General features: G+C 42.2%; 2 protein-coding genes across 2 annotated transcripts; one reads left to right on the top strand and one right to left on the bottom strand.

The window, feature by feature from the left end:
- The first annotated feature begins 15,699 nt into the window (after positions 1–15,699).
- Positions 15,700–24,650, top strand: LOC140998720 (caM kinase-like vesicle-associated protein). The gene is made up of 10 exons (XM_073469080.1): positions 15,700–15,794; positions 15,909–16,040; positions 19,017–19,091; positions 20,887–21,025; positions 22,222–22,342; positions 22,429–22,504; positions 23,198–23,334; positions 23,526–23,604; positions 24,007–24,094; positions 24,294–24,650. Exons 1-10 carry the CDS (start codon positions 15,700–15,702, stop codon positions 24,648–24,650), a joined length of 1,299 nt encoding a protein of 432 aa, XP_073325181.1.
- Positions 24,651–34,119: 9,469 nt separating this feature from the next.
- sema3fb (sema domain, immunoglobulin domain (Ig), short basic domain, secreted, (semaphorin) 3Fb) lies at positions 34,120–104,205 on the bottom strand. The gene is made up of 19 exons (XM_073468177.1): positions 103,785–104,205; positions 101,783–101,949; positions 58,824–58,984; positions 58,407–58,469; positions 57,815–57,934; positions 56,442–56,531; positions 54,630–54,723; positions 51,423–51,542; positions 51,043–51,182; positions 49,774–49,888; positions 44,043–44,112; positions 43,784–43,928; positions 43,338–43,560; positions 41,864–41,952; positions 41,623–41,664; positions 40,174–40,333; positions 39,344–39,424; positions 38,909–39,042; positions 34,120–37,225 (listed from the first exon to the last, which is right to left on the bottom strand). The coding sequence occupies exons 2-19, from the start codon at positions 101,898–101,900 to the stop codon at positions 36,776–36,778; spliced, it is 2,415 nt and encodes an 804-aa protein (XP_073324278.1). The 5' UTR covers positions 101,901–101,949; positions 103,785–104,205; the 3' UTR covers positions 34,120–36,775.
- Positions 104,206–144,179: the final 39,974 nt, after the last annotated feature.

Genomic DNA, 144,179 nt, shown 5'->3' on the forward strand with positions numbered 1-144,179 from the left:
TTCTTGCGTGAAGGCAGGCAGCAGGGACGGCGTAATGTGGCTGTCATCTGGAATTCTAGCTGTGTTAATAACCGACAAGATGTATCAGCCCTCTTAACACCCTGCACACACACTATTAAACAAGGACCCAGAGCGGATGTCGTTAGACTTTATTGTACAGTGAGTCTAATGCTGTGTCGAACAAGACAATTATGTAATACCAGATGTGATACAGAAATGTCATGAATGTGAGCCAGTGCGTACGTGTTGGATGATGTGGAGTTAGACCGGTCCACTATAGCCTTAGGTTGCCTTCGGCTGCGGTTCAGCTACAGTGCAATACGTGTTCCCTCAAGTTGGCCACAGGAAATAGTTCATCCTACAATGTGGAGGCATTCACCGTGGTGTACTATTGTTTGCTCCCAAATGTCATCAATTTACAGTCTCCTCCTGTCAGTTTCATTAATGGGCTTTCTTCAATTTACTGCTCATAATTTGTGTCTCTTTTGCTCTATCAATTTCACAGTCAGCACTCTGAGGGGACTTTCAATTAGAGTGAGCTCGACATTAACACCAAGCCAGCTTTATTTATCTCTGCCGTTAGATGATAATATTTCATGTAATGTCGATTTTATGCGCGGCAATTAAAGTTTCTGTCCACTGAAGCAGCACAGAGGAACTGAAAGCTAATGAGATTGGCCATGTGAAGGCTTGTGTGTTGTAGGAGAAGTTGAGCCACTGGGGGTACTCATGTCAACGAGAGACATGTTCAGGTCTCAGGAGGAATTTACATGTTTGGCCATATCTGCCAGTGAGATAAAACATAGCTGTTAACCTCAATGTTTTCAAATAGGCTAAATGTGAAAAATGCGCGTCACTGCACGTAACTTACAAGTTATTCTCATGGTATAAGTTTCTGTTTGTAGAAAATTAGGCAATCACAGTCAAAATGGGTGCAGTCTAAGTCTTGCATTCCTCCTTTTTAAGATCAGTGTCCAGAGTGCACAGGATGAAGAGGGCCCCTTCACAGGGAAAAGTCTATGATGAAGGCAAAACAAGACATATATCTCTATTCTGAAAAAAACATGACTGTTGCATCATACCAGCAACAGGTAAACTGGATACTTGTCAAACCGTCACAGTTCAGTTCGGTTTAGGCAAGAAAGCTACTTGCTTAGGGAAAATTTTGTGGTTTGGGTTAAAATCTACGATACTTCTCATACTTCTGTTATAAAAAGGGACCTTTGTTACATCCCCAACTTCAGTTACGTTACGTTTGTGACGTTGTTTTACCACGTTAGTAAGTTAAAATAACTCACAGTCTACTTTTGGTTACATACTGGACCTGTAGTGTGGTCTCCTGGGTGAAAGCCTCATGCTTGTGTGTTCAAGTTGAAATGTCTACATTGGGAATTATCTCAGGTTGTATTGGCTCCTGTTTGACATCAGAGAATTTTCATGCTTGTCATTTTTTTTTAAATGTTGTTTTCACCATTGTCAGGCAGACTTAATAAAGCTTCTCAGTATAGATATGGTGCCTCGTGCTGGAGCTGTTTAGACTCTTGTATATGATGGTACCGAGTGTCATTTCTTTAACATTCAAAGCTTCTATTGAGGTGTTTAAATGTCTGCTGTCATATTTTATCGTCGTCCGCGTCATCGCCCTAATAAAAATGTTTAATCCTCCTAACAAAATCCTAAATTTGAATAAAGTGATTCAACAGATGAAATGAAATGATGATGACTTTACTCACTTTCTATAATAGTGTTAGAACCAAAACAGACTTTTTTGTTGTTGTGGTTGTATGAATTTAATTTATAAGGTGAGCTGTGAAAAATAGTCGAGTCTCACTTCCAGGTCGCTTTCAGTCGGTGGCTCGTCTCAATTTGAAGACCTGGGACTGAACTCAGCAATCAGCTATCTTTCTCCAGAATTGCTGAGTAGACATTTAAAAAAGCTTTTGCATTTGCATGTTGATTTAGAATGTGAATGTCAACGAATGAAGCTTCAAAGTATTTGATACAGCCCTGCTCTTAGATTGACCCAGTCAGTCTCACACCCTGTCTGAACCTGCCATCATACATCCTTTGAGCTGCATCTGTAATTGGGGCATTCAAAATGTACTCTTTCCACCTTATGCTGCGATTCACCACGCTCACACCAACACCCTCCTGCATCGACCTAAAAATGACATAAAGGTACAGGAGTTTTGACAGCAGCGACATTTCTTGGGCTAAATTTAGAAACAGCGGCTGCATCTTTTGCAAATAGGAGAGGACACAAATGCTCATAGTACAGCGGAGTTGCCTATATGGATTCACATCGTAATGCACACACGAGCGTTCAGGCATGCGCTCGTGTCTATACGCTCACACACAATATCCTCTCCCTCAGGATGGACTGTCTGTAGCTGTTTTATCAAAACAAGCTGGCATTTGTTCTCACACACTCTCTCCATAGGGAAAGCACTTATGAGCCGTCTTACCTGAAGAGTAATATACTGTATTTATAGGCTGTCCAGGTCACACTGAAGCACCCTCAGGCAGCTGTATTGGAGGTCAACAGTGGCCGTGCAGCCGTGGGTGGACTACATTTCTAAGCATGCAATTGCCGCCTCAGCAGGTTTAGTTGTCACTGTGATTTATTTTCCTTTGTAACAAACTGATTTCTCAACTTCTTAGTTATTTAATCAAATATATTTATTTTTAGCTATCTGCAGAACTTACTGGAAATGTTGTCACTGTTTTGTCATTGTCTCATTGTAAGCATAACATGTATTAGATCGTAGAAGCGTGTTGCTGTATGATTCCTACCACAGGCAGTTTTAAATTAGCCAATGAGCACATGAGCCAGCCATCCAGGTTAACTACTCTCCTGAAGCTAGAACTCAGTGTTTCGTAAAAAATGGCTGCACTAAAGTCTGTTTTCATCCCTCTGGCAGTAACCTCTGTTGTACACCATAAACACATAATGTACATTATCAGAGTTGTAATATTTAAACAATTTTCCCGGGGTTGTGATGCTCAAAGAAAGATATACACCGTTTTATAGCCACTTCTTTCGCAATGTAAGCTTATGGGAAAAAGTCTGTTTGGGCCACAGTGCGTCACGTGATGCTGTATTTACACGGTTTTCCCACTACGAAAACTGGCTTCAAAGTCTGGTCAGGTTTTTCCTGGAGGCTTGGCCTCACTGCACTCTCACATTGGTCTGAGACGTGCTAGCTTAGCATAGGGCGTGAGATGGGCCGAGGTAGTTCACCTGCACCAAAAGAGGACGAATGCAACTCCTGGTAATTCAAAGTTCAAAGTTGTTTTTATTCACGTGTAACTTCAGCTGGCTTGCCATGGTATGTGTACATTCAGGAAATATCTACGTTAGTTCAGAGTTGAAGGTGCAACTGCATCGCTGGGAGCTGCATGCAGTCACCAAGGCTAAGCTAACATTAGCTACTGGATTGTCCATCCAAACTGCCTGCTGCTAGCTTTTTATAGGCTACCACATGTCAGATTTTATGACTTATCCAACCTGGACGAGATAACTACAATAACTATGTAGAAATAGCCAATGTTCTTGCTGATGGTTTAGTTCATATAAAAGGCATCAGCATGTTTCATAACTAGTTAAATTGCCAATTGCTGCTCATTCATTATGTTTAGAACTGAAGATCATTACTCACTTTCTGCTTTTTTCAGTGAGCACTGATTTATGTAGGCTCACTTGTACTCGTAGGCTTATTTACAAAACATATTTGTAAGCATCAGACTTGTAAATGACCCCAAGTTAAATCAAACTGTATGCCAAAAATCTCCACGCAGCAAATTTTAAATGCAGGAAATGAAACCTCTCCCCCTGGCGAGCAGAGTCAAGCCCACAATTACCATTCAAGCACAAGTAGCTGCGTCAGCTTATCTCCTGAATCAGTTTAATAATTGATGTAAGAAAACCACAGCATCACATATTCAGAATGTCTTAATGACTTACAGGTTTAACAGAAATACACACAGAATGCAGAAGAAGGCCTGTTGGCCCTGTTTAGTCAGCAACTTACTGTTCTTATTAAGGTACTTCTGCTTGGATGGGACAGGAATGAAAATCCACTCCTGTGTCACCCTCCAAGCCCCAGAAAAATGACCCGCCACACTCTCATGTTGTGTGTGGGGTTTTTTTATGGGGGGGTGATTTTGTTGGAAAGCCATGTATTGTTAATCCACTTCCACACAAGTTATATATGACATGTCAGGCATTGTCAGGTGGCTGCAACCAACCAGCAACCAGAGCAGGACAGAATAAAAAAGAATAAAGACAGAGACTCGCAGAAAGTTCAAAACAAAAGCTACAGACCGTCTTCTAATGGCGGTGCCCATCAACATGTTGATGTTCCGACTGCTCAGTAGCACAAAATGTGGCCGTGGAGACACCTATTGTAGCGACAACTACTAGAAAAGCTGTTTTGAGTACTTTGCCAGGTGTTTATATTTCTGTCTGTGGACAGCTTTTTGCCAGTGTGATACAAAACAGTTACGAATCTTCACAGGTGTATATTTGACATAAAAATGAAGGCCGAGTTCTTGGTCCGGTTCATGAATAGTGAATTTGAGAAGCATTCTGCGAGAATATCTCAGGAATTCCCAAAAAATGTCAGTCTGTACTTGGGTTAGCGTGCTGCACTTTAGGGTTTTTGGTTATCTGTGTTATTTTCTGTGTGAGAGAGACATGGAAGATGAATGCTATCGGTGCTGGCACCATTAAAGAAGACACTAAAGAACCGTGCAGTCTCGGGCTCAAAGTGGTGTATTCCAGCTTTTAAGGTCACTTCTTGTCCGCTGTTTCTATAATTTTTTGCCAAAGTATACTGAGCCAAAGGAAAGAAAAAAGCAGCCACTGCATGTTGCCTTCCTGCTTCCTGGCTGTGATGCACACAGGCTCTTACCAGCTCTTCACTGGCTTCGTAATAACATGAGTATACTGTAGGTGGTAACAGAAAGTCCTGTGCCCTGTCCTCCCTAATTAAGGCAGTGCTTCTTGTCTCCCAGCTCCGGAGCAGAAAAATAATGGTATGGTGGGCAGCAGCTGTAGAAAGGGCAGCCTCCTAGTCCAGGGAGGGGGCGCGATATATCAACTACAGAACTGTGACTCTTACACAATATGTGTTTCAGGGGGGAGGCTGTGATTTGCCTTGTGATCCTTGTAAAGTGTCAGGTTAAGCCTGCGGTGTCCCTGGAAGTGATTCGAGGGGCTCCGAGTGTGACCGCGAGAGAGTGACAGCACAGCAAGTGGGAAAAGAAGTGAAGTGGACAAGAATGAGGGTTTTCTCGAGCTCGTACTCTGCTGCTGAAGAAGCCGCCGCAGTGTTCTCTCATTCAGTAAAGAATGCAGCAGCATGAGTCAGATACAGAACCTCGTTTTAAATGAATGACAGCACATCGACTGTGACCGTGATCTAAAGGAATGATTAGGGTCCCTGGCCTTGAATAAGTCATCGAGAAAAAAGTACAAGGTAGATTGCAAAGCCATCCGATCCTCCCAATTCTTGAGAGATTTGCTGTGTGCGATGCTGACGCAGACCCCAACAAGCAGTGCAGCGCGCTGAACTGGGATTATGAGAGGGCTGAAGAGAGAAGGCTGGTAATTATTACAGCACTGCCAGAGCTGCCATGCTTCTGCTCCCAGCACAAGCACCCGGGGACACAGCGATTCCTCGATACAAGAAAGACACGAACCGCAGGCCCAGCGAGACACATTGTGGAAAACGCCATGAATAATTAATTCAATTGTGTATGCGCCCACTTTTAAAAAACCTTTGCCACCATCCTCATTCTGATCCCGCTCCACGCATGCTGCTGATTGATGCAACTTTCCAACTCCACATTTATTTCCTCCCTGCCGTTGTTCGCCTGCTCCTCTCCCCCTCGTTACGGACCTTCTCAGCTCCGCGCTCCTCTGTTGGCCTAATATGCCGCAATGCAACTTTAATTAGTGCAGTAAAACCACCCTGAGGGCAGCGCATGCAAACTTTTCTGTCAACATTTTGCAAGAAGTCATTTCCCATTAGGGTCAAATGTAAGAAGATATAATTTGTGTGAGTTGCAGTAATGAGGCGGTGTGATAATGCTGCAGAGCGTTGTTACTTTTTCCCCCGTGCTTCCATTAATACATTTTGCACTGTATACTGTGAAATAACATATAACGCATTTTGATTCAGCCTTCATCTTGGTGGCCCAATAGAAATGTAATAAATTTAAATATTCAGGGAACAGCGCAGCGATAATTTGCCAGTGTTGTTAGAGGCTCTTTATTGCATAACATCAATATTCCACCTTTCGTATAATGTTCAGAGAGTAAATCTCAGCACTAATGGGTTCTCTTGGCCGTTGGTTGAGCCCTTCATCCATGAAAGTTCAGTCAGAGCTTTGGCATTATTGGGTTTTCAGTGTTACTGTGCAGCAAGCATAAAAGATCATTGGCCCATTTATATTTGCCTGCCCGAGGAGCGTAATAGCTGTGAGTTCAACATTACATTTCTCATAAATGTAAATTATTTAGAAGGTTGTGTTTCAGTTGGAATGTTGGAGTGTGGCTTCCTCACACCTGCACACTCTTCACACCTGGCTCTTCAGTGGTGTGTTATGTGTCAACACGTGGCTTCAGGGGATTTGTTCAACACTTGCGTCAGTCTGTTGTGTCTTTAAATTCCCTTTGTTGTCCAGCTTCTAAAATGCCATGTTCACACCCGCAAGTAAAATCCCATTTTTTGCCACATTGTCTGATAATGTCAAATGTAACGTAAACTCAAGTCAGGTTGTTCCGCGCTCATGACCTGTGTTTGACATCATCGTAAATAAACACGGAGGAGATGCTGAGGTTTGATTCCTCACCACCAATAAGGGGACATCTTGCATGACAGAAATGTGACGACAAGTAAATGTCAGTCAGAGTCGACCTCCGTGTCTAGAATGTTAAATAAACCTTAATAATAAATCTGATTTTAACAAAAAGGTGAAATCTTTCTGCTGTTTAACATCATGTCAGTTCTCAGATCAAAATCAGTATTTAAAAAAAATACATATTTTTCCTCCTACCTGTGCTACTGTTTATCCATCTAGATTGTTTTGGTGTGAGCTGCCTTGTTTTAGAGATATTTGCCACAAAGATTTCTGCCTTCTGTTGAATGAAATGTACCTAGATGGCGCCCAGCTTGTGGAGCTCAAAGTGCCAAAAATAAACCTATAAAATACTCAACAGCAATGTCTCTTTCCAGAAATCATGACCTAGTTCCTGAAGATAATCCACAGACCTTGTTGTGAGCGGTTTCATGTAGGACCTATTTTCTTTCAGGCGTATCACCACGCAGAAGGAAACGTGCATCTACTCACTAAGAGGCTTGTGCCTGTGACAGCGCAGGATGTGCACGTTAATGGTGTCTGGCTAAGCTGTGACTTTAGCTAGCTTAGTTAGCTTAGTTGGCTAGCCTCTCATCCGTGAGTAGATGCACATGGTGATATGGTTGGCGGGTAGTTTGGTAGAAAGTGTGTTAGAAGTGAACAAATAATAGATGATTCACACAAGGTTGTCTTTGTGTCATTTAATCAAGTGGTAAGCAAATAGCAAAGCAAACCCTGGCAGAGACTGACCAGGAGTCACAGACAAAGTCACAGATTTCACAAAACAATATCCAGATGGCCCGACGGCCTTGGATGTACCCACAACACCAGAGTGCTATTGTGCAAAAACACTTTCCCATAAATCATCGAGGTCACTGCTCAAAAGTAAGTCAACCAGTTCACACTTAGGCCAGGTCATAATTCACAGCTCTAACAGGTGTAATAAACTGTAAGGTTATGGGTCAATACTTGAAATAAAACAGTGCAAGGTAACAACAATACGCGTGGTTAAATGCAAATGATACATTTTGCTACTACAGAAAGAAAATAGTTCACTGAAAGGTGTGTGGATTATCTTGAGTAATCAGGTCACGATATCTGGACAGAGACATTGCTGTTCAGTTTTTCAAATGTATTTTTTGTCGCTTTGAGCACCACACGTATAGTTCCATTATAGCTGAGACAAAGCATTTTTACAGCTGATTAAAACTTGCCAACTCACTCCAAAACAACTTAGACATAGATAAATAGCAGGTTAGAAGAAAAATATGCATTTTTGATTTGGGGGTGAACTGTCCCTTTAAACATCGTTGTTTTTTAACTTGCTGTAACTTAATTTATTGTTATTATTTGGCCCCAGTTTCCTTTTAGCATTGCATAAGTTAGGTGCTCTCAGGTCACGTCCAACAAGAACTCGTTTTCTATCATCCTCCGGTCCTTATGTCTGCTCTCGGTTTAATAAGCACAGTTTCCTTCCGTTGTTTACTTGCAATCGCAACTCTTCTCACAAGAAGTGTTAGCGGGAGGCAACCAATTGAGCATCTTTCTCGCACTGGTCTCTGCTAAGACACAATTGTCGCCGTGCCTATCTGTGTTGACCTTATCTTCTCCCTTCAGCTGAAGGCAGAATGCTATCGCAGTCTCTCGGGAGATCAGCAGGGATGAAAGAAAATGAATGTCAAGGATGTTTATTTCCTAATAGCTGGAGAGTCTGTCCTTGTGGGGCTGAAGCTCCAGCCAATCTCCAGAGGGAAAGACAGAGCAGTGGAGAGAGGGAGAGATGATATTTTAGATGGCTGAGCTGAGCCTTGTCAAAACAGAATTACTGGTTTGTCCAAAACACTCAAGATAGGACCAGACTTCAGGGAGTGAACACAAAACAACACTCACCCCGAGTTCAGTCAGGAAGTTTTTACTAGTTATTAGAAATATTAGATTAGAACATCAGATCAGACATCAGTGGTTGGTTTTGAATATCAAACCACTTTCACAGCAAGTTAACAATATAGGGACCTAGAAAAGTCTGATATGTTGAATGCAGGTGAAAAATGGGGGCAGTACAACATGATGTAACCACGACAGTCACATGTCATGACCTTAAAAAGTTGTTAGGGCGAACGCGATAGCCAACAATTGCTCACTTACACATTCAAGAGACACAGAACAATATCTGCATTCATGTAGAGTCATGTTTCTGGCTGCTTGATGAATGATATCAATCAGTATTCACTCTTCATCCTGCTTTGTTGTGGTCCAACTCCAGAGGGAAATAACTGCCTCTGTAGATGCTAAATGTTTCGCTATCTTCAATAGAGCGTATTCACACAGCGGCCATTTTCCTCGGACATCCCTTTCAGGATGGGAAGCTCCAGTGCTGTTATTAAAAGGATAATGTTATGATGCTGTGTTTCAGGTCGCAAGTCGTATAAATGTACAAAACATTAGCTGCACTTGAAGCTAATGGGTTATCAAATGTTGTTTTACCTTGAAATTTGGCTTGATATCCTTCTGGATTTTCAAAATCCATTATCTTTCCAGTTGCTGATAGATCAGGGACTTGTCAAATGACCGTGATGTCAGAGAAAAATGGCAGATGTGTGAATATGGTCTATAGCTACTTGCCATACTTTGTCTGCTGTCTGGTGCCTGCTGGGACGATGGTGCAAGTGATCCAAAGTTGGGTGCTGTAAAACCAAAATAATGAGCTGAAAGATGCTAAATCACTCCATAAAGATAATCCAGAGTGATAAAAAGATATGGCGAGATAGAGCGAAAATGTGTTAATTTCTCTGGGAATAATGATGGATCTTGATTTTAAAAATCAGTTTTGACTTGATTGACAAAGTCTTTTAGTAGAAGGAGGTTTAGTCTCCATGTTAAAGTCCTTTTCAAAGCAAATTAGCAGAATTTAGTTTGTGCTGTAATCTGTTAAAGCTACAGTATGTAGGAACTGGCATTGTGTGTGATTTGGCGCCCCCCGCAGTTTCTGAGATAAACACCACTGTCATAAATACAAACCCCAGGTGTGTAACAGTTTGTCAGATGTAATGTAGGTGCAAACAAACTACAAACAGAACTCATTACGTCATAGCTATGTTATGTGTTGAAAACGTGTTTGTTGAAGTAAACATGTATGTAACGCTGTGATCCTACCATAGTGGCTGTGACAGAGACATCATTCACTCTATCACAAAACACTGTACCATCAACATGATTTTGAAGTTATTTTAAGGTAAAAAAGATGCATAATGTTGCTTTAAGTGTACATTAGGATAAGGCGCATGTGGTGAGAGTTAATCATCTATCAAAATTATGTATAATTAACACAGAATATTCTATTTGTTTCATTTGGTCAGGTGAGTGTTGTCCATGTAAAATACAGTTTGTACATAGTTGTTGAGGCTCAACACTGCTGCGGTTCGCCTCAGTAAATCTGTAATGGCCTACAGTCAGCACTAGTGTGATGCACGGGGTCTGATCTTTACTGTGCATCCTCATTAAGAGGCTGCTGAGCCAGAGGTAGAGTAAATGCAGGCGGGGGTGAAAGAGGGACGGAAACCGAGTTGAAACAGTGAATGAAAGATTTCCAAAAAACAAGGAAACACTTGAAATTTCATGGTGGGATTAGCGCAAACAGCTGCTCACTCACGTATGTAAAGGCTTAACAGACACCAGGCATTTCCCTGAGGCGTAGTAGCACAACCTTACACTAGAGCAGCAGGTAAAATAATCCCTCTTACTGCTGCGCTAAAAAGTCTTGACACAGTGCACATAAGTGCTGCGTTTAGCCTGATCTTAAGCTTCACCCAGATACAAGCGCTACAAGAGTTTCATCGATTCCAACAGGCACAAGACAAACCTCATTTTCTCACCGGCTTGCCCGGCTGGAGGATGTGTTGCGCTGCGCTCGCCTAATAAGCCAAAGATCTTTATCGCTATCCATCTTGCATCCTGTAAATCTCCACCACATCTGCAGAAAATCCGTGGTGATATAATGGGGGGAGGGCAGGCTGTCCCTGCAGGCGGACGCAGGCGTCACACTGGGCCATAAAGCATCGCGAGCCATCGATCGGTGCGCCTGAAGGGCAGATAACAGTCAGAATATGGGGTGATAATGCTTGAATGTTGCCGATGGTGGTCAGTCCAAATGGGCCCATTATTGCAGTATCTGTTACATGATACAGCCAGCATCCAGCTCTTTCCACTTGAAATGCTTCACAAATTCTTCATCCATTACAGCGAGTCGCACTGGGGGTTAAATGGGAGAGGCTGACCGAGATACTTTGAGGAAGTACTTTTAGGGTTTTTCACCAATTTGCCTGTGGATTGTGTCGGCCACTGACTGCGCTCGCACAGCTTTTCCAAAACTACAAAGGCTCTGTTTATTAGCTGGATTCCTTCATTAGATTTATTAGATTTCATCATCAGAATTGCTCTTGTACTCTCTTTCTCTCTGGGCTATTTTCCCTTTCTACGATGCAACGACTCTCTTGTGGACTGTTAAAGCTCCTTGCAGAATATAAATGTTTTCTTGCGTAATATAGATTTTTCCTGACGTGCTCGGTAATGCCGTGCTCCTGCCATATTTACTCAGAATTACCTCCATTTAAGCCGCTGGCCCTGCAGAACTTTCCTTTCTCCTTTGCAGCATAACTTCACAGAGCCAGAGCTTTTGCCACAGAGAGACGTATTCGGTGCATTGAGAGAGAAACAGAGAGAGACAGGTAGCAGGCAAAGGTCAGTGCCTCATGCTGACTGCACAACACACGCGTTCAGAGGGAGCACGGTTTTCTCTGAGACGTCTCCGTGCTGAGCCTCGTTCATTTAGATTGGATTACGAGTCGGTTTACGCAGCCACACCAAACAGATTGCCCTTCTTACACATAATGCATATACTTCTCACGCTGGCTGCGCTCATTTACATGTGGACATCCATCACCCAGACTGTCGGCACAGATGGATGTTGTGTGGCTTGGAAATAAATATTTCTTAGACTTTATTCATCTGGAATTTTGCTGCGAAATGGTTTTTCAGCACTGCTTTACATTCAAGCAGCGTCTGATAAAGAATATTCACAACAGCAGTTTAGAGCTCGTCAGTGAGGCTGCAGTGTAGTACTGTAGGCCTCGGAGCAGCATCACTGGAGCAATAAGCAGTGTTGTGCCTTGATCAGGGAGACATCAGTGGTGGAGGCAACAAATGTTTTCCCTTCAGATTTTATGTATCTGTCGAGAGATTTGAACCAGCAGAACATTTGATCACACGCACGCTTGTTGTGACTGATCTCACTTGCTTTTTTTGTTTCAGTTGTCTTTTTGGTTGCTGTTTCCTTTGAAAACAATTAATTCACATTTAGAAGCCAGCTAATAAAGTGCATCTAGTAATTAAATAACTTTTTTTTAAGTGTTACCATGTCTGTGTCTGTGGTTGGCTAATATTGCATTAATGGAGCGACTCTGGCAGGCAGACAACTCCAGCTGCATTGATATACACATGACATGCCCCACTCTCCACACTCATCTACCAAACACACCCTGTCAATTGGCGGTCTATTTAAACTGCAAAATCTCCCATCTCTCCCTCTGCCTGCCAATGCCACCACTGCCCTGCGTCAGTATTGCTGCATGTTCTTTGAACCCCACCAGACCAGCATCCACCTGTAGGCTCCGACTGGGGGGTTCAAGATGTTTTGCTCATCACTCCCCAATATCTCTATGTAAACATATCTGTGGGGAGTGATGAGGTTGGAGCCTAGACGAGTTGTCTGACTGAACTCATATTGAGAGAGATTTAAAAGAGCCTTTTGGCTCATTTATGCTCAACATTACATGCAGACAGAGCCCTTTGTCCATACTCTGCCTTCATTTCGTCCATATTTCTGCATGTGTTCTGATATCTTGTGGATACATACCAATGAAGGCAGTACCTTGGGTAGTCGTGGGGGGCAGTGTAGCAGTGTTGCCAGTAGTTCAAGCGAGACACGACCGTAGGACAAGAGAAAGAAGTTTTAAAAATGGCGGAGCTTTTTGCAGAGTTGCAGAGTTTTAAGATGTTACTCCGCCCAAACAGCTGGGAGGAGATTGGATGGGGATTAAATGTGAAATGGACGGTAGTGAAGGAAAACGCCCTCTAGTGGTTGTATTGCTCAACATCCACGCTAACGTAAAGGACCCATGGAAGTATGTGGGCAGTGACAGTTGTATCATTTGAAACGGATAAATCTAATTTTCATAAAATCTTTGGTAAAATAAGCATAAATGAGCCTTAAGTCCACTGAGGGCAGTACTGCAAAACAACGAGCAGGACTACTTTATGTTTTATTAGACTTACAGGATTCACAGTTTATCGATAGTTTCTTAAATGCATTGTTTTGGAAATATACTGTACATTACATCTATACTGTGATATAACATTACACACACGATGATAGAAGATTTTATCCGTGTATATCAACCAATGAGTCCATGTAACTTTTTGATTTTGAAAATGACTAAGCTAACAGTTATTGAGAAATGCTGCTTAAAGAGTGGGTCCATCTGTGTTCTTGTCCAGGTTTTTAAAGTGGGCGCTCCCACTCAGCTGTTAGTAAAGACATGGTTCAATGTTTATGACATCCCCTCCACACACGAAAGTTCACTGACAGTGAAGCATGAAGAGTGTTAGCTCGGAAGATATGAGCTTGGAAATTTAAGATGATGCTTTTTTATTGTTATTAAACCTTAATTTAGAGGCACACTATGCAGGATCTGTTGATTGCTGTTGGTAAAACGCTTCTCAAAGTTGGCGTCCTCTCCCCAGCTCAACGAGGGAGACGGAGAGAGACAGAGCAGAAGAGGAGGAGCGGTGGTGGCGTGAACAAAGCAGTGACTCAGAAAAATAGATTGTTCTTTTCTGATTGTGTCACAACTGTTACGTTCTAAAGAGCAAAAGTTGCCTTATTGCCAGATTTTGTGGGAATTCAGCCAAAGTGTACGGCTCATCCTGTCTGCTGTGTGTGGCCACTGGCCAGCCCTGTGTCTGTATGTCGTTCAGCCACACCCGTGGTTCAAACAGACACAGACCTGCAGCTCTCAGGCACACAGGAGAGGTTAGGGACTTCATTTGCAGTCTCATTGTGCAGAAACCACCATGTCACTTTGGAAAAGTTTTGGGAAGGTCTTGGGCATTGCTACATTGTGTCTTGTTGTGGCTGTAGTTACATTTTTGACAGCGTAGCTACTGAGAATACATTCATAGCTGCCACAAATACTCTGTAATTCCTTGATCCACAGCTAAAGCCCAGCTTTAGAAACAACGCCACTCAGACATTGTCAGACTTTTTGTCCACCAAAAACTACTATGGTAAAGTTTGTAACATTTTCGTCCCACTTGGCCACTGTCTTGACCACAAATACTAAAGGGGCTGCTTTTTAAGGTTCTGTACACCACATTCATTGCCGGTATCGTCTCAAAACAGATGCACTCATTATTCATTCACTCAATCAAGTTGGAAAGAAACAAAGAAAACATCATCTGAACACACACAGCTCACTGAGCTCAGATCAAACTGTGAAATTAGGTGATCAAATATAAATCAACTCTTATGTCTCCAGAAACATATTTAAGCATAATGCTCAGCTACAATATGAGAAACTGTCCTTCCAGGCCGCCATGTTGAGGAGACTGTGAGAGACTCAGATGCAAATGCAACATGCGTGTAAAGAACAGAGAAGCGCAGATCACAACACACCCAGGCTCTATTGTTACACAGCGGACAGTTGTTTGCTGCTATATTAATGTTCACAGTATCATGTATTTAACCGTTACAGATGATTTTTGAAGAGCATTAAAGATGATTTTTCCTCTACGCTTCAGTACAAAGACTGGATTAGACTGTATCTACACTTATCCACGCTCCCATGCACGCACAAACAAACACACTGTCTCAACGGCAGGGGAGCATGAATGTTTTATTGTTGCACACTCACAAAAACAGCTAATTTCCTACTTGTTTTACTGTCTCTCTTCCTGACTACAGCACAGAGAGAGACGTACAAAACAAAACAAATAACATCTCTTCCCTTGGAGCAGAAAAACTCCAATAAGCTGACAATAAAAGCTTTGATTCTCAGTAAAGAGAAACCTGCAGTAAAGTTGCAAAGACTGGTCTCAAATTTCCCTCCATGCTGTTTGAGCGAGGCACAGAGAGGCTGAACCACAATTAGGAGCTCGAGTGTTGATGCAGAGCTGCTAAAGCACTTTAATTCCTGTCGGAGTCCGGGGGGTGCTGTGCCTGTAATTGCTGCCTCCCTTGTCTTGATTGGAAATGCTTCACTTGTTGCGGCGCTTGTGGACCATATTAGCCGCTGCTCCTTCTGACCCCTACAGTCCGCAACGCTCACCCCGCAGAGAAGCGCTGGCACATCGAGTCCGGCCGAAAACATTCCCCTCACTGTTTTATTACTGCTATACGTCTGCATAAAGCTGAGCCTGTGCAGCAGAGGCCCACCATGGCTCTGGCCTTTATTAATGCAGGATCATGAAAGGCTCTGTTACAGTGTGTGAAACAATCCGCTGCATGGATACCGCCTCTGGTGGCTCTTTAGCTTGCACACTTCTGAAAGGCTTTCTCAGCATCATTGAAGTAATACTTTTTGACTGAGGGAGGGCTGCGTTTTAAGCCAAAGTCATCATTCAGTGTAATAAAATGGCACAGTGTGACGCCAGATCGAAAAGAAATCATCAGCAAGAAAAAAGAGATTGAAGAGAGAAAGTGTTATCTGTCCTTTTATTCCTCTCATCCTCTCCCTCTGTTGTCTCGTCTTGAATTTGTCTTTCCACAGGTGAGGAGTGGCCATGCCATTTGGCTGTTTAACGATCGGGGAGAAGAAGGATTATAACAATCCTTCGGACGTGACAGATAAATATGACCTGGGTCAGATTGTCAAGTCGTGAGTATCTTAACAGCTTCTTCCTCAACATCTTCTGCACAGACTTCTGAATGCTGCTGTCTTTTCTCATGAAACCTTTGTGATCTGCGTTTATACATCTGTGAATCTTTTCAGGGAGGAGTTCTGTGAGATATTCAGGGCCAAGGACAAAACCACAATGAAAATGTACACATGTAAAAAGTTCCTGAAAAAGGACGGGAGGAAAGTCCGCAAGGCTGCGAAAAACGAGATCCTCATCTTGAAGATGTGAGTTCATTGCGGTTAATGTTCTCTGGAGTCTAAATGTCTGAGTTAAATAGTGCATGATTAGTTTTGTGATGAGACTGTCAAGTTCTCTGTTTGTTGTTTCTCCTTTTTAATCCTCTTAAATACCAATTTCACCGACAGAAACAATTTTGGAGAAGAAAAACAAAACTGAAACAAATCTTTTACTTTGATGAAAGAAAAAAGTCAGGCAGAGCTCATTTTACTGAGTGATCACCCACAGACACTGTTTCTAAGTGCCTTGTTGTATCTGAGACATATTGTCTTATCTTCTCTGTGATTATCTACTTACCTCTGCCAAGGAGGTTATGTGTTTGTCTGTTTGCCTGTCTGTCTGTCAGCAAGAACTACTGGCCCAAATGTCATGAAAATTAGTAGAATGGTGTAGCACGGGCCAGAAAAGAACCCATTAAGTATGGGGGGGATGCACTAATTATTTCATATGTTCGTTAACATTGTGAGAGAGAGCATTTGGCCTCGGCAGCATAAATGACAGACATCTTAAAATCTGGTAGATGGTAGTAAAGTTCAGTAATGTCAAAACCTGAGTGCTGCAGGGATGATGTGTTGTTGTAGGCTAACCCGGAAGTTAGCATCACCCTGGTTCCCCCTGCAAAAAGCCTATTGGACTTTTCCATTGAATTTGGATTATGATAGAATATAATCTCAAAAATGTATGATGTACATTTTGTTCAGCAAGATAATTTTCAAACCACGTTTATGACTTTTGAAGCACAAATAAAATTGTCATAGGTAGAAAGCTAGTGTTAAGCTATAAATGAACTACATTGTGGTCACATGACTTCAACATCACCACCACTAAGCATCTTACTACGCTTTATAATACACACTTTACTATACTATACACTGATCAATCTACTAGTTGTAAAGTTAGAGTTAGAATAGTTTGCAACTCGTGTCTGCCTGGACTAGTGAGTAGATGAGTCTCTGTCAGTGTGATGATGTTTAATGTCCCTGACAGCCTCTGTAGTCTCATTTAGCCACTCGTTATTAACCACCGTTTTAAACAGGGTATTTGTTTTATGTCGTAGATCAAAATCTCTTACGTTTGTCTGAACCACAGAGCTTTTTTCAGGCATTTAACCAAAAAACCTATTCGAAAAACCCATTGACATGAAGATGAGGAAAAAGAAGAACCAGAAGTTCATAATGTTAACTGATTTCCAGGTTTGAGGGCTCGTTTCTGCAGCACTTGGTGTGAATCATCTGCAATAAACTCCGCCCGAGATATCAAGGAAAAAATGCTCAAACTTTCAGATTCACGGAACACATCCTCATCCTTGTCAGGTTTAGGCAAGAAAACTACTTGATTAGTTTTAGGAAAATAATTGTGGTTTAGGTTAAAATAGATAAGTTACTTTTGTAACTTCTGTTATGAACGTACCTGGTTATGTACGTAACTTCACTTACGGTATGTACATGACGGAAATTGAGCCAAAAAAAGTCACTGTTGACTGGATCAAAGTCCTGTGCTTGTTCGACCCGATCATCCATCCCCAACCTCCTCCCTAAGCTGACTTTTTTGCTCTCTAGACTCCTTGACTTCACTTCCTCCTTTTCCTGCTGTAATAATTACTAAAGATGTTAGAGGTCGCCGCCTGACAGGAAACATCAATATGGGTCATAATAACCTGCTTTCATAGCAGATCTATATTGTCGTTTTTCTGATGAGGCAGGCTGCTTCATGAGAACGAGCAATAACATCGACCGTGAAGTTTGCAGATTTGCATATCAAAGCAGAGTGGACTGTTGACCTTGGTGGAGGTCTGCGCTCTGAGTGCCCTTCTAGTTCTAACCTCTAGTAAAACATAGTCATCGGCCTAATCAAACTGTCAAAGGCTCGGGATAATGGCTGGCAAAACATCAAGTTCTGTCTTCAACATATTCATAGTTACTGGATTTTGTAATCAGAGCAGAGTGGATGTAATTTAAATAATTTTAATGAGACAATTGAACATTTCTTTGTGGAAAAACATATATTACGTTTTATATTTTATGTCGTATATGTCTAGAGGAGCTATTTAGTGGTGAAATTTAATTTTATATACTGTTTATACTGGTAAGACAAAACTTATATAAGGAGAGAAAAAGAGTGTTTATCAGATGTGCAGGCATTTGCATAGTTTGCAAAAATGACTCTGCTCCCACATGAATTCAAAATTTATACATCTGTGCTTTAGAAATCTTCACAATGGAACAATAGTTGTCCAAAGGACATGCACCATCCCATCTGATAATGCAATGCTTCTTCCTTGGCTCCTGATATAACAGATATGTAAATCAGAGTTATGCAACACTGTCACCACCTGTCAGTGGTGACGCAAAATGATAATGATGCATAAGTGTCCCAAAACTCAATGTCCCTTTCATTAAGTGAAATGGAGAGTCTTGATTTAATGTGGAAGTTATTTCAAACACAGATTGGGTTCTTTTCACATTCAGTACAACTTCAAAAATGATGAGCAGGATCTTGAAGGCAACAGGAATATTTTGTACCTTCCAGGGGCACTGACAGGCGAGAACAACACTGTGAAGCCTCAAATACTGAAACTTTATTGGCCAAATTCCCCTTAAAGTTTCCCCTCTGATGCTGTGGTTGTAGAAGACATGGGCAACTGCTCTCCACCACACTGCTGCTGGTTGTCTTCATGCCCACATGGATGCACCTGATTACATGAATCTGGTTGTCTGTAGATGGTCAGTTGAACATGCAATTCTCAGTGAAGTGAAGTCAAGTGATTGTTGCTTCCTTCCCGGCTGCTCCCTCTCTCAGCCTACTGTAGTCTGTTATTCATGAGCATCAAAGCAGATCTTTTGCATTATTTCTCCAACTGAATGAACGATGCAGACGTCATCTCCTATATAACTCCTGACATCATTCTCCCTCTCTCTTTGTGCTTCTCTCCCTGCCTTCTGCTTCGTGTCACATCTCCTCAGGGTGAAGCATCCCAATATCCTCCAACTGGTGGACGTCTTTGAGACCAAAAAGGAGTACTTCCTCTTCCTTGAACTGTGAGTTCAGATGTCTGATGAGTCGGGGGAAAAGGCTCTCAGCTTGTCTCTGCAGCCGCTCGGGCCCGCTGAACTCAACGTGTTGATTATAGACTCATGGGGAATGAGCTACTGTAGCCTGGGGCCTGCTAGATATGAGAACAGCTCTGAACTCCGCTCATTTGGTATTCAGATATGATTGCTTTCCAGTGGTGGAGGAAGTATTCAGATCCTCTTACTTAAGTAAAAGTACTAATACCGCACTGCAAAAGATACTAGGTTACAAGTAAAAGTCCTGCATTGACAATTTAACTTAAGTTTTACCAGTAAAATGTTCTTAAAGTATTAAAGTAAAAGACCTCATGAAAGAAAAATGTCCCCAGTGACTGATACAGTGTTAAATATTATATGGCCTGATTATTATTATTCATGCACTGATGAAAAAGCAGGATTTTTTTGCTGCAGTTGCTTGAGGCTGAGCATTTTCAACTATTTTGTAAAGAGCTGCAACTGCTGATTATTTTCTCAGTTAGCTGATTGATTGTTTGGTTTGTGAAAATTCTGAAAATAGTGAGAAACGCCATCACAATACACCTTCAGTAAGCCTGTTTAATTCAGTCAACAGTAAAAACATCAAAATCATTAGAAATAATCTACAATTATTAAAGTATTTACATGAACAAGCAGCAGATGTTCACATTTGGCAAAGGTGGAACCCATAAATGTTTTTGCATTAAAAATGATATTTTATTCTATAAGCTCCAACTCGAAACCAAAGCTATTAAACAATATAAATACAGATAATGGACTGAAGAAGAAAGTTATTAATATGGCAAGTTTCTCCTCACTTGAATCGAGGGTCTAAGAACAGAGGGTGTCGTTCACTGCACACATTATAAAGCCCACTGATGAAATGTGACTGTGATTCTGGGCTATATAAAGTACATTTATTTGATTTGACTTGATTTGAAAGTTGCTACAAAACAAAAGACTCAAGTATATGTGCCTCAAATTCAAGTGCAGTACTGCAGTAAATGTACTCAGTTGCATTCCACCACTGATGCTTGTTAGCGGCTCCAGTCTCATCAGCATGTGTTCTTGGGGAATTTGATACATTTCCATGTTAATGCTAATGTGCAATACTTGTCACGTCTTCGGAGGACACGTGACACGAGGGTTTAGGAATCCTGGTTACAGAGAAAATGATCAAACACAGAAAAAACTCCTGAGCCAGGTCCATTAAACTGCTCTTTTAGACGGGCCCCTCTTTGGTTATTAGTTTTTACAATTGAAAAAGAAACTCTATTTGATTATTTACAAAATAACAGAAAAAAATAAAACACCTTTTCAGGTTGTTCGATTCGTGTGAATTGCCTCTGCTTAAACAGCAGCCACAGCAACGGACATTACTAATTAATAGGCTAATTAGCCAATGCTAACAAAATTATCAACGGGCCGGAAGGAGGTTGTTAAAGGGCTGCATTTGACCATGTGGCCGCCAGATAAGTAGGTCTGATCTATAGGAAACGATTAATACTGTTTCCCTTTTACAGATGTGGTGTGTTATTTAATCTTGTCAACAATGTAATTATTATTTCACTTTAAATATGAAATCTCTAATTACAATTAGAGGTCTCTACTTTATCAGATCTTTTTTTTTTTTTGTTGCCTTTGCTGATTGGTTGACAGAAGAAACATGTGAAGATGCTGCAGTCAGATTTAAATTGACAATATTGCTGTTACATGGTGCAAATCTTCCAATGCTGAACTTTAAACATCCAGCATGTAACACATTGCTGCCCTTCTTTTTCCACAGTGCGACAGGCAGAGAGGTGTTTGACTGGATCCTGGACCAGGGTTACTACTCAGAGCGAGACACCAGCAACGTGGTGCGCCAGGTGTTGGAGGCTGTGGCCTACCTCCACTCCCTGCGGATTGTTCACAGAAACCTCAAGGTAACAAGATGCAGGAGTGCATACGTGTTCCATTACCGTGATGGCATCTTACATCTTACATGAGCAATAAAACTGTAATATATGTAAAGGATTTCACTTTTTAACCACTTTTACACTCAGGAGTGCTCAGGAGCTCCTGTGGAATCAGTTATATGCTGAAGATGAAGTGATCTAAATGTTACTGAAGCAAAGATTGTAATCTGAAAAACGTTTCATCTGCAAACCCTCTCTGTGCCGTTATCAGCAGCTCCAACAATAACCCCCAGTAGAATCTACAAGCCTCTGCTCCATGAAATCAATTTCACTTTAATTCAGCCGAGCAACCTGCCTATAGTACATATGGCTGATGGTCCAGATCAGCAGAGCAGAGCCGTAGTCACGCTGTGATGGCTGCCTGTAGTGAGCTGTTGCCTCGCACTTCTCTCGCTTAGCATGACCAGAATTTCACTTTATATATTTCATGTGTTTCAGATTTTTATGAAGCAGTGTCATTATTTGAGCTCTATATTTGAAACTCTGCATGGAGTAGGTGACAATAACTTTCCTCTGAGGAAAACTCACCACAGGATTCCCGAGCTGTCAGTCATGCAGGGGAGAGCCCTGTGTTTAAAGGGGATGAAAGCTGGTAGCCTACCTATAATGTATGTTAATGTATTCTTTCTGATCCCAGCACGTATCTAAGTGAACCTCAGTGCACCAGGTGAGTCGGCCACAGAAATGGCAAATATGTGATTGGCATGCCTGCAAGACGCTGGGCAGGGTGCACAGAGTTCACAAAATATAACCCTTAGTCTTTGTAGGAACAAAAGAAGAGAGGCCTGCCATGTGATGACTATTAATAGTAAAAGCTTAATTAGCTTCTCTACCTTGAAACCTTTATAAAAGTCCCTGTATGGGACTGTCAGCTGAAATGAAAAGCAACGCAGCAGATATACGTCAAACTTGGTCGAGACATTCATCTTTTGTCCGGTCACGATAAAATGACAAAATTAAACTGTCTCTCATTTGATTTGACTGGTTTTAATCTGCACTGGATAATTAAACTTTTAGATGCTTTCAGTCTTCTCATTATATTTCCATCAGAAAATGATCTCACAACCTCCTAAACAGTGACCAGATGATTGACTATGAAAACGACAGACCTTAGATACGAGTAGTATATTAATAGTTGTCATCATAATGTGTTTCTTCTTTAGTTGGAGAACTTGGTTTATTACAACCGCCTGAAGCACTCCAAAATCGTCATCAGCGACTTCCATCTTGCCAAGCTGGAGAACGGACTAATCAAAGACCCCTGTGGGACACCAGAGTACCTGGGTGAGAATATAAATAAGACGTTATTAAACAGATAGATGATGTGATGTGGCAGCCAGAAATTTTGATGCGTCTGTGTTGTTGTGCAGCTCCAGAGGTGGTTGGCAGACAGCGATATGGCCGGCCTGTGGACTGCTGGGCGACAGGTGTCATCATGTACATACTGTAAGTGATGGCGTGAAACATAAAGAGAAGAGATTATAATTCCAAACATATGATCGTTTTTCTAAAGCTTTACACCTCACTTAAAGGAGACATACTTTGCTCATTTTCAGGTTCATAATCTTATTTTGGGTTGCAGCTAGATTAAGTTTAAATGCCTTAATGCTCAGAAATGCATTGTCCAGTGTTGCAGCACTTTATTCCCCCTCTGTCTGAGACACTCTGTTTTAGCTCCTGTCTCTTTAAGGCCCCTCTCCCTAGTCACCCAGTCTTTTCTGATTGGTCAGTTCACACATGCCTGACCCCAACATAGGTAACAACAACAGAGCAGCTGTGCTAAATCAATTGTTACGTGCCAAACTAGCCACTAAGGAATAAATTATGCAAATGTGTGACTCTGTGACGTAGTGTGATGTCACAAAATCACAGAAATAAAGGTGGGACTACTGATGAGGCATTTCAGGAGCAGTCTTTACTGTGGGAGAGTTGAGCGTCTGTTGGTGCAAACTTTGACCTTTTTGACTTTAAAACACTTAAGGAAAAAAAGAAATGGGTGCCATGTTGACTCATTTTGATAACATCTCCAGACTTTGTTGATGTTGGTAAAGATGCCCTATATAATATGACATAATAGTCATTGTTTAAATATGGCATGTTTGCCTTTTTGACGCTCTTCTCTTCTTCTTGCTCCCTCAGGCTGTCAGGAAACCCTCCTTTCTACGATGAAACTGATGATGATGATTATGAAAACCATGACAAGAACCTGTTCCGAAAGATCCTGGCAGGCGATTATGAGTTCGACTCTCCGTACTGGGACGAAATCTCTGATTCAGGTACTTGTTGGATAAAGTTAACACTGTGAAAGAACACAAAGGCAGCTTGCTTTGTAAACATTTTAAAATGCCACAGACTTCCTTCCTTCTTGCTTCTGCTGCGGTCAAAAACATGTCATGTTTGTGTTCCCATCCATCAGGAGAACAAACGCTTTTTTGTTGAGCGTCTTCTGTGTATTTTTCTCTGACAGCTAAGAGTCTGGTTGCACGTCTGATGGAGGTGGATCAAGACCAGAGACTGACAGCCCAGGAGGCTATAAACCATGAATGGTAGGCAGCAGAGCTTTGATATTAGACTCTTTCAACTGTTCTGAGACTGTTGACTGATCTGAACAGCTGCAAAAGAGCAGACTCTCTTTCTTGTTTGACGTGTCCCTTAAAATCGCATTGAGAAACACAGTTCTTAATGAGTGCTCAGCATTGATTAAGCTAACAACGACACTGATGCTTTGCTTAACAAGAAACCCAAACCCAAAAACTAGTAGAAAAAGGTCCGACCAAGAAAATGATTAGAATAATCCTTAAAGGTTAAACAGTTCCTGTAAAAGTTTGCCAAGCAATAAAATGAACAACACATTGAATATTACAGTGTGCAGTAGCCTCTGGTATTAAAAAATAATGGAGGCATAAAGCTCTGTTGTGACGTTGTGTTTTTCCCATTTCATACAACAGGATCTCTGGCGGTGCAGCTTCAGATAAGAACATCAAGGAAAATGTGTGCGCACAAATAGAGAAGAACTTCGCCAGAGCTAAGTGGAAGGTGAGCCCTTTTGTTCTCTCTTCCAGGACGCTCTTCATCACAAAGTTCAACAGTAGTTGTGCAGTCCTTGAACAGGAAACTGTAGTAGTGAAGTGTTGTGTAAGAGGGAAGGAAATCCAGTGAGAGTCGATGTTCTTTGAGTAAGTTTTCAGGTTGCAGCACCTTCATCTTTGAGTTCAGTTTGTTCTCCCTCCTACAGAAAGCTGTGCGGGTCACCACCATCATGAAGAGGCTGAGAGCACCTGAGTCGAGTGAATCGAGGGCGGCTACCCCTGCGGCCGCCGCCCCAGCGGACGGTGCGGCTCCTCCGGCTGCCACCGACCCCTCTGCAACGTCATCTGCACCCGAGGGAGTGCCCGCTGCCGTCACGGAGCTCCCTGCTGGAACGGAGATAAGCCAACCGGCACCTGAGGCCGGAGCCGAGGCGGCGGCCCCAGCCGCGGATCCACAGCAGCCGAGCCCGGCGCCGCAGGAGCCCGAGCCCACATCGCGTTGTAATGGAGAAGCTTCAGCTGCTCTGCATGCAGCCACCGAGGGTGGGGACGAGCAGGGTTAGACCCCCCCACCACCCCTCCCTGTGTGACCTCTGCAGTCCCCACCACCTCCTGCACACTGTACATTAGCTGCTAGCATGGTGACACTGACTCTGCTTCTCTCTCACTTGCAGCATTAGTATCATCTCATGGAGGCTGTGTGCTACCTTTCCTGAGTGCTGCGTTGCGTTAGCTTTCTTTCTACATCTCTTGTGTCTTTTTTCACTGACCCTCCGGTGTTTTATGTCAGATTATAGAATCCACGTCTCCCTCAGCACAATTGAGTTTTAGGGGCAAAAACAGATCTGCTGTCAGACTGTGGCTTAGAGCTAAAGTCTTCTCTCTGATTCTTCTCACAGTGATAAGAGAGTATAGGAAGACATAATTGTGCTGAAAATGGCTCTGATTCCTTTTTAATGAGCCGACTTGGGAAACTTCTCCCCGTCAGTCTTTCAATTACCGTATTTATCCTTCGAATCAGTGGAAAAGTTCTGCTTCTGAAATTTTGACCTTGTACCGTCACACTCAGTCAGTGCTGGTCCTCACACACGGAGAAGATCATGTGTTCCTGACACAGGGGAGATATGGTTATCCTTCTTATCTGTTATTGTCTACACTAACCAGGTATTGTGCGTTAACAATGCTGAGATTGGTGACTGGGAGTTATTATCCCCAGTGCTGTATTTTGAACTATAGGCAGCTTCACACATAAGCACACACACAAACACTATGTTCCTTTGCTAATTCCTGCTCAGGAAAGAACCTCATAGCTGTAAGTGTAAAGATTCTGTACATAGAGACCTTTGTAGAAGTAGCCAAAACAGCATGCGTTCTCACTTTTTTGCTGTTCATTTTACATTCACGGCCACTTGGTGGATAAAGATGCGCTACTGCCAACCTCGTCCGATCGTAGGCCACCGCACCCTCGCCTCTCGCCACGCGCCACGTCAAGGCTGATGTTCTTTTTAAAAGCACATTAAACCGTCCGTCACTACTGTTCATTTAGCACCGCTGCTGTCTTCATTTCATAGTAGTTCTATGCATCCAAATTAATTTGTAGCTTTCCTTTTCTAGAAAGGTCACTTCATGACATCTTTATCCGTCACGTGTTGGATATTTTTTTCTTTTCGCTAGATCTCACTCTCCTTTGTGTTCAGTCATGTCCTCTGTTAGGATATTGACTCAGATGCCATATTGGTCTTAATATCTGGTTGTAACTGTAAAACAAAATGTGCATTAACTGACCACACGCGGCTTTCAAGGGAAGACATGCATCATTTTAACTTTGTGGTAACTAGGGTCACCTTCACCACCTCAGCTTTGCTGACCTGTATTGTACTGAAAAACATGTATAAAGCAGATCTTTGACATTTCTGAACTTATTGGGTTTTTTTTATTTATACTTTTTTATTTCTATATCTCGTTTTGCCTTGTTTCAGTCACTTGTTTATTCTGTAGACTTTTCAGCTTATACTTGATCAACAGTAATAACAATCTCTCCTTTCCTGTCACTGGTCCCCTCGAGCATTAATAACGAGCTACAGAAGGAGTTCTCTGTAATCACTCTGGAGGAAATTGAGCAATATTCGACTGGCTGCAGAAACTGTGATTCCTGGTGTCCTTTCGATACAGTCCATGTACCTGTAAGTACAAGTCTATAGTCCTTACCAGCTGTCAGTTACTTAACTAACACAGGGCTGCTGTCAGATAAGTGTGTGTGGGAGAGGGCCAATGAGACCACATGTGCTCCCCTGGCCTGAGTGCCCACATGATTTCCTGTGCTAACACACACTGAACCACAGGCTTTTAATCCCTGGTCACTTAAAGACGGCGGCCATCTTGTCAAAATTAGATTGATATAAATGAAGTAAAATATGTTATGGCTCGTGCACGGCCACTTTGTCTGACTCTCCCCAGTCTGTTGTCAAATTACTGTGAACACCTGTGAATTTATATGAAAGTGTCCACTTCAGATAAAAAAAGGGGCTCTGGAGAAAACTTATCACATTTACTATCTGTAAAAAGTTTGAGTCTTTTATTTCTACACGTTTCTCCTTTGAACTTGTGCTACGGTAGATTGGTCGACACACCAATCATTCAGATTATACCACTATATTATTTCTTACATTGTTTAAGATGAATATTTAGATTTTAACGAGACGCTTAAACAGAAGAATAACAGATGATTTTTTTATGTGAATAGATTATTTCATGTGGTCCGTTCTCTTTGTTTAGATGGCAAATAAATTTTTTCCAGTACATTTCTCACTGTATTTAGTACTCCATGTCTGTTCATTTTGCCATGCACTTACAGGTGTTTTTGTAGATGTGATGTTTGCCAGGACCAGTGGTCACCTGTAGGTCCTGTCTTGCATTTGTGAGCTCTGTACTGTACTCCTTGACTGAGTTTGATGACTTTGATGGTAATAAAAAGTTCTACTTCATCTGTTTATTCATCTGTAAGTCTCCTCATTTCTCTTCTGTCGGCGGAGGGCACAGAGCCTCTCAGAAACGATAGCTCGATCAGAGATCTGCAGGATTATTTAGAGAAAATGTGGGAAACAGCCTCCGTCATCACACTCTGCTTCCCCCCTAACTCTGAGGAGAGCATCTGTGTTACACGCTCTCAATTAGCACAAGCTTAGTGCCCATCCTGGTGGGGTGTGAACTCGTGTTTCGAAAAATCCCAGCAGTGCCATTTGGTGACTGTGATGAGAATTTTCCAGGATACTTGAATTGCATCGTGTCGGAATAATAATGCAGAGAGCTCACTTTCTAGGCCCCTCTGGGGTTTCAATAGGCTTCCTCTTGGGAGATTTCCTCTTTTTCGAGCCCATCGTACAGCGGTACGCAGCCATCCATACAGTCACGGGGGCTCAGGGGGATCCTAACTCTGTATCTCTCTGTGTCATTTGATGACTTCATTAAGAGTGGTAGGGTGAGGGAAGTGTCAGTTTCCTGTGTGTCTCAACTAGTAATGTGGAGATGAAAGGCTGCTGATCAGAGTCTGTCCTTGCCGAGGGGGAAAAGAGAATTTTACAAGGAATACCAAAATATTGTACATCCTCTGGGCAAAAACCAAACTCACAGACTAACTAAGCTAAAACAGGAGCTGCCTGCTGCACGCTGTGGACTGAGATATGTAGAGCGATCAATACAAAAATACTTAGGTAACAGCAGGCCAGAGTGAATCTACTTACACAACTCATTGAGTTTAACGCAGCTCTGCTTGTTATAAGTGTTTTCCTTACACTATCGATGTTTCCATCTCTGAGGAAACTCTATCAGCCATCAGATCCAAACTGATGACAATATTCCATGAGAAGAATTATGATAGTGATGTATGGATGCAGTGTGTCGCATTGATTTATCGGCATGGAACCGTTATAAGGCGATCAATCATGCCACTGAGGTCCTGCAGAAAACACACAATGTTGCAGTTTCTTCAGTTATAAACTGAAATCAATGTCAGTGAGGTGAGTGAGTGAGTGAGTGAGTGTGAGTTTTGTATTATAACAGGTTGTTCATATGAGGTTTATAATAAAGACAGGAAGCACTTTCCAATACACGTCATTAATAATGGTAAGTTTATAGTTCATTAAACTTAAGTTAATAGTTATGTTATTGTTAACAACAATGTCTTGCTTTTAAAGCATTTAGTAAGTAATTGTTTATTGTGGAATTGCAGCTGATGTTTATAATACTCTTACTGTAAATGGTTAATAAATAATGTCTAGTTCATCTATAAACATTTGGATGATCATTATAAAGTTACAACTGAAGTTAATAAACCTTTACAACTGCTTAATAAATGGTTTATAAAGCATTTCATTGTTTATTAATGATGGTTATTATAAAGTGTTATCCAAATATATAGTATTAATACAACAGAGCTGATTTAACAGCCTATTCACAACTTTGTATTCATTCAAATGTTGTAGTATATAACCACTCATTCTTCTGAAGTGTAACTAACTGCATTTACTCAAGTAGTGTACTGAAGTACACTTTAGAGGTTCTTGTACGCTCGCATATCCATTTTATGCTTCTGTTCCACAACAGCTCAGTGGGAAATGTCTCGTACAGACACAATCTACGTGAAAAATATAGTAGAGAATGTAGCCTGTCAGCATGAATATAATGCAGGATATAGGAAAATTCATGTTGACTAGAATGAGATCAAATGAATCATTATGATAAAAGTCCACCTGACTGATTCTGATAGCAGAACTTTTCTTCTTCTTTCCTGCCTCAATAAATCACCTCATAACCCCCAAATGAGGGGCCCAACCCCGAGTTAGGGAAACACTGAGCTAAACTAGTCGACTCTAACCCCTTACTCAGGCTGTTAGACTCCTCAAGTCATCCTCCACTCTGTTAAAATAGTTTGTTGTTTGTGTTTGTGTTTGTGTTGTTTTTTCTGTGATGCAGCATGAAGAGACTCAAACTTCAGTATTGTTTCAACCCTGGTGTAGTAAGATAATAAATAAATGATTTTACCTTTCCTTTACGCTTTAACTCCAGCTCAACCAGCTACAACAGTAAAATGCTACAGACACACTGTTGAATGAGTATTAATCTCATAATGAAAATATAATAGTACATCCTAATACAACAGACACGTGAGCTATTTTCCTGCTGAATGAGTACTTCTACTTTAAAGTATTTTGGTACATTTTGCTGTACAGGATTCTGACTTGTAGTATTTTTACCTAAGTAAAAGTCTGAGTACTTCTTCCAACACTGGCTATTTCCATATTTTATGTAGCAAACATTTTGCAAACAACATGTAGCATCAAAGTACATATTTCATAAAGTTATACTTAACCCTAACCCTTAATAACTTAATCCTTAATGAGTCTGTTTATTGTGCACATTTTTAAATGGAGGATTTGTATGTTTGTTCCTTTTTGTTCCATATGAAAAGTCCTGCTGACACTGTTGCCTCCTGCCATCTGCTGGTGGATCACATGTAATGCAGCTGTAACTCTGTTGTGATCACGCAGCAGCAGCAGCAGCAGCAGAGAGCAGTGTTGCTCCCTCCGTTTCTCTGCTGTACTTTAGAGGGCACTGGTGGTCCACAATGGTTATTCCACACTTTCCTCAGAGTCTCATCTCCACACGGTTACTGCCTGAGAAAGCCTGACAGTATTAGGACTCAGAGCTCATGGATGCCAGAATGTTGTGTGATGCATCAAATAAAACACCCCGAGCTAAACTCTTTAACCCAGTTTGTGACAGGTCCCAGGTTGAGGCATTAAATGAATGTCAGCTCATCAAGTCTCTAATGGACTGAGTTTAGTTTTCAACAGCGGCCAAGACTGTAGGTCTTCAGAAGGATGCCTGTGAACAAAGAAGCAGCTTCATGGCATGCCAAATGTCTGCCTCTCACCATCCAACTCCTGAGTTTCTCTGCTCCAACAATGCAGTGAGTGTCCGGCAGCTCTCGCTGTGTGAGAGACGGAGCAGATAACCAGAGAATGCCACGACTGCCTCTGAGCCACCGAGCAGCAGATCAGACTGAACGATAAGACGGAGCTGGATTCCACATCTGAATGATGCGAGTGATGCCATGGCTTGGCTTTATGTCATGTGATATGCACTGTGGAGATAATGCCCCACAGAAATACATCTCTGTTGTGTTGTGCACAGAACCGACCGATGGGTCAAGCTTTGTTGTGGGTATTTTTGAATTTCCACAGTGTTGATCAGCCTCTTGGTTTGAAGCCAGTTTCTGATTCAGAGGCGGAGGTGGATGGATCTGAAGTGATGTGGTGATGATGCAGATATAATTTTAACAGCCACTGTGTGGGAGGCTGACCCTGAATATTGGTGTCCTCTATTGAGAGCTGTCACCCTGACTCTCCTCGTCTGCGCCGCTGCTCCTCGCTGGGGATCAGATAAGCAGAGAGAACAGAGCTCAGTCTATGTGCTGGAATGAAAAAGGGGACAACAGAGTTCTGTAGAGCCCAGATGTCATCTGATGCCTGGAATGCCCCGTGATGCTTTTCAAAAACCATCCGCCCTATTGTCTGCTTTGTCCTGAAACAAACCCGTGCTGCGGTGAGAAGGTGTCTCCAGACATGTTCTCATCTCTGCATTTTTTACAATATGTCATCTGGGCTAACTCGAGCAGAGGGAGTTCTCCTTGTGGGACAGCATTCGTGACACACACATTGTATGTTGAGCATATTCTGATCCCTAAACAAGCGTATGTAACAAGGGTATAGTGTGCACATCTGTGAAGTCACAGTGAAGTACAAGAAAAGAACAGACCCAAACAAGGTGTGCACTCTGATCTGTTTTTATTCATTATGTATGTGAGTAAAAACAAGAATGCAACATGTTTTGCATCAGTGGCTTTTCCTGCTTCCTCATGTTTTAACTTTCATGAATTATGAAGCATCTGAGTTGGTCTGAGAGTTCAGCAAACATTCATCCCTCGTTACTTATTCACATTGCAGTTTGTTACGGCTCTCTATACGAGCCAAATGTTGATGCTTGAAGGTAGCATTTAAGCATCAATACCTCACATTATACAGTAGCCCACATATTCATCTTGAGAAATGATCAGAATTGCCTGCAACCTTCATACGATTGTTGGCCTTTATGAGTGGATTCAGTGACATTTTGTTCAATGAATTTCATTAAAATTTCATTCGTTTTGTGGCACAATAGAAACACAAAGACAGGTACACCAGGGAGCTCTTGTTCCCAGCTCTTTTTTGCCATCTTACCCACTAATATGAAACCATGTGTCATGTCTTCTTGCGACCCCTTGCAGTCAAACATTACCTACAGAGCGGGAGTTGAGTTGTCAGCGGTTCAGATGAAGACAGTTTGAAGAATGCTGATGCCTTAAGTCATCATGAACTTATGTTCAGATTTGTCATACTTTTCAGGCCGCTAAATACTTTTCAAATCAAACACAGTGTTTGTCAGTTTATCTGAAATAATCTCAAACCTCCTTCCTTCATATCTTCCCAACGTCTGAACTGAAGGACTGGAGAATTTTTGTATTTTTCCAAAACTGACACTTCATACAGTGATTGTCCAGCTGTGTGACTTGTGTATTATTATATCAGAGTGTATTACCTGTTCATCCCAGAATAATACCTTCATATTCCCTTACATCCCTGAATGCAACACCACGACTGCCTTTGAGGACCTCACCATATTCCCATTGGTACGAGTCACTGCATCTTTAACTGTGTTCATTTGGACATTTTTTCATTAAAGGCGCAATATGTAACAAAAAAAAAAAAAAAATGTGAAGAAGTAACACTTTTGATATTATGTCAGACATCTATGTAATGGGCTGCAGAGATATCTACTGAAGTTAGCATGCTAACCAGCTAGCCCAAGCTCCTGTGCTAACAGTGTAAACACCAACACTCCCCTGGTAGTCTAGACAGCTGCAAAGCTAACTGAGCTATAAAAGCAAACATTAGCTGCCACCATGGCTGTATAAACAGATTACAGATGTGCTGCCCTTATTTATTGGGAGTATTATTTCAACAGGTGGCCAATTCTTCCATTTTGCACCTTTAGTGTGTCTCCTGATGAGCCCTTGTTGGAGTCCCAACCCTTAGTTAGGGAAGAACTGCTTGCTATTAAAGTTAACACCTTTACTCGCCAGGGGTGGTTTTTTTCTGTGTGTGATTTATTCGCATGTCAGTCTATTTTTCTCTAACTGTTGTTTTTGTCTTGAGTACTGTCACAGAGAAGGCCAATATTACGAAAAAAAAGCAACATACATTTTTTCAATCAAGCTCTGCAGAGCAGATGTCATGTCACGTCTCAGGAGGAGCAGAAACAAGAGGATGCCCCACGTAACCAAAGCCCAGAGGAACTTATTATCAGACATGTGACAGGACAGCTGCTTTGCTTATGCTGTGCTGTGTGGTGTTTCTCTGGGCCAGTTTCTGACTGGAACTGAAAACAGGTAACAGAGCCATGAGGCAGTGGAACTTCTCTTTATCTAACATGTAAGATGTGATTCACCCAAAATGTTCTTTTCGTTTTGTCGAGTTAGGAGGAGGAAGTCAAGATCGTCATGGATGATGTTGAATCCATATTTTCTTTCTGAGTAGTTTCGATGCAAAACGTTTGTAGCACAGTATTTCACATTTGGTTTGTATATGCACTTTATGTTTGTAATAATGAACCTACAGCCCTTGAAGACATTCCGTGGAAATGTAAAGCTGTTTTGTGTCTTACATGTGGTGCTGACATGCTCTTCCCCAGTGGCCTTTTCCGTCTTTCTCTCCTCTTCTCTGCCACTTTGCTCCTGACCTAGATTGCTGTGGGAGTATGTGAGTCACTCTTGAGCTGATCAGGGGTCAATTCCGCCATCAAGGGTTTTATGAGGTGAAGAAAGCCTGACGGGCTTGACTGAAGCACACTTGTCTGACCTGACAGCAGCCTGTTTCCCCTAAAGCACCTAAATGACATGTCGAAATGTCAGCCCGGTCTCACCTGAAAAACACACAAGGACAAGGATGGGGTGGGTGTTTAGTGGTTGGTCCAAACAAGCACAGGGCTTTCACTCAGGTGACCACTATTCATGTCTTGTGTGAGGCCAAAAGTCGTTGGTGAGTTCTTTTAATGTACTCATTTTTAAGTAATACTTATGTACTAACTATGTCACAATGTAACATATCTTTAACGTCACAAACATAGCTTACTTGTTGTAACCCAAAACAGTGACCTTTTTTATTTTAGGTCTAACCAAGTATTTCTGTTTCTGCTAAAGCTAGCTAAACCTTAGAGAGTATTTTTGTTAGCTAAACCTTACCAAGTATTTTTGTGAGCTAAGCCTAACATCATTTTTTACACCTAAACTTTAACCAACTGCAACCATTTCACAACTACTACTACTTGAAAAAGAAGATTGGGTCCGGTTTGCAGGTTACCTCCAGCCGTCATATGTTGTAGTATTTGTGTCAATGTGGGCCTATTGAAGTGATATGTCTCAGCTTATGGTAAAAAAGACATGAGTGAGATTTTTATGTAAAAGCAGTTAATTTAGTATAATGAAAACAGAATGTAGGATGATGCACTGTAGGTTTGTTTGGTCATGGCTTGTTGCACTATACTTTATCACTGTGCAGCTGAACACGTGAGACAGTGTGTTTGTAGTGATTTTTGCAAAAGCAGCCTTTCTGCTTCTGGTCGATTTGTTAAGAAATTAGGATCGATAAACAACACAATCAATCTCCCAAAGGTATATTCTGATTATCTTGCATTATTAAAAGCTTAAAATCTGAGTTAATGAACCTTTAAGTACTGATCGAGCTTCATATCAATTAATTTGATTAATCGATTAATCGAAGGGGATTAGGAATTTGTATAATCAATACCTCTGAGGCCTTGAGGTTAAGACGAGAGCAATCTCGTCCTGTGTCCTTTCATTGGAGGTGTTTTACCTTCCAGTGGATTCATTAAACACAAATGCAGTGTGTATGTTTTATACAAATGTGCATACATCTCTTTAACAGGTACAACTTTATTCCAAGGATCCAGAGGGTTCTGGGCAGAACATGGAAAACATCCAGTATCAAGCCAATCACAATGAAGGGGGGGAGCATTCCATTCTTATAAAATATAGAGCTTTAATTTATTAGTCAGCAACAACAATGGAAAGGGAAGATAGAGTAATTTACACAAGTCATTACAATAACATCACCTCTGTGCATTTAGTTTTTTTCTTTTTTTCCATAAAGTCTGATGATGCAAAAATACAAAACAAACAAAAACACTCAAAAAACTACAGACACATTTTTAAAAATACCAACAAATTGTACAACCTTTCTTTGCATTTTTTGCTGTATAACTCCTGGTCTCATTTGAAGGAGACCATCAGAAGCTGCGATTGATTCTGGGAATGCAGACAGACATCCCACATTGAGGAGCAGATACAGATACCCCCTGTATGAATTATGGATGCATCTTCCCAGAGGCGTCCCAGATGACTTTTACACAGCCTGAATGTAAGCTAGACAAGGTGTATTAATTGCCTGGAAATGTCAGAATGATATAAAAATTCATTTGCACCTCGCTCCAGATGTTTTTTTGTATTTCTGGTCGTATATTTTTATACATGAAAACGCTGTTAATTATACTTCCTGGAGAAGTGTTTTTAATAGCACAGCGTACTCGGGGTGAGCATAAAAATTCTAATCAATAGAACTATCACTCATATTTAATAACAGCTCGCTCATTAAATTCAACCCTCTGTCTACATAATTAATATGCCATTTTATACATTTTAAATGATACTTTACCATATTATGTGCTATCCAAACACATGAGAGAGATAATTTCATTCAATACTCTGACAGAATCTATACCTATGTCAATGAAAAGATGCATCATGCTTTATACAGGGTATATTTGAAATGAGTGCATCTTTAAAGCCTATGTTCTCCTCACTGTCCTGTACTGAGACCGTACTGTACAACCCCTCGAGATGAAAAACAGAAAAAAACGACCACACAGTTATCAGAATTACAGTACAAATACAGGTTCATGCACACAATGAAAGCCAGCTTCCCAATATTTTGGTTAGTGTCACAACATTGTTACAATGCTCTGTTGTGTATACGGGCAATTATTTTTTTTCCACATATGAATGTCAAAGGAAGAAAGAACAATAGATGTCTCGTGTGCTCAGAGCTAAAACTGCTGCCTGATCTGGGCACCTCTGTCATCTTAAATTGGATTTGTTCTTTTTTTACTGACGTTAGCTATAGTTAGCTTGCCCGAGTGTGCTTGTAGCATTTGGCCCCAGCCAATGTCCCTTGAAAGTAAAAGAATAATGCCCTTTGTGCAGAACCTTGACCCGATATTGCACCTCAATCTCTGTTCAGAGGATGTTTGCATTTGAAAAGAACCCAACCATTATATTTATTATATAATAGATGTCATAAAAAAACTGATCTGTTGCTTGTTTCTTAAAACTTGAGTTCATGGCCAGAAGATACGGAAGATGATAAGAGCCACATGTGAACATTGTATTTGAGTTCTGAGTTTAAAGTCAGAATTCAAATTTTATCTCAGAATTCAGACTTTTGTTTCAGAATTTTTGTCATAATTCTGTCTTTTTTTTCTTGATATGTGAGAAAGTTCAATACAATACGTTGACAGAAGAAGTACAACACGGCCCAATGAGCTGCAACGGCCCATGATTTATTCTCATTCTCAGAATGAGAGAAAAGTCTAAATTCTGACTTTGAACTCATAACTCAAATACATTTCTGACGTCGTCCTAGTCCTCTTCCGTTAGAAGAAGCTGCAGGTTAGTCACGAGTACAACTGGGAATTAAATTATCATTATTAGTAACTGGGCTGAAAAGTAGCAGAGATGCTGCATCATTTTACAATCAATCCTCCAGTCAGGAAGGACATAACAAACAAAACAAAGGTTCTTATTAAGAGGCCAGAGTCGACCAGTGAGAATATCTGAACAGTCAGATCTGAACATCTGGGTTCCCATGGAGAAGGACCTTTTTCCTCTCAATAATTAGGACCACGTGTCGATGGTCCCCTTGCAATATAAAGTCTCTGTCCGCATGCAGCCACAAGGAGGTTGCATCACAGGCGTTCCTGGAGTGTCCAGAAATAAAAGAGTCCTGGCATCGAGTCAAAGCAAGCAAGAAACAACAGAGATCCCATCACCTCTTATCAACATCTCATTTCCTCGTTACAGAGAGCTTCCCGGAGCTCGCCTCTAACAGCTTACACGCCTGATAACACATTCCAAACAGTCGCCAAGGTCATATGATGCTGACAGATGAGTTTTGTAATGACAGTAACAGCAACAATAAAATTAACAACATCAATAATAACAATAATATTTGCCCCAAAGGTACCTATACACAAAGAGCATGTTTTTTTTTCTATAAGTACAAAGAAATCCACAGAATGATACTATATACAACCTACAATAAATACTGTGTATCATATATCTTACTGTTTGAGAGGATGTATGTGGGGTTTTTGTTTGTAAGCCTATTTTTTCTCAGTTTGCTCTTTTTTATCGGTTTGTGGATTTTTTCACGTTGCTACTCTCAATGAGTCTCTCCCAGTTTTCACAGGGTGGGGGGGAAGGGTGGCTGAGGGTGTTTCCGACACGTAGCTGGGCTCCTCATGTCTCTACCTCCTCCTGCTCCTCGTTCTCCTCCCCCTCCCCATGATGCCGGCGGTTGCGGGGCTTCTTCTGCTCTTTGAGCTCCTTCAGGTCTTTGGCCTTGAGGGCGCCCATCAGCGGGTCTCCGAACTGCCAGTAGTCCTGGCAGTACTGATTGATCAGGGTCATCTCCGGCTGGCTCAGGATGGTCAGCAGGTCCTTGTACTGGCCTGCGCTCGGGGTCCACTGGGTGCTGGAGTGGAGAGAAGACGGCACCAGCCCTCCCGCGCCCTCCACCAGCACGTTGTTGACGGCCCGGCTGGACAGAACCACCAACTGCAGCTTGACCAGCGAGTGCTTGAAGTTCTTCTCCGTGGCTGTACACTGGTACATGCCAGAGTCAGAGGGCTGCAGAGACCGCAGGAGGAGACCTTGTTCTGTCTTCAGGATCCGACCATCAGAACGCATCTGCAGAGACAGAAAAAACAGCAGCTCATTAAACACCTGTGAAGTGACACCCTGTGGATGCAAAGCTACTATCTGTACCTGTAGTTGTCAGGGTTTATACTGCAGATGGTCAGGACTGACACAGAGATCATGGAGACCAGGGGTCACCAACAGATGAACCCTCTCTGTTGTGTAATTTATTTTTAAAACGCAGCCCTTTACTTAAAAATGATAAAATAACATTTATTTATTATTAGAAAGCTTATTTATAATCCCTCCAGTTCAATGTGAAAACTGACAATAAATATTGTTAAAAATATTATAGAGTAATATTGAAGTAGAACATTATAGAAGTCAGTCATCAACAAATCAGGAGACAACTAATGAAGCACTGGTGTGAATGAACATCCAACTTAAAACTAACTACACCTTCATATTGCACTGTGCAGACAATAATCACCAGAATTACCGCAATACTGAAGAAAACGTCTAAATTTGATGACTGTGAGCAAAGAGGAAAAATGATACGGAGCCTTTTTTTGTCTTTCTAAACAAAATGTCCATCACTGATAGACAGGGTTGATTAGTAACAGATTGTACTTGACATGTAATCGGCATCAAATTATTAGTTTACAAAAAATACATAACTGTAATCTGCCCAAATAACAGTTGAAAAAATGTGTAACTAGATTATAATTTAATTGTCAAGGATGACCTGAAACTTATTTTTATTGGTAATGTTTATTCTATTGAATCAGTGTTGAGTCAAGATGGACGGAGCAGCAGTCCCTCCAAAACAGACCTCCATCCTCGGAAATACCGTCATCACTTTAACTGTGCAACACAGGAACGGCTATGTCCAGAATATTGGTGGAACTCAACATTTTTTTTTATCCTTTTCTTTTTTCTGAGAAGTGTGACGTTTTATGGAAAACTGGGTCTTCCAGGTGACAGCACAGTGGGCTCGTTTGTCTTTTTCAAATCCAAATAATGTCTTTTTATTTGTTTCCATCCTCACTGTCCTGGCCGGTATGCTAGATTAGTATCCTTTGAAAAAAAAAAAATCAGTCAATTCAAACTCAATCAAACAGCAGCTCTGGGTGTGTCTGTTTTAATCCATCAATTCATCCACAGGATGGAATCTGATTACAGATGACAGCTTTTTAGCTCCGGATCAGATGAGCGAGGCAGCAGCAGACCCGGCTCTGCTTGTGGGAACGGAGACCATCCACCACAATAGTCAATAAAAGGGAGGCAGCGATACTACATAGCTTGATAATAAAACTTTCACCAGTGCCTCAAGGTTATATATCATAGGGGAGAGTTTTTTCACAGCTCCTTCCCCTGGGCCTGAGGACGGTCGGAGGTCTGTGTGAGAAATCAGGCCTCGCTCAATCAGAGCCTCGATCGCTTAATCGTGTTAACAGATAATCGGAAAAGAATTACTCCGGGGTCATTTCTCAGATGTGTCAGACTGCATATAAAACTCCATCTCTCCCTGACAACCGAGTAACAACATGAAATGAAATACTGTGGTTGTGGAGTGACTTCCGCCCCCATATGGACATTTTTCACGTTCGTCTGTGGAAATGCTCATCGCCAGTAAAGTTCAAGCCAATTCGAGACTTCAGGAAGTTTAGTGGGGGAATGTGTGTTTCCTTATAGAAGCAGCCTCTTTGAGAAACACAGCGAGTGGCAGCTCACCTCTTTCCTGCGGTCGCTGTTATCTCTCTGCAGATGCCATTTAATGACAGCATGTGGAGAGCGGGCCTGACACTCAAGGAAGGTACTGCTTCCCTCCACCCCGTACTGCACCATCTCCAGAGTGTTCTTATTGGCTGCGGGGCAGAGAGAGAGGGATTTCTATGGCAACCAAAACACTCATTACCATGAACTCCTTACAACCAAAATCTCAGTTGTGGCAAATCAAAGTCCTTTTTAGCGATACGGCTTTCACATATTACCATAAAGCTGCCAGAGTACAGTCATTACAGCCCATAACAATGACAACCATGAGCTGTTTGGAGCGGCGGTAATGAGACGTGTCGTTATTTTCAACCTTCTGAGTTCATTAATATACAAATGGTAGTTATAGAAGCAGAGAGGAAAACTCAGGAGGTTGTAGTACAGGAGTCTTACCGTTGGAGTTGAAGCCTCGGCACTGGCGGATGGGGTTCCCGTACTTGACGTCCTGCCTCCGGCTCCGTCTAAAGGGGTCAGACCAGTGTTGCCGGATAAGGAGAGAAAAGAGGCATAAAGCAACTGCAAGCCATTCAAAGCCATACAGCAATACATCACGCCATTAAAGGTGCACTGTGTAGTTTTGGGGAAGACATTTTAATCAGAAGAGAAATGCCTAAACAAACTAAATAAACAAACTCTCTTTGTTTTCATGACTGAATAAACTTAAAAAACAAACTGACCTCAAACAACAACACAATTTAAATTGGTTTTGCTTTGTCCATATGTGGCGGACCCTGCCACCTTTCTAGCTTCAAACTGTGTTCTGGGGACCTTATTTTCCTCTGAGAACAGCTTGTTTATTCAGTTATGGAAAAAATAAATATTTTCGAGTTTGTATTATTACCTCATTAAACAAATATTAAAATTCTGAGTTTGAATTTCCTCTCCAAAACTACGTTGTGTCCCTTTAAAGTATCACATTTCTCAACACAACCCATCACATTATACGTATGAATATGTCGCTGCATTACAGGGATGTTAATAAATATCATTTGCTGTCAGCTTAAACCTATGATACCATATGAATATGATTCATTAGTCGTCCGTTAACCACAGATAACCCAAAGACTATGACAAATATACCATTAAAACACATTACAAGGCCGTTAAAACAGCCGTTCAGCCATCCAGGTAGTCTAATTCGAGCATCACTCAGCACACCAAATCGGGTCAGTCAGTTAGTGATGAAGTTAGTGTCGCTCATGCTAACACTGCTGTCTGTGCTCACCTCTTCTGCGAGGCGGAGTAACGGGAGCAGGACTTGCCGTCCCAGGCACAGTAAGGGTCTCTGGCCAGGCAGCAATCAGCACAAGCCTCGCCGTAGACATCACACCGGTGGAGAGCCAGCTGGGTGAGGCCTACTCCAGATGATACGTACAGCTGTTGCTGTGGAGGAGAAGAGGATGGAAAGTGGGGTTAGTTACAGCGTTGGAGAGCAGGTTGACAGTGAGAGTAAAGGGACAGAGAACGCATCCTGAAGCTGCACTGAGCAGGGTCAAACATGGAGGCAAATATGGGCCATTATTGACATTCTTTGTATTCAATTTCAAATTGTGCAATTTCATAAGCTTTATTTCCAGTATATGTGTCATTAGGGTTAAACCATTCATAGCCCAATATTCAAAAAATACATTCAACTGCTGTAATTCACTAAGCTCAATTCTGATCTAACAATACATCTGGAGACTAGAAATCTGGTTGCTCAAATTCAGGCAGTTAAATTCAAGATATGAGATTCAGACCAGGACATCTGGGATACCAATGATGAGCAATCAAGCCTGAGTACTTCAGTTTACTACCTGAATATTTGAACCCTAAAATAACATAGTATTACGTGGCTAATCCTAACCTTGAGACTCAAAGACTCAAATCTTTATGGCCATTTTTTGCTTCCATACAAACATTTTACAAACCCAGATGGTTGTAATGAGATAAATGGAAAATAAAGTCCTGCGCTGAAAGCAGCCCATCCTCAGCTAAGTACGACCCATTCCCGCGTGAGCTAAGGAGATGTAGTATAAGAGCGACACAGTTACGTGACATACTGCCTGTACATAACAAAACTTAATGTAACTCAGTAATTTAAACCTAAACAATGATCTTTTTCTAAACCTAACCAAACTGCAACCATGACATCAACCATCTGACGGCCATCGTCTGGTATGCCTGTTGAAGGAACCCTCCAGCTGTGATATGTTGTTGGGAGTCATTGGCTGTGGACCTCTTCAGTCGTTCAGCTATGAGGTGTTGGCTGAAACAGCAGCGGCCTCTGGATCATCCGGGACAACATTGAGCTCATCCCTCTCAGGTTGCGATCATAATTTTATGATCAGCTGTTTGAAATCGGTCAGTCTGGCAGGCTGCGTGTAACACTAACTCTCTGTCTGAGGAATGATGTCATACCGTGTAGAAGAAGCCAAGTATTTTAATCACTTTGAAAGACAACACCAAACCGTTAGTGTCTTTTCCATAGTTCTTCCTCTATTGTCTCCCTCGGACTAGCCGCTGATCTATGAGTTACAGTACGAAGGACCGCAACAGTGAAGCACAGCTGTATACGTGCAGCTTGTGACCTTTCCAAATCGCATTAATGTCATTTCCTTTCATTGGAGGATGGTTTCTTTTCTCTGTATGTTAGCAAAGGTTAAGAAAATCTGTTGCACAGGCATGCTTACTCTTTTGGATGAGATCTTCATTGTTGTAATCGGAGTAGGGACCTTGAAAGAGAAAAGAATTCATTGTGAGTACAGTGTGTTATCTTTATAGCAGATTAAAATGTGTGTACAGAGAAGGGAGCAAATTGGAAAAAAAGGAGATAAGAGAGGACAGGACAACAAAGGGAGGAGGCAAAACTGAGGACAAAGATGAGAGAGCAAAGAAGGTAAATTAAGGAGAAAAAGAGTGGATTAAGCTCACCTTGAAAACCTCCACCTCCTCCAGGACCAGCTCCTCCGTCTGCAGGTCATCTCTGGGCAGAACGATGACTTTCTGAACTGTTCCCTTGTCTGTGGACCACAACACACACCTGTCAGCTACATACCTGCAACCTCACACCCCTGCGCCTGTCAACAGCCCCTTGGATTCCCATTTTATTCTCTCAGCAGCCTCCAACAAGGGCTAATCCTCGTATCAACAGGCTCCACTGTGCTCCTCACCTCTGTTACGCAGCTTCTCTCCAGTTTAACCTTTACTCAATGACGTGGCGCTCTGTCCCACTTAGTGTACTCGCTGCCACCACCATGACAAACCTCTTCTGTCATCCTCAGCTCCATTCTTACTTTGACCTATTCATCTGGATACCATAAGACATTCCCTGGCCTTCCCTGGCATGTTTCATTTCTGTGAGCAGGATACCTGAGATTTATTATGACTCATTGAGACCCAGCGCGGGGCTGAATGGCCTCCTCTGACAGCGGCTGAAAGGACATACATTCCTCCACCGTGGCCGCCATCGCACACAAACCCATCAGTCTCCTCACACATGAACAAAGACGGCGTCATGTGCAACATGTGAGGGCCGCATGCTGTGTTGTGGCTGTCATACTGAGGCCTTATTAAAGGCTGACAAACAGATTATCTCTCTTACACCAGTGGGCAAGATTAAGGTGATGGATATCCGAACTGTACCCCTCCTTCTCTTCTTCTTCATACCCCCCGTTTCTTTTCTCTCCCTCCTGCTGTTGATCCACCCCTGCCCTCCAGGTACAAATCTCCTCTTGTTTACTTCATGTGAATGGAGCGAGGTACAAACCCTTTGATTGGTTAAATTTCCACTCAAGCACAAAAGGCAAGAATGCTTTTCTCTTAATGATAAATGATTACAGGGGAGACAAGCCCTCCACTTACATGGGATTTATTTCCACGGGGGATTTTGTCCTCCATTATTCAACTTCCCACTGACACTGTCATTCTGCATTCAAAGGGTTCATGGGATCACACTGACTTCATGTTAAAAATAACCTGAAAGAGGCACTTAGTTTTGGAGAAGAAATTCAAACTGAGAAATTTAATATTTAAAATATTAATGAGGTAATAATACAAGCTCAGAAATGTTATTTTTTTCCAAAACTGAATAAACAAGCTGTTCTCAGAGGAAAATAAGGTCCCAGAACACTTTTTGAAGCTAGAAAGGTGGCAGGGTCCGCCACCTATAAAGAAAGTAAAACAGTTTGAAATTGTGTTGTTCTTTAAGGTCAGTTTGTTAATTGAATTATTCAGTCACGAAAAAGATGAGAGTTTGTTTATTTAGTTTGTTTAGACTTTTAAAAAATCAGTCAATGGAGATTGTGTTCTTCCCCAAACCTATGTAGTGTGCCTTTAAAAAGCTCTGATTACAAAAATTACAATTTCTATCAACCTAAGTAAAATTTAAAGTCTATCAAACACTCACCAGTCCCTAAGAAGAGCACCTCATAGTTGCCGTCTGCAGCTGTCACCTGGTCCACAGTGATGGTGGTGAACTCATAGTCCACATTGGTCCGAACCACCAGGGGGCGCTTGTGTACCGGGTACACAGCGTTGTACATGGCAGGGTGATTCCTCATGAAGTTAATCACTTCATCTGGGTAGTCCTTAGTGGACTTCATGTTGGGGGTGAATGTACCCCCAGGGCACTGAAAGAGAAAAATAAGCACTTACACTCTGGAAAAAACAGACATAATCACACAAAAAACATATTCAGGAGCCTGTTTTAAAGCAATATTATGATTTTGGTTATGCTGATGCCTGCATCTTGTTCAGATGGTTTCTATTTGAGGTCAAAGTCGGAGAGAAGTCGCAGTTATGCCAGCTCGCTGTGGGATTCTTGTGTGGAGACAGTGTGGATTTGAAACTCACCGTGCCGGGTCGAGGGTAGGGGATCTTCCCAGTGTAGGCCACCCACTGGTAATTGGGACCCTCCTTGTGGGCGAAGGGTCCGTTGAAGACCATGCGGATGTCGGCCATGGAGTAGACACAAACTGCTGAGCCTTTAAACACGGAGCTGTGATGAGAAAGATAGAAAGGTCAGGAAAATGCATCACACAAATAATTAATAAAAACAACTGGGAGAGTTTAACATTTAGTGCAACTCCAGTATGTGTTACAGTGCACTGACCCAGAGACAGAGAAGACTCCATATATTACAGGGTTTTTTGTGTCCTGTGTTGGCTGTATGTAAACATCTCCTGCAAGAGAAAAGAGAAAATCACGTCAGTACAAACAGAATGGCTGAAGGAAACATCACGCTCCACAGCACAAGCACTCTTCTTTACTAATATTTACACAACTTTCAGCTAATAAAACCTCTCACAGCCAGAGAGACCTTTAGGCTGGACGTCCCTGGAAGGACTGACGCACTAACAAAGAAGCTGAACCTTCATCTTGGCTGAAAACACACCACTGGATCTGGATAATGAGCAAAGTGGGACCTTGTATTGTTTCTTTCTGCTTCTGTGAGAAAATCCTTGAAATCCATAACTGGACCAAAAGAAGAAAGGTCAGGGGTTCATGTGAGAAGTTTTGTGCTGCTAATAAAGTGTTTCTGTAAATCTGGGTGCCTAATTTGCCTTCAGCTGGCCACAGAAGCTCTGGTAACGGGACAAAAACACCAGTCCATCCATTTACAATGATTGTTTGTGGTGCAGTTAGAAACACAGCTCAACAGCACTCATGTCCCACAGATGGAGACAGTAGATTTAAAGCCACAGCAATCGACTTGTGCAACAGGAAACTGAACAATGGCCTCAGAGAGGACACATAAGGTGAAGGTTTTATTGACAAGACACACCGAAGCTGAACCTTGAGAGGCTTTATCACCTAACAATCCTAAACGAAGCGATTCAATCCAAGCGCCAGAGCAATGCTATTTAACAGTAGAGCAGTAAAAACCAAAAAGTCTGCTTTTCTGCAGTCAAGACTGGAACGACGTGATGGCTGAACCACCTGAGACTGCTCCTGACCAGACAGAAAATTTAAACACGATGCGGTGAGATTCTCCTCTTCCTGCGTCCATGGCTCATGTCTTTCAGGAAATATCTCTTCTCTCCCACAGGAGAACAGCATCATACACTCTTAGGCCAATTGTGGAGGTCACTAAATCATGAGCTCCCACACTGTACTCCGTCCTACAGGGCTCTGACATCGGACACCGCTTGATTTAGATGATCCTTTTGTTGATACCGAGGTAAGGCCCACAGCAACAAATAAAGAGGAGCTAAACATGTGATGGGTGATAAGTCTCTCTGTTCTGTACCTGACCTAAATACTAGTCCCAGGAGGCAGGTTCGCTGCCAACAATAGGACGAGGGCCTTCGGCACAAAATGGAAAATGTGCTCCCAATCTATTCGTGCAGGGGGATGACCACAGAGTGTTGGCGTGATTGGTGAAAGACGGAGGGATCAAGCTAAATATATGACTATTAGAGAGTCAGAAAGTGTGGAAACAGAAGGAGAACCGATCGATGTAAAAAAAAGTATACAAATTCAGATTTATGCGCTTGTAGTCCCATATAGACCAGCATGAGAAATTGGCTGTCAGGCTGTAGAATGATACATGGAGGGGCATTGTGTTTGAGTCTGAACTGCTGACATTAGAGCGTCCGTACGGTAAGACTTCCTCTGGGGACCGTCTACAGCCATACGTGAGCTCATTCCTTGAGAAAAGGATAACGCTGAGAGATAGCAGGCACATTGTGCTCATTTCTCAGCAGCTAAATTCCCAAAAGTCACACCAATACACACACACACACACACACACACACACACACACATGCACACACAACCAACCCAGCCATCTTCCACAGCTGCCCCAGCCAGAGTAGTAGAAGGTTAGCATGGACGCAGCACGACGGGCTGTCACGGGTGTCACACAACAGATGAGCCTCGTCATGACATACAGCTGCTGTACTGCAGAAATGGCCGATTTGCACGCAAGTGTAGTACATGCAGACAAGATACCGCTCAGGCCGAGATAGAGCTATCGTGGACAGTCGCTAAAAACAGATCAAGGCTTCGGGAAAACATGGAGAGGGAAAAAAAAGCTTTGTGATTTGCAATAAAAGCTGTCCTGACAGGGCACTGATGACTTAGCTCCAGGGGATCTCGTGTGTTGATAACAGCAAGGAAAGGATCCAGTTTCCACAACCGTTTCCTATGTTTGTATGGCAATAAAATCTCAGTCACCATATATATCATTTCCTTGGAAAAAAATTTCATTTTCTGCTTGATCAGTTTATAAAAATATGCCGTCTTTTCCTCTTAGTTTCTGTCCTTTTTTCTCCATTTGCCTCTTTTCTCTCCCTCTCTGCCTTTTCATCTCTCTAGCTATTGATTATAAACTCGTTTTAAAGTGTTCCACATATAAGATGCAGGAGAGTCTTTCTATTTTTAATGTTATTGAGTAAAAGCGCATCCCAACACTGTGTTTTAAATCATTGCGGGTCATTTAGGTACAAGTTGTCAGGTAGAGCCAATAAGTGCAACATATTCCAACTGTAAAAACTCCCCAGGTCTCAGCTGTGCCATAATGCTTTTCTGCATAAGACCACAGCAGCAGGAAAACAGCTGGTCCTGACATTTCCACAAACTCCTCAGTAATGACTTGTGGAGTCATTTTATTAAAACTCTTAAAGAAAAAGGGAGGAAGTTTAAAAATCTTCACACTTGAACATGACTGAGTGAGCTTTCCCAACTTGTCCTGGCTTGAAACAACCTTCAGCTCTGCTGTGTAACACATCTACAGTGCCTCATTACCACATGCTGTATGTATGTTAACCTTAAAGAAGTAGTTCAACATTTTGGGAAATATGCTTGTTTGCTTTCTTGCCAAGATTTTGATCAGAAAATGAATACCAGTCTTGTATCTATATCGTAAATATTAAGCTACAGCCAGAAGCCATTTAGCATAGCTTAGCATAGATATTGGAAACAGGGTAAATAGCTAGCCTACTGAAGCTCTGTCCAAAGGTAAAACAGTCACCTTCCAGCACCTTTAAAGGTCCTGTGTGTAGGATATCAGGGAACTTTTTTGGCAGAAATGCAATATAATATTCATAATTATGAATTGTTTTTATTGGTGTTTAATTACCTGAAACTAGGAATCATTGTTAGAATGAGCCTTTTATATTTACAAAGGAAGGGGGTCCTCTGCCACGGAGGCCGCCATGTTGCACTGCCATGTTTCTACAGTAGCCCAGAATGGACAAACCAAACATGGGCTCTAAAGAGGGCCTTTCTTATTTTTCACCCAGAGTTGAGGGGTATTCAGTATGTTGTAATCTGCAACCAGGGCCAGATTAAATGGACAGATTACTCTGGGGATTCTTTTAGAGTTTTTATATTTTAATGTTGAATTTGTAAATAAGTATGTTAAAAATTATGAGGCAGTTTTTTTCTCCTCTATCTGTGCCCCCTAGTGGCAATAAGGCCGAAGGCATGTGCTTAGAATGCCTAAATCCTGCCTAGTATGTAAACACACCACTAGATATATCTAAATCCTACACACTAGACCCTTAAAGCTAAAAACAAAGTTTGTGGTTCTGTGGGGGGTTAAATGTGGGAATATTTCTCCTCTGTGGAGTCTCCATTAGTTTTATATTAGTTAGACAAACAGATAGAAAGAGAAATTTCTCAAAATGCCCAACTGTTCCTTTAATGACCTACATTCAATGTGCATTCAGAGTGCAACAGTTAAAGACCAATTTGCCCTTGTGAGATCCTAAAATTTCCACTTTCCTCTGTAAAGACAAACTCTGGCAAGACAGCTTCATAAACATTAACTAGACAGTAAACGTGAAGCCATTAGCATGAAACTCAATCAGATCCAATTTACTGTCCCCTCCAGGAGTCCTTGGCAGAGACGGCTGCCCTGCAAACTGACGTGCAGTCTGTCCTTCTCTATGGGCATGTCTACCCTGTCATTCCTCTTCTCGGTCATTCCCCAGCCTGTTCTACTACACACTTAAAGCCTTATTTAAAACCATCATCAGACACTAACGACTTTCTAACTCCCTTACAGAACCACTGACCAGTAAAGGCAGTACCCTCATCCATTGAGGCAAAGTGAGCCCATTCCCACTCAGAACAGCTTTAGGTAAAGTGGCTGCACACACGAAAAGGCCAGAGAGTTTTCAAGTGTGTGCGACTTTTTCAGTTGTGCAAAGAGGGATAAAATAAATGTCACCTGTAACAACATGGCAGTGCTTTTAGGACTGCAGGCAGGTCGAGATAGAGGCAAAGAATGTGTCAGCCAGATAAAGAGACAAACTGCTGCCCTTGGATCCAACAGGCATGGCACTTTTCATTCTTGAGATTAGTTCAAGAGCAACAGTAGCCTCATACATCAGTCCCCTATCACTCTTTGGCTCTATTTTAAACCTGTGAGACAGAAAGAGAAAGAGTTTCCCCCGGAGAGGCGAACAGTCTCACAGTCACAGACATTCCTGCTGGGTGATCTGATCAGGCCACCTCCTTACAGACACAAAATAACAGACACTTTTGTTTAAGCCATCCTGAAAGAAAATGGCAACAACAGTGGTGGGAGTATGTGTGTCATTCCCATTACAGTATGCTATATGGACTATATGATGGGAGTGGGCTGCCATATGGGCCATCGACTGAGGTCTGGAGTGTGTTTGCACAAGTTGACTGTTGGCAGGTGCTGCAGTAGAAACTGCAGCGGACTGTTCTCTACTTAATATTTCAGACGTGATCATACATGACAGGAACCTGAAAATGAATATGTCTGAAATAAATCCAGCCATGTCCTTTTTGTCCTTTTCCTTCGCCATTTGATACCGACTGTCAAAATGATTAACTGCGCGAAGAAAAGATTTCGTTTCTTTAAAAAAAACTGTGTGAAACAAAAGTTCTTGGCTTATATAAAAACTTTCACAGGATGTTTTGGAGATACTGACATTTTTGGAAAAGAAGATCATCGCTACTTCACGTCACGCAGATTTCCTTTATTATTTTCTCTCATGATATCTTTTAATCTTAACATGTTTATCCATTTATGCAACCATTATCTGGTTCCAGCTTCTGTTATGTGAGAATTGGATTCTTTCTTTGCTGTATATAATAGTAAACTAAATATCTTTTAGTTTGGGGTCACTTAAAATGAGTGTTCAGAGAGAGGGTGAATACAGGTGCTGCAGCAATGAACAGTATGAGTAAAAATAATGTGTTTTTTCAACATTAAATGTGTAAAATAATAAATATGTAAGAATTTATGTTTAACAAATCAGCAACAGAATGTGGAGGAATAACAGTGTTAATGTTTTGTCAAAGACATTTATGTATTGTGTTGAAGAGATATCTGCTGAAGTTAGCATGCTAACAAGCTAGCCCCAATCCTATGAACCTCTTTCTCCAAGCAGTCCAAAGCTCCTGTGCAGTAGTCCAGCTAGCTGCATGGCTAACTGAGCTAACAGTAGCTTCAGTCATAGATGTATAAATAGAATATAGTTAGCAGCACTTAGCAGTTACTCTAGTGACATGCTGCCCCTACTTTGTGCTTATGAACAACAGGTGGCCAATTCTTACATAATGCACCTTTAAAGCATTCAAAACAATGAAAATAAGCTATATATGGGACCTTTAAGATTAATCTATAATAATCGTAAATTGCAGCCCAAGATGTGTAGGATGTAATCTGGCACAAGACCAATGAAATACCACCTACATAAAAATGAGAGGGAGACATCACTGACATTGTGACAGCATGTTTGATTGAAAGGAAGTCTAAACACCACCCCCACCCCCACCCCCGCCACGTAACCTGCAGATTACCACTCCAGCTGAACACAGTGAAAGCAACAGCAACATGATCTCAAGGTCCTTGTACTCACGGAGCTCATCAAAGTGCGTCTCCATGCCGTCGGCCCCCGGCACCGAGCAGATGAGCCTGGCCTTCAGGAAGGTGCTCCACTTGTTCACCAGACAGCAGTGGCCTCCGTCATCGTTCTGTATTTGAGAGGGCGGAGACACAGTCAGGAGCAGTTTCTCCATCACTCAAACTCACATCCTCCTCTGTCGTCCTACTGAAAACAAACCCAGGTGGAGCCACCCACACACACTATACAGTACATGTTGGTTTGCAAAGCCAGGAAGCTAAAAGGATGGAGGGTGGGGGGGGTGAGATGGTAAACACTGTCTCCTCCTATTTAGACTCTTCCATCTGTGGTGGAGCGAGGCCAGAATCTCTCCCAGTAAGAAAGAGCTGAGACCAGTATGTGCTTCAGAGTCGTCCTCCATAATCATAGAAGATGTCGCACTTTGATGAAGAAGCACGTATATTTTAACATTTCATTTTAAACTGTGGTTGTGTGCTTCACATTCCTAATTTCTGTTGAAATGTTTTCATAATTTCCAGTGTAATTGCAGTTGAGTGTATTTATGGCGGTGTGCAGCGTGCAGAGAACGGCAGTAAGAGCGTCCAGATGTGTGTCCGAGTAAAAATGACAGGACCGGGTCTCTGGAGGCCGCGGCGGAGCCCACTGAGACGGAGATGAGTGTTTGTGTGCTGGGTCAGCGCCTGACCCCCTCAAATAAATACAACGGGGGAACAGCTGAGGCGACGAGCACACGTACGCCACATTTTCTCACTCATACCCGTGCTCAGACACCCGCCGCGGTGCTCAAACATGCACGCAATGCCATAAGGGACGCATGCACTCGCACTCACACCGTATAAACACTATAAGATGGGCAGTAAGCTTTCCAGAGACATTTGTTGTTATTTGTTGTTGTTTGTGTTTCTAGGACACAGGATTTTGTGGACGAAGGACTCAAGAGGTTTTTTTTTTTAAAGGAAGCCATGTACACTTAAAGCCTCAAGTGTTGTAGGACTACCAGGGAGAAGAGGTCAGAAGATCACAGGGTCAGAGGTCAGAGGGCAATCTCACAGACAGAGGGATGCATTGTAGACAGGAAGGTTAAAGACACATGTGGATTCCAGCACATCAGCGTTGGCCAAACACTGATTCTGCGCCCGTAAACATTCAAACACAGCGGGCGACTCGCCTCAGGAGTCTCCGGCCTGTTTTTCATATCCACGCAGGCTTTCTTTTCATTATGTTTACGCCGCAAAACAAACACGCCTCGCGCTGTGTACACACCAGGCAGATGCGTCCAATGCGCGACTGGGTCACAGGAGTCTGGCCCATCTCTGAGGACTTCTCCCGGAAGAAGAAGTACAGCTTGTCGTCGTTCCTCTCGGCGCTGTCTGGGATGAGGTGCACGTGGATGAAAGAGGGGTCTGTGGAGAGACGAGGTGGTAAGTTTGGGAAAACATCTGGCCGAAATCTTTTATAAACTGTTAGCATTTCCTGTTTATCACATCTTATGAGGGATTCTAAACATACGCAAACACCAGAATCTTTACATTTCAGCGACACATCTGAAGCTCTGTTTCCTATATTGAAAGATTCCTGCAGGGGGGCCACACAGGCCGGATGAAAGCCCTACGTATCATTTATAGGCTAAATAAGACAGTTACCATTCAACCATCTGGAGTTGTACTGATCTGTTCGCATGGCCGTCTTTGTCCCCAGAGTACGGAAAATGGCAGAGTCTGTTCCCATAAAGTCAACATAGACCCCAGCATACAGTTCACCATCTGAGAAAGAGACAAAACAGTTCAGTTGAGTGAAATTCCTTGACTCTGACATTATTCCAGCACCACCCTTGGATCAAAATACCAAGGCTTTTATTTCAAAGTGTATATTTAGAACCCAACATCTCAATAACATCTCAATGGTAATGTCTGGTTGCTACTGTAGGTAGTAAGCTAGTAAGCTAGTAAGCCGGATACGCTAACATTTGCATCTTACATTAGAGCAGATAAAGGTTGTCTAAAGTTTTTTCAAAGTTTAGATTTTTAATTTGTAGTTTAGTAAATTGCGCACAGAATAATATTTTACTAATATAAACATACATTTTCAATAATAAACTTGAGCTTTAGTTAAAATGGACCTCCATTAGTTACTCTGTTATTAGTTATTAGTCTCTATTAGTTACTTATTTTACTGCTTGTAAAACCCTGCTGCCTGCTGAACCACTGTAACATTTTCCGGTTGTTTTTGTAGTTCTCTCTTTAAAAAGGTAAAATATATGTTTGGGAATTTTCTTTGTGATGCGTATCAATTTAAATTCTTCTTTCCAGGAAACCAGCGTGAAATCACAGGACACGTAAAATGAATTGTTACCGAAAAACCAGCCCTCAAACTTCCTGAAACAGCCTTCACACGCACTCCATAAAGACATAAAATATGAGCACATCCATGTGTGCAGCCTGACAAATGTATACAACAGCCTTGTTAAGCCCCAGGAAGGCAAGGTGTTGGTTCTCCAGCTGCTGCAAGGGCCCCACCGGAGAGCAGGTGTGACTGTCAGAGCTCCCAGAGATGGAGTGAGGAGACAGCAGGAGGTGGAGCACAGGAAACAAGAAACACTGTCCGACCACCATTATATTCAATGTCATGGTCCTGGGCAGCGCTATATGGAGATTGATGTTGTATCATTAAAACGTCCACGGATGATGGGGAGTCTAATGTGGTGGAGAGCTGAGCAGTCGGTGGTCAACGGTGAATCTATTGTTGTGGTACAGGACTCTTAATCCTCATCCACACTCACTACAGTGTCCCTTGAATGATGCTAACTGGTGGAAGTGGGAGGTAAATCCATCTTGGATGACAGCACTGGTTCCATACTGGTCAGCTGGCACTGCGCTAATGTGGGAAAGCAGTGGCGGTGATTTACACCCGCTGTCTCACCCCACAGAGAGAAGATCGCCTTTCACTGGTGGCAACTGTGTGGTCTGGACCTGACTAAGTGACCTTGGGCAGAGGGACAGAGGACACTGCCTTCCTGAATGCTACAACAGATGATAAGATACAGTATCCTGACTGAACCATGTAAATATAAATTATTATGATAGGGTGGATATATAAAGAGGGAATATACTGATTTAATTTTTGATACTTTGGTACAATGGCGTTCCTTTCCATTATAACCACGTTATAAGTGTCTTAGTCAGGTGTTGGGCCATTATAAGTCTCCAGAACAGATTCCTTAGTACTGATTCTCCAACTGGACCTTTACTGGAGGGATGAACACCATTTTTCCAAAAATTGCTGTCAAACTTGATGATCCCAAATCTCCCATACTAGTCCATTGGGTTATAAGGCAGCAGCTTATTATTCACATAATTTTCATACCCATCAAACCTTTCACCCATAACTTCTCACCTGTCTGTAATAATGAAGGCTGTCTAGTAAATGATTGTTTGACCATTGACACGTGCAAATACCAGCACGTCCTCACCAGTAATACAGCTTGATAGGTCACACCTGTCACAGCATGGTCATGGTAGACCTTAAAAATGAGCTCTGACGCATTTCTGAATCAAGGCTTCATAAGAGAGTAAAATGCATCTGAGTCTGTTTTAAAGGTATCTTAAAAGTTTAAAAGAGAGTGCCTTGGAGGTTTCCTGTGATGTTTAAGTCTACATGTATCCTTATCTAAAGAGTACCTCTAACAAATGTATTTTGAGTCCAGGAAGTGCTCCTTCCCTTGCATTTTTTAATATTTAGGTTTATTGTTGGCTGCGACCTCTAGTGGCCGTAGTAATTATGAGGGGAGCTAAGGAGGAAATCAGGTGACTAATATATAGAGCGACAAAATTCGGACCAGAAGGCAGATAGGGTTGGAGGTTGGGACAATCAAGCACATTATATTATATTACTTTAGTCCCTTACTTACTTTAACCCAAACTATGATCTCTTCCTAAACCTAACCAACTGTTTTTTTTTTTTTGTCCCTAAACTTTATTAAACTTTGACTGTCTCACCGTTTCAGTTTGGTTTACCTGTAAGCATTTTCTTATGGTCAAATGTCATAGTTTTTGTGGGAACTGTCATATATGTCATTTTGTGAGTCATTTGGTAACAGCCTCAGGAGGTGGTGCGGTTGTCCATCGGTCTGAGGCTCTGTGGTCCGATCCCCAGCACAGTATAGATGTCAGAGTATCCTTGGGCAAGATACTAAATCCCAAAGCACTTTGTGTGTGAATGTGTGTATGTATGGGTGAATGCTGACTTGTGTTGGTCAGTAAGATTTAATAAAGCTCCTTATAAATGCATTCCATTTACCATTTATGTCATTCTAGGAGTCATTGGCAGTCGACCTATTCAGTAGTTTGGGTATGAGGACGCGTTGGCAAATAACCCTGGGGTCTGTGTAAAAATGTGAATAAATACTTTTCAAATGTTTATATTAGCACTGAAGCGTTTTCCCAACATGTCCTAAGTGTTTTGATTGGAAGCCACTAACTCCTCAGGGAGGTATTCACATATTAATAGGCACATATTACTGTGTCCATCTCACCCTAACAAGGGAAAATTCCTTCGCAAATAATGATTGGGCTGATCAGACTGAGCAGCTCTCTGTGGGAAATAGAGACAGAATGGAGAGGACACTTGGCCTGACCTTCTTGACTTCTTCTTCAATGGCAGACGATAAATACTTTCTGCTACCAACATTTGCCAAGAATATAAATCATGAGCGGCGAGAAGGCCATATAAAGAAACAGGAGATAAAAGATGAAGAATCCGTATGGGATGACCCTGCCATTGCTGTGAAGACCGCTGGGCCTGACTGTACCCATGCCTACGCCCTTGTGTGACCAAACCGAGATGATACTTACTGATCAAAGCTGACACGCTGTTGAGCTTCGGGTCATAGGAGCACTTTCCCTTCCCAGATTCCACTTTGCCCGGCTCCAAATGGAAGATTTCTTCCTGAAATGGAAAAATCATATGGAGGCGGCAATAAATTCACCGCTCTTCATCTTGTCACTGTGATTCCCTTGTGTAGGGAAAACGAGCCAGCATATGTGCTCCTTCTGACTCCTGTGGGACCTATGTGGCCTGATGGGGGATGAAGTATTAGAATAATGAGCGTGCGTTCATACAGAAAAATACATGCAGGGAAAGCACAGAATTCCTAATCCATCTCCATGCCACTCTACTGTGGAAAACAATGTGTCGTGGGCTGCTTCTCTTGGCATAATAAGCTGCATGCCAAATATCTCTCAGCCTCTTGGTGCCTATGGCTGTGCAGGCCTACTGCTGACACCTGTAATCCAGCGCAGTGAAAACAAAGCTGGGATGGAGGCTGGATGACTGATGCTCACCGCTCATGGCATCCCTGCACGCAAGCACTGAAAGGTGATTGGCAGGAATTTGCGTATGAGAGCGGGGGAAATGAATCAGTGGCATGCAATGACATGTCCTGTAGCTCCGCCTCGCAGACCAGAGTACGGCCAATCCCGATCTTTCATTCCCAACGGGTGCAGAGATGGAGACATCTCTGTCAATGTCCATCAGCGCTACAGCAGTGTGCCAAACACCAGATCATACACGCACCATTTTGCAATTCCCTACTCATCATTGATTAAAATCACCACTCGTGCAAATAAGTAGGTGCTGGCAGCTCACTCCCAGCCATGCCAGATGTTGACGTGTAAAAAAGGTCACAAACATTTATGTGCACCGGAGGGAACCGTGCCCTGAACATGTTTTTACAACCCCGCTGTAAAATATGACCCTTCAGAAAAGTTGCAACACATTAAAAGAAAAGAAAAACCGAACTAGAAAAAAACTTGCAACATTTTCAAAGTGTCCCACTTCACCTAAAGCCCTTACGTCCTTCAAAAGTCCCTTTCTGTGTTTCAAAGCGCTTGGAGAGCTCAAACAGTGGAGGCATGTTCAAGTATGCGGCTCTTTTATTTCCTATACTGCACAGCTAGTTGGCTACAGATGGCTGGTGTTTGCTCTGGGCTAACACAGCCTGCTGTGGGAGTGGGTCAGATGCTGACTAGCTCTGCCGCCTCTGTGGGAGCGACTGCACCACATTCCTACAGAAGGTGGAGGGCTCGGTGGGGTGATGGACTGATGGGTGGGACATCCTGCATTGTCTCAGATAAGCGGGATGAATGATTCTGGTATCTGTTGTTAAAATAAATGCTAAATATATGCTAAATAAAAGTGATAATGCCATGCATCAAACAGCAGTGAAAGCCTTTTTAATTTAATTTGCGCCTCGCAAAAGTCAACAGATTTTTTTTAACAAGCCTGAGAAGCCATTTCCACTTGATAACCCAGCTCTCATGCAAAATATGACATTTAGCACATATGCAAAGCACAAAAAAAAGACAATGACGGACGTGAAAGGGTGCTCAGACAATGAGACTCACACAAAGGAAATATGGGTGAAACACGGGGGGAAACAAAATGACATGAAATTAAATGCAATTCCACATGACACAAGACTTGAAGACTGTGCGCGGACTTGAAAGGATGCATGCCAAATGTTATGGAGATAAACAAACGATGGCCGAACTAAAGATGGTGATGACAAAGAATGTGCTCAGACACAAAGAGAGGGAGCATGCTGCTGGTGACCACGAGCCCAGGGAGTATGCAGGGCTGCGGTGCAGACAGGGCCCACATCGCACCTTTAGTCCGAGGGTCTCGTGCACCACGCTGGCTTCAGCTGCGCGGCTAGCCCTTCCTCTGGCCTGGGCCATCTGCAGATACATGGACGTCTAAAACAGGAGACAGCAACACAGTCCGGATGTTACGCCGCTGAGGAGGAAGGATCCTGAACCTGTCCTGACTTCCAGACACGGTGAGAAAACACCCCAAACCAATGCTAAAATGAACAAAGTGCAAGTGCATGAGGAAAATATATATGTGTGTGCAAGATTGCTAAGGGAATGTGTTCAGCTTTATTTGACCAGATGGTGGAAAAGGCAACAAAAGTTCTCTATCCTGTGGTTGAGTCAATAAAGGCGCTCACAGCATGCGACATACATTTCCCTCAAAGCTGCTGCCAAAGTAAAACACTTGGCTACTACAGTTTACAAAAGCTACAACTCCTACTTACAGCACTGGAGAACTTAAGCATATACCCTGCAGTGGTGTAATCAAATGACAATCCATCTGAATGTTGAATTTATAATGAAAGAACAAGTTTCCTGATGTATGTCAGCATATGTGTGTGCATGTGTATCATTTGATGTTTTCAGACTCAGAGTTAACTCCCCGGCCCAGCTGAGAAAGGTGCTCACGGGGGGGACGACTCAGACCTGTCTGTTCAGTGTGACGGAGGAAAACACAGCCCTCTCATTAATGGACTAGAACTGGAACATTCCACCGGCACCCTATAATGGGAGCTCCCACTTCCAATTACCCAACGTCTCACATGGTGGAGGCTGGCGGGTGGCCTGGATGGATGCATGAAGGGGTGGATGGATAGGTGAGCGAATGGATGGAAGCCCTTCGTTAGTAAAGGGTCGTGTTGGAACTGGATGCAGCGAGGGACTCATGCAAGCCCTGCTTGCCTAAGTTCTCTGCAGTGTACTGTATGTGCATCTCTAGGGAGGGTCAGATGGGAAATTTACTTTTTATTTGTCCGTGTTTAAAAAGTCCCCTGGTCGTCATTAGGGAACAAGTGTGATATTTAAAGAAGAGTGAGGTGTTAAAGGGGAGTATGGCGAGGTAGTGATGCCTGGTTTGGTTTAGGAAATTCAAGAGGTCCCATTAAAGGCTGAGACTAAACAGAGTAGCTTTAACAGCTCGCTGGGGATGACAGCTGTGTGCTGGTGAAGCTGAGCTGGCTGTTTTGCCAGACGCAGAGACACAGTACCACGAACAGGCTTAATGATGGAGAAAAATCATCATAAAGGGAACCTAGCGTAAGGTAGATGGAGAGCAGGAACTTGGGTAAGACAAAGAAAAGGGAGAGGCCGAGCTGTGCCATTCATGATGCAGATGGAGAGAGCTGATAGCGGAGTAGATGTACCGAAGGATCATTTTTGATCCTTACCTGAGGTTTGCGTCCACGGTTGACAAAGGTACAGACTGGATTGTAAGCTCCTGTCCCACAGACATACAGTTGAGTCCGGTTCCATGGCTCGATCAGACGGATAAAGTTTGCACATTCCTCCTGGAGACACAAAGACCAGATTCAATTAAACTGCAATAAATGAAAGGCCAGTCATAGCCATATTTTACTGGTACACCTCCTGCAGATTTACCGAAAGTGACAAAAAAGAAGCCAATAAAACTGCCCTTCTACATAAATATATTCAGACAATATATCAAACTGTCAGCCGGTGGTGTTGTGGCTGGCAGAGAGGAGGAAGGTGAGACTGACTGAGATTCTTTAGTCCAATTCATTCCTGTCTCCTTGGCTAGACAGAAGGGAACCATCGCTTTTACTGGGCCAAGTCCGAACTCCACAGGTGAGTGCCTTTTATACAGGTTCCCCACATTAAAACCAATGTGCACAATGAAGAGAGCTGTATACTTTTAATTCTGTGCATTTGAAAAAATACATTAGCCTATCAAGTTGATGGAAATCACCTCTGCTGAACAGCCCTGCCGAGGTTATGAGTGCTGTCAACAGGCGTACTTACATTGGCGTCCTTCCCACTCACAAGGCACTCCATCCTTCTTCGCTCGGACACTGGCCAGTGGATCTGCCAGGGGGGAACAGAGGACATTTTATAGTTACAATTCAACCCGTTATACATCACTGGAATTTATGAGATTTCTGGGCTAAAATTGCAAAAGGGATATCCACCCAGCCTAATATTAGTCCGGTTGGGATTGTCATAACCCAATTACAGGGTTTTAATGACCCAACGCTCGGAAAAGTGCACTCCAACAAAAACTAGATGTGAGCTAACCAAAATGGCTGCTCCTGGGGCAATAGAGCAGAATATTTTGCCCTGGGGGGCAGCTGTTGTAGTGCTGAGGTGAAGGCGCTTGCTTCATCACAGTGTAACAGCCCATTAGAGGGGCCACAGTTTGGGGCATGGGAATTATCTTACAATATGCGGGTCCTTGTTGATGTCATGGAGGTCCAGGGAAAGGATGTGGTCCTTGCTGCCGACGTACATGCGGTCATGGTCCTCGTCCATACGCAGGATCCTGTAGTCGGTCGTGTTGAGGAGGTAGGCGAAGTGATGAGCGGTGCCGGTGGATCTCAGCTCTGTTTGGAGACAGAGATATGTCCATTAATGACAGCTGTGGTGCACATGCACATTTTCACACACACACATGCATGCACAACTGACACATTCCTCATGCCACTCCTGCATACCCGCGTGGAGTTATCTGATGGTTTTCCACCAACACTGCTGTAACTTAACACTGCACATTAGACACAAGTGCTACTGAGAGACTGTCACACTGTGTTGATGGCTTAATACCACCTGAGTGGATCAGAAGACCTAGAAAGCCTCTCATCACTGGCGGTGTGTGACTTCAAGTCCGAAGTCAAGAAAGACAAATAAGTTCGACAGTTAGATGATGATGTCGACAAGCTCTCTCCAGACTAAAATGCACAATGGTGCCACTGGTGTGGCTGATTTTTCACTTAGGTGCATCTACCTAGAACTTATTAACAAATTATGTAAGTGATTGTCAACAGGAATAAAGGAACACATGCTTATATTTCTTCATTTAAATTACGGAACACACAACAAAACACTGCTGCAACCGATGAAAATGTTTAGATGCACTTGACAGATTTTTTGGCGTAGGTTTACATGATTTAGTGCTCAAAAAACACATCACTGTATTCAGCACTGTATTCCCCCTCTGTCTGAAACACTCTATTTTAGCTCCTGTCTCTTTAAGCCCCCCCCCCCTCCTGAATACACAGTCTGCTCTGATTGGTCAGCTCACACACCCCTGAGCCAGCAGCGCTAACAACAACAGAGCATCTGTGCTAAATCAATTCTTATGTGCCAAACTAGCTGCTAGGCATAAATTATGCAAATGTGTGACATGGTGATGTCACAAAGTCACAGAATTAAAGGCGTGACAACTGACGAGGCATTTCAAGAGCAGTGTTTTCTGTGGGAGAGAGTAACTTCTTTGACCTTTTCAACTTTCAAGATCTTTTACATGCACCAGAACCAGAAAAATCATGGTAGATCTCCTTTGAGGTAGGTTTAAACTGCTCTATCCTTGGTCAGACACAAGGTCAGAGGAGTGTGCGCCTTTGGTAACACAATGCAGTCGACACGTCCTCTCATGTCAGGAGTAACCCAATCTTCCTCCAGCTCTGTGTTGAAGTGTTTGTTTGATATGTTCTTCTTGGTTCAGCAACCACGTGCAGGCAGGCCAGAGAGGCCGCAGAAGAAGGCCCCATGCCACGCCATAGACAAACACACTCCTCCACGATCTATAGGAGGAGGGTGGCATTCACATATTGTTGGACAAACACAGAGGTTTCACTCAAACAGCAGGAAAGTCCCGTTTCACTGTTTAGCTTTATTCTACAAGCAGCAGACCACAGAAAGCTGAAACAGGCAACCACACTTTGAGGTTACCCTGAGTTCTTTAGTGTTGACTTAGCAGCCAAAGATGTGGTGAAGGGAAACCAGAGGATAAACTGTCAAATACAGTTAGCTTTGTTTGACTGTTTACAAATGACATATCAGACAGAGGTGTGCCAGTATATAGTAAAAGGAAGGAAGTGTGAAATGTAGTCGACGTGTGGAGTCGGGCATTAAAAGCAACAACCTAGACTTATAAAAATAAGAAGCATTTCAGGATCTGAAACTGTTTCAGGCAGTTGATATGTGGCTCTGTGTGTAAAGTCATGTTCAGTGTGTTTGAAGTTACTAAGAAGCATTCCTGTGAAGCTGTTAGGTGGTTGTGTGGAAGACGTCTGGACACCGAAGCATGCAAAGACATCAACATGTCCTCCATCGGGCCTTAAAATAAACACCAACTACAGACCTTTAGAAACAGACTCCCTATGGAATCTGATATTACCAGTCTTTCCAGCCAGATCTAAATTTAAAACGGGGTTACGTCAATAAGCAAAGATTAATAGCATTAGATTTGCTATATTTGTACAGTTTGATTTAATAACTGTGCCCGCCAGAGGAATGTTTACAGGCCAGCAGAGTGACTGACAGCTGTCAGAGCCCGCAGCAGAGGAGCTGCAACATGTGGTCAGACTCTCTGATTATTTGTGTTGGAGACTTAAGTTGAATGATGAGTCCCCATACACTCTGCCTATGTGCGTGTGTGTGTGTGGGGAACACACCGGACAATTGTACACACACACACACACATTCCGAGGGCCAGTCGTAGCCCTTCCTGAGGCAGGTTGTCAGCGACTCCTCAGTGTGTGTTTGCTGTCAGAGAGTAGCTGGATGGGACCATCTGTCAGCTGAGGAGGGATTGTGAACTGTGCATAGTAACAACACACAGAGCCACAGATTAAGAAACAAACACATGTGTAACCTAATCTCATAATTGTTGAGATTAGGTGTGAATGAACTGCGCAGCATGTCCAATTTCTACATCACTGCAAAAACATGGCCCGCTGTGATGAACTCTGAGGGAATATCCTCCCTCACACCTCATCCTCCATATCTAATTGTAATGTAGACAACACCACAGAGAGCTACGCCTATTAGATCACAGTGTTGTTGGAGAAATCCAACCCTTCAGAAAACCCTGGCCTTTTATTATGAAAGAATGAATCAGAGCTTAAGTATCCTTCAAGGGACAGTTCAAATATGTGCTTATCCTCTTATACGTGGTGCTATTTAGCCATCTACAGTATTTTGGTGTGAGTTGCTGCGATTTGGAGACATCAGACGTAAGGATGTCTGACTTCCCTCCACTCAGCTTGTGGTGGCAAAAAAATTATATAATACCTCCAAATACCTCCAAAACTTGGTGACTCACACCAAAACTACATACATAGATAAATAGCACTATAGGTAAGAGAAAAAAATATGCTTTTTGGATTTTAGGGTCAAATGTCCCTTTAAATAATGTATATTTAGGAATAATGGAGGTCATGCTAAAGCCTAAATGCCAATGGGCCTTCTGAAACCATAACAATGAAAGTGTTTCAGAAGAAATCTGGTACAAAAAGTGTGAAGTCATTCTAGCTATTCTGTCAGCCTTCCTCAATTCACTCCCAAAGTCAAGCCTCGCCTCAGGCAGGGGCACACGGCATTGTGCTCCTATGAAATGTTGATCAAGGACGTATAATGGCAGCAGACTGAGCTCGGCTGCTGCACTGCTCCGGAGGTCAGCCCGCCTGTGGAAACAAGCCCAGCAGGTCCCTGGACTGAGGCTGGTGCCAGGCAAACACCCAGTCACAATCAGCTTGGAGAGGCATGCAGAGAGGCTGTGGCGCTGTGTGCCAGATCGACTGATGCCGAGGAGCGGCTCTCGTGGTGCCTCCAGTGAAAGGATAAAGAGAAATTTGTAGGATTATGTGTTCGAAGCATGTTTTCCCTGCATTTGTAACAAATTTGAAGTTTCATGACCATAAAATTTGCAATAAAAGATCCATGATCTATTCCACCAGTCATATATTACTGAGCTCAGATGTATTCCACTGCATGCTCAGTCCACTGCCTCCCCTGCAACACACAGCTACACACTCAGAGATTACAACTGGAACAGGAAAGGCTGAACTACTGTGCTCTTTGTCAGCCGCATTAAGGCATGACAGCATTTTCCGCACACGCAGACTTATCCTGTAGATTTAGAGGCTGGGAGCAGCGTACAAGTGTGTCTATTAGAGCCAGATAAACTCTCAAAGTAGCCCATTACTGCGTGTACGGTTTAGGATCACTCTGGGGGGTCTGCACACACACAGCGGGGGCTTTGTTTCGGGGAACGCACCACTTCCCCCTGAGGAATGGCAATGGCTCTATTAGAGGTGAAAGTAAGCCAGTGAGGGAACCTGATCCTCGTACTCAATGTCTCTGCCTTTACTCTCACTCATTCACTGGCTTTTTTTCAAGCTAGTACCCCTGCACTTACATGCAAATAAGAAGAGGTCAGTCGTTTTTTTCCCATTTTAAGTCTTAGCAGTGTATATGTGGTCGTACACAGAAAGTTAAGTGATTACACAGGAGGGAGCCCATGTGTCTCCAGTGAGAGTCAATCCGGTCAGCTCTCTTCAGTCTGCTGAACACAGACAATCCTCTCCTCTCTCCCTGCATCTCAAGGTGCTGCTGGCTGACACAGCCCGCTGCAGGTTCCCACAACTTAACACTATGCTCGGGCTGTAAGAGAGGTTTCTGCCCGTGTTTGAGAACAGGGAGCCGAGTAAGACGAGTCCTGAACACACTCTGGTTTAATGTCAGAGATACACACATGTTGTGAGAATTACCACGACACTTGGTCATCAAATTTCTGATAAGCTCTTCTCTTGTTCAAGACACAATAATCAGCGCTCAAGTAACAAAGTACACTTCGTTACTTGAAATTGGACTTTCCATTTTTTCTACTTTCTACTTATATACTTATACTTCACTGCATTTATTTCATAGCTGTAGTCACTTCACTGATTAGAATTAGGTGATAAAATCTATGTACTTCTACTTCAGAGAGATTTAAAATGCAGGACTTTCACTTGTAGTATTCCATATTGTGGTTTTGGTACTTTCACTTCAGTACAGGATATGAGTACTTCTTCCACTGACAGTAGTTTTCAGTTTTGTGTTCGTTTGTCACCTGGAATAAGCATCATGACCTTCCCTGAGGAAAATAGCAAATCAATCCTGCTGATTAGTGTGCCGAGACATTTATCAATAACATTCCAAAGTGTTTTTCAAAGTGGAATATAGCCACGAGCAAGAACATGGAGGTTTTGGTCCATTGCAACATGAAATTTGTACTATTGAACTATTGATTATCATGTCTTTCTTTCTTTTTTTTCTTATAAAATGTATGCTATTGAGTTTTAATGACAGGCTGTTCCCATCCATCATCTTTGCAGGGTCATGGAGGGGCTGGAGTCAATCCCAGTTTTATTCAATGTTAAAGTCAAATTCTTGGCACACAACTCGTCGATTACCTAATGTTTGTGATTAAAAACATTGATTCTCTGCACTCACGTTAATACTGACAGATGTTCTTTGGCTTACACGTATACACACATGTACAGATGCTTCCAGGAAATACTCATAAGACTCTCTGCACACTTAAACCCTTTAAAAAGCAATCTGTCCTTACACACACCATCACTACCTGCACCGCCTCAGACCGCTCCAAGTCTGGTTCTGTGGTAACTTGTTTCTTCTCTCTGCCTGCATGAACAACTGCAAAATCTCAACACAAATATGTTCTTTGCACGAAAAAAAATTGCTGATTTTGTAAGCAGGGAAGTCTATCCAGTAGCACTGAAGCTGGGCCAACGCTGAAACAAGGAGCCAAATAGTGAAAAGTACACAGATGGTTTATTTCATTTATTGGCTAATATAGTTTTATTGCATTCATTAGATTTATTTTCTGAGATTGAAAACAGGTTGCTGTGACCGAGTACCTGAGTACCACATAAACTCTGCAGCAGTGTCTTCCTGTGCGGATATTAATGTCACACATGCATGTTTGCAGACTTCTTGCTAAACCCGCAGCAGCAGCAGCACTGGAGCGGGCTAGTACAATGCAGAGGTTGTACTGGGAAGTATTGGATGCGTCCCACCATATGATTACAACCCTTACTCAGACTGTTATAAATATGAATGTATTTTTGTCAGCCTGCCTGGTTAAATGAGGTATAGAAGCTCAGAGGAGAAAGACATGCCTCACTGTCAGACTGAGCCAGCCCTCCTCGTCCTCCTCCTCCTCCTCCCCGGAGAATACTTGGCTGCTGACGGTGATCTCGGGGGCTGCAGGCCTGCATGTTATAGCATATCTCTCCATCTTAAATTAATAGCCAACGGGCCGAGTTTACTTTGGAAATATGTTTGGACAGGAAAAGTTCACTGGCACGCCGCACACTCTCAAGATCACATCTCCAGAAATAAGAACACTCACCGGCTAATGCTGTCTTCTATGAAACAATTTCCCACCACACTGTCACACGAGGGGAAAGAGGAGACTGAATTTGACGGATCATATTCAGCTGTTCGTGCATCCTATACTGTGCCGGTAACATCAGAACTTCCTTTCATTAAGGAACGATTACTGCGTGCAGCGTGACAACAATACACACTCCAAACTTTCCTGGCAAAATCACAAGAAACATCAAGGAGGTGATTGGATCATGGAAAACTCTGGACTTTGTGTTTAAACAAAACATCGAGGAGAGAGAGAGAGAGTTAAGAGGGTGTAAATACACATCCTGCTACCTGACAGCGCGGCGACGTGACACTCACATGTGTTCCACCCCGCTGCATATTTCTCTGGTTTCAAAGTGGGTAAATTAAAAGTGCAGGCTGCTGCCAATGACAGTGCAGAGCGTGTTGCTGCTTGAAGCCTGCACTACTACTCCCTGTAGAGAACTGCTGAAGGTGAGGAGGATGGGGGATGGTGATGGGAAGACACAAAAGTTTGCGGTCTGTTGCTTTGACACCGAACAGGAAGGGAGTGATGAGCAAGTGTGTAGCAATCACCCGCACAATTCACAGGTCTGTGGTTTTCCCTCGTGGAGCGTGTGGCTGATAATTAGAAAAACTGCAGCCACTGCATCTTCTGTCCAAAGATCACAGAGAGGCATTAAATCTGCGACACATAATCTGCGACACATAAGCTATGATCTGTTCCACTGAACGCTAAATTGAAAAGTCTTGTGTTAAATAAGGTGTAATTCAGTCTGAGGTTGTGCAATAAATTGACAGAAATACCCCTTTAGCCCCTGGCGCATCATAAACAAGCTGCGCTACCTGAGCGGCGTCCTGAGGCAGTTTCCAACCCGTCAGAAAGAGGTGTGTTAGTTCACACACACCCGAGTGGCAGGAGTGATAATTGGGGTGTTTAAGAGGGGGCGGGAGAGGTGGCATGCTCTCACACATCAAAGGCAGCTACTTGTCAGGAATCCTGGCCAAATGTTTTGAATGCTGTCAATGCAGACGGTGGAAGACTCCAGTTAAAACAGTCTGATTACTCTTCAGAGGGAGCACTTCATTTAAACAGCAATGATGGAGCTCTGCACAAAATAACAGTAAAATTGGAAAATTGCAAGGTTGCCTGGTTGGCAGTTGGGTCAGCTTTTAACGAGGAGAGGTAATGAGTTGAGACGCCACAGGCAACAGTGGCACAGGTTTAAGAGACCTGCATTACCTTATGGAAGACTTTATTAATTTAGTGTTAGTCAGAGGAATATTTAGCAAGTGTCGTGTACCTGCATAAAGGTGCATTTGTTCTCTGGACTACAGTTTAGATTGTTTGTTGATGTTCAGGGTTCAACCATTTTGGTCATGTGTGACAAGGCATTGTCATTAGCTGCACCGGTGCGCCTGATATTCAGCAGGTCAAAATTTATGAAATACTTTTTAACAAACAAAGCAAATCCAAAATACATCCACAAGTACGACACATACAGCCTGGATTCCAAGACAGGGGAAAACACTACAGTCTTAACACTAAGTTTACATTACTTGTTTTTAGAGTTTATCAAGCACTTTAACATCAGCACTTTATTTTTTTTAACAATAAAGCTTGTAGCAATTTCTTAATCTCGATTTATATTAAGAAAATATTTATCTTAACCTTTATTCCTGCTTACAATCATTCACATGAAATTAATCAAAATGCACATTGGGTGCATCTAAATGATGTGCTGGTGCCCCTGAAGGAAGACGTTACGTGCACCACTGCAGCCAGTTTAACAAGTCAGTCTGCCGCCCTGATGCTGTTTGTTTATTTGTGTCATTCACTTTTCATCCTACTGTAACATGATGTTTTAGCAGATTTTTTCTACTTACTTATTAAAAACATGCCAGTCGCTCTCAGTGGTAGAATAATTTGGGCTTTTCTTCTGGTCTAGTTAAAGCGAATTACATTTTATTTGAGCATGGTGACTTGCTGTGTGGTTTGTTTAACAGTTAGGTGTAAATGAATAAGCACCTTCCTGCAAAGTGTCCTAAAGCCGTAAAAAGCACAAAAATAGTATCCGCTTGTACGCCAGCTTTTACATACAGCTGGTGCCCTTTTATTTTTTTCACCCCTGCCCCTCAAACTTTCTGAGTCCGCCACTGTTTGTCCACAACCCAAAGATATTCAGTTTACAGCCATAGAGGAGTAAAAAAAACAGAAAACATTCAGTTTTAAGAAGCTGGAATCACAGAATTTAAAAAAATAAATAAATAAATAAATAAATAAATAAATAAATAAATACTCTAATTAATTGTTTATCAGAATAGTTTGCAATTCATTTAACAGTTGACAACTAATTGATTGTTTATACAGTTCTTCACTATATAAACAATCTTTACATAGTACGCCTCTATCTGAGAGCTGCTGTTCTCTCTCTTATCTCAATCTAGCAAAACTTTCTCACACTGATTTCCTGTTTGTGCTGGATGAGGAAGCGCCTAATATAGGGGCGATCGCTGAGCTCACACTCATCAAGATGAAGATTAAAGCGGCTTCTCCTCTACACGGACGAGTGTGTGGCCGCTGGAAGGCCGAACCAGCACCTGCGCGGCTATCTTGTTAGCACAGTCACTTGTAATCAGCCGTTCTCTGGGCCCACAGCGTCTTCCTTCACTCTCCTTTAACAGCTCCTTTCAACACAACTTGTCTTCATGTCAAACATTTAGAGGAGTTATTTGGGTTTGTGCAAAGCTGCACGCTTCAAAGCCAGTCGAGAGGTGACACAGTTGTTAAAGAATGCCTGTGTGATTACTGGAGAGTGGCTATGAGGTTAGCTGTGCAGCTAAATGAAAAGGAACGATAACAGCATGTGAACGCAGCAGCTGCTCGCCTCGGCTTAGTCACTCTGTGGGACGGAGGATAATAAAAGCGGTGAGAGGCTCGGCCACTGTGTCACATCAGATAGGACGAGTCATTCAGCAGATAACAAATATTCAAGGGCACAGGATCCACAGATATGATCTGGCCCACTGGTAATGCCAAAGATCCTGGCCCACAAAGGAAGGGTAATCTTTAGTGATGTGGTCAAGCTCCGCTGAATCCTCTGTATGTGTGTTTGTGTGTGTGTGTGTGTGTGTGTGTGTGCATGTTAGAAGGAGAGGCTCTGCAGCTTGCTGCTAGGAGAAAAAACACAGACATAACAGCATGCCTGTACAAACACCTGCCTCATACATACAAAGCATCAACACAAGCACTTTCACTCCCTGTCATGTTCTACCTGTTGAAATAAACTGGATATGACACCAAGAAGAGCATTACAATAATCTGCACAGTTACTGCAGAAAACACTGTTTCAGTCACTGAGATCAACATTACTATTCCTCATTATCTTCTCAGTTTAAACAGTGACTTAAAGTCCACTTTTTTGAGTTACCAAATTGCATGCGCAGTCTCTTTTTACACCATATATTCATCCTATTACAAATTCTGTCCTCCAGGCTGTTATGAGTGCCCTTTTTTAAATTTGTGATCATAACAGGGTGTTAAGTTGCTGTTTAAATTCGATAAAATTATTAACTATACATTTGAAATGGAAAAAATGTATTTTGTTTTACATTTTAAATTTAGCCCTTCTCAATGAAGGCAGCATTCTTCAAATGTATTCAATAAACTCCTTGATCACTTTGAGTGCAGTATCTACTACAAAGGAGGGAGGACACTCAAAGTAAACTAATTCTTATGACATGTCATACGACCACACCTGAAGGCAGAACAGGCCTCTCCTTAGAGGAACCTGATTGGGCTCAGCTCAGTTCGTCCAGCTGCGAGACTACATGAGCTGGTGGCTTTCAGCCGGGTTGTAACACTTCATAAATGCTTTCAAAAAAGAGACATTTAAGGTCGAATTTGTAAGAAAGTTGATTTTTGAGTCAGCTGAGTGTCAGTTGGGATTGAGACTCAAAAATCAATTTTCTTACAAGTTGGACCTTTAGAAGGGACATTCAAATCCTGTGTATGTCCTTACACCTGGTCAATCATTGCATGAAGTGAGAGTGATTATTACATTGTCAGATTTGGAAAGTTCCAAAAATTGCCAGAAGCAGCCCCATTTCCAGTGTTTGGTAATGCATCAGGGGAGCTGTTTTCCAACACTGTTCGACCCTCTCATTGGTTTTAGCTTACCAATGCCTGAAGTCCAAAACCACACAGACTCGTTCGTGGTCATCTTATTGTATGTAGGTGATCATATCTCATTGGGGTGGATTGATACAAAACACGTTGTATCACATTCAAACTTAGTGATTATTATCTGAAAACCAAAGCCAACGGATATCGTCCATACTTGGAAACTTAAAATAAGTCTTGCTAAAGATTCCCTCTTCAAAGATTTCTGCTTTGCTGTCGGGTTAAACCATCATTAAGGTGACAAAGTCACAAAGTTTGACAGCCTCAAATTAATCCCAACAACAGAATTATGATGAGCAGATAAAAGGTGCCGCTTCCATCCGCACTGCAATAAATCATGATTGAACTGTAATTTAGAATATAAGTGATCTGACTCCCTGCCGGGCTACAACGGCTGTGAAACCACAACAAAGTGAAGCTACTTAGCTATTCATGTCGTGCTGTTTATATCCTGTTGCTGTGCGCTGCCTCACCGGGGAAAAGGTGTGACCCTCTCTTGTCTCAACACATGTTGAATGTGATCCGTCATAATGGATATGCACTTAGAGCGTCCCATATCACACATCATTAAGCACCCCACCGTATCCACAACTTGCACCATGATGCTCTGTGAGACATGACACCTCACTGTTTACCACCGTCGTCACCTCGTTACCACCGCGCCCCCTGCACCCGCCCGCTCCCCTTCGACCTGGGGGGCACACCCACTCTATAATTAGGAGCCACTGTAGTGCCTCCTCTGTCCAACTGCCACCCCCCCCCCCCCCCTTGCTAATGGCACCAATTTGTATTCACTGTCAGCTCTGATGAGCTCTCATGCAGAGAGATGGCCTTATCACAGGGCCTCTGGCTCCCATCACCTAAGCCCCTCTCCTGCTGCCTGCCAAGCCTGGCGCGATGATGGACAGGCAGAGAGGGTGCGGGAGCGGGGGTGGATGTGGTGGAGGAGGTGCACATTTGTCTCCATTTTCATGGAAACTCTTGTAACACCAGACAGATGTCCTCTGGTACAGAATCGGGTGAACAACACAAACACAAGGTGTTGAGGAATCTATGACCGAAACCCAAATCACACATACCATCGGTGTCTCTTCTTTAGACCTCAAACCAGAGCCCTTAATACATTTTAAGCTAATAATGTGACCGGTAAGTTCCCTCTCTAAACAAATGAAGACCTTTCTTCCCCAATCTAGCAGAAACGTATAAAGGTGGAGGTCCAGCTGAGGAGGATGTGAAATGTGGAGAACTAGTAGGGAAGGAGATCCTCCCATGAGAGTCTTGATCTAATCGCACACATCTGCACAAACACGGCTGTGTTTTAACTGACATGTGTTTTATTAACAGTCTCCAGCTCAACAGTGACACATCCTGCACCGTTCCCATCCCACATGTCGATTCCATAAATCTACCATTTAGACCTGGATACGGTGGAGCTGCTCAGCTTTGCTTCCAATTTTGCCCAGTGGCCACTTGCGGTATTGCAAAGAGAAATTCCCCTTCGGCCCAAAAAGAAAACCAAGAACTGAAAACAGGGTCAATTATGAGTCTTTCCATTATGAATTTTTGATCCATGGATGTTTCATATTTGTAAAACTTTCCTCTAACCCAGAAAAGTCAGTGGGCCAAGTGGGAAAATATACAACATTTGGCATATTCAGTGTGCCGCATAATAAGTAAACTGAGAAATCATCAGGTATTTCTACTTGGAGTGGATGGGTGCCATCTTTACAGACGCCAAGGCTGCCAAGCCAATGACCACAGATGAAGTCTGTGTTTCAACACTTATAAGTGGGACACCAGTGAATATACTTAAGGAAACCTCTGGCCATGTTTGTTGCGAGAAAAACCCAGATGTTTTTGACAGGAAGTCGGGACATCTCTAGGCCAGTTTGTGGTGACATAAAAGTATTTTAAACCAAAACATGATGTTTTCTTAACCCTAACCAAGAATTTTTTGTGCCTAAACCTAACCAGAACATAAGCACAGCATTGTGACAAAGAAAAATAAAAAATTCAATGAAATGTGAAGTTTCAACAAAAAGAAACGTTAAGTTTTAACTTTGTTGTGCTTTTGCAGAAATGTACCTAGCAAGCATTTATTCTGGTGTTGCGTACCAACTGTTCCTGGTAATCAACTGCATTTTTCAGTCACAGAGGACTTCATTGAAATGTCACTGCCTCCATCAAAAACAATCAGAGGTCTTGAGATTATATTAAATGGTACACAGGCCTCTTCTGCCAGTGCTGGTCAGCAGGGCGGCTGCAGGCTGGGCCAGGAGACGTGAGGAGGTCAGAGGTCACTGGGCAGCAGTGGCAGCGCTTTATGTTCTGGTTTAATCTGGGATTAGCTCAGGGTCAGGGTTATCTCTCCTCAGCCTGAGTGGAATCAGGAAACAGGGATTGCCTGGGGTAAAGTGGCATTATTGCATGGCTGGTGCAGAATTGCAATGAGCCTGTGTTCAACAGGGGTAAATAAAGAAAGAGGGAGAGAGAGAGTGCATGTCCAGTATGACTCACTGGGCTCAGGGTTGTAACCTCTCTGCCATCGATATAACACTCCCCAGCCCTGAGTTCCAGCTCAGCTGAGACCCACATGCTCCAATGAATTACTACACCCCGTGAACCAATGAATCACTGGTATATGGTGTCTGTCTAGCCGCAGTTATGTGCATACCTTCTGGTTTCCTGAGTACATTTAGCATGGTAAATTCATTTTAATGCTGATTTAGTACAGAGGCCACAGGAGGCAGGCATACGCTCAAGTGTTTGTATCAGAGGAACAAAGGACAAGCGCTGCAGAATTAGGAGAAGAAGAAGAAGAAGAAGCAGGGAGCAGCCACAAAGACTAAACATAAACCCTGAGTGAAGAGCCCTGTTACCTTTAGCCTCCCTTATCTTAACCTGGCATGTCTCAGCTTCATGTCAGGCTGTAATCCCCACATACTGGACACACTCTACCATCTCTGGTTCTGCTGTCTGGATCCTGAGGGTGCTGCACCTGGGGGCTACATCAGCTTAGAGACCAGTACAGCCTTGTTGTGATGAATATGGATCTCCCTCTGTAAAAAGTTAAAGCTAGTGAAAATGGAGAGGTCTTAAACTCAGGCTCTATGGGAATGTTGAGAGAAAAATACCAAACCCTGCTGTGTTTAACCAAAAACAGAACTAGGATAGACAGACTATAAGACTGTTTAGGGGGAGCAGGCAAATAAAAGTGAATGAATCCATTGTCTCACAGCTGGGGGTGCAGTGATGAACTGATTTCTCTATTAACACGGGCCCTTTGAACTCTGCAATGGACATGGTCCACCAGTGCCTATACTGGTGTTTCTTGAAGTATCTTTAAATGCTTGATATCCCTGAAATCTGTACAACCTCTGCTATAAGGTTATGTAAGTAAATAAACAGTAACAAATGATAAAAGTATTGCAGTTATGTAATTAATTAAAAATTTACATGTTTTTCATCAAATGTTACTAAATTAAAACACAAAACATATCGATCCAAAAGATTTTTAAATGTAGAAAGTGAACAAGATATTGTAATAATATAAAAACTCCACAACTTATTTGAACTATTAACATATTTTAGTTTTTAAAATAAGCAAATTTTTATGAGCAGCATGCAAAGGCATTGTGAAAGTTTTGTCTGCGATAGAAATATTCCCCAGTGCCTAAATTTGTCTTTAGTTATTGTGATGTCATTTTTTTGAGGACCTTCAAATGCTCAAAACTACAAAATATACTTTGCTCAAAACTACTGACTCTAAGTCTGACTCAGTTTTGCACCAGACCACAAAGGAAGGATCTTATTATTGTACTTTTACTTTAACAGTTGTTCAAAAATTAAGAAAATACAAACAACTGGTGGCACAACCAGCAGACTGCAGGTGAAATGAAAACATGTGCTGTGCAGCAACAAGTTCGGGTTCACATGAACGTTGACCTGGCTTTTTGTTGATTTTGTTTATTTTTTTGTACTGTATCATTTGGTTACTGTATTTTTTTTCAGTTTTTAAAAGGAAGCTACTGTGCAGAACAAAAGTCAACCAAGAAATGTTGTGGGGACTAAACACAATAATATTAGCTCATGTGATAGTGTAGTGAAATTAATTAATGCATCATAATCGTGAAACTGGGCTCTTTAGTTTAGAACAATTGTACCAGCAAATCTGCAATCTCTCCTCACAGCACTTTATGCCACAAACCTCTGAACTCCAGTTGTAGTGAAACTGCCAAAATCTGTTGTCAAATGTCAGCAACAGTATGATTCTTTGATAGCTGGATCCACAGTGGGTCTGTCATTTTTTATAAGAATCTGCTCGGAGAACTCTTTGGAACATATTTACCTTTCATCATAAATGTCACCACGTAGCCTAAGATGATCTTTGTGACAGTTCTGGTATGAGAGAGAAAATCTTATGCTAATGTCACCTGCCACACACAACAAATTGCAACCGAAGGCATCAAAAAGGCAGGTTGAAGCTGCCACAGGCTGACTTCCACCTGATGTTTTCAATTTTCTTTTTTGTTATTAACTTCATGTCAACTGTTTTCCATGCTGTGCTCTGACAAGCATCCTCTGCAGTCCAAGTGGTTTCCATCCAAAAGAGGAAAGTAGTTTTATTTGTATCTACGGAGCAACATCTTCTCCTTGAAAACAGTGAATTTCAAGAAAAAGACTTTCTTGGCAGCTTGAATCCACCACTGAGAAAACTACGTCAGGCGGCCCTGAAACGTGTCTCAATGCAACAATACATCCTTGTGTCTCTCAGGTGCATCCTGACAGGCCACTGGCAGATTTACAATTGAACAGACACAGGATATGGCGACCTAATGTATGTGACACCAGTGGCCCACTATCATGCCCCGTGGTTATGAATGCCTTATTTGTTAAAGCAGTGTGGGGTCACAGTGTGGGAGGCCAGTTGTTGTTCCTGTTCGTCCTGAGAATGACAGGAAGCCAGGATAGATTGTGACAGCAGCCATTGTGGCTCTGCTCCAGGTCTCTTCCTCCCACCAGGCTCCTGCTGCTCCTCCACCCTGAGTAAGTGCACGCTGTGCCACCTCAGCGCTTGTATTCCTGCTCCCCGGGGGGCAGGGTGAAGGAGAAGGTGTGGGCTGGGGAAGGAAAGCCTTTACCATTTTATTTGAGTCTCTCTGGCCTATCATCTCATACATAACAAGAGGCAGATGATGTTGACTGAAGCAGGAGGCTGACGGGACATCCCTCTGGTTCATCCCCTCTTTGAACATCAGTTGAGTTCCGATGAGTCCCTGATTCCCAGGCCCTGGGGACAGGAAGTGGGATTAGCAGACAAATCCCATTCTTCCACGTGTTTTTCAGCAGCGTCATCGCATTTTGCCTCATCACTTACTTTCTCTATTCAAAGGGCGCTCATCTGAAATGAAGGCGATTAGCTTTTATAAACAGCTTTGTGGTTTCGGCTGCCGCTGCACCGCTGGGCCCTTCAGCCAGGGGAAGACTAAAATGGTCTGCATCTTTAACACATGGCCCCATGGGAATGGAGGGTCACCGGGCTAAAGCTGCCGGTATGCTTCTTCAGAAGTGCTTTCCAGTGTCATATTTGGGGAATGAGAGGGTTGTGTCCAACAATGTCTGTAACTTTCTGAAACCAACAATCCAGCATTCCAAATCCATGTGAACCAGAACAGTTTGTTGTCCACTACCAAATTAATCCACAACTATTTAATCGGTTTGAGTAATCTTTTAAATGTCCAGTTTGTAAAACAGTTGATGATTGAGTCTCATTCCCAACTTGTCAAATACTGACACTTTGGGTTGGTCAGCTGGGCCGGCCACAAACCCAAAGAGGACATCATCTCGGTCCTTGGAAAACACCAATTGATATTCGTCATTAATAGAGAAAATGATAGACAGATTAATCAATGGCAGTAGAACGACACAGGCTAAAGATGTAAAGCAGGTTGTCTAATAATTGGAAGGTCGGCAGTGCGATCCCCAGCTCGTACGGCTGCATGCCTTGGGTAAGATAAGAATGTGTGTATGAATGTGCAGACTACAAAAGCGCTATCAAAGTCCATTTACTATTTACCATCAACAATGAACATAATCATTTCCACTGTCTAGTTTGATCATTCAGAACAGCTTTAAACACATTAGATCTATTTCTGTTCAAGCACAATCCTACACTAACCCCATCCGAACCAGCCCAGTTTGGCAGCCACTAAAGGAGTCTTGCTCAGAGGTCACCAGACAGTGAAGAGCAAAAGTCCCTGACTCCATCGTGCTCTCTGATGTTATAAGCCTGCTGTTCGTAAACCATGGTTGTTTTAAAGGGCCTTCAAAGGCTCTGGACTCTTATCCTCTTTCTGAGTAAGAACGAGATAATAGGTTCCCTTAAGACCTGAAGAATCAATCTGGTGTCCCGAACTGACCAATTTATGTCTCTGGGTCTTTTCACAGTTCTGTTTTAGTTGATATAAAACATTGCTCAGAAGTATAATTCAGACTTTTGGAACACTTACAAATTAATACCTGCATGTTGTTCATAACCCTAACCCTGGATCATGTTTAGAAATTGATATGAGACAAGGTCCATTTCATTTCCTCTATTTAACATACTAACTAACCAGAACCACATCAAACTAATTTGTTGGGTGTTCAACATTTTAATTCCTCATCCAAGTTGTTCCTCTGACCTTTATCTGTTAAGACTTTTATTTTGGCAGACCACGCTCTACACCCATTTAAGGTGGTGTTAAGGAGATAGTGGCCCGGGGGAGGGGGGGCTGGTGGTTTTCAGGGTCAGCGAGTTTACCAAGCCGATTTAGCCATCCCAGTTTGTCACTGGTAATCTCCCTGCAGCTCACAGGATGATAAAATCAGCCCGATAACTGCAGGAGATGGATAAAGAGAGGAGCAGACAGAGTGGGTGAGAGAGGAGCTGTGTGTGAGTGTGCATGACTTCTTGGACCTCATCCCTCTGTATCTCACACACGTACAGATAATATGCATAGCATGCACATGTGGACACGCAAGTTAAGTTCCTCACACACAACAAGTGTGACTCCTGATGGTTTGGACATGTGACAGCTGGGGACATTTCAACACAATGGAATCATGAGATTCAACAATGTTGTAATAGATTGGGTTGGGCGATGTCTACTGAATTTGCATATGAAGATGTCTGCAGTGAAACATTGGTGCCCCGTCGTGATACTGCTGTTGGGGGCGGAATCATCAAGATCAACAAACAAAATCAACCAACCAACCAACCAACCAACAAACAAATCAACAATTCAACCAACCAACCAACCAACAAACACAGAAGTAAACATAAAAAACAGAACATGAAGCTAAAAGTTGGTGAACTGAGCAGCAACAAACTTCTTTTTATTCCCTCTCTCTCCCTCCATTTCTGAGGGAACACACTACCCTCTGGTGTGGCGCCTTTAAATCTCGATGTGACGATGGCACAGGGCTCATTAGTCAATAGTCGGTGGATGAGGCGAACCTTAGTCATGGATACAAACTGAAAGTGTCCATTACAGCAGTTTCTCTACACATGCAAAAGCAATGAGGTAAGTCCAGATGGAAGACACAGAACTGGCGAAAGCAAGAAGCGTGTGAAAGGTTCATATTGGTTCCTCTGAGGTGGAATATGGAGGTGTTTGCTTTGGCAATGTTGAACCAAAACCTCAGCGCTCGGAGAGAAAAAGACAGACACACAGCCAAAGCATCCCCGTTCCCTTCCTTTCAAACCCCCTCAGTGTGGCCTCTTGTTGCCCCACCATAAACACTTCATTTGTTTTCCAACCAGGACAATATGCTTTCTAAATCAGGGGAGGCTTCTCTTTTTATTCTTATATTCCCAGCCAAACACAATTAATCTGAAGAGGTGAGACCTTTATAAACAAAGCTCTGCTGCCTGTCGGCACCAGCGAGCAATGCACACAAGTAATCTTAAATAAAAAGCTCATAAGTGGTGAACTTGACGGGTCTTACCTTCTGCTGACAGCTCAGCACAACCTCATTTAGTCACATTTTTACTTCAACACATTAAGAGGAAACGTGCTTGTCAAAATGTGTTTCATGACTTGAGGTGTAACCAGGTTAAACAGTAACATGCAACTCTTTAGGGTGAAATGCCACTCCACAGGTTGTGTTGGCTGACCTCTAACTACAGGGCTATACATCTTCTTTTCAACAATGTGTATACATTACAGGAATCAAATGGCCAAGAATAACACACAAAAAGTGTGATTTACTCATTCTGACTGCATTTAACAGAAACAAAAACTGCTCTGTGGTTGTTTCAGAGCTCAGTTCAATTAGCTGTAGCCGTAACGGCGGACTGAAGCAGCACATCCCAGCAGCATTATGTCTAGCCGGGCGCAGATATAGTGGCACAAAGATCGATTTTCCTCCTTTCTCCTCTCAGCCGTGCTCTGTCCTGCTCTTGCAGCTGAAGTACCACTGTGATTGAAAGTCGTTCTCTCAGCTCGACCTCCCTCTGGTACGGCAGAATCCGAAGAGACAAAACAAAACCCTCTTTCTCACTCATCACTTGATTGCCCTGCAGCTCTTCCACACACTGAAATTGGCAAAGTGACCTTGATGAGAGAAATACCAACTGTCAATCATTGATTACCAGGACTTTTTACACATTCACTTAAGGGCTCCCCTTTCAAGTTTGATCAATATCAGCCAAAAAGTAGTCAGAGAGTAACACACAGGAGTGGCTATTAGGGGAGCTTTGAGCCTAAGGGAAGACAGGGTATTTTAAATGGGCGGTCTATGCAGAGGAATGGGATGAGGGAGGGGGTCTGAGCACACAACCCTTCAAACTGCACCAACAGACTTCGAAAATGAAGACACACACTTGATCCTGCATCTATCTCGCTGTCGTCTGCCAGGACACACACAACAGAGCAGCTTGTAAAGATAATGTTGTCGGTCACGCGTGATGGCCACAAACAAGTGGCCATTGTGAGCTCACTTGGTGATGTCACCGTTCAATGTGCATCCTTAATTTTCTGTTCATTACGAGCCCTGCACAAATGGTCAGAGCCATTATGAGAGCCAGAGGTAGAGCCTGATGAAGCGACTGCACACAGATTAAAGGATCACATATTTATTACAACTAATGAGTGTTGTTACTGTAGTTTTGACTGTCTTCTCTATTAGTTATGATATATGGTACTAACTAGGTTAAAATCTATCTATCGATCAGACAGGATGTAAACAAATGATTTTTTGGAAGAGAAACTGAAAGCAAGAGTTAACCTTAACTGTCTGTTGTAAACATCAATCATAGTTTAAAGATTAACTTCCTGGTTCTACTTTGACAGGCTGCACACTCACAGTATTCTGTGCAAGGAGATGATTATCAGTGTTCCTGGTGTGCACTTAAAGCAACACTATGTAACTTTTAAAAAGATTCTGGAGAAAGATGGTTGATTCCTGAGTCTAATCCCCAGCAGTGTTGGGGGGTAATACGTAAAAAAGTTACAAAGTAATGTGTTAGAGTAGTCAGATTACTTTTTGGTGTAATGAGTAACATAACATGTTTCTTTTGCATTTCAAGTGGCCCGTTAATATAAGACTGCCTCTGTATTTCGCAGTTTTCACAGTATGTCGCTGTATTGAAGTGTTTCACTGTATTTTGCTGTATTTCACTGTTCTGATTATCCTGTCCAACATAATTTAGATTCCCAATATTATCCCGATAACTTGTTTTAACTTGTTTTTGTGGGGGAATGAGAATGTGCGAGACATGCCTTCAGTCAGACAGGCTTAGGCAACTTAAAATAATTTAGGAAACCCAATGTCGGACTGTACTAGACAGCTTTTTCAAGTCACTTGTGTGAGGATATTCCTGACTCATTTCACAATTATCCCGATAATGGACATTTACCACGACCCACAATCAAATCTTTTATCTTTTATCCCATCCCTATTGCCAATAAACACAAACACAAAATCCCAGATGTGTTCAAAAACTTTCTGTTTCTCTCATCAAATACAGATGTTTTGAGTTGTTGATTGACCTCAACCACCAACCCAAAGCGTCAGTATTTGACCAATGAGACTCAACAGTCAGCTACCATTCTCGGGAAGTTACAGATTGAAGCTTTTAACAGTGATCTTAGCTGGGTGATAACACCTGTTAAGTGTCTACCCTTTACCAGCCAGTTTTCTTTTCAATAGAAGCTAAATCCTCTTTTCACATGAAAGAACACCTGAGACCACGGGGCAAAGACGAGCTCCAAGCCTTACGTGTAACCACCGCATTCCTCAGGAAGGCAGAATCCATAAATGGGAATTAAAATAACCCACGTCAAGGTAATAAACCTACTAGCTGCTCTAGCAATCTGAAAAAGTGTCAGGTGAAAAGGTTGATGCCCTGTCTCATCATTCCTGGATAGCATATTTGACATGGAATCAACTGTTAATCCCGAGAAAATCCTGCTGGGTTTTTCTACCACACTGGCCTCACTGCAGGTCGGTGGGAAGCAGCTGAGGGATTGCCGGGCTGCGTTTGCCGCTAAGCCACGACTGTAAGCATCCCGCTCTGGCAGCGTTTGCGGCCAGAGCTCTGCACTCCCCATAATGACTCATTGATCTGAGCTTCTCAATCCCTGACTGCCTTATCTCAGCTAATGGGGCGGCATCGTGGTCTGTCACAGGCTGCAATCTCTCCGAGAGACTGAGTGCACTTAGAGGTCAGCGCTGGCGCTTACTAGCAGTGTTGCACTACAGCCAGGTGGGTAAAAAAAAGCTTCATGTATCTCTCTGAACACTCGCTCTTCTTATTTGACAGGTCCACACTCCCTCTAACAACCATTGTGTTGTTTTTTGGACTGGGATGATATACTGTCCCTCTAGGACTTCCTTTTATCGTTTCAATAACAAACTCGCACTTCGCACATCCATGATTCTTCTGGGTGCATGATAGCCTTGATTTGACCCCAAACTTTTGAAGCTTACAAAAGGGACTCCCCTACACAAACCAATGAAAGGCTCCCAAATCCACAGTCGTTTATAACTTTTGAGACTGGCATGACAGCAGAGCGCAGCAGGTGGGGGGGGAGGAGAGGGCCGATGGGAGGAGAACAGTAAATGGAGGGTCTATATGGAGCAAACAAGTTCACTGTACTACAATGCATGTCTCTCCACAGGCTCATTTTGCTTGCTTTCCCTATTGACCAGTGCTACTGAGAGTATAGGCTGAAAGCATTTTCTTTGAAAGGAGTCAGAAAACGGCAACTACAAAACATCTATTTAATTGAAATCCCAAACCACAGTCTGAATTGTGATCTTGTTTTAAAATGCCCTGTAGACTATAGCCAGACTGAAAGAGGGTTAGGATTAGTCACAGTTTTCCCTATAATTTCTCCATTTGTACCATCAAAACACAAAATTGCATTAAAGGTAGTTCTTTTTAGGCACAAGATCCTCATCTGCTATTTTTGTAGCCGTAACTCATGTTGCATAATTTGCCATCTATTTGCCTCCATCACTCATCACATATCATGATCTTCTTCACCTGAGGCAGGTGGATTCGCGATATCTCACAAATCCATCTTGCCAGTTTTTAAGCTTTCAGTTTGTGTTCGAGCAAACACTGATTCAAACAATTAAGGGGGCAACTTGCAGTTACAGGACAGTTTTCAGTGTGATGACCAGCAAGAGAAGCTGCTGTCTGGAGAGAATGTTTCATTGAAAGAAGCAAAACTAACAGCACTGAAAGCTTTTCTGGATGGAGATGTTTTTGCTCTTTTCTCAACTAACTTCAGTCATACTGTTGATCTGATTGCTTGAAGTTAGCCTGTGATAGACAGATGCTTTGTCCAATCACCTGCACAGTATTTGTTTCCAAACAGTTTCTAGCTTCACCTTTCCAGATGGCTCTCTATAACGGACCCAGATAGCAAAATTGTACCAGACATGTTCATCTGGCATAACACGTGGAATGATGGCATTTGGGCGGTTTATTCAGTTCGCTCCTGGCTGACATCTGGCTATGGTATGGCCTGCTTATGTCTCATATCTGGCAGACAGGAGTGGGCCGCCCAAGTGCCATCATTCCGCACAATTCTGCTATTGGGGAACCATTAGGCACGTCAGGTAGATTGAGCTCCTTCCAAATCGATAGCAATCTAAAATCGGCCAAGATTGCCCATCCCTACTGTATACTATGACTTGCCTTTTCAATGCCATGTTCCTTCAGGGTCACTGGACTGAGAGGAAGAGCAGTGTAGTCCCAGCATGCATTTCTTAAAACCACTCTAAATCCTGTGGTGCATCTACTCTGTGCACATGAACTCAGCATCCATCCACTGGTCACAATATTAATCCCCTACGACCCGGGGTCAGCACAGGGTCGACATAAAGAAAGCACTTTCAGGGCTGATCACTCCCCCTCCACACACACACACACACACACACACACACACATACACAACTCCTCATCTCTGCCCCACCATCTTCATCCCTCTTCCTCATTAACCTAGAGGAAATCTCTCTCTCTACTCACTCGTGCCTGAGGTGACATCCACACATGGCAGCAGACATACGACGAGCTTGACAGCTGTGTAAATATACTGAGCTCCGGCAAAAAAAAAAAATCAAAACTTGGCCTCCCTGCGAGATTTTAATGACTAGTCAGTCCTTCTCCACTTGGGCTTAAATCTGCACCTGACAGCCTCGATGTTTGACTGACAGGCAGGATATCCTACGCTGTGACCCTGCAGCCCTCCTCTAGAGCAGCTCTGGCAGCGGGTAATGAGCTGCGGGAGAGGTCGGAAGTATAGATTGCAAAGTGGCCAAAATACAGCTTTTGTTCCGAGTGAATTCCTAGATGGCAAAGACAAGAAAGCAGCAGGGAGGAGGCATCCTGGACCCAAAAGTTTGTTCAGTTTGAGACAAGTGTAGCTGAGATAATTGCAGTTATCTCAGCTTTATCCCAGTTTGAGGCAGTGTTCTGCTTTGATGGACCTTGAGGGCTCCTCTTTGGAGCTCAGACCTGAGTGGGTGTTCAGACCAAACAAAGCACGGTGTTAGTGTTGGTGGGGGCGCGTTGCTACAGGTATGGGGAGGATTAAATGGTAATGTAGGAAGTTCAGTTTGAGCAATAGATCAACAAGTCTGAAAGCTTATCGGCCGGCAAAACACAGCACTGTGGTTTATAACACCAATTATTAAGAAGCATCTTATAACCTGTATTTCATTTGATCCACCCTCTCAGCTATCAGGAGGTCAATGACAGAATATGCCAGGAATGTGTGCTTTTATGTATTTAACTGGCTAATGCCGCTGCAGGATGGCGGTTAAAGTTTTTCTGTGCATTCTTCTTCTGTATCATGCTGAAATTATATCCCTCAATGTAACTGTGTTTACATTATTTCATTCACTTTTTGTTACAAGCAACAGAGGGAGGATCTGCCTTGTTTCATTACTGGATATGAGAATATTTCGTGCACTACTTTATTTATGTTGTTTCATTCATGGTGATGGCAGAAGCTCTGCAGGGAGGATGGCTTTGCTGAATGGGAGAAGATAATGAGAATGCTTTAAAACACTGCTTAAGGCATTGCAATCTCAACTTTGACTACGTTTAAAAATATTCAGTTTTTTGCCCTTAGTCTGAAAAGACAATCTTCCCACTTAGCTGTTTACATAGCTAATTAGAAATGAATGTTTCCTGAATATTCCTGTTTACATGCAACTGTGCATTACCGCATTAACACGCCCTAACATGTCGCTTATCACAGTAAAAAATGGATAAGTGGCAGAATTGAAACCTCCCACCTTCATTCCTTCAACCACCTTCTTGAAAAGGTAATTGTTGTGATATCTGCGTATCCAAAACATGCATTGTTGATATACAAGTCTTTTGTCATGTTAAAAAGTAGATCTAGTAGACTCTCCTTCTGTCCAGAAATGTGGGCTTTTCTTTAGGGCATGCGTTGTTACGCCGGCCTTGCAAACTGTTGGCTAGTGGGTTGATGGGCAGCACATCCACGACAATGCACAGAGGTGACCATAAACAGGCAAGAGGTCAAAATCCCCAGCTGAGACTCATATTCTGAATGCTCTGTTTCTATGACCAAAGAATGCTTGTAAAGCCTGAATAATATCAGCATATCCCATATGTCTTCATTGTAGACGGTATGTAACTACAGAGTCCCAAGATGTAGTTATGTTTTTGAAGACGTGCCCATCATCCCCAGCTGTAACCCATTACAAACATGTTTAAATCAAGCACACACATTTAAAGTTTCGTTAAGCACCAAAGCAAACTCAACCGTGGTGTGAACAGCCTTGTTCTCACACTCTTTCGTGGCCTTGCAGCAATCAGCAATTAACCGTCAATTTGGTATGAAACCCATCACGGGTCAAGTCCTTCTCATCCCAAAAGACAACATTAATAGATTTCTTACATGTCGCCAAACAGAACAAAACTCATGTGTAAGCACTTAATCTGGCATGTTTTGATTGGCTCCACTGACAGCAGATACACAGAACACCATGGTGATAACCTCCACATCATTTTCAATAAGGAGTCCTAAAGATAGAATCGGACAGCCACACACTTCACTTGTGTTTGAGTGACTTCATCCATTCATTTTATTATCAGTTTGCTAAAAACTGCTCCATGACATTTTGTTATCTTACTGGATGACATACTCTAAATCATCAGCACAGCAGTCAGGCTTTATCTCACACGTTATACACTTTACATCTTGATAAAGGTGCCCCTCACTTACTGCTATCTTAGAATTATACGATAATCTGATTTGGACAGGAAAACACACCTAATGCCTGTGTTCGCCTGTTCACCACTTTGGCTCCCGAGCATGCCAACCTCACTTTCTCTCACTCTCTCCTGCATCAACACTGCTGGCAACACACAGCCGTGAACAAGACAGAGCCTCACACGATCCTCCCTGCCCCTGTCCCGCCCGCATGATGTTTCTGAAAAATATTTTAATTGACACAGCAATTAAGCAGGACATGTCAAAACAGAGCTCCTCTGGAACCTCTGTGTGAGGAGGGAGTAATCTGCTTCCTCGGGCAAGTTTATCTTGAGAATGTCGAGCATTCATCAGAGCAGTATGGCTCGTATCTCAGCCAGAGAGAGTTCAGAGCAAAGAAAATATTTGGGAATAATGTGTGATTAACTGCAGGATATCACCACTGGGAACAGCGGGAGATGAATTGCTGCGCATCTCCATTAAAGAGTCATGCCAGCGCTCCTGCATATTTTAGCCCATTTACTACAAATCATATATGTTGGATTACTGCCAGCCAGGTTGTTAGATTTTTCAGCCCAGTCACTAAGATAAAAATGTTGGCAGTCAACATTTCCGCAAACCACTGGCACATATAAATTTGTATGTGTCAGACTGCGTGGTTTTGACAGGAAGTCGGGATATCTCCAGCAGTGTTTGTAGCAACAAAAAACAACTATTTATAATGTGAAGTTGCAACATAAAGAAAAGTTTTAATATATCCATGGTTTGCGGAAACATACATTGCCAACATTCATTCTGGTTGAGACTTTTTAAGCCTTTTTCTCCGCTTCCAAACCTGTTTTCATTCATTTCTGTGCAAAAAATATACCGAGCACAGTCTTGAAACTTGCTGAAACAACTGCTGTAAAGACAGTGCTCAGCTTTATTTTCATACAACCTCCAACTTCTGGACCAAATACATGCAAACAGAGACGTTTAGATGTGAGCTGACTGAATCCTCACAGTAAAAATGTTGCTATTCAAGTTATTTCCTAACTTTCAACTGCTTACATGATCTCAAACAAGTTGAATTTCACACCGCACTGATGCTGTTGGATGTCATGCAGTTACAGCATGACAAACACATACAAGAATCTAAGAAGAAAAAAAAAAAAATTGCATGATGGTTTAGATTAGGGTCAGCAGTAAAGACCATGTAATTTGCAGTTAAGGGAGTGAGACATGCATTATTGGAATGATCCTGTAAAGTATATTATCCATTTCACCGTTTGCAAAAACCGCACTGGGTTTGGCAGCAGTGTGATGTGGGTGAGCTGCTATGTGCCACAGACAGAAAAGATCTAGGAACATTCATTGTAGTATTATGATGCAGACGATGAGTTAAAAGCTATTTTCTACATGTGGACGTTATTGCCTGCACTTTACTCCACATTCCCAAGACAACATGATGCATCGCTTTTATAGCTGCAGTTTTTCCAAGTACTTTTCCTGACATGAAGGAGATATAAGTCATAAATAAATATCTGCTCACTCCATAGCCCGCTGAGTTTAACAATGATGTATTGCAGGCGAGGGCTCGTTTTTTTCAGATGATATTTATCACAATCAACCTCAAGGCCTTTTTATTTCCTAACAACCATGTGAAGGATGAAATCTGAACCGAGGCTGCGGCTTGAACGTCCACTGGAATGGAGCGTTTAACTGAATAGCTTCCCTTCATAACATCCATCCCTTGTCAATCTTCATTTCTAATCAAATCGATTGTGTGCCACATTAGAGAGGATAAAGATCTAACGGTACGCCGGTATAGTCCTCCATCTTTCATCTCCCCTGGAAATAGCATTTCATTAAATTGGAGATTGGTCACAGTACAGCCTCTGTAAAAGAATGATAACATCCACAGGCATCAACACATGTGAACGTATCCATCACATATAAACTCAAATTATAAAGGAGGAATTAAAAAGGAGAGGAAACTCTTTGACAGCTAAACTCTCAGGTGTGTCAGTGATCGTCCGGGGTCATGACAGCACTTTTCAGTGCTGGTTCACACTTACCCTCTGGTGAGAGCATGAAAGTGAATTTTCGTGACATCTCGAGAGGCGGCCATTGCCGAGCAGCTGGAACACGTTGCTAAGAGGGAGAACTGGGGACGTGTTAAACTAAGGACAAGGAGGCAGAGGTCGTCCCCAGCTGTGAGAGGAGTTGTTGCTGCGTCTATCAGCAATTCTGCTGTCTGCCAGGTGAGGCTATTTTAGAACTTAACGCAACGTGGATCTTGGATGAAGAGGTTTTTCTTGCTGCCATGTTTTGACAAGGTGATGTTACACAACTTAACAGCATGATTTAAAAATGCTGTGGCTTCAGCTCCCTTGTTGATTTAATTTCAGTTGGTTTCTTGTAATGTTGCTTTTGCTCGAGCCAGAAGATACTCCCCTGTCTCCTGCAGCCACGCAAACCATAATAAATAGTCATTGTGTAATTACTTCAGAGTTATTAAAGGTTTTTGGTGGAGCCTTTGTCTCTATCTGGAAACAAAACGTGTGTCCTTGGTGGTGAGAGATCATGGACACGTACACGAGCAGGATCACACACCGTCCGTCAGATGCAACAAGTGCACCTGCCACGTCCCCGAAAAGGCCCAAGCAAAACAGACACTCCTAACAGCAATTTTTATTTCCAACGCAACACTTCACCAACGAAAACATATTTCAGACCTCAGCTCAAAAACAACTTAAGAGTCATGTTGGAAAATTCACTCGATTCTCTAATAATTTCCACACACTCCAGTGCAGCCAGCGAGTCCTAAGGTGCCTCTGAGATTAACCCGCGAACACATGACCGAGCTCTGAGGAGTTAACTCCACAGTGCATTCCATCCCCACAGCGCGTCATTAAAAACACAGCATCTCACCTAACCATCATTTATCTCTCCAGCTCTAATTAGTTCCGAACAATTACCTTTACTCAATGCTGCTACCACGTTTAGGAAAACAGGAAGAGCTGCTTATTCATGGCTGCTCTTTTTGCCAGTCTTTTAAACGTTCCCCCGGGTTGGTTCCACTACCTAGGGCCCTTTTTTTTTTCTCTACTGGGAGGCCTCCATTAAAAAGCCATCGCTCACCACTGGGTCCAACACGTGACAGAGGTGGGTGCTGGGACCCTTGGAGCCCCTCTCTAATCGTGCATTATGACGGAAAAAAAAGGGAGGTTGACTGACTTAATTAGAGGCTTTAAAATAGCAAACATGGTCACAGTTGAGCTGCATTACTAAGCGCTGTCTGACAGAGTTATGAGCTAAGGAGGAGAAACACTGCAAAGGTGGGTGATGATATCAGTCACCTGAGGTGGAGTTGGGAAGTTGGCGGAAATACAGCCACACTGGTGACAAACGCATGGACGTCTGCCTGATTACACACCAGTTAAGTGACAGAATATGGACGCGTCCAACAGTGTTCAGTTACTGACGGGACTTTCTGTGTGTGCAGCTCTCTACCCTGGGAGGCTCATCTAACAAAATTCTTCGGCACTTTCTGCAGCCCCATTCCTCACCGAGCACCCTCGCTGTCTGTCTTTTATTTCCACCCTGGAAGGTAAAACATAAGCATGTCAAAACTTGGAAGGTGGGAGAGGACAAGAGGGGGTAAAACTCGATCCACACTGTAGCCCATGAGAGAGACTTTGGACTGATTCAGACTTAGGAGGGAGAGACGTAGGAGTGAAATCCTAGCCCTCCTCTCTCCGTCCCCTTTCTCTCTGTCTCGCCCTCCCTCCGTCAGAGCGCTTCATCTTGGACTCCAGGCCCGTTTGTCTTCTCACAGAAAGGAAATGCAAAGCAGGCTGCTCCGAAACTCTGGGAAACGCCACAGGACGTCCCCGGGGGGAAATTAAATACGGCCACTAAGATCCACACAGTAAAGTGGCAATAAAGTATTCATTAACCCTCCATTGAGGGGCTAAGCAGGAAAACAAGCAAGTTAAGAAGTCAAACAGGGATTTAGCGCGCGCAGTAACACCACCCCCACTCATCTTAAGATTTACAAAACAATGAGAGGACTCGCAGACCATGTACATCCCGCTCTGACAAGCAGGGAGATCAGAGAGGGGGTGAGTGATTCGACAAAGTGAGCAACATTAGGGCATTACCAAATAGTTTCCCAAACATTACCCCTGAGACTCATAATCCTCTGTGCTTTCATATTGCAACACATCGCCCACTACTGGTTTGGCAGCTTGCCAGGCTGGAGTGGAGGATGTAAACAATGCCCTCCGCTCCTCTTGACTTTCATTTTCCCTCCTCATTTTTCACCTCCATTCTACACCGCTGTCCTCCCTCAGCGGTGCTCCTTGGACCTGGGCTCAGGAATCTATAGGCAGCACAGAGAAAGGCCCACGGGACGCTGCGCGCCGCATTCATTGACAAAAAAGGCCTGATGCCAGTTTGACGCCCACCCCCGGGTCTCCCAGAATGTGAATGAACTTCTGTGAATAAGAGGCAAACCTACACAAACACCCCTGCAGCTATAGGACCTTCACAGCGGGAAGAGTGTGTGGGCGACGCCAAACAACAACAACAACAACAGGGGGAACTGCATGCCAGGGTTCCTCTATTTCACCCCTTCAGAGGAGGCACCGTCGCAGGAGGGGGCCTGAAAGGATGGGTCGTTGACAAAAACGGCCTGTCGGGGGGTCACCGCCGGCCCCGGCCCGGCCTCAATGGATGTCAATGAGAGTCCATCCCCACACATTGCAATTAACACCTACTCCACCAACAGGCAGGAGGCAGCAATGGGGAAATCTCCAAATCAGCATTTCAAAACCATGCCACAACAAAGGCATCAAAGTGCAGGCATTGTAACATGCCTGAGAGCTCTTATGAGCTCAACTCTTCAGTGTCTTCCAAACAGCCTCATTTCCTCTGACAAAAGTAGAGTGCTATATGACCTCATCACTGACCAGATGAGGAGGTGGGAGCAGGGGCAAACATGCTGAAAGGATTGGATGAGAGAGTGAAATGCTGACTGCAATTTACTCTTAACACGCTCCAGTGAACTCTAAAACAATGATGAGGAGAGCATCCAGTTTCTGTGATCTCAACTTCAACTGAAAACTACATTTCCACCTGACTTTCTACCAAAACCACAGGAGTAGACTTGATATTGAGCACATGTAACTTTGATTCTTTGAGTACAAACTGCTGCACCGTGTCTGTATTCTATCATGTAGGTAAGATGTTTCTGAACTTGTAATATAAATCCAAATTACAGCATGTCTGGTTCAGATCAGTCTCCTGTTTCACCTTTTGATCTGATGTGTAACCCAACCGAGACAACACACCAAACTGCACTGATTAAATACTGATTAATAGCAACCACGCTGCAGATAAAGTTTATCCATATATGGCTTTCATTCTTGCATATTGCACATATATAGCTCTGTGTTTTGAACATACTTGGCTACTTTAACACTTAAACCAGCAGATTAACTCACAATACAATCGGCATGACATAATGTTTATGCAGGTTTTGTGGTCAGTATTTGAGCAACTTGTATCAAGACTGTCATCGATCAAAAACTCAACTCATTAGCTGTTTTTATCTAATAATTACCTTTGGTTCACTTTAAATCTTATAACCCTGCAGCTGATCCAAACAAATTATCTTTTAATTCCCTCAGACTGCCCCTGATATGACACATCGTTCTCATTATTTTAACTTTATGTACTTAATTACACTGCATACGAAATTTGCCTAATGTAACATGATGTAATGCAAAATAACATGCTTATTTGAACCCAAACCATGATATCTTCCTAACCTAACCAAGTAGTTTCAACAAAGAAAGTAAGAGAAACCGTTGGAAACTGGAAAGAAACACACTGTAGCTTCTCAGTGTTTGCAGGTCCTGCCTGTGTTTCTGTCTCAGCTACTAACAAACTGATGGTCCTGCACAACATTTATCTCTACTTGGAAAATGAAACGCCTATCCAGTGTGTGTGTAATCTGTGAATGACACACAATCATTTTCCGCCTCATTCTGAGGTTATATTACAGCACACTGTCTCACTCATGGTGTGTTTACTGTAGACCTCAAAGAAGGGAGGTCACATTAGAGGCCCGAGCTGCAGCTCTGAAGCAGCGAGACGTGTCTGAAACTGAATCTCCCACTGACAGAGGGTGAGAAATTATGTTGAAGTGTAGATCAGAGGGGGGCAGTGGCCTTGACCTCTTCATTCAGGGTCACGCCCGCCCACTTGACCTTTCCGAGAGACTCCCATATACTTAACGTCTACAGGGATCCACGCAGGCATGGAGACAGGCCGAAGAAATCTTCATTTGCACTTCTATTGGCCAGGAAGTACACCATTCATATAAAAGAGGCCCAATAATGCAGTCATAAACTTGAATACTTATGGATGCTGATCTTAATTCTTGATCGAAGCCACAGTCAATCAAGATCAACCTTTAATCTAGAACATGAGAAGACCTATAGATGATCTGCATTTACATTAAAGGCCAACATACTCATCTAGAGGGACATACAATATCTGCAACGTTACAGTAAACTTTATTCTAAGATTTACATAGACAATAAAAGAATAAAGTCAGATCTAAGGATACAGTCAGAAAGTCATTCCAGAGAGATTAGTGTGAGCAAAAGAGTTCAGAGCAAGCATGACTCAGAGATTCAACGGTGAGATGAAGTACTCCTCGAGATGACAACTTCAAAGAACGGCAGAGAGGGAGTGACTCTGCTGTTCAGACCAGAGTGCTGTAACCATTTGGGAGCCGTAAGGAAGGGACAAGACTGAACAAGTGATGACTTGGCCTTTTGGAGCAAAGAGCGAGCTTCTTGCACCTTAACACAGGGGAGGGACGGGGGGGGGGTTCGATGTGAAGAGTTGGAGCCACGGGCTCAACCACTGGAAGTACGGGATTGCAGATCCCTTCAAGAGGTTTTGTGAGCCAGCACTGGGCTTTGAATACGATACGAGCAACTACAGAGAGCCAGCGAAGGGAAAGAGTTTATACAGGAGAGGTTGCAAACAAGACAGTTTGCAGTGTTCTGGGTGAGTTGTTCAGGGACTGAAGGCAGAACTTTGACTGGGTCGGTACAAGAGAACAGGACTGCAACGAACGATTACTGTTATCATCAACTGATCTATTATGATTATTTTCACGATGAATTGATTGATTGTTGATTGATCCAGTGTTCTCCTTGGGGACCCTGGTCCTTCATTTTTTTAGATGTTGGTTGCTCCAACACATCTGATTCAAATGAATGGTTCTTTATCAGGCTTCAGCACAGCTCCATGATGAGCTGAGCAGCAAACATTTAAAACATGCTGGACAAGGAGGACCAGAATTGAAGAACCATAAAATGTCCAAAATACTTGAAATGCTCATCACTATTTACCAGAGCCCAAAGTGACGTCTTCAGATTGCTGTTTTGCCCAACCAACAGTCCAAAACCCCAAAACTCTTCATTTACTATCATAAATGACAAAGAAGAGAAACAAATCCTTACATTTAAGGAGCTAGAATAGCTAAATAGATGATTCATTTTCTTTCGATTGACTAATCGATTAATCGACTGATCGCTGGAGCTCTCCAAGGGAACTGATAGAACCAGATAAAATTCACATTTTCATGCACCAAATATCAAGCCCAAATCTTTGTCTGCTAATCTCAGACAACAAAATGTGTATGTGGATAGCTGAACATTGGTTGTCAAAACACCTCTTTGTCCAGACAACAAGATAAAGAAGTATTAAAGTGTGGGATGGCCGGGAACATCTGGCTGAGTGTTTTCCAACCCTAGCAGCCCGAGTTGATTCCAATCTGTGGCTCTTTGCTGTATGTCATCCCCTGTGTCTCTCCCCAGTTCGAACTCTTGGCTGTTCTATCTGAATAAAGGCGAAAAGCCTAAAAATAATGATAATAATAATATTTAAACTAAAAGTATTTCAAAGCAATCATTCAGTTTAGATTGGCCAATGAATATGTTCTTCCTTGCATATTCTCTCCCCATCGTAACCGACTCCTCTCCATTGTTTTCCTGCTTATTCACAGTGTTTTTATCAAGTAACGCTTTGAGAAAAGATATCACCGTTGATAACATTCTCAAGTATAAACCCTTTATGAAACCTGGCCGCAGGTTTGAGCTGGGTCCACGCACACATCTAATCCGTCTGGACCATTATCCACCTGACACCTTAATCTGCCACAAGAGAAACACTAGCGCTAAGAATATACAGTGTTCAGCCCCAGTGGCGTTCCCCGAGACAAAGCCAGTCTGAGTCCTCAACCTGTTTATCCAGTCCACACTAATGCCCTGTTTTCACAGGTGTGAAAAGACATAAAATCCCACAGGAAGTCTTAATTATGCCACCTAGAAAAGGGACCAACCTTGAAGCTTGGCAGTTGTGCTACATAACAAGTCGCGGGCTCAGATGAACCTGGCCACCTCGCTCGGTTCAACCAATATGTCAAGCCTGAGAACGCATTTCCTGAACAAAGGGGAAGTAAAGTAACAAAAGATGGTGAGTGACAGTTTTCTCCACAACACTGGAAAGTTTCATAAAGTTTAATCACACCTGACAGGACTCCCACGATGTGACTGACATGGTCTCCAGCTACCACAGAGAGGGAGAAAACCTCACCCAGCAGGTTTTGTGATTACAGGAAATAACCAAGTACAGACTTATTATTCGGTTTGACCATGTGGGATCATTTACTGCTCTGACATGTTCGCCCATATTCTGCATAACAGGCATAAAAGGCATAATTGCATCAGCTCCGCTCTGTTTGTAATGGCTGCTCTAATTCTGTAGTTTTGTCCATTTCATGTAGAGCTGGAAAAAAAAAAGTACAATTGTAGTTCCATAAATAAAAACACATGGATGGGAGGAGATGCTGCGCCAGTGGGGAGAAAGTGATTCACAGTATCTGGACAATTTGGTCGGTATTTTCCAGCGTGGTGGGGAGGGGTTCAAGGGGAGGGTAACAGATGCAACAACATGCCCGTGAAAGACAAGACGGACAGACAACACTGGGTCCTCAGTCTTCAGGAGAGACGATCTCGGTTTCACTGGAGGCGAGGCACTGACAGAGCCCGTAACCCGACTCAGGAGGCTGCTCCACAGGTGAAACCCTGACCAGAGAGGGAACACCACGCTCTCAACACAACATATCGCTCTTTCTGCAGATGCTAAAAGAGAGCAGGGCTTCCATGCCAGGAATCCCAAACACCTCAGTCCCTGTGCATTTACTGCCCATCCAGTGCCAGGGGAAGAGAAATGAGAAGGAGAGGGAAGACAGACAGAAGTGCAGCAGGAAACCGAGCATTCAGAGATGAGTTGGACTATATTTAGACGGCACTGTGTCACCTTCAGTTTCCCCTGCCCACGATAATCCCCTGGAGACGTTCTAAATACTTGTTACCTGCACACACACAATATATTCATCCAGCAACCATTAGCCAGATGTTGGAGAACCCAAAGACAAGCACTGATACTGTTTCCTCTTTCATCAGACATCAGGACCACCCAAGCAGCCCGCGATACACTTTAAAAACTGGTGGCCATATGGCATGAGAATCAAGTAGTTCAAGGTGCCAAGTGGCTATATTCTATAACACTCAAACACAATGACTCGATTCATCGCTCATCATAAAGAAAGGCCTGTGTGCGTTTAACAACCCTGGGAAGGAGAGAATAAAAGAGATATTCCAGGAGCTGCAGCATCAGCGCTGGGTAGGAGGCGCGGACAGCACTCATGTTTGGCTTGCACAGCTTCAGGATGACACCATGACCGCGATTTTCATTTGCAAAAGGGAAACTGGCGCCATCAGAGACGGACACGAGATTACTGCTGGATTCAGGGGCAACGTGCTGAAAGGCGCCAGCATCTTTTTTTTTTTTTTGAGGAATATCACACGTCTGTCCCACACATACACCTGACAGGGAGCGGGGTGAGAACAGGAGCAGTGCTGTCTTGCATAAAAACTGATGTGGCTGACAGATTTAATAGTTGAGGTTAACTGCTAAGCCTTATGGAGGCGGATTTGTGCAACATAACATTCCTTTTTATTATTGATGAGTGTAAAACATGCTCAAATCAAATGCAAAATTATGTTGATTGATCTCTACAAGCAGGAGTGGAGGTTTGCTTCAAGAGCAATAAATGCAGAATCAGTGTCAGACAGAGATGTTAATATTCCACTAATAATCAGAACAATAGCCCACTCAGAATAACACATGCATACACTTAATCCAAGTGTTTCTCTCTGGTTGGAATAAATATATTTTTTCTGCACATGTTCTCCTCCCATGTGGCTAACAATAGGTGACGTTGCTTTCGGGAGGGACAGAAACACCTGGTCCGTGCACTGGTGGACTGATCGCCCCACCTGGTGCCCCCATGTTTGAAAAAACGCAGTGAAAGTGCCCTCTTAGATGCCCCTATGGTAGATGAAACATGATACGTTGCCCTTCCAGTGGACAAAACCTGGTGAAGTGCCGTCAAGGGTGCTATTCCAGTGCCTTTTCATTGGGCTGGTGCCAGACCGCATACAGCTGGTCGCCTCTGCCCGTCAAACAACCTGAGTCTGCCACTGGGTCTGTGGCTGACACAGCTTTTTTGTCATAGATCTTGAAAGATATAAGGATTGTTGAGTGCCTTGATGTCCAAATGGCTCCAAATGCAGCCGGAATTCACCAAACCAGAAACACAAATACTGTTTCCAGGACACATTGTGGGTCCATCTTCAATATTGTATAAACAGGTGTAATGAATGAATGAGCTGAACTGAATTTTCTTTTCTTCTATTATATTTCTGGCAGATTAGACCACTTTGCATATGAAAGTTATATTCTGATTAAATGCTTTGGGGCATGTAAACGCTCATTTTATCACTGTAATATGAATGATTTCGATCAGATTGAATAAACATTATCCATGCATCCGCAGCTTTTGAAACACCATCCGCACAGATTTCTTGAATTCCACTGGTGTTTCTCTTTAAATGTGACCAAACACCATGTAAATTGCACTATTGCTTTTTCTCTCTAGCTGTCAGGATCATCTTCATTGCATTCAAATGAAAACAATGTACCAACTGGACCGGAAATAAGTATAAACATGTTCCTATCAGTCATCCTCCAAATAGGGGGCGTAGTTTAGGCACCAGGGTCTCAGAGGCAGACAGCTAATCAATCTCTGATTCCTGACCTGTCACCCTGAGACTATCAGACTTATATACGTTTAATGATTACCTCTGACTAGATAATCACCAGTGCCTCAAGTTCGGATGATGACTGCAGCCGGTCAGCAATCATATTTCATATCAGGACGATTGTTGTTATTGGAATGCAATGATGAGTACCATGACAGTTTGACATGTATAACTATGTGCTTTGTATTCAGCTTTGTCAAAGAGATAAATGGATTTTAAGGTGGGCAACATTCAACTCTGACAAACCACAGCTTATTGTTTGTCAGCGCAGAGATAAAGCAACTTGATTTTCCAGATTAGGACTGTGTGATATCACCAAAACCGTATATCCCAAAAAAGGGAATTCCATATCTGTGACAGAAGTAGCTCCTCTTTTATGCATTAGTTTCTTGTTTTGTCTTGACTGCTGTTCACTGCATTCTGCAGGGCTTCAGACTAACTTTTTAAATGGTTGCACTTTTGTGCTGAACTGTTTCATTTAGGTGCACCAGCACATAATTTATGTGCACCTGAATAACATTTTTAATTGAATTCATTTTCATAACATATTATGTAAATGATTTAAAACAGGAATAGAGGTGCAAACACATGTTTTCATTTGAATAACAGCACACGCAACATGAAAGTGCGATAACCTCAAACGTACAAGATTTTTGAGTGCATGTGCAACCGAAATAGTCTCACCCTGGAGCCCTGTTATGTGTCTCTTTCACCCTTCTCCATGTTTGTTTGTGTTGCCTTCATGCAAATTTCCTGCCGACATCCATGTTGTGCAGAACACAAAGCGTCATCCAAAGGAAAAGTACTGGTGACAAACAATAGAGCATAATACAAAACGATAGACATTTTTTTTTATCATCCATGGACAAAATGGGTCACACATTCCACTCCATAAAGTTTGCCTTTAGCTAACCTCCCAGACACAGAAACACACACCTCCACATGCATAAGGTAGAAGGGATCCTAATTCTGAAGTCATGTGCACCACAGTGGAGGATTGACACAGTTTCTGGAGCACTAGGCTCAGACCAGACCTCACACCACAGCCTCCTTTTGCTACAACACGCACTGTCTCCTCGACACCCACTCAATCAAATATCAAATGTTTTACACTATTAAGGATGGCTCCTGGCCAACCAGGACCTCGCAATAAAGTGACAGTCTCGAATCACAGCTGAATCACAGCAGAGTGCGAGCTGTGCCGGACCAAGCTGCGTTTGCACTTAAACCACCGTCACCACCCTGCCGACCGTGTTCAATGGTTAACCACGGCGCTACAAATGACTGCTGTGTGCCTGCTGAGGGAGAGGAGTTTTACACTAAATATAACCTGGCTTAGGCTGTGGAGAGAAGCTGAGGTCTGGGGCATGGCCAGAGAAATAGTGGTTTGTCAGTCATTAATTTGCTGCCTCGCAAACAGTAATTAGACATCACAGCCAGACATCAGCATCGGTGCCAGACTACTGGGACAGTGGTTTTGTGGCTTCTACATGTGGTTTGACAGGACTGTAACATTACAGTTAGGACGGAGGTGTACCAATGTGCTCGAGGTATCCTGAAGATTAGACACAGGGAGCTTTAATTTTGATCACCTTGTACAAATATAAAAGTCACGTTGCATTTGCTTCAAAGTGCAGCCAAAGGAAACCACATTATGGTTGTTCATTTAAACACACACTCAGGCTGCATGATGTCACAGTCAATCAGTGATAAGAGCGTAATTTCGACCGCTAATGCATGCCTCGGCAGTGCAGAGAAGAAAGTGACCGCTGGAATGCATTGTGTGAACAACAGTAATAAGAGTTTAAACATTCACCAGTATAAGTGACAGGGCGGCAGTAAAGGGGAGAGCCCAGAGATGAACTGATAGCAACCTGCTGACCGATCATTACAACTACTTCACTGTATGGACACACTCCTAAGCTGCTTTTAGCTCACATTTTCACATTTAATCTTCATCTGTTGTTACTCCTGAGCATTGAAAACATAACTCCAGCATAACAAGGGCTGACACATGCCAGAATGCCTGGCATTTAACCCCAAAGGGGAGTTTCTAACCCTCTACCCACTCGAACGCACTCACCCACACACTCACACCCGATATAGACTAAAGACTTTGCTGAGGAGTATAAATAGGAGCCTGCTGTTAGCTCTTCACAGGAGGGCGAGCAGATGAGAAATATTTGGAATGATGATGAGCCAGAGCCGCTTCCTTTCACTGCCACCTGCCCCGGCAGCGGTGAGCTTGTCAATGTGGCAATTTTGACCCACATTCTGGTGTCGTCTCTGAGGATTTGGCCTCGTGTGTACTCAGAGGGAGGAGGAGGAGGGGGGGGGGGCTGTAATCCTGTGTGCTGTTATGGTATTTAAAAGGACTTTTCCTTTGTACTGACGGACCATAATTCCATCGCTTTAGTTGTCAGAGCAGCCGTTTCAAATTTCATTAACACCAAATGAGTGGTGCCCGGTGTTAATTCTCGCACGGCTCCACCCCTTGGCTGTAGATTACGTCTGCGTGGCCTTTACAGAGTGAAAATTTACTATCATGCAGATTGTTGACCCCGTGCCTCTGTGCATTCTGCACCAGTGTTTACCTGCTCTCTGTTTATCTAAGCAGGCTGAGAGAAGCCATGGTTTAACATCTTTAAAATGTCTCCAAAGGCTTTTAGTCGCCACTGTAAACAATTGCATATAAAGCAGGGACAGCACCTTGCTTCAGTGATGTTTTGTGAATGAAATCATGCAGCCCAGATGAGGCAGAGGTTTATGTTGTGCTATAGGGCCGGGAGAAGCAGAGTCATAAGCATGGATTTAGATTTGGATCTGCTTAATGCATGAACTCAAACATGTCACAGAGGGAATGTGGGCCAACAGCAGTAACGTTACACTCTCTGCAAAACTTCCCTCAGGAGAGCTTTGTTCATTCAGAAATGATGTGTTTTCTGTACCTCACAGTGTGATAGAAAAGCAAGAATGTAAAAAAAATTGCACTTATAAATCAGTCGACCTCTTAATGGATTTACGCCACAGAGGCACTTGCATGACTTAGGAGTCTCACGGAGGGGTGACGCTCTCACACGATCCTTTCACTTGTTAATTCAGCATTTCGCTTCGGTGATGGGCAGCTTAAAACACTGGGCCGACGTGATGGCACTAAATTTGAAAAGAGTTTAATCAAGAACGATGGATTTATCATATGCTATATTATGATATACAACAACTCTGCTCCTGTACACAAAGAACAGTATTTGTCTCAAAATGTAACACCTACACGGCTCCACAGAAGTTAAAAACTGATTAAAGTTTCAAAGTTGCCAGACTGTGATTAATTTATTATCAAAATTAAGTGTGTCATTATTAAATGCTGCCACTTGAAGTTAGATCTACAAGCAGTGGTCAATTAATCAATTAGTCAGTCATCAAAAAAATAATTGGCAACTATTTTTATAATCAACTGTTTATATTTCATATATGACAATAAACTGAATATATTTGGGTTCTGGAGTGATTTTCATGTATCGGCTTGAGCTATGGGACATTTTTCCCTATTTTCTGACACTCCATAGGGAAAACAAGTAATTGATTTATCATGAGAATAACAGGCAGATTCATCAATAATGAAAATTAGTTGCAGCCCCACTTGAAATGCATTAAATATGCAGTTCAGGACTTGTATATAAATCAACACACAAATCATTCAAGCTCTTGCCAAAGTTCACATAAAGCCTATCAAATGTAGATAAGTCTCTTTGTATTTTGCAGTATAACAGAGCTTTTAAATCTGGAAAATCACTGTGACGATTCTCCTGTGTTGGCACACCAGTGGCGATGCCTTTTAGGTCAACCAGCAAAGATTGGTTTGCCAGAGCTGACACAACAGCATAGGTGAGCCTGCATTAAATAGGAGAGGTCACATTTCTCAGCAGAGCATGTGCGAATGTCAGTAGACCAGAGGTGTAGAGCGAACGCAGATTGTCCATCGCGGGTGGCGTCGTTCTCTTGGACAAATAAGAGTCACTAAATATACTTTGGCATTTAATATCCCTTTACAATGATAATGTCTATGTGTGGGAAACACTGAAATTTATTGTTAGGCTTTGACCTCTAGTGGCTGTTGTTATTATTACGGCAGCAAAGGTGGAAGTCAGGTAACAGGTGAGTATAGAAAGTGACAAAGTCTACATCAGGAGGTGGTTGAGTTGGACAGAAGGCTAGTCGGACTTTCACCAAGGAGACCGCTGTTCATGTCCCGTGTGAAACCAAAAGTCGTGTACATAAGAAATGCGTACATAAGTAACATATGTAAGCCTGATTATTTTAACCCAAACCACAATTTCTTTTGTAAACCCAACCAAGTAGTTTTCTCACCTTAACCTTACCAAACTGCAACCACATGATGAAGGACCACCTGTTGCTAGCATGCTTCATCCGTCATGTTGTATTGGGAGTCATTGATAATCAAACAAATCAGTCATTTAAGTATGAGGATGTGTTGGAGCAACCACAGCGACAGAGTAAGCTACAGAAATTAGCAGTATGGCTGCTCCAGAAGGGAGAGACAAAAGTTCTGCACTGCAGATTTAAAGAAAACAACATGATTCTGGTCCAAAACAGTGAACCATTTTACAACCAAATGCCTTCACTCTTCACTACTAGCCCACAGCATTCTTACATTTCATGCCAGGAGTCACTGTAGGTGTGTGTTAACTCAAAAGATCAGATTCTCAGCAGTTCCGCGTTGACTTTTTAATATGACTCCTCTCTTGGGGGTTGCTGGCGACAGCAGTCTTGTCTCAACTAACCTTAAAATGTCAACTGATTATCTATGGGCGCGTTTTCTTCACTCCTTCTGCCCATTCTACGAAACACTCGCTCTGCTCATCTGATACTGATTACACCTATTTTCTGTCTAAACCAAGGCAGACTTCTTTCTCCTGGCTCACTCTGCCCTTTCTCCTCCTCGGCTTACGAGCGCAGAAGACGTGATAAGCCTGAACAAAGTCTACTTCCACGGTTTATCCCTCAGACTGTACAAACTCTATTGAAATGTGTTTATTTTTCACCCTCCATCCCCTGAATATTTGGAGACTGTGTTGGCTCTCTCCAATACCACAGGAGGTTGTCTCCCCGCCATAAAATCTGTGCACACTCCGAGAAGCCAAAGCAAAGCAATTAGGTCCCATGATTTACTCTACCTGCTTTAATAGGGAAGTGTGGGCCTCCCAGATGGAGGTCATGGTTGTGAACCTCGCTCCTCAGCTACCGAGTTAATCAGTTTGGAACATGTGTAGAGAGAAACGCTGGGCTTTATAGCTGCAATTTAAGTTTTTCTTAAAGGTGACTCGCTGCTATAATGATCAATAATTATAAACAGGGGACTGATAATTAAACACATTCTTTCCTTCACGTTAAAAACCTGCATATTGTCCACACTTGTCGTCAGACTGTGTTCCATTAAAGTTGCAGCTCAGAGGCAAACTGCCTTCCCAAACAGCTCGAGCTGAAAAAACTTAACACCATCACGATGCATCAGGGGAAGTGCAGCCAGCTTGCCAAGGTAAGGACTACATGGGCCTCTCAAAAAGCAATTAAGGGAGAGAGAGTCATAATATTGAATGGAGAGGGGGGTGCATTCCTCCGAGAGAGGCAGCAGCAGCAGACTGTGAAATTCATATTGACTGGAGAGGCAAACACACACAGGTAAGCAGGAGAGCCGAGCCTTTTTTTTTCCAGCCTCGGTGTCAGCCACAGAATAGTCCGCTGCTTTCGGGTGAGCTCAGCCATCCAAAGATGCACTTACACAAAAGCATCCAATCAGTGTGCTCACAGAGAGGCACAATCTGCAGAGTTGTCTGAAAACAACGCAGCGTTTGTGTAAAAGAACTGACTAAAATGATATTTAAAAAGAAAAAAGTAAAAACTGCTGAGCTCTGGATGTGAGCTCACTGATGTGCTAAATCCCACTTGATTAAAGCGGGAAAACGCCTTCGACAATGAACTGTGCCAGTCCACTTAATTAAGTCAACTTGTACTTGAGGGGGGGGAGCTCTGGGAAATGGAAAGCAAAGCAAACAGGGGCGCTGCTGCTGCTGCTGCTCGCTCCCTCCTCGGCTTTTCTCTGGATGCTAATCAAAGGCTTGATCTCTGAGCAGGACAGGCCTCGGGGACGTCGCTCTGCTTGGCTGATCCTGGCAATTTGCTCTCGATAATACCCCCCCCCTCACTCTGCACCCCTCGGAACCCAGCAACCCATCTCACCTAATCTGCACGGAAAAGCACAAGAACAGCTCCCCTGGAGTACACGCCTGCCTCGCCAGGGGAATAATCACATAATGGCCGTGGAGTTATTACATGCTCCTTATTATCCCAGCTCTCTTTGTGGCTCCAATTTAGGGATTCCATAATAAAGATGATTGAGGATAAAGACTCGGCATTAGATTAACTAAAACAATAATCATGTATATTGTTTCAAAATGAGCCAGAACAACATTCACACAGTACATTCAATATGTGCATCTGCTCAGTCACTGTTTGCATTTTTAATTGTTTGCAAGTCAGTGGAAGCATCTGGTGACTATTACACTGAGGAGGGGGCAGCGGATAAGAACTGCATGATCTGTTTGTGGTCTCTTCTGTGGTGTAACGTGAGACCCCACGTATCAGAGCCGCAATCGCTCCACTTACACAACCGTCATGTCATCAGTCACACGATGAGCCAACAGAGTTTAAGAAACCAGCAGAAAGTGAGAAGAGTTAGAAACACCAGTTGCAAACCAGGAATGAGAGAGAGCGGAGGATGAGCTTCAGGGTTCTTACCTTTGAAGGAGATGAAGACGCGGGGCGCGGCCATCGGGTCGTTGATCACCGGGTTCCCGAGAGCGAAGCCGGACAGTGCCAGGAGGGCGTGGACCGTCCACAGACCGTCCAGCTGCATGGTCGACCAACCTCCAGTCGCTCACAGAAAGTGTTTTTAAAAAAAATCTCTGCAAAAAAAAGAAGAAGACAGGCGTGAGAAGAGATGCTTCTGCCACAATGAGTCTGTTTTCGTTTACTAATTTATGTGACATGTCACACGACTGGCTCCCAGGGGCCCCATCATCCCCTGCAAGTTTTTTGGTGATGCAGCACCGAGGTGTGGAGATTACAGCCAGATCTGTGGCAGCTCCGCAGAACTGAGGAGCCAAGCTTTTTTTTGAGAGATGTGTACACACTTCCATTTGGTAGAAATTATGTTTGTTTTTCAGAGTTCGTGCCTGCATGTGTGACAAACCGATGGGAAGATCACGCTGACTCGAGCTAGAGGAGCGTTTCTCCTGCTCCTCTCCCAAAACACATTCCTGCCTCATGACACGATGTGCTGCTCTGTAATTATAGCTTCACCTAATGCCAGGTTGTACCACGTCCTCACACTTACGAGAGACAAAAAGATGTTGTGATTGGTGCAATCGAAAATAAAATATTAACTTCTTGCTTAAAGGGGTTACAAATGATGACAGGCTCCAACGCCTACTGCAACAAGTCTTCTAAACAATGCAGTGGTGCTCATCAATAAAGTCCGGAGTTAATGAATGATGGACACCAGGGAGCGACCACAATGATCCCCACAAAACGTCACAAATCATCAGAAGGACTTGTCCAACAGTTAACCTCTTGCCCTTCCCCATCAAATCAACTCAAAGAAGGTTGGATGAAACTTTTTCCACCACGCTCTACATCATCCTGACCTACAGAACTGTCCTCTTGGAGCAGGTCTCCATCTCAAACGCACCCTCGGAGACGTCAGCAAAGCCAAAGAGCACTAAGACCGGCCGGCTCTACTGGCTTTATGAGCAATAACCAGCTGTTTAAACCTGGGCTATTTACTGACAATTTGTTAACCATCCAGCTGTTTATTCTGAGACTGAGGCCAAGTGCTTCACACAAGCTGATGAAGTCAAACAGGGCACTGCCCAGGAGACTCAAACAGACCACTCACATCACACTATAAAGATAAATCCATCTATTCTGGGTCATTTTGGTCGTACAATGAGTACTCAAGTTTACAAATGGACCATTTCTGTATGAAAAATCACATCCACTGATGCTTTCAGCTTCTTTTTCTTTCTGTCTGCGAGTTATTAACTGCCACATGCTGGACAAATGTAATGCAACCATTAAAACTTACAGTCATACACTCAGAGACACAAAAAAGCACATGTTAGTAAGGGATCAGTGTGTGAAGTTGCAACACAACCCTCCTCCTGAATCATGCGCTGGTTTATTCAGAGGACAATAAAAGGATCCATATTCTGGAGAGCGTCCAGATCATTACAGAAACACTGAGGATGATGATTTGTCACATTTAACAACAACTGAGACAAATAAAAAGACTCCCACTCTGCTTCAGCTTGAAGGCTGGAAATATAAGACTGCAAACAGTAGAAATAAAACTTCATTTATAGATTTTCATTATACGATTTTTTTCAATGTTGCTGAAACATGATATAGAGTGAAATGTGTGCTAACAGACTGGCAGCCTTGGCTACACATGGACGACAGAACTGTAAACAGTCTGGTGTGGTATTAGAGCGCACGGTTCAATAAATAGTAAGACTGATTCATGGGAGAATTAAGGGTGTGATCTGTCGGAAATTAAAATTATGGTCAGATATTTTCTTTACAGGAGAAAGCAGGACAGTATTGAAGGAATCCTCCACATAATAAAAATCAAGAGATTAGAAAAGCGCGCAGCTGCAGACAGGTAACCTTAATAAACCATTCACAAGAGAGCAGGTTTAATAGAGGATATGAGGAAAAACAGCAGCTCAGTAAAGCTTACCTTATTGTTACAGCTCTCCGTATATAACTTCAGATCCGACCTTACAAGTCATTGAACAAACCAATTCCAACAGCTCGCTCACTTTCGTCTCCAAGTTGAGATCAATAACAACAATAGAAAATCCCGGTGCAGCCTTCAGCTCAGTCCCTGCTCAGGAGCGCAGTCTGTACCTGTGCGCACTGCGCGGTCAGACACTGGCCCCGGAGTTCTCAGTGTGCAGTCACAGAATAACAGTTAAAAAAAACACACCAAAAAAAAAAAACAAAGGAGGAAATGTTTCTTTAGTTCAATGTAGAAAATCGCGAGGCGAGCAGAGAGTGTCGTCGCGCGGCCACAGCCAACATCTCGTGGGAAAAAGCAGCGTGTGAAACAAAGTCCCTGTGGCGCACAGAGGTCCAGGCACGCAGCGTGTGCTCCTCAGGAAAACTTGGGCGCTCCTGACTGTAGGGAGGCAGGGCGCTAGCAGGTGGATGCAGAGGCCCATTTGCCTTAAACACACCCACAGGGCGGGCAGCGGCGAGCCGAGCCGCCCATCAGCCAGCACAGGCAGCCAGGCAGCCAGCCGGGGGGAGACATGATTTACTGCCGTGTTATACTGTGTAGGCTGTCACAGGAGCAGGCTGGGGCACAGAATGAACACTGCTCATCCGTATTCAACGCTCAAGATTTATTATTGTCGTTATTTTTATTCATGATATCATCTTTAGTACTACACAAGTTCAAAAAGTGACTTTCTAATATGGCACACTTTATACAGATGGTGTCATTAACCACTTAATCACTGGTTAATCAATAATATACTTTATGCAGGTCTGCCAGTAAGACATTAGTAATTGGTGATAATGCAGTTATAAATGTTGGTTTATCATAGAATATGTCTTATCTTACAAATATACCAGCTAATTATTAATAAGGGATGCTGTTGTAAGATGTAAGATTTTGGTCTGGACTGTCTGAAGCACTTCCCTTCAAATAGATGCTCAAATTGTCAAACCAATCAAAGGCAGTTTCCAAACTCTGGCAGCCCAACAGCTGTTCTGATTAAAGGTGCACTGTGTAGGTTTTTTAAACAGAAGAGAAAGATCTTTATTGACTGATTTTCTTATGCCTAACTTAAAAAACAAACTCGCTTTGAATAAACTGAATAAACAAACCGACCTTAAAGGACGACACAAGAGAACAGCTTGTTTATTCAGTATGGAACAAATTATATTTCTGATTTTGTATTATTGCCTCATTAATATTGTAAATATTGAAATTTTAAGTTTGAATTTCTTCTCCAAAACTACACAGTGTCCCTTTAACGACTTATATCTGATCTATAAGTAAATATTTAATTATTAGAGCATGATGATTAAAATATAGCCACATTTGTGCCAATATTTTCCAAAATATTACCTGTATTATTAAATTTGAAAATCCTATAACCAGATGCAAGTGTATATGGCATTCACTCAGATTGTACAACATGACTTTTAAACCAGACTGATTTTGGGGCCAAGGAAAAAGAGCTGTAACACAACACTGACATGCCTTTTAGGTTGAACTGGTAAACATTGTTATCAAACTCAAGATATGGAGCAATCAGTCCATGATGTAATCTAATGTGATACAAAGTACTTGCCGGACATAATCTTTTTATTATTGTAAAAGTGCTTTGAGTTCACTTAAAGGTCCAGTGTGTGGATTTAGGGGCATCTATTGGCAGTGATATCATTTTGAATATAATAACTGTGATTATGTTTTCATCACTGTCTCATCACCTGATACTAAGTACCTTTGTGTTTTCATTACATCAGAATGAGACTTTTTTTCTAAAGAGAGAGTGAGTCCTCTTCCACAGAGTCCGCCATGTTGCACCGCCACATTCCTACAGAAGCTCAGAACGGACAAAATATCCACTGTCTTCAGAGAGGGCCTTTCACATTTTTTGCATTTTTAGTGGCCACAGTAGGATGGGGTGAGCCAAGGGTTTTCAGTTGGTCACAATCTGCAACCACACCACTAGATGCCACTAATTCCTACACACTGGTTCTTTAATTTACACTAATAAAATAGAAGACGAGAAGCACACTTTAGGTCCATAACCCCTTTCCTAAAGGGACATTCAAAAAAAATGGCTGAGCTGACAGATGCTGAGGGTTTCTTCATACTTGGTGTTAATTCTCAGTTTTTTTGTCACTATGAGCCACACCTTTCACATCACACATTGTTATGTGATCAATTGTGATATAGCAGTATTGATTATATCTGCTTCAATGGCTGAAGTTAAGCTACAAAAACAATACATACTGATAAAATATCAAGTCATCATGAACTTATGCTTTGATGCAAACTGATGAGAGAAGACAACCACTCGTGTGTGAATGTGTGCATGTTAAGTTCAGGTCTCTATCCCTTCCACAGCTGCTGTAGTACGACAAGCGTTTCCCACAAAGGAGGTGTTTGAATCAGTCGCCTGTATTTCCGTCTTCTATCGCTGTGACAACCGGCAAGCAACCATCTGCCACCCACACATGAGGTGGGGAGGGAAACCGTTCAACAGGATTTGGCTTAAAATTGGTCTACATGTGTTCTTTCTCTCTCAGTCAACAAGTGCGTGGTTTTAAAGTAAATCCTTTTTACACATTCTCACAAGTTCACTTTTACCTACCCGAGTTATACTTTTAGAAGTGTGCACTATAAAGACCATTCACTGGGTAAAAGTTTCATTATGCAAGTTTATCACAGTGTAACTTGACTTCATCCCATTGAGTGTTTGACCTGCCAAGTCAATTTTAGTGACTTAGAGTGCAGACAATGTAATGATTGTTGGGTCCAACTTATCAGAAATTAAAAGTCTTATCTTGGTTATGTACCCACTGATTTGAAAAAAAGAAAAAGGGCATGAAATGAAATTCATTTGATGGTACGCGCAAAAAATGTCGATTAAAATGCTTAATTTGCTGCTCTATTCAAACACTGATTGGACGCTTCAAAGGCACAGAGTTACCGCCTGTGAAGATTTTCTAAAGCTCATTGAGAAAATTAAACATTTTCCCATTTTTAATCATATTCCATTCAGTGGTCTTTCACACCTGCATTATCTGCCCCCCATTCAATCTGGAGCTTTAAATTACGTGTACTCAATTCACCATTAAGCCAGTCCATCGGGGGAGTTGGAGAGAAAGTTTGTCAGTTATTCAGGTGTCAGCTCAATGGGGTCAAAAGAAGCTGTCCGGCTCAACTTTTCTTCCATATGAAGCCATGATGTTGGCTCTGCGGTCTGACCCAACATAAAGGTTCTTCTTTTAAAGTGACTTGGCAGAAGTCAAATAGAAAAGGATCACTTCGATGAGTGCGAGTAGACTTCTTCCTCTTTATCTATTCAGTGAGGACACGGCAGATTTTGTGAGAATCTGGGCCTTCAGCTCCTCCAAAGCCACATCACTACACATTCCTCACTCGGTCCAGTTTACTGAAAGAAACAAAAAAAAGCTGTCAGCCCTGATTGCCTGTAGTTTCTCTCTGCTTGATGGAAATCCAAGGTGAGGTGCATTACACCAAGAAAGACTCCTAAGTGGGACTGGACTGTAATAATTCAGATAAAAATCTTGCCAGTGCACGAATCCAAGCTGCTGTTGACATCTATCTAAGTGGTGTATGAAGCTGCTTTAATGTTCTGCAGAAGGAACCTGCATTCCTTCTGAGGTGTGAACGCTGCTTTCTGTGGCGCTCTGCCTGCAGGGCATGAACAGATGCCAGGAGTTATATCAGCATTTGTGATTCTTACACAGTTCAAGAGATCATCCGTAACACAATCCCAGTTTCAGTGAGTGTGGAGAGATGGGACACTGTTGCACGCTCCATACAGGCTGCTTTGTGTTTCTGTATTGTGTTGAACCATGAGAGGTTTCAGCTTTTATCTCGGGCTGGTGAGATGAAGACGCGGAGATGAGAGTTTTCTCTTGCTGCAGCTCTTTTTCATTTACTTCACAGCTTTTGGATCATCTTTCCTTCATAGCCCTATCTCTGTTAAGACATAACATAACTGTTAAATCATGACCAGTGTTGGGTCAGTTACTTTGAAAAATCAATCAATTACTCAGAGGCAAACGTATTTATTAATATTGTTCCTTTACTTTGTTACTTAACGTGTCACTTCTCCTGTATTTAACATGCATAGAAGAGAACAACAGTGGTGGAAGAAGTATTATTGCGTTTTAATTGCTGCGGTTTGCAGCCGAGTGTGAAGTGTTTTGAATCAGGGTCAGCACCTTGAAGTCCGAGGCCACGGTTTCTGGGGAGACATGGAGAGGTGGTTTGGCTCAGCACCGGCAGCACTGCCAACTTTTCGGAGTAATTGATTGTTACTGGGCAAACTAACTGTAATGTAATTAATGTAATGTAATTTTAATCCCTATTTGTTGCTGGCAAAAGGTAATCACGATTTAACACGTTAGGCCGACTAAGTAATGCTTCTCTGATCACAACCTGAGGTGCTGGACGGTCCTTGGCCCTCTCTCAAAAAATAAGTTAATCTAAAGCACAATGCGCTCTTTGTTTCACGTTGGCCACGACCACCTCATTGCCAGGCATCTGAACATAGGCTAATACTGATTCCTGAAAGTATTAGGCCTGCAGCTAACACACTCTCTCTCACACACGAACACACCCACATGTTTGTGTGCACGTACACAACAAGAAAGCCTTCAAACAAAGCTCAAACTGCCTTTGTTGCGCTTCGGGACTTAGTAATATTTCAAATTCAGCAGGCAGGTGCTCACCTTGTGCTGCCACCAGATAGGAGAAAAGCTTTGCTCCCAGCACTTTCTGTAGATGATGTCCTCAAAGCTATTAGCATTTAAATGAGAAAAGAAAGGCATCATATCTAGATCACAGGAAAACTCTCAATGGTGTAAAACTTGCTCGACAATTCAAGTTGTGTTTAGAGCAAACTTTTCTCATCTCCTGAGAATGTGACTCACTTAAACAAGCAAATGAAACAAATTAGGCGGGTGAAGAGGGAAGAAGGGGATTTCAGGCTCTCTGATCACACTGAATGAAAGTATGCACTCAGAGCGGAGATTACAATTCAGCGCTTGGACCACCTTCCTTTTCCCCTACCTGCGGTTGGTGCCTTTGACCAACAGTTTCCTCTGTTGATTTTGGCAACATGTGGCGCTCCGTACACTTCCCAGACTCTGCAGGCTCAACGATACTTTACTGCCAGTCTCGCCCCTCCTGCCCCAGGGAACCACAACCCACACCGGCCCGAATGAAGGAAATGACTTTGATTTCCTTCCACTTTTCACACATCAAATGGACAGGGGGATCGAGGAGCGTGCGCTGGTCCTGACCGAGCTGGATCAACAAACTCATGCCACAGTGTGTGTGTGCGCGCGCATATGTATTTCTGTGTCATTTAAATTGTGCATGTGTTGGGACACAATATAACGTGTGTTGAGGAACAGGTGAGTTCATTTCTACCCACCGCTGCTCTACATCAGTGTTGACATTATGTGAAAGGTAAATGCTCTGTAATTGAATAAAATCACAAACCGAGACTTCGGCCCGAGGAGAAATAGCCGACCCACTCTGAGATTCTCAATACGCCTCTGTTCTCCGAGGCTGGATGCCTGGGTTCTCTTTTTTGGCTGTCACTGTAAAGTTGAGTGGCAAAATTTTGAACAAATAATCCATCTACCCAAGTTTGAATGGTGATTTCATTCAGTAGAGGACTGGGCCTGATTATAAAAAAAGAAACTCCTCTAGGTGGGTCAAAAATGATTCATACTTAGTATGCGTCATACTTCCTCATCACGCTGACTTTCTGGGAGGTACTGAACTAGGACAGAGTTTATGTTGTGCGGCGAGGACCTTTGGGAGAGGTTAAAACTGGATTACATCACTGAACTGCTGAAGTGTTTAGATACGCATGTAGCAGAAATCATTTTCACACATTCACTGATTATGTATCAGAATCTGTAAAAGTAGTTATCTGGGAGGTCCTGCTACCATCCAACAATATAACCATAAAATTCACAGGAAAATGGGAAAGGCTCTGACAAGGGCCATTCTCCTCAACAGATTAGCTGTTACATATTGCCTAATACTGCATGCCCCCAGTATTTCACCACCAACAGGACTGTTTCTGCCCACTGAGTTTTTCTATTGTTTACATGAAGGCTTGTTTGAAAACCTCAATTTCACTTGTGAGTGAATGAATTTCCTTTTGTGTCTGGTCATTTACATGACCCATCCCTCATGGAATTATTCAGACACATTGACTTATAACAAATCAAGACATTCGGGCATGTTAACCCTCCATCATCTAGTAGCACAATTCATCGGCATCACAACAGGGGATAACACCAAACACAGCCCCCTAAGCACAAGACACAATATCCAAATCAAATCAAAGAGGTTTTCAATTAGAGCCCCATCCTCAATAACTATCAAATCTAAATCCCATAAACTTTTCTAAACAATATTTGTTGTACACCATGATATAGAGGACAGATTGTGAATGCGGCCAAAGATCAAGTCATTCAATTGAGTATTTGTTTCATCTGTAAATGATTCAACTAATATATTAATACATCTATATTTGATGAAAGGAATAGATTTGGAATTGAAACTTTTAGAAATACAACAATTCACGTACATGCTGAGAGTTAGATGAGAAGATCTTCACCACTCATGTCTCGTGCACGTAATTGCGACAAGGGACTGTGGGATCACATCCCCCCGACTTTAGTTGCAAACTATTCTAACTCTAACTTTACAACTTACAGACTGATCAGTTTATAGTAACGTATATATTTAATTTGGGTAATTAATTTATGCTTCAAAAATCCAGAAAGTGGTGTTCATCTGTGAAGGTTATCTTGCTGCACAAAACTAAAAACTATCATAAGCTTGTGTTTGCCATGGTGCTTATTTTCAGCAATAATCCAAAATCCAATTCAAAAATCCCATCTGGCTTTTTGCAGAGGGAACCAGGGCAATGCCAACTCTCAGGGTAGCCTAGAAAAATACATCATACTCACAGCACTTTATACTTTTCTGTGTTAAAACACCAGAGCAGCAGCATTCATTGTACTAGTACTGTAGTGTGCCGGCGTACCACAAAAGAAAAAAGAGAAGAAGATGCTCCGGGCGCGTCTGTTTCTGCATACTTGTGCTCCCACTGTCCGGTAGAGAGAGACAATTGAGGAAAAGAGGCAGACAGGAAGTGAACTGTTAAGATGAAAGTTCAAGGTGAGCCGCAAAACATTGTATAACTCAAACAACACTTGCATAACAATATTGTTGACATGTTGTACTGAAGCTCATTATTCAGAGTTTGCTTAGGGCAAAAAAAAAGTTTGTAAAACTCCATAGTGCTAGCTGTTGTCCTGGATGGTCCCACCCAACGTCTGAATGAAGATTTCGCCCTTGCATGTTGTGTATGATAAACATGTGGTTGGAGCCAGCAGCCGGTTAGCTTAACCCACGTTAGTGTCTTCTGTGCTCGTCAGCTGCCTGATCAGTTCAGCGATGATAAAGAAGCAAGATGTCTCACTCCTTTGCAAATTCTGTTATCAGCTCTGGAATAAACAACATGTCTACTTCAGAACGTTATTGATTTAACATTGAGGATTGAGTGAAATAGTTTTGTATTGTTTATATATTGCACTTATACTGTTTATTTGCATCTTTCAGTTCAGGTTGTTTCATGGCCAGATCTGGTGCATTATCAGTTTGTTCAGTGTTTCTGAGATGAAGTGCTCCCTCAATGTGTGCTGATCATATTAAAAAGCAGGCCACATGATACCCACTCTATTCCCACAGCTGCAGCTACTACAACTCTCAAACACTTACCAGAAACCCATTACACATCCACCACACTAATAACTACAACCACTCTTCACTCTTTCTGCCTCTGTCAGCAGCTCCTGTTTGCCTTCTCTTTGGGTCCATGTCATAAATTCTCCTCCACACAGTTAAACTTTTCAGTGCTCGGCCTAAAAACTGACAAACACAGTGGCTTCCTAGTGAGTTTGAAAAACAAGCGTGCACTCTCTTCCATTGGCTTGTTATCTATTGTGCTATTGACTTGGCTTCATGGATGCTTCCTGAGGATGTCATGGGACTCATAGTGCGGAGGAGTGCAACACTTCCTCCAGGCTTTCGCTCACTTCCTGCCATTCGATAGGACACGGAGGTCGCAACCCCATCAATCCAACACATATTCAGGTTCTGCTCATCTGACTGAGCTCCTGTCATGTTTGCATCGGGGGTAAATACTGTGAAAACTTCTCAAACCTGCTTGGCCAGTTGCACCTTAGGTGCATGTCAAGAAGATGATTGCAGACATCATTAGCAAAGACTGATGAGTTCAAATGGATGTCAGCATTGTTTGTTAACATGGCATGAATAGTGAAAACAGAAGCCAGAACACGGATCGCTTGAGGGGCTAATCACATATTTAAAAGACTGATAAAGCATGCATAATTATAGTTTCTGAAAAGAGAGTGAAGGAAGAGCTCAACCTGAAAGTTTCTCTTGACTTTGATGTATCATTTCATTTTCCAGTTTACCATACCAAGTGTGAGTCAGCAAAATCCTGACATTAATTATTCTAAAAGACAAAGTAACCATGAAGAATCAAAGTTTCTGTGCTCTAGATTATCTACACTTCACTAAATTAAGTGGAGAAAATGTGAAACAGTGAAATCTTTGTTGCTAATGCAACCCACCGGGTGAAACCACAATTGTGGCGCCACTTTTGTTTTTCTGTGTCTCTATTCCCATGCCAACCATGTAAACTAGCCTGGCTGAGGTGTTGGGAGTTGCCACTGCCAGAGCTGAAAGGTTATCTTAAACTCTCTATGGGAACTAATCCTGCAGACTCTCAATACCGGCTCGTACAACTACTGTATTGTTTCGTCAGGGACAGGATACTCCCTTCCTCTCCCACACCCTCACCCATGCCACCATGAAGTCACCCCCAGAATCTCAACCTTAGTTTATTTACTTGATTTACTAATGTAATACAACTTAAAACATAGGATATTTATCATTATTAAGATTTATGGGTCTATTCCTACTGCACTGGATATTATACACACTTTCAACTGTTGAATAATGTTTTTTAATTTTTCATATAAAGGACACAGAGTTACAGGCTGGACACACTGGCTGTGTAAGCAGCACATGTGTGTGGCCTAACGTCGTGCTTTTCTTCTCAGGCGTGTGTCAAGCAAGGCTGCAGCAACTGTTGACAGTCATATCGACACAATACCAGTGTTTCACTACAGTTTTAACTTTTCTCACCAGGTAAACTTCCTTCTCTTTTTTGGCTCTTAATATTGCTGTTTCCACCTGAATGATGAGCCTACATCCTGCTGGAGGAAAGGTCAGGTGTGTCCTCCAGGAGCTGATGAAAGGTTTAAGGAAACCTCTGAAAGTAGAACAAAACAGTTAAAGGTGAAGCGTGTACATTAAAAAAAACCTTTTAATTGTATATTTCATAACATCTCTGATGAGGCTGGCTCAGATTATTTTGAAACGTGTAGTACTTAACACAAATAACATGCCAATTTTTTTGTAATAAGTAATATAATATAGTAATGTAATCTGAATACTTTTCAATTACTTTTCATGAGTTAAAGGAGCACTGGTTATCAGTTGCATAATTTTAAAATTGCCATATTTTAAAGTTTTAAATGTAATCGAGTAGTTCCTGACAATGTTACTATAATTTAATTGCCCCTTTTTTTTCTAATGTAATCTTTATTTTTTGTGTGCATGTAATCCATTATTACCCAACCCTGATTGCTGAGGAATATAATGTTCTGCTACATCAAAGTGAAACTATTATCATACTGCAGGTATGAGAGGATAAAACCTTTTTCAACATATTTGTGTAAAAAAAATGTATGTTTTAGGCGTCTGGAGTGTTTCTAGAGTAAGTCATTGCGCTGTATAGCATAAGAGCATTATACAATACATTTGCCCTTATTACAACAAGCCCACATTGTGTTACCTACCACTTACAATTGAAGCCATCTGTCCCTTTATAACAGTCAGCATCAGGGAGGAGACTTTGATGTTTGATTCCACTCAGAGCCTGGAAGCTAGCAAGTTGGGCTAACTTCCTTTGACTGGTAAAGTTGAAGTCAGTTAGCTTAGCCTGCTAATGTTAGCACTGACTCCCACTAGATGCCTACTTTCCGTTCACGTTATTTGTCATCAGACATCTCCTGTACCCTCAGCGCTGTGTTCATCCAACATTATGTAAAGAGCTGCTTCTCGCTAGCAAGTACCTTCTCTCTTTATTGGCTCAGTTGTCCAGACTTGAACACTCACGAGTAGAATCCACAGCAGTCTGTATCTTAATGTACAGAGACACAGAGTACCAAATCAAATGGTTAACATGATTCCCAGGTACAGGAACATGGTGAGTTGGAACCAAAAGTTCACATCCCCTGGAAAACCCAGATTTCGAGGGCACTATCATGGAAGACGAATACATAAAAACGAAATAACCACGTGACTTGGAAATCAACTGTCTTACTAACAGGAGCTTTGGCGTATTCTGTCCTTAAAGGAAGGATGCTGTACCCTCCTTATTTCCCCTTCCCTGCTGACGTTGGTGTCTTTCCTGTTCACCAGCTCATAGGATACCAGGGCCATGGTTACAGCTCCAGTAGCTAAGGGTGTGCCGTACACACATTAGCGGGTGACTTGCATGTGAACCGCCCAATATCAACGGAAACCCACTTCTAAATATAAAGCCGTTGTGGCTGTTATGACATGGCATCCCAAAACCAAATTTTCCCTCTTGTGCCAAATCTTTGTTTGCTGACTCATGTTATCTCTCTGTTGCCGTGCTACTGTGACCGAGATACAGTAGGCGTGAGCCTGAGGAAATAACAAAAACACACATACTGGCACTTCAGTATCACCCATAAATCTCTCAGCAGGATTCCAATAAAGGCTGGCAGCAGGAAGGATTTGAAAATTATCTGATAGCCAACTTCAACTGTAGCAGTCGCATGCTGTCTGTACACTTTGATGTCCTTCAGCTGAGGTTCAATCACCCCACATCAGCTAACGTCTATGGGACAGCACAGATACATGCCTGCATGGGGGTTCTGAGGGTGACAGGAGACTTAATAACGCTGCATTTTAAGTACTGTGAAACTCCTGCTCTCCATGTGAGGTACTTGTTGTCTGCCATAGTGCTGGAGGGGCTGTGGGCCCTGCATGTCTGGGCCACTCTGCTGCTCAGCTTGTAGACTACACAGCGCCAGCAGGCACTGAAGGCCAAAGCCTGGATTGAATTAATTTCTTTGGGAACAGAGTAACACTGTCAACATCAATAATGGATATGTACTGTATACTTTAACAGTTTCAAGTTTAGATTTATCCTTAATTACTACAATAGACTTTTGTGGACTTTACATAAACAAGATCAATCCTTTCTGATACATTAATCTTTAATTGTGTTTGGGTGTGAACTAAACCCACTGGGACTGAATGATGTCATGGGAGTGGCTGCCGTGCTGAACATTGTGTGCCCCTGGATGTCTTTAATAACTCCTCCTGACATTTTTAAAAAACGCATAGTGATGTGACGATTGCCGAGGAATTATCAAGAATTCAGACCAAAAACAGCACTGTGTTACAAAATGCAGTGGGCTGTGCTGGTGTTGGGATGTTGCTGCAGTTGTTTTAAGACACTAACATGGTCATATTTGAGTCATAAAGCTGTGAATAATATTGTGAAAAATGTCATGGTAATGTGGTCACTACCACATTGGTAAAAAGTAATACCATTATATACAGTGGTGAGGTACACACAGTCTGATATTGCTGTGTTGGCGTTGCGCCTGAAACATCATCAACGTTGCTTTTTGTTATGTCATAACTTTGTGACTGAGAAAAAAGACACGTGGGAGAAGTTAACCTTTTTCTCACACGTGGTTATGTTGTGAAAGGGTCTGTTTTAACCCAAATCCTGTTTTCCTAAATCTAACCAAGGAACAAAAAACCAAACATTACTGAATCTTACTTTTGGGCCAGACTATTGCGACACATGTACTGAAGTCTATGGGAAATGCATGGAGAAACACATCTCCTCATATCTGTCACCAGTGTGGAGTGGAGGCCGTGTGGCTCGGGCACAACTTGGCATTGCCAGAGCCTGCTCAGTTGTCCTGCTGCATCCACACTCTTCAACTATATTTTATATGATTTCCTTGTATATCATACGATGTAGGTATGTTGGGTTTTAGTGTGTTTCTCAATGCATCTCCCATAGATTTCAACACAGCTGTCACCAAAGTGGCCCAAAAGCAAGATTCGGTGATGTAATGACCCTTCTACTTTTTAAAGTCCCTTGAACCTAACCAAGTATTTTTACATAAAACTTTAAACAAGAAAGTTTAGTTAAAACAGTGAATGTAGTGTAAAACACAAACAAATCATCAGTATAACAATTTGTTCCGACAGAACATGAACTCCAGTCTCCTGGGTGATAGTCCTGTTGTTAACCAGCTTTCTCCAAAGGTCACTTTTTGCTCAGTTGCAATGACAATACTGGAGCTACTTTAATTATGATGTTCCAGGAACTTCACCAACACGAGCGGCTAAGCTATGACATCACAACAATGTGATTGGTCAGATGCAATGATGGTCCTGGAACGACATTAATTATAATGTTCTTGCAAAAACACCACATCAGCGATATCAGATAAACTGTAGTATCATCTTGGCCATGACTAAATGACCATGCTGTTATACTTCCATAATGCAATTGCAGGGTGCTACTGCCAAAAATGCCATTGTGCTTCCATGAAGCAATGATACAAGTGTATAACCACCACCAACAACAAAAAAGTTAAATAACTCTTCTTGAGAAGCTTCCAAATTTAACTTGCCATGAATCTTACATCTACCAGCAATGATCTGCTGCCATTTCAGCACAGTTGAGCTGAACTGCATGCTGGTTTGTGGTGTTCCTGGCATTGACAATGACATTTCATAAATTTAACAACACTGTGTCTTTCAAGAGAGAACGTTCCTGTTGCTCAAGATAACCCACAGACCTCACTGGGAGCAGTTTTTCAGCTGTGAGCATTATTTTCTACCCAGAAAACAATCCTTAACCGTTAACAGTATGTGCTGTTTCTGGAGAGAGATGTTGGTGTTGAACATTTAAATATCATTTTTTCAAGGTTGTGAGCCCCACAGACACCTCATCTCTATTGTATTACTGTGCAACAGAAATCTTCAAATCTGTACAAATAAAACCATCTGCATGGACAGATACCGCTACAGCTGGAAAATATGATTTTTCTTTTCTTTTTGCTCCTAATTTGGACGAGCCACTCCTTTAATTAAAACCAATTGACCTTTTCCATCAAAAGCAAATTTTTATTCTTTTCCATTAATGGCAGTGAAAAAAAAAAGTCCCTGAGCGTTAGTTCAGATGTGAGTGGAGGGACCAGCAGACAGCTTGAAAAGACATCATGATCAGATGACATCCCATGCTCATATGCTACAGATGTTTAACCCGGGGCTCCAGGTGACAAAGTCATCAGGGTTTATGCACTTCTAATTATTGAGTGCCACAGTGGATCGCCCTCTTCTCAGATGATATATGAGCAAGTTACGTGACGGCCCGTGCCAAGGGGGCCCCCCCCATACTCCCCTAACCACCATCTGTCATGTCCTTTAATAGTTTTCTATTTAGCATTAACACAGGGATCCTGTCAGTAACGCGCTGTTTGAAATGACACTGGCTTTCATTTCTTTCAAAACAAGAGTGGGAGACTTCATCAAACAGCACTCTGCATGAACCTTTTGAACCACAAACTGTTTCGGTCTCTAGGCTTGGCTGTGTTTCTGTCCTCCCCTGAAACCCTTTGTGCTCTCCTTATATGACCTATTGGCAGTGTCACCTCCAGAGGGTTTTCCAGCATGGATCTGCTCCCTGGCATCAAATATTAGCCCGATGCACGAAATTTACTAAGACCTCTGGCACGTCAGTATGACTCACATTCGAAAGACACCCTTTCACCCGCAGTCAGAAAATACTTTGCTTGTGACTTCAAAGCAGGTTCTTTGGGTTTGCATAAGGAAAACATATTTGTGCAGGAGCTTACGTCTAATTATGGACAATGGACAAGCTTGTCACCCAGTCGGACTGATGCCAGGTCATTAAAACAGGCCACAGATGGAACAAAGTCAAAAACACTACTTATTTCCAAGGGTGGATCTGTTGCTGTTAGTTCTCTGGAGCCAATATTGATGACAGGCAAAGCACTCTATAAAAAAGCAAAACAAAAAGGAAAAAAACAAATCCGCTGTCCAGAGGGACTGTCCTAATCCATTACGTGATTGAAGACCACCTCACAGCAGCACAGACTGGAGCCAATGGATAAGCATGTTGGGCTGGTTCTCATTGAGGGTGAGGATCATTGTTTGCATGTTTAGGAACACAAGTTAAAAAGATTCTGTCCCGGCTTGGACTGCAACGTCCAGAACATCACTTCCATTTAGAAATAAATAGCCGACGGTGCTTTTGTTATGGCTCTGTTCTTATAGTCTACCATCTTCCTTTAATGTTTGTACCACTCGCTTGTCTTTATTGGAAGTATACAGTAGGAAATGACCCACTGCAGCGATGTGTAAGCAAATATCTCCAGGGCACAAAGGCTATTTCCCCCTCGAATAAGAAAGGATGAAAGGATCTTTTGTTGGCCTCTAGAAGGACTCCTTACTTTTACATCCAAAGTTTTCTCGTGAGAAATACCTGCAGGGATACATGCAAATTTATGGTGTCAATAGTGGACCTCAATAGTGAGTAATTGGAGGACTGTCCCTACTTAGAAGGTGAGAAAAAGATAATGGGGGAATATATAACAGAGGGAGGGCTGAAGAGGGAAACACAATCTGCAAGTAAAACTTGCAGCTCTCCCAGAGAGAGAGCAAGCGAGGGAATGCAGTGTGGAACAGGTGATCAGATAATCCCCCTATCCCAGCAGGCAGCCCGGCAGCATACTCAAGTATTAGCAAGCACCTCTCTGATGGAGGTCTGGATAGTGACACACAGCTGAGCGATGAGAGAGGAGAGATAGGCGACGAGAAGATTAAGCATAATGTCTGACAACAAAAGAAGTGGAAGAGATGGGCACAGGCTGCACCACTTTGCGTTTTTCTTTCATTTTTTAGTACTGCAGAAATAGCTGAGTGGTTGGTATTAGTGTATTTCGTCTTGTGCAAACTCTTGGCGGTTTTGACATTAAAGAAAAGCCAGAAAAAATGTTCTTTTTTAAATTTGGTTTACTTTAACAGTTCATATTTGAGAGGAGTAATTAGGATTTGTTATGATGAGGGATTAATTTCATGGCATATAATGTATTACCTTGAGTCATAACAATGAATCATACAAGGCTACAGCCATGCCAGCAACTCTGTGATGCTGTTCTCAGGCAATGCAGGGCATTGAAAAACTAATGTTAGCATGTTAACATGTCCATAATGCCAATGTCAGTGTATTGATGTTGAGCACGTAATATTTAGCGTGTTAGCATGCTATAGGGGTCTTTCAGACACAATGCGACAACAGCACCATTGCGCTCTGAAACCCATTATTTACATGACAACCTCCAGCAAGGTGGTGCACACCACCCAGTGCACGACTCAACCAGGTTGAACCCTACGGCGAGCAATACATTGTGTTTGAAAGGCCATAACGTTTGCTGATTAGTGCTACACATGAATTAAAGATTGCTGATGGGAATTTCAATTGTTTTTCAAGTATTTGGTCAAAAATCAAATTAAAAAATTTACCTGATGAGTGCACAAATCAGTTATTTAAAGTTCCTGTAGAAGGCATTAAGATGTGTGTAGTGTAAACTGAAATAAACTTGATTTAGCTAAGTCAGCTCATGAGTTGTGTAAATGTGAAAATAACTGATATGATTTCAAGAAACTTGAGGAAACAATTTCTGTAAACTTAAGTTATTCCACAACTGTTAAATTGATACTCAATGCAGCTTTTCATTTCAGATGGAAGAAACTGCACTGTATTTGACACAAAGATACAACTGTTGTTGCTAGCCTTGGCCTGGCTCAACGCGACTCGCTCGGAACCGTTCTTTTTTGGTTTTCATTGGTAAAAGTTGAGGTTAGCACCTGATGTGTTTCTCAGTTAAGGTTCTGACCAGACGCTTAAAGGTGAAGTTAAAACAGTGCAGACCACTGACTGGTCAGAGAAAATCATCACCTGCATGATACAGAGCAACCAGAGTCCTCTCGTCGTCTGCACTCTGTGTGAAAAAAAAAAAAGAGAGTTTTGGAGATCCTACATCAGTCTTTTGTCTTGTTGCATTCTGTCTTTTCTCCTGTCTTGCTGTGTCAAACAGCCAAGAATCAAGAATCTAGAACTCTCTCTTCTTCAGTGTTCTTGTGTGTTTGTGTTGCATTAAAGATGGTTTCATGGCAGTTTCAGGCACCGTCACAATGGCAATCAGCTAAGGGTCCTGCCTACATTGAGGGAGCAGTGGGAAATGAAAAAGGAAAAGTACCTCTTACCAAAAGTGACTCAAGTAGAGTCAAGTAGAGCCAAGCTTTACCATACAGTGGAAACACAGAACTGTTGACAGTTATGTTAGTACAACTATCTCGCAAACAATGCATGCTGGGCAGTCAGCTAATAAACTACTCATGTTTCATAAAAAACTTCATTTGAATGAACTGTAATTCAACTTATCAAGTCAGAACAACTGATGTTTTAATAAAATATTACCTAATTTCACTCAATTAATGTACCATCATCAAATATTAGGATTCATCCTTTGGGATCATGACTAAAAGTTCCATCCAGTACTTGTAAAGTTATTTCAGTCAGGACCAAAGTTGTAGACAGACATTATCCTGCAGAACCCTGTTACTATGGCTAAAATCATATCACCAAACATTTCTGATTCAAGCAGAATTTAAAACATAAGCAGGTACCTTGCCATCTGTTTGAATTTGGTAAATTATCAGCTGATGTACTGAAGAAGAAATTCTTTCAGTTACAGAAACAAACCCATCCATGGTTTCTCAGCTTGTGCAAACAAACACTTGCAGAGGTTGTAGTGAGCGTGCTGCTCAGTGAACTCTGACCCGGCCTGATGTGACTTACACAGCTCATGCCTGACAGAAGTCTTGCTCTGTCTCTTGGACCCATTTCTTCTCTCCCTCTTTGTTCCTGTCTCCTCCTTTCTCATGCACATTCATGCAAACACACACACTCACACACTGACCCTCTTCCATTGCATACACATACAAACACGCATACACGCATTTATTCGACTACTACCTGTACCTCACCTCTGGGCTTCCCTGCTGTGTGTATTTACATCACAAGCAGCTGCGGGACACTGGAGGTCCATTGTCAGGGAAATGTGGCCGTCATTAGGAAACGGTGTATTATTAACAGCAGCATCACACAGAGATCAGTAAGAGTGTCTTTCCAGGAGCAGCAGCTCACTGAGGCGTGAGGAACATTTCTTCTCTTTTACTTGCACAGTTGTTGCTGACTGCTCTCCTGCCTCCAGGTGTTTGGCTTGTTTGCTTTTGATGTTTGCTGGCTTTTACATAATAAATGCATTTATCTGTCATGTCTCTTGTTGTGTTTTTTACTGCTGCTGTTAGGTGAGTTTCATCGGAAGGGACAATAAAGTGAAGTAATGTGATGTGAAGTCAAAGTTAACACAGGAACAGGATGTTGACTATGACTTTTGGTTTGAGTATACATGAAACAAAGGTAAATGTCCAAACCTCACAGCTCTTTTAGATTTGCGGATCTTGCGGGCGTCCGCCCAGGACTGTCCAAGACTGTTTGACGAGGGCTGTTTAAATCCACAATTCATCAAGAAGCTTCACTCATTGCAGAATATCTCAATTATTGGATTGATTGCTTTGACCAGACAATCATGGTCCCCAGAGCATGAAGCCGTTTGATCCCCTGCCTTTACACACGTTGTCCAATATTCTGGTTGGTGACCTACAAAAATGACATTCTAACTGTGGGTTTACAGCTAATTAGCAAATGTAAGCATGCTAACACATTAAACTGAGATAGTGAACATGATGAACATTGTACCTTCTAAACATCAACACCTAGTACATTCTCAAAGAACTGCTTTATTGGACTTAAATTAACACACATACACAGGTTTTTTCAAAGCAGCTAAACCCACTAAAAAAAGGTGATTGACTTGATCTCTCTTTGCCAGAAGACATATCACCTCAGTGACCCAGTGACTGCGGTAGTTACTTTTTTTCAACACTGACTGAACAATGTTCAGTGTGACAGATATAAAAGGGTTAACTTCAGTGCGCGTCATAGCATTGCATCATTTGAGCAGGGAATAAAATCTGACTGTACCTTTAGCACTGAAAATAAAAAGCCAGATGTTAGTGGGGGTTTTGTTTTTTTATATGGGGAGGCTTGAGAGTTTACACTAATTGCTAATGTGTATTTTTTTCAGAAGCATTTTGAAAAAAAAATCAGAAGTACTCTGTAATAATTGGCACATCTTATAACAAATACATATCCTAGTCAGAAAACATTGTAATTGCCTTCTTGACCTCCAATACAGCACAGACAGCTGGGGGCAAATTGTTATATCTGATGCTTTCTAAAACTATACAGCCAGTTCTTATAAAAAAAAACTTTGGCCATGGCAGGTTTAGGTGAGTTGGAGCTGACGAGATGCCACTGTTTGATCCAGACTGACATGGAGATGGAAGGGGGGAAAATGAATAAACCAGATTGAAATTCTCCAGCCCTGCACTGTTGCTCCCACGAGAGCAACCAAGCAAAAGGAATATCTGATAAAAACAGAGAGGAGAAACAGGCAGAGAAACTTTGGGCTTTAAATTATTGAGGCGTTTTGAGGTTGTAGTGTGTGCATAGGATTGTGTTTCATGTGGGAGACCTCATGAATGGATGTGTGTATGCAGGATTGTAGTAGCACATGGGCTCTGATACTGACGACGTGCGGTGGAGTTAACAACGTGTCGAGTCAAATCCCTCATGATCCAGTGACACCACTGATTTCTCACCATATTCAGATGACGAGATGAAGTTAACGACAGTCAGTTTGATAGTGACCCTCCATCCTGAGATAGTTCACCGGGCAAGAAGTCAAAGCTTTCATTTCTGGTGCTTTTGGATTTCTGAGGTGGTGTGGCCTTCACACAGTGCCATGTGGAGACTAATAGAAATTGGTGTTGAGTATGTGGTAACCATGGTGACCACCCCATAGTTAAAGGGAGGGTTTCTCTGCCAGCATTGTGTGTCTAGACCCTGTAAGTGTCTCTAGTTGGGCGAAGCAAGCCTGGTGCGTCTCGCTTTCATGTGCTAGATCAGAGCCATGCTAATGTTACTTTCAGCCGTATTAGCGGCTCTCAGCTCAGCCTCGCTTTCATTGTCAGGTGCCCATAGCAACCGGCGATTGTGAATAGCACTGTTGGCTTTTTATTTGTTGGTAAGAGCGATGCCAAAATCATCAGGTCACTAAACCTGCTGCCTTTTTTATTGTGATTTTCAGAACGACATTTTATAAATTGAATCATGTGAACAGTTTTGGTTCTATCTGACAGCCAATATTAGTCTCATAGTGTATCAGACTTGCAAGAAACGAATCGTCTTATTTTGAGATACTTAACATTTGTGGGTAGTTTTTAAAGAATTATTCATTTTTGAGCAACTGCTTCACTCGACACATTTTTGTGCATGAAAGCCTGACATTAATTCAAAAATTCGACACCTAACTTATGCGAGTGCTGCTACTATAAGACTTCACTGAATTAGATATGAATTATTAATGAAAGATTGAAACATATGTGTTTACCCAGTGGAGACAGTTTAAAAAAAAAGCTTCTTTAAAAGAGAAATCAAACTTTCACTAGTGAGAAGAAGCTCCCATAAATAGCCGGTGCCTGTCTCCAAACATAAGGGGCTATCAGAGAGGGTTTATGGGTTTATGGATATTTATAAATGTCCTCATGCTCATGCCTGATTTGATCCGCACCAACAGACCTGCCCTATAAATCACTCTGTCGACGTACAGTTCTACACATGTAATTGACATAAAATCACAGATTCATAAAGAGGATATTTTTTGCGTCTGACTCTGTAGTTCAACACAAATCCACTGAGTCTGTCTGATCATGAGCATGTTATAGTCCCCCGAATAATAATAGTAATTTACAGCTTGTGTCTGGTGGAGCTGATTTGTCTCCCTCATAAACGGCTATTATTCACCACCCTGTCATCTCAGCAGTCTGCCAAACACTCAGCCTGACCGTGAGCAGACACGTCCAAGAGCAGCGCTGATGTGCATGATCAGGACATCTAAATATGTGTGTTGAAGTAAGGGAGACACTAATGGATATGTGGGCACAATGCAAGGTACTGAAATGTGATATATATTAAGGTTGTCACAATAACAGAAGTACTGGTCTAAAAATAAAAAACTGATACTTGACACCTCTTTGGATACCAGGGCATGAAGCTAAAAAGTCTTAGTCATACAAAATGGGATACATTTTTTTTATTAACAACCTTTGCACAGTGTTGGCACAGACACCAACACATCTGTAATGTTCATATCTGTGAAGCCTTGGGTTAAAAAAATTGTGGATCTATTTGTATTAGTTCAAGTACAAGTGAATGTGGATATCATATTGATTTCAGTGTGTGGTATCGAAAAAGTGTCAAAGTAGTGCTACCTTTGACAACCTTAATATATATGTAGTTTGCCAAGAAATTGAATGTAGGGAACATACATTTTGGAGATAAATGAGCGATTTTCTGTATTTCAAGACATGTGGTATCTATTTAACTTTAGAATCTTAATTAAATTAAGTTTCGCCACTAGGGGGCTCCCTATCAAAACAAAACATGAGACATTTGCAGAGTGTTTTGGTCAGTCTCTGGTGAGTGCCAAATAGTGAGAGTTGACCTGAATTTAGACACAGACACACTCTTATTGTGTGCCATTGCTGGCTAATGTTAGCTCATGGCTAATGTAGTAAAGTAATATGGCTGACTGCAGCAGATAAACACCACATGAGTAAAACAAATAAACACAAATAATCCTGCAGTCAAACTCGCTTTGCTGGTGGTTAATACACCATTAAACTACTACCACTGATTATGAAAATCTACATGATGTGACTCAGGCACAAATGGTAGTATTGAAGTTTTATTCATGTGAAGTTTATTCTCTGACTTCCCTAACCCTTAAGTGACGACAGCGAAACACACTGTTAGCTTGAGTAAACTTGTGGATTTCTCTGGTTTGAACATTGTTGGAAATGTTTGGGATAATGTAAAACACAACTTAACAAAATATATAACAAAGGTCTAATCATATTTTAATGCAACATTTCTGTAGATCGATATCTTTAATAGTTTAAGGATGGAGATATGAGAACTAAAATGAAAAACACAGTTCGGGTAAAGTACTCCATTCATGGCATCAATATTCAAAGTGAACTTTTAATGTGATAACGCAAAAACAGATATTGCTTTTGAACCAACACTTAACTGTAAGATTAAGTGTTTTAATACACTAACACACAAGAAAATGGTGTTATTCAAGAGGGCATCCAGACTGATCACGCTCATAACCATTTTATGAGAGACACTTTATTTACCCCAGTGAAACAAGATGTCTAAAAGTCATATTTCTTTCATTTTCATGCATTCTGTGCAAACTAAACTCCATATGTAATGATATCAACATGATGCAACAATATGAATATTATTATTTTTCTCTGATTTTGATGTGAAATAAAACAAGTTACTGCTCCTCTCTATTTGACAGCAGCAGAGAATCACAGTAATATGCAGATTTATTCATACTTTCTTCCAGGGCAGCATCAGTTCACAGAGCTCATCAGTGCAGCCACAAGCCTCAAATAACATGGTCTGCTTTGGTTACAGTTGTTTAATGTTGTGGTATTAGTCCAGATATAGTTAACTGTTGTGTTTCCAAGAAACCTGACAGAGCAACTGCTCCTTGTCACATGAAAAAAGCAATAAGGTGTGAGTTATGGAGGGATTGAGGGAACAAAGTAGGGGGCCAAGTGTGAGTTGGATGTGCGCTGTAGCACCTGTTCATGTCTTTAGACTAAAGCCATCACAGTGTGTCCGCACTGTGCTGTCACCTCGGCTTCCGAGCACTGAAAGAAAAGTGTTTGGTTTTTTAAATTAAGCCGTAAGTACCCATAAGGGATATTTGCAAACTTGACACAACATGTATTGACTAAATTAGGGCGGAATTGTCCTTTTTTTGTATCCTTTTAAACTAGTCAACAGTGTAGACTGGTTTCAGGTCAAATGTGAATTCACACTAAGAACACACGTCACAATTAGTCAACAAGATGTGTCAACAGCTGGTATTTGTACTTTTAGGCAGTTATGGCACATAAATGTAGTCAAGGGTTAATGACCTGTACATCCATGCACAGAACTAAGACACAGTGAAGAGATTACATTCTTATTTAATGACCTGTTTGGCTGAACATTGGAATAATTTAAGTATTGTCTTTGAACATGGCCCAACTCATTATTTACCTGAGAGAGGTGAGAAGACCCTGCAGACCTGTGTTTCCTTCCTGTCCATGTCAACGTGGCCAATAAAGCAAAACTCCATAAAAGAATAAAACAGAGTAGTTACATATTATGAGATAAGCATCTGCAGACCGGGGTACCTGGGAGGCTCCAATAGGGCTCTTGAGGCTCCGATAAGCACTTACCACCTGTTCCCCAGAGCCGCAGATCCTGGCATTTGATAGCAGCTCAATCAACATGGCACTGCTGGTATTTGGCAGCATTATCGAGTGACAGATAATCACCTCATTGTGCTGCATCCATGCCCTGCCACCGCTCAATACCAGAGCTGCAGTGAAACCAGCCAAGCAGCAGTGACCCTTAATGAAATACTGTATTCCAGCATCCCTCAGCTAATCCAGTCAGGTATCTCATTAGCTATCTGGTTGTGTGGTATTTGGAGCAGGTGGGCAGCCTTGTTGCAGATGCTGACTGACATCCCCTTTCATCTCAGGCCCAGACCTGCTCTTTCTTTTATGGCTCTCTGCCTCACAGAGAGAGAGCAGCAGAAAAGGGGATGGAGACTACATTTCATACACTGGCTATATGTACATTATTTGAGGAATGAACGAGGTGGTTTTATAATAGCATTTTGGCTGAGACAGAGAAACCATGAAACTCCATACATGCTTCGGAAAACATGTAATGGTGTTGAGCGAGGACAAACTGTATTGTATTGATCTAACAATGATTTATGAAAGTGCTAAAATGCTGCTTGTCGCAGGACCATTCATGGTATCTGGGGCAGTCCGGGGTTGTGACCTATCACACACATTCACACACAGACTGACATGCTTTCCCACACACTGACCTCATGGTTGGCACACATGTTCCAGTGTTTTATCACAGAGTCTTAAAGCCAGGAGACAGCTGTGCAGCAGCAGCAGCTCTGTCACACAGCAGGACAGTAACATGGACAACTGACAAGGAAGTCAACACAAAACATACAGTAGACATAAATTACAGGTGGCAGCTTTGATTTATACGTCTCTGGAACCAGTTTCAAATCTGTGTTCAGGGGAAAATAAATCTTTTGGTTTGTTGGTTAAATGTCAATTTTGTTTGAAAACATGTTTTCATTTAGTGGATTTGCTGTGTATCACATACTTGTGGATATTCAGACCCTTTGATTAATTATCTCCAATACTATTTTTGCGTTTTCCGAGTAAGATATATTATAATAATTTAGTTATACAAATACAGCTGCAACTACCAGCTATAATAAAATATTAATTAAGTTGTAGTTGTAGGTCTTCTTAATTTAATGGCTTGCTTTGTTTGTCAGTTAAATTTAATTTTAACAGGTATCATCAACTTAATTTATTTAGTATGCAGAACTTAAAAAAACATTTGAAAATGTAATTAATATATTTAAGTTCAGATCAGTTGAGTTAACTGAAAATATATTTTCTTACTTATTTTACTTAATACAGTTATTACTACGACTTGAATATTCTCAGTTACGACAAACAATTTGTTGAACTTATTCAGGTTTACAGTGTTTTAGAAACGTAATAATATTCAACAACTTTGAATGGACAATATGCTGCAAATACTCACATTTGTTTCAAACACACAACATTTTACCACACATTTATGATATTTAAACCCACCCATATCTGCTTCACCATCAATTAAGCTCACCAAGAATATGCATTAGGTTGTACTCACTCATGGATAATTCCATGCATTATTAACAAAAAATTTGGGAAAGGCTCCATTTTGCAATGTTAAAGAAAGTGAGAAAAAATTCCTGGATCCGTACCTTTGTACTTATCCACACCCAAAGTTAATGGTGTTTATTCTAGGCTGCAATCCATTATCCATACAAGTTTCATGGAAATCCTTTCAGTAGTTTTTGTGTGATCATGCTGACAAATCAACCAACCAACAAACAGATACAGGTGACAACAACCTCCTCTGCAGTAGCAGGTGGCTACTGTCATGTATGACCTAAAAGTTCCATGACTATGACTTTTCATTATTACTTGTATTCTAAATCAAGGACAATGACAAACTTACATACTAAGTATACAAAATAAAACTAATGTGTAGATCTCATGTGGCTCTTAACTTCTAGTGTTGTTGTAGACTGAACATTAGTTGAGCCTTGTGCTTGGAGATGCCAAGCAAACAAAGACAGAAACATCTGTTTTATATTTATGATGCTGCTGCCAGATCTCACTTGATGGTGACACTGAGAAGTACAATATACAGCAGTAGTGCAGCAGTAACATGTAAAAGTAGTTTTAAAAAGCATTTTCTAATCGGATTAGTGTTCTGTCCAAAGCCCTTGTTTTGACAGTGTGGTATGTGTGCGACCCAAAACTGGGAGATTTAAAAATCAGTTTGCAGCTAACTCAAAAAAGAAGCAACAGGAGCCCAAAATGCCTGCAAATTCACAGCGTCTGGGCACTCCTTACCCTCCAAGCAGCAGACGGTACCCTCTGTCACATAACAGAGACGATATATGATGAGGTTGTTACCTTCGCCAAGGAAGTTATGTTTTTGCCTGTGTCCATTTGTTGTTGATTGGTTGGTTTGTTAACTACTGAGCAGATTTCAGGATGGGTCTCAGCCCAGAATAGACCCCATTAACCTTTGGTCCAGACCCAGATGAGGGGACGGATCCAGGAGGTTTTTCTCACTTTCTTTAACATCAAGATATAGGGGGATTTTCAACATTTTCGTTAATTTCTCAGGAAGTAATGCATGGATATTGATTAAAAAAAAACATATTTAGGTAGCTGGTATCTAAGAGTGCAATGTGATGTAGATAAAGAGGACTGTTGGGCCTTGGTGGAGGTATATGTTCTACTCTTCTAGTGTTCATTGTTTTTATTTGCTCCATGTTCTTCTGAAGTCCTCATTCTCTTTTATCTGCCTTGTTATGCCACATTATGTTAGAAAACGCTGCCCAGCGCATATGTAAAACATTACACTAGCCGCAGATGCTGGTGTGTCATGAGTCACACACTGAGGCGGCATTATGCTGCTATTGTTTGGTTCAGTGTAAATTAACAAAGGGGGCTTAAGGAAGGCTCTTCGAGGCAGCCAGCAGTACTGTGCGATCTCGGTGTCAAAAGGGCTCAAGTTAATCAAGACAGAATTGTCCAGATGCACTCGGTACCAGATTGCACTCGTGTGAAACAACTCCAATTTTAATCAGCTGCATGTGGTAAGGAGATCAGATCTTTGGAGAATCTAGGTCTTAGTTTACATGTGTGAGGTCACAATGTTACACTGTTTTAAAGGTGAGCTATGTAAGAAATTCATTCATCTTCATTGACTGATTTTTTTTCTGCCAAACTAAATAAACAAACTCTCTTCGTTTTCATGAATGAATGAACTGAATAAACAAACTGACCTTAAAGGACAACACAATTTCATACTGTTTTACTTTGTTTATATGTGGCGGACCCTGCCACCTTTCTAGCTTCAAACAGTGTTCTGGAGACCTTATTTTCTTCTGATAACAGCTTGTTTATTCAGTTCAAGACTAAATATTTCTGAGTTTGTATTATCACCTCATTAATATTGTAAATATTAAAATTCAGTGTTTGAATCTCTTCTCCAAAACACCATATTGCCCCTTTAATACCTTTGTAAAGGTACTCTGCAGTCGTGATAAGTGACGGCCATAGGTACATTACAGAGCTGCGTAATACTTCAAACAATCCTGTCACGCTCCACAGAATGAGGATTTGCTGTAAATGCAAAAAGAAAACCCCTTCTTTTGAAAACCCAAGCCTGAGGCCTATTATATAATCGTAGATATCTCCATTATGTGACTCTAAACAGACCTCTATGTGTAAACTGAATTATAGCCCTCTACATGATGTCAGGACATAAAGATGTTTTCCGTATTAACAGTAACCTCTGGAGGCGGTCAGGCTGAAGCAGGTAGTAATCTGAGGCCTGAACAGGCACCTCTCTCTGACCTCGTGGCCTCTCTCTTCAGGCCGCTCTGTAATTACTTTGACCTGCAAAGACTAACTGGCTGCGCATTCACACTTCAAAAGAGAGCAACCCTCACACAATCACTCTGAAGATGAATACAGCTGTTACAATATCATCTGTGGTGAACACCTCCGAGAGGTCAAATTCTTACTTCTCACTGGATTCTGTGTGCATTCTCTGGCTCTTCAAACAACACAACATGTTTGTCATCTTTCATCTTCTTTAGAGGTAAAAGAGAAAGTGTGCAGAGGTGGTCAGCCAGAACATGTAATGAACAAGTTACTGTAAGCTGAAGATGTACAGAACACACAAACCTTTTGGAGATCTGGACTGTCACTGGTGAATTTAACCAACGCAAAATTTAACACAGAAATGAAAATATTAAAACTGTTAAAGTCTCATTAATCTACAGCCCATTCACAAGAGCTTTTAAATTATAAACCACAGCCGCCACTGTACTATGCATGCCGGAGTAAAATTATAACTCATCTACTACAGCAGTCACAGAAGCAGCATGACAATCATTAACAAAGTGCTGTATTAAAGTGAAAGCCTCCATTATCTATTAAAGGTAGCACGCTGTAAGCAGTGCGTAGCAGCAGGCACTTGATTGGTCTGCCTCCTGCGATTTCTGAAGGCACAGCTACATGACTTTGTGACAAAGCAACAATGGTTAAAGCTCTCTGACAACACACTTCTTTAAATGTGTATTACATGTATTAACTCACTAGCAATTCAAGTCAGCGTATTATGTGTCCAAACTTTGACAGTAATAGATCATTTCCACACAGTCTGAATATGATTTACTACTAAAAAGTTCCCCTGCAGCTCCATAACAAACTCTCTCAAAGTAAGTAAAAAAGAAAAGTCAGAGTGCAAAGATAATTCATCTAAATGAAAATGAGTGTCACCATCTGGATTTGGTTCAACACTGTCCTTACAAAATATACCTGAATCAATGACTCCTGATCAATTCTATTCATGTAATCTTCTAAATGTAGGTTTAGTCAACAAGCTGACATTAAAGCAACAATATGTAACTTTCTGGAGAAAGATATTTGATTGTTAAGTGTCACTGATGCTTTGGGGTGGTGACTCGGGTTAAAAAATATTTTTTCTTCATAATCATAATAACGTTTTTCAGGAAAAGAGACGCTTTTATTCTGCACCTTTCTACAAGCTCTGTAGATGTAGATTTGCCAAGGACTACATAACATTATTATCAATATGACCTTTAAGCAAGCATCCTTACTGTAATGTAAAGTGATGAATCCTCTCAGCCTGTGGTTTTATTGAGTGCAATGTAAACAGAGTTGAGCTTCTAATAATAATAATAATAATAAATTTTATTTGGAAGGCGCCTTTCTGGACACTCAAGGACACCGTACACAAAGGAGATAAAAGAATACATCTAGAATAAACATCAATATCAATAAATGAAAAAATAAATAAAAAACACACAAAATAAGAACAATTCCAATAGATTCAAGGGATGGGACAGGGCAAGTGGCATCAGAGGGAATAGGCAGTTTTAAACAGGTGTGTTTTGAGTTGTGATTTGAAGTTGGGGAGTGAATCAATGTTTCTGAGTTGGGGTGGAAGTGAGTTCCAGAGGCGGGGGGCAGAGCGGCTGAATGCTCTGCTCCCCATGGTGGTGAGACGGGCGGAGGGGACATTGTATTTTTGATGAAGCAGCTTTGAGCAGTGGCTGCTAAAGCACCCTCCCTGTCACCGGTGATCAATAAATGTGTTGTGTCAATGGAACTCAAGCGTTTACATCAGTAAGATTGAAACAGTTGAATTGGTGACACCTGCGGTTATACGCAGGTGTCACCAATTCAACTGTTTCTTGTTTCTCTCACTTTTTTAAAAAATTGATCGAAATCTGCTCATAAAGGCAGCAGCGGGATTTAACTTGCTCTGCAGTGTTGTGTATACTGAACTTGTTCAAGCTCTTGAACAGACAGATCTTTGACATTTGATGCCTGTGTCAGCCTCACTCATTGAGAAAACAAGCTGAAAAGAGAAGAAAAAGGAACTGCCCTCTTCCTCCTCTCTGATTTTCCATTCTTCATCAGCTGGTTGATTATCCGAACAAGCCCAAACCTTGTCTACTCTCGCTTATGACAGCCCATTACTGCCAGGCTTAGCATGAGCCTTGTTCAAAGCAGAGGGGATTAGAGGATAATTAAAATGAACAAGCTGATGTCATCTGAACGTACTTGTTTGGCAGAGGGCACCAACTAACACTGCTCCATTGAATCCCCTCATCCACCCATATTCCTGGGTGCAATTAGAAGCCACACTTGTTCCACAAGGGAAGTTGCACAGGATACTGTGGTGACTGGCTGGTGTCCCTGTGGATGGCACGTCTTCTGCTGAAATAATGTGGGCAGAGCTGTGGTTTGTTGAAATCAGTGTTCGGTCTCGGTGTAAAATATCTAATGGCCAAGAAAAGATAATATCTCAGTGCAGGAATGCCCCTCTCCTCTCTGGGAGGCATGGCTGCAATTCACTGTCTTCAGTTAAAATACCAGTTGTCATTGTGTAATAAAATGTAATGACCTTTCTTGTAATTTGTAGTGACCCTACCTTGAACTCAGCTTGAAAGCATCATCAAATACAGATGTGCATGTGGTGGTGGGGCAACAACTGTGGAGTAAAATTATGAGCAACAATGTCAGTAGTGTAGCAGGGCCTGGTGTTGTGTTGCAGAGAATTCACACAGTGGAACACGTGAAGGTTAAAGGCTTGTTGGGTTGATACCATCCAGTGTACAGTTTAACCATAGAATTAAATTGCCAGGACCAAAAAATAAATACATAAATAGAAATAGGGTCATGGTTGTTCACAGCTAAGTGTCAAGTTAAAGGTCAGTGACCGAGGAGGAGCTGAGTCAGATCAAACATCAGTGGTGAAGGGAGTGCCTTGTTTTCAGCATGTGACAACATTTCACCATCACTTGGCTGATGCACAACAGGGTCCGCAACAGAAAGACCTCATGTTACTCCCGGTTTACCTCATGCTGATTGTCGCAAAAAGCACCCCTGAACTCCATCAATGACTGGAAACATCACAAACTGGCACGGCCCAGGACAGGAGGGCTCTACATTAAAACTGCCCAGAACATCATTGGTACCTATCTACAGGGCATAACTGGTGTTGGGTAGGTGTCTGCACAGAGCCTGAAGGGCTAAAAGACAACACCCACCCCAGCCACAGTCTGTTCACCCTGCTGCCATCTGGCAAAAGATACAGAAGTATCCGTCGCCATACCACCAGACTACAGAGCAGCTTCTGTCAGGCTGTGAGACTCCTGAACCCATCCTCCACACTCTAGCATAAAAAAGTATTTTATGCTAGAGTGTAAAGGGAGAGCCATTTGAATTTTGTTGTAGAATGACAAATAAATGAACTTTGAACCTTGAATCATTTATGTCAACTCAAGTGAGAGAGTCCAAGAGCAATGAGTTCAGTGACAGAATAACAGCCTACAGGACTTATCTGCCTGCTTACTTACTGACTTATCCAGGATTGGCACTATTCATAACTGAAAGAGCAGAAATTACACCAACATATCCCATATACTGATTTAATCATCCCTGAGCTTGACTCTTTTACTTCTGCCAAATCCCATGAAAATACCAAAAACCACAATAAACTGATTCCACCAGCAAGAGTTTTCTATTTATCCAAAGCCTAATATACTTCATTCCACTGTGCCATAGAGCTCAATTAAGCTTTCAAAAACACATTAATCAATGAGTCACAGCTTGACACTGGGTGACATGTTCCTTCATTATAATGTGCACAAGCACTTTAGTTTATTTAGTCTTGACTCGTCAGTCCCTCATACATTGTTTTGCATCTGTAGCTCAACAAAAGTGATAATGTGACTGTGATAATAGTATTATTTACGTCTGTATTAATAGCATTAGCTTAAAACTAAAGTGTTCTGCTGATTTTGGAAGTTTTTGTTTGTGACACGTTTTTGAAAAAGTATGTCTTCAGTAACTTCAGTGACTTTGGGTCTGAGCCACAGTCACTATAGGCAGTTTGGATAGTACTGACAAGCTGAGTGACAGATCGTTGGTTTTAGTGTTTGCGTGGGATAATATATGGATGCAATTTAAATTTAATGGTGCAATATGTAAGAATATAGTTGAAAACATTAAAAAATTAAATACATTTTCAATAGAATAAGAAAAAATCACAGTTTTGACTTCATAACATCTATGTTTTGTGCTGCAGAGATATCTCCTGAAGTTAGCATGCTAAACAGTTAGCCTGCCCGATCCCAATACAAGCTCCCATGCTAGCAATGTAAAGACCAACACTCCCCCGGTGCTCTGAGCTCCCTGACCGGATGGCTAGCTGCACAGCTAACTGAGCTAACTAGCTAACCACAGTATGTGGCTGTAAGCGGTTACTCTGGTGAAATCATGCCGCCTATTTGTTTTGAGTATGAATTCCATAGGTGGCAAATTCTTACATATGTTTCCTTTAAAAGTTTTAAGCATTGAAAAGTGTAAGTGTTTAAAGTGCTGCTCATAGTTGACAAATCCACAAAGAATTTGAGCCCAACTCTACAGTTAAAGAGCATTTTAGGATCTTTCAGCTCATTGTTTTGGTACACTCTCACAGCTCTCACCAAACTTGTTTCCAGCAGCAAAAGGGAAAAAACCTTCCCACTGTATGCTACCTATCAAGCACCAATAAATTGCAGACAAACTTAGCAACTAGCAAGTGAACATAGTGGGGCATTCAGCAGCTGAAGAGGCAGATATTTATCTCTGGAGACCAAAACAGAGCTAAAATAAAGTGCTAATGTTGCTCTGCAATTGTTTGCTGTTTGCTAAATCAGCTTGTAAGTTGAGGGGATAAAATGTTGTGTTACCAGCTTGGCCTGCTGGCCCCAAGTGACCAATAATCCGTGATTTTCAATGTTTGTTACAATGTCCAGTATGTCAAAATTCCTTTAAAGCCCAAGAGAAGAATTACAGGTAGAACCATGATTCAAACACCATCAACAGTAAGAGAAAATGATTTGAGGTGTTCCATCAGTTTCTTGCTATAAATTCTTTAACATGAGTAATCTGAAACCTAAATCCTCATATCTCAATTACCCTCTCCCTCTAAATCTTTACTGATAGAAATGCATTTATTTTCCTGCTTCCCCCCAAGGAATTAGAAACAGATGTAGGGAAACACTACCGCTGGCAAAACAACACAGCATGATTAGGAAAAGAGGTTGAATGACAACATAAGGGGCCCCCAAACCCATAAATGGACACTTTGCAGGACAGGCAACACTGTGTGATCTGGAGCAGAGGTCCAATCGCTTTGCGCCAGCAGAGACTCAATAGAGCTTTTTTTTTTCAAAAGAAGTGAACTCTGAGAAAGTGCCAAACACAGGCCTGATGGCGAAGGCCTGACCGAGCATTCAGATGAGTTAGCCTCCGCATCCCACTTTCATCAGGGAATAAGCATGAACTCCAAACCGTGTGACTGGTAAGATGAGCCAGAGCTGCTCTCTGTGTTCTACATTTACAGAAAAGGTGACCACATTCTTCTTGGTTCATCGTTTCACAGTGAAGCAGATATCTGCCTTTTGGACATTGACCTTTGGCTGCAGTCTGTAGTGTTAAACTCAGTGGATGTGGAGCAGAGCCGGGCTGATTTTAGTGTAAACCGGTGGCAGTTGAATGCGCTGTGACAGTTCTCCCGCCCCTCTGCTTCTGCAGACAGCCTCTAAAGGAGACCTGTCAAGCCCAACGGTCTGGTTAATGCACTCTCATCCACGCACACATACACACACAGAAAACACACGCACACAAAGCCCTTTTCACTTTCCCTCTGAGGAAGCTAACACCATCCTGGTAAAGCCAAACAAATCACCAAGCCTCCTATTCTAAATATTTGCAGAGGCTTACACATAAGGTGTTCTGCTAAATAATGCATATTTCAATCATGGATAAAGTAATGACATTCCCAGAGCAAACTGAAGAGAAGTTGTTTGAGTTTGCCAAAGTTTTTCTAGAATACTTGATTCTCCCTGGGCTCCAGTCCATTCTCAAACTCCACTAATACTTTAGGCAATCAGGACTTTGTCTTGACTGTCATCTAATGAAGATAGACGAGTTTTAACTTTGAGATAAACCTTCCTTTATTTAACAACATTGTTTCCGAAAGCCTGTCATTTTGCATCAGCCAGTAACTTTAAAACTAAGGTCATTGCACGGTCCACCCATCCATTATCTGTAACCACTTATCCTCTGCAGCGTTGCAGGGGGCTGAAGCCGATCCCAGCTGACATTGGGTGAGCAGTGGGGTAAACCCAGGACAGGGGTCCGGTTCATGACGGGGTTGACATATAGAGACAAACAAGCATCACATTCACATTCATGGGCAATTTAGAGCTGTCTATTAACCTAACCTGCATGTCTTTGGACTGTTGGAGGAAGCCAGAGTACCCGGTTCTTGCTGTGGAGCAACTAATCACTGCACCACCATGCCGCCCACTTTGCCACTGCAAAGTGAATTAAAAAAATAAAACATTCTGCCCATTAATATTCATAAATAGTAATTTTGAACTCTCACAGGCTGAAGTGACTTGTTGTGATCTGTCACCAACATCTCCAGACAGTCACCACCTGTAGTAATTCAAATAATAAGTAAAGTAAATAGTAATAATGCTCTCTGTGTTCAGCGGTCTGGATCAGATGTGTTTCATGGTTGATTGCATTGTTTTGTCACTTTAAATACATTTAGGTGTACTGATTGACGCATGTGTGTATGTAGTGAGTGTGTGTAATGTATGTTTGGTGAAATCCACTCAATCTGGATTTTTTTACACCAAATGTTTTTGTTGTTTTACTTTTATTTTACTTGGTTGGTAGCAGTTACATCCACTGTTGCAGTTATGAGCTGGCAGTGACTTTTAAACTAATATTTTATGGTAATATAATGTCTTTGTGCAGTTTGTAGCCTTTATATAGATATCTTGTGGGCCCACCATGGTGCCTATAGTTGTAAACAACCATCATAGTTAAACAGTTGACAGGCCGGCTGGTTCAATTTTTAGCTACTGCGCTTGCTTAATTGTGCCCTGAACAATGAGAGATTATTACCCATATTTCTGTGAGCTTCCTTGGATTTTATCTCCAAAAAAATCAGCTTTAATCATCTTGTGAAACTATTGGCTTGTTTACAACCTGTATGATTGTCAGACTGCTCATTCCTGCCCCATCGGACTTCGTTGTTGCGTTCCCAAATCTCAGCAATCAAACTCCAATGTCATCATAACTGATGGCTGACAGTGATGATTCAATAACAGCTCCCAGTCTGCCCAGATCAGTCGCCAGCTCACTTGTTGAACTCTAAATTGGGAGTACAGGACCTGCTATCACAGCTATCATCTCTCTATTCTTATCAGTCAGGCGTGCTACGAAGGCAAAACAACTCAAGCCTGAATCCATGGCACGATAGTATGCTCTGCATGCAAAGCTCAGTCATCTCCCACTGGTTCATATTCATACTGTATATGGTAGTTTGAGCTGCCTGCACTTCTGGTTTGGATGGTTTTCAACAATGTAGCATGTTCTATCACACAAATATCAGTTTCCTCTAGCGAATAAGATAAAGCTGTTGGACACTGGAAAGATTACCAGAGGAGAGGGTTGTTCAAGGCTGAACCAGAGTTTGGCGTGCAGGGCGCGTTGACTCATTCCATCATGTGTTCAAGGCACAAGACTAACATTGGCAGTGTTTAATGTAGATCTTTATTGCTTGTGATTTCTTTATGATGACTGAATGATGTCAGTGTGTGGCCACTAACACAAAGTCCTCTTGCTCTTTCAGATGAAACAGAGAAGAGTGGAAGGTTGGACGGTCGGTGTTTTAGTCACTCTAATATCAAATACATACAATTTCGGATTTGCGACACAATGTATATGTCAGCTGCACAGATCCAGCTGTGTTCTGTTGTCTCCTCTGGAATCAGCATGTTTCCATCAGATCCTATACAATAAATAAATTCATTTGGATTGTTTCCCCAAGCTTCATCTTAGAAATGTTAATCATTAACAGTGAGGGAATCCAATCTTCATATTATGGGCTCTTGAACTTTTTCGGCCCATACTGAATGAATTTGGCCTCATCCTGAACTTTATTAAAACCAGTTGGTGCTCTTGTGATACAGGGATTCCTAATAAGCCTGTGACCTAGAATATTGATTTCTGCTCTCAGTACAGTTTTTAAACAAGCCAGTAGACCCTATGGGTTTCATTACTGGAGGTACTGGGAGCAGAGCGGAATGAGGGTTGAAAGTTTACTTTAAATTTAGATTATCTGAACCCTAACTATATTTATTTCTCTCTATGACTGGTGTTGGACAGTTCAGATGAGAGGCCCACTGTGAGGTAGGGTCATCTCTGTGTATGTACGACCCTATTGCCAGTTATTATCGCCCATATTTCTTATATCTGCATATTTCAACACGTCCTTATATCATTTCGATATGAGGATGTAACTCAATTGCCAGTCACTCACAAAACAACATATATTACTGCTCCCAAAAACAACAAGACCACGTACCGGACCTTTGTTGTAATGTCACAGTTTGGTTAGATTTAGGCAAGAGAACTACTTGGTTAGTGTCAGGAAAACATTGTGGTTTGGGTTACAGTAAAAACCTTACTTCAGTTATAAATGTACATACGTTACGGACGTAACTTAAATCTACTGTTGGTATGATAGTAAAACTGATGCTTTAGGTTTCCCAACTTGTCAAATAATGATGCTTTTGGAATGCGACCTACAATCCCAAAGCAAGCTGGAAATGAGTCTCAAAAATCAACTATCTTACTCACAGGAGCTTTGACTACATTAGTGAGTTAAAATTACTCACCGCTGACTTTTGATTTCACACTGGACACAAACAGCGGTGACCTGGGTTAAAGTTCTGAGCTCATTTAACCCAAACATCCATCCCCAAACTCCACCATATGTGGACTTACTATCTCGCCAGACTTCCTCCTTTATTCGCATAATAACTACGGCGGCCACAAGAGATTCCTGCCTCACAAGAAAAGTAAATATGGGTCGTCGGGAGTCACTTTTCTTAACTTTGACAAATCCTATAGAGAGCAGGAAAAAGGATGACATCCAGGACAAATCATGAACAAGCCTTTGTTTGCCCTAATTAGTCCACTGAACCAACCTTTACACACAGTCCCCACCATCCAAGGTGCATTACGCCCTGAGTTAGGTATAATGAATCATGAAGTGTGAATTTGTCCGATACGGATGTAATTAACAGGTATGCCTGGTTGTGTGTGACCACCAGACAAAGCATGCCAGGCTTTCTTGGCTACACCAGCGGAGAATCTACCTTCTGGCACCTTCACTGCTGCTACTTCATCACACTGTCTCCAGGAGACTGAAAACAGGCTTTACCAACAACAGTCTCTCCTGGCAGTTGAGCATGCCTACTGTCACCAAATGATAATGTTTGTACAACGTCTGGTTAAAGCAAATAAGCAATCTACTGCATGTCTTGGGTCTGCACCATGTCAAAACACTGATTTCAACTTGTATGAATAAATGAGCAAAACACGTCTCCATCAGAGCGTGACTCCCGTGTGAGCGCTCCATGTTTACACCCATCATGCCCTGTTAATTACCTGCATGTCTCCGGAGCCTTCACTTATATCCCCAGTGATAACTGGCATTAAACAACCGTATTTCATAAATTGATCTTATCTTTTAATCGCCTTAATTGCCTGTATTGCTTTGAGGATTACCTGCCTTGTTCCTGGCGAGTCTTAATCTCTGGACTTCAAAACAAAAGACAGACGTATGTAAAACAATGCCTGATATAAAAGAGGGGAGGCTTCACCCCGCTGTGGGTCGAGGCATCTTCACGCAAGTTCTCCGCACGGAATACCAAGTGGCTGCTGGGAAAACCTTTGTTGTGCCATGATGGGGAATAGGGGTATTTGACTTAGATCTCCATGATTGCTTGTGGGCTGCGGCTACACACCATTTGCTGCAGCACTCAATAGCTTTCTGCAGGGGGAATGAACGGGCTAACATTGCTCTCAGCACAAGCATCAATAATTCATCTTCACCATAACCCCAAAATCATACAGTATAACATGAGAAGATCAGAAAAATTATACTCCGGAAAGGTGATGTTTATTCTCCAAATGAATCTGTATTTGGCAGGAAATCAGAAACATTTGTAACTTTTTCAGAATGTTTATTATTTTTAGTATTATTAACTACTTGTCTTTCACTTGTGTATTCTCCTCTGGCTGACTGGGCTTGTGTAGTGGAGTTGACCCCAGGCTGTCAGACACCGATGCAGGCACCCATGGGACCCGGCCTTATCATTACTGTGAGAATGCTGAGGTCCTCACAGATAGAGATGTCATCTCATATGCCTTTTGTTTGGATGGTTTTACACTTTTATCACTCGCACATGGAGCCTGTCTGACCAAGCCGCTCACGCACAGGCTGCACGCCTCCCGTAAACTCACAGCCTCTCACTTATCTGCCTCAGAAGCCATGACTGTACGTCAGTCACATGGGTCGGTCGACCACAAGGGTTTTGCCACATAGTACATCATCTTTACAGCTTACTTTTTGTTATGTTTCCGCACATCTGCTTCTCATCAGACGACTGCTTGCGCTTTATTTTTCGCAGTCCCTCGCAGTATCAGGTCTCCATTCAAATTCCCCAAATGGCTTGTCGCTTAACAGATTATCAGGTGAAAATAGAATTCATATGGGGGTAGTGATTGAAAATGTGTGTTTCATCACAAACTGCTGATGATGTGTCTCTTCTAAGCAAAGAAAAACACTGAAATGGCAATCGAAACGTTGTTCTGGAAGTTGGGAGGATGTTGGATGTCTGTCTCTTATTTACTATTGACACATACACATATGTGTGCACATGCTTATTGCCATGCAACCATCACCGGAGGCTTGGGAAATTTTGATGCAAGAGAAACATGACCTACATGACTATACTGACCTATATATATATACTGTATATATATATATGTCATGTAGGTCATGTTATATATATATATACATTTGAGCTGGAGTATTGATCAAGCTTTGGGTATGATGTGATGTAATGAAAATGGTTGAAAGGTTTTGTAAAATAATTACTGATACCAGACTGACAACAAAATGTAAGTTTACTTGCTCAAAATCAACGTCAGATTGTATGATATCCATTTGAGGTGTGTCAGATTGTGCAATGAATGTGTTGTGAATAGTAGTGCAAGTGCAGTAGTGAAAATGCAACAAAACAAAGGTTTTCTTTTTCATTCTGCTGTCATTGTTTTGGTTTGTTGGTTGTTTTTTTGCTTAACGTTGCAAGTGCCATTATGAAGTGCCAAAGTATTCTGTTTTTTTTTCATGTCGTACTCTGATTGGTTGCATTTTGTTCATTAAAGGTCTGAATTGTCCTTATGTGTGATAGAATCTAGGATTTTGGATTGATAGTTAAACATTTTACCAAGTTTTTCCCACAACTTTTGTCCCAAACAGCCTAAAATTGCAGTGTAAAGTGACCTTAAGAGGTAGGCAAAGCTTGACGGAAGTCCATTTGACACGTTGTCAGAAATCATCAGAAATCAAATCAAAAGACAGCTTCACTTGAAGACAGAGTGAAAAGCTGGCCATCATAGAGAGCGGGGAAATGCAATATCCTTTAGATCTGAGGATAATAGTGCACAACTTTTGACGTTCTCTCTTGGAAGACATTCACAGTGTTACATTCAGAGTGACAAAGTGACAGAGAAAGTTGTATCTAGAGAGAAGAGCGCTAAGTAGATTCTCATAGATGCCCAATCATGAGTGAAGTGGGAATGGATGTTGGATTGTCGGTTGTGGAAAGTTACAGAAACTGCTGTTGGATGCAACCCTCGCCCCAATCTGACCTCAGAAATGTGTGCAGCAAGGGGCTTTCTGAAGCTATGGAACTTTCTGAAAGGCAGCTCTGATGGAGTAGATTGGCACCCTAAGAGTCTACATCTACATCACCTGGTAGGGGGTGTGCACACTGTACTAAGGTTGAGTCCTTACTACAGTGGCCCAGGTTCAACCCGAACCCAGGCTCTTTGCTGCATGTCATCCCCTCTCTCTCTTTATGTCCATGCTCTGTCAGCATGTATTCAGGCACAGTGGTGCTTTGAGCTGACTGCTAAAATCGACATGCTAACTTGCTCACAATTATAATGCAAACATGTTGACGTCTAGCAAAAGTAATGTTTACTATTGCCGTAATCTTAAGATATCGGCATGCTAACAAGAGCTAATTAGCACTTAACATTTTTTAATTTGTTGTTTGGTATATGTAGCAATTTTGATGGCAATCCATCCAACAGTCATTATGATTCATTCTCTGGGGACCATGAATGTCTATTTTGCCATCATTAGAGCCATTTCCGTAACATAGCTAAAAAAGCATATAATGTTACTACATGTTAATGTTCTCGTCTGACTTTAATGGTTTCGCCTCTCACTGTCACTACCATGCCTGACGTTACAATAGCAAAGTTGTTGTTTAATTTCAAAGGCAGATAAGGGCTTACACAGATATAGTATGTGTTACATGTGTGTGTGTTTTTCACTGTGTAATACATCAAAAATTATCTCCATTTGATAGTCTAAATATAATACATCAGGTCACCCAAGTTCCATTCTAGTCCTCAGATTTCATTGAAAAGACTATTTAGGGGTACCATGTACAGCTACGTCATTGGTCCCCAGTCTTGCAACATGCCGCGGCGATAACAGTCCTGATAAATCCGGCGCTGATTGAAAACAGTGAACCCTACACCTCTGGTTGTTGTCTGGAAATGGAGAGCCAGAGAGCTCGCCTGGCTGACCTTTCCCATCATTAATCAACCGAACCAGGCACGACTCTGCGTGTGCCTGACATGCCGCCCCAAACAACACCATGCCACAGTTAAACCCTCAAATACTAAACAGATAATTCCTAATCAATGTTAGCATGCTAATGAGATATGAGTGAGGCAAAAGGTCAGTCCTGTCAGAGCTCTGGGCGACGACTGGCTTAATATGGCCTCTGTTTCCACTTTATAATCCATGTTGTGTGATGGGAAACAGTATTTAGGAGGTACAACTTTCACTTTATAACAACTTGAGGCTTTTATTAATCAATTATGTCATCCTACATCAAAGTTGGCGATGTGAACAGTTTGGATATTGAACTAACAGTTGAGATATCAACTGCCGGACTCTAAAATAGGACGCGGATCATTTGGAAACCATACCACATTTCAGTGACCAGTGCGTTAGGTCAGGGCTCACGATCTGGTTGCATTAGCTGAAACAGGTCCAGGGAGCACATAGAACAGGAAGGTCCTTTGGAGGCTCCGCTTTCTTTGGAGTATTTTCAAACTGCCGTACTCGGAAAGTAACCGATGACCCCCTCCCCTTACAACTTCTCGCACGGCTTTGCATCTGCCCTTGGGCCATCATTGACAGAGTGCTCCCCATCCCCTGTAACACGAGCGGTGGCGACTCGACCACGTTAGAAACACCGGAGTGGTGGGCTATAAGAGGCTTCCCACGTCACCTAACGGGGGACTTCATGCAGGGAGAGACAGACGAGATGAGCGGGGAGACGCCATGAAGATCAGGGCGGCCCTTTCTGAAGGAGGAGCGGCCGGCAGCCTGCAAGGAGATTGGGTTTCCCTACAACTTGTTGCTTGGTGCTAAATAAACGCTGGCATGTTGTG

This window comes from Pagrus major, chromosome 6 (assembly GCF_040436345.1).
Source record: "Pagrus major chromosome 6, Pma_NU_1.0".
NCBI lineage: Eukaryota > Metazoa > Chordata > Actinopteri > Spariformes > Sparidae > Pagrus > Pagrus major.

Bases quoted from the DNA above. Each gene is read 5' to 3' on its own strand.
- LOC140998720 (XM_073469080.1), top strand. From the start codon at position 15,700: ATGCCATTTGGCTGTTTAACGATCGGGGAGAAGAAGGATTATAACAAT. The intron at 16,041-19,016 runs GTGAGTTCATTG...ACATCTCCTCAG, and splicing joins GAGATCCTCATCTTGAAGAT to GGTGAAGCATCCCAATATCC. The intron at 21,026-22,221 runs GTAACAAGATGC...TTTCTTCTTTAG, and splicing joins TTGTTCACAGAAACCTCAAG to TTGGAGAACTTGGTTTATTA.
- sema3fb (XM_073468177.1), bottom strand. From the start codon at position 101,900: ATGCAGCTGGACGGTCTGTGGACGGTCCACGCCCTCCTGGCACTGTCC. The intron at 57,935-58,406 runs GTAAGTACGCCT...TTGTGTCTCCAG, and splicing joins TGAGTGGGAAGGACGCCAAT to GAGGAATGTGCAAACTTTAT. The intron at 37,226-38,908 runs GTGAGCTGCCAC...CTGTCTCTGCAG, and splicing joins ACAGCGACCGCAGGAAAGAG to ATGCGTTCTGATGGTCGGAT.